The 144,179-nt window shown below is 33.4% G+C and overlaps 5 protein-coding genes and 5 non-coding genes across 12 annotated transcripts; 7 read left to right on the plus strand and 3 right to left on the minus strand.

Moving 5' to 3' along the window:
* The first annotated feature begins 8,708 nt into the window (after positions 1-8,708).
* Positions 8,709-11,328, plus strand: LOC114178361 (pentatricopeptide repeat-containing protein At2g37230). The gene has a single exon (XM_028064206.1). The coding sequence runs from the start codon at positions 8,836-8,838 to the stop codon at positions 11,020-11,022; it is 2,187 nt and encodes a 728-aa protein (XP_027920007.1). The 5' UTR covers positions 8,709-8,835; the 3' UTR covers positions 11,023-11,328.
* A 24,082-nt stretch (positions 11,329-35,410) lies between these two features.
* Positions 35,411-36,351, minus strand: LOC114179837 (pectinesterase inhibitor 9-like). The gene has a single exon (XM_028066307.1). It carries the CDS (start codon positions 36,280-36,282, stop codon positions 35,632-35,634), a length of 651 nt encoding a protein of 216 aa, XP_027922108.1. The 5' UTR covers positions 36,283-36,351; the 3' UTR covers positions 35,411-35,631.
* A 5,121-nt stretch (positions 36,352-41,472) lies between these two features.
* On the plus strand, positions 41,473-41,667 carry LOC114180018. Its single transcript, XR_003603595.1, has one exon. It is a non-coding gene; the product is annotated as a U2 spliceosomal RNA (small nuclear RNA).
* A 1,695-nt stretch (positions 41,668-43,362) lies between these two features.
* On the plus strand, positions 43,363-43,558 carry LOC114180020. The gene has a single exon (XR_003603597.1). It is a non-coding gene; the product is annotated as a U2 spliceosomal RNA (small nuclear RNA).
* Positions 43,559-54,213: 10,655 nt separating this feature from the next.
* Positions 54,214-57,165, minus strand: LOC114175782. The gene is made up of 3 exons (XM_028060581.1): positions 57,006-57,165; positions 55,202-55,265; positions 54,214-55,063 (listed from the first exon to the last, which is right to left on the minus strand). The coding sequence occupies exons 1-3, from the start codon at positions 57,024-57,026 to the stop codon at positions 54,396-54,398; spliced, it is 753 nt and encodes a 250-aa protein (XP_027916382.1). The 5' UTR covers positions 57,027-57,165; the 3' UTR covers positions 54,214-54,395.
* Positions 57,166-68,998: 11,833 nt separating this feature from the next.
* LOC114179985 lies at positions 68,999-69,194 on the plus strand. The gene has a single exon (XR_003603565.1). It is a non-coding gene; the product is annotated as a U2 spliceosomal RNA (small nuclear RNA).
* An 8,875-nt stretch (positions 69,195-78,069) lies between these two features.
* Positions 78,070-78,265, plus strand: LOC114179996. The gene has a single exon (XR_003603576.1). It is a non-coding gene; the product is annotated as a U2 spliceosomal RNA (small nuclear RNA).
* A 2,467-nt stretch (positions 78,266-80,732) lies between these two features.
* LOC114180009 lies at positions 80,733-80,928 on the plus strand. The gene has a single exon (XR_003603587.1). It is a non-coding gene; the product is annotated as a U2 spliceosomal RNA (small nuclear RNA).
* A 5,338-nt stretch (positions 80,929-86,266) lies between these two features.
* Positions 86,267-108,203, minus strand: LOC114177415 (V-type proton ATPase subunit a3-like). Of its 2 annotated transcripts, XM_028062743.1 has the most exons (18): positions 107,934-108,203; positions 107,702-107,746; positions 106,763-106,885; positions 106,570-106,677; positions 106,163-106,273; positions 105,914-106,081; positions 105,527-105,664; positions 91,366-91,473; positions 91,105-91,212; positions 90,846-90,994; positions 89,815-89,968; positions 89,550-89,710; positions 89,234-89,440; positions 88,969-89,152; positions 88,808-88,891; positions 88,530-88,726; positions 86,790-86,849; positions 86,267-86,695 (listed from the first exon to the last, which is right to left on the minus strand). In XM_028062743.1, the coding sequence occupies exons 1-18, from the start codon at positions 108,075-108,077 to the stop codon at positions 86,488-86,490; spliced, it is 2,457 nt and encodes an 818-aa protein (XP_027918544.1). In that variant the 5' UTR covers positions 108,078-108,203; the 3' UTR covers positions 86,267-86,487. The 2 variants fall into 2 exon arrangements, with proteins under 2 accessions (XP_027918544.1, XP_027918545.1); XM_028062744.1 differs by lacking the exons at positions 86,267-86,695; positions 86,790-86,849 and adding an exon at positions 87,533-88,200.
* Positions 108,204-132,632: 24,429 nt separating this feature from the next.
* On the plus strand, positions 132,633-142,058 carry LOC114177867. 2 transcript variants are annotated; one of them, XM_028063453.1, is made up of 10 exons: positions 132,633-132,875; positions 133,109-134,696; positions 135,027-136,388; positions 136,580-136,959; positions 137,861-139,557; positions 140,042-140,468; positions 140,660-140,819; positions 140,915-141,018; positions 141,299-141,390; positions 141,466-142,058. In XM_028063453.1, the coding sequence occupies exons 1-10, from the start codon at positions 132,697-132,699 to the stop codon at positions 141,537-141,539; spliced, it is 6,063 nt and encodes a 2,020-aa protein (XP_027919254.1). In that variant the 5' UTR covers positions 132,633-132,696; the 3' UTR covers positions 141,540-142,058. The 2 variants fall into 2 exon arrangements, with proteins under 2 accessions (XP_027919254.1, XP_027919256.1); XM_028063455.1 differs by having other exon boundaries at positions 132,673-132,875; positions 133,104-134,696.
* The last annotated feature ends 2,121 nt before the right edge of the window (positions 142,059-144,179 follow it).

A 144,179-nucleotide genomic window follows, 5' to 3' on the forward strand; every position in this document is an offset into this window, starting at 1 on the left:
ATCTTTTACTCTTGAAGAGGAGCTCAAGCAAGAAAAGGAATATAGGTCTAAGAAACTTAAACAAAAAGGGAAAATCTATTATAACAACAAATGATGATGAAACTGAAGAGATGGTTAAAGAAGTTGAGGAAGATCATGAAGATGAAGATGAGTTTTGTGATGACCCAATTTTTTTTCCATTTATTTATTATTATTATTATTATTATTATTATTATTATTATTATTATTATTTGCTATAATGTACTTATAAAATTTGACACATAATTATACAATAACATATAACATACTTAAAATATTCACACACACACACACACACACATATATATATATATATATATATACATTTTACAATATTGTACGTATCTTATATTTACGCTATTTAGTACATATTATATTTTCTACACTAGAAGAGGAAGGAGTATTATTTATTTACAGTCACCCCCTCATATATTATCCTTCAAACATTTGGAAGAAAGAGGTTATGGATAGAATTCACTTGGATTATTGGGGGTAAATAGAAAGTAACTTCAATTTACCCTTCAATGATAATAAGTGCATTTGGAGAAGAGAGGAAAGTGATAGTTGAATTTTCTGTTCCTGAAATGTCACAATTATTCATTGCATTTGTTTGCCAAACATTTCCCAAGAAGACCACCACAATGTCGGTGAAGAAGGGGTCGGACATGTTAGGACCAGCCATCTTTGATGACGTTATAAAATTTTGTTTTTCACACACAATAATAAAATAGGGAAGTGAGACAAATATCACATAAAAATACAACATATCTTAATAAAATGAAATGAAATGAAAACTCTTTCAAATCTATAAAATAAGATTTTTATCATACTTTATAAAGATTTTGATTAATTTTGGAGTGACTAATAAGGATAAATGAGTCTCGTCATGGCCAACAAAGTCATACCTCAAACCTACTAATTTAAATCTCGAAAGTCATACCGCAAACTACTCCTTAAAATCCCGAAAGTCATACCTCAAACTACAATAATCAAATCTATATTTATCATAAATTTTATTTTGATATTAGACCATATAATTGTATAAATAAATAAATAGGATTAGTGCATAACTGAAAATAAATATAAATAAATAAAGAGGACCCGTACGTGACTAGAGATAAATATTTAAATATAAATAAATAAATGAAAGTAAATATAAATTGAATAAATAAGACCAATGCATAACTGGAGATGAATATAATAAATAAATAAAGACGGGAACTAAATATAAATTAGAATGAGGTTAGAGACACCTCACTTAAGGTAAATATAGAAATAAAAATAATTATGAATAGATAAAAAGATAAAAGAAAAAGAAAAAATGATAAATGTCTCCTTCCCTTACCTTAAAGATTGGAAGAGATATGAATAAACGCACGTTTCATTCTTATTTTCCTTTGCTTCTTATTGTTACGTTTTCTTACTCTTTTCTATCTTTTATGGGTATTGATCCTTCTCTTTTTATCTAATATTCTTCCCTCTTTTTTTCATTGCTTTCATTGCACCATCAACTCTTTATATAGTGGGCATCATGTGGTAAAGATTCTTTTCATTAATTGCACCTAATCCTTTTTAAGATTTGGCCAAAGACTTATAGTAAAAAAGAATTTCATTTAATGAGTTCTTATCTACTAAATTTACAGTGTTCTATCTCTTTCTACAAGAGATCAAATTTACACACACATATATATACTTATTATTATATCATTTTATAATAATATTATTATTCTGATGGTTAACACCAAATTTTAAATATACATTTTATTACTGTATATTTTTACAATACTAATATTCTTTATCTTATTATTTTTACTAAATTTATTTTATTTTATTTTTTAAAATTTATTTAATAACTATATATATATATAATATGTAGTTATAATTAAAACTTTAATACATTGTATATGAAAAGTAATGTATCATAAAAGTTTAGGTATTTCCATTCTAAAATCATTGTAGTATAAATTTGAGATGTTACAAGTTTCAACAGAATGTTATATTAGAAGAGGAAGATGATCTAAGTGACATTGATCTTAGAGATGATGAATGAAAGAATAATATTAAGATGTAGCATTTAAATATAGGAAATAATACCTTATCATGGACTTATATTTTGACTTAATTCTAATATATGATATTTTTACTGTCTTTTTTCATATTACTTATTCTTACTTAAATATATTATATTTTATGTTACAATTCATGATAAGATTTGATTCACAATTCAAAAAAATCACAAAACTATTCACGATATGAATCTCAATCCGATAAACATGCATATGAGTACATATTGGCCTTCATTGGAAAACAAAAAAACAAAGAGAAAAGAACAAAAATAACAACAAAATAATCATTCTAAGGTCTCAACTATAACTTCTTTAGTGGTAGGAGCAAGTTTAAGAGATGAAATCGAGTAAGAGGGAGTCTCTTTGTTGTTGGCATCCTCCTCGACATCTTGAGCATCATCGTCGCCAGCATCATAGACAAATATATCGCCAATGTAGACCAAGGTCTTTTGATGAACATCTTTGTTCACATTAAAGCGGTTGTCATCAACTAAGACGTTACGGAGAAGTGTTGCTTGGCGAAGAGCCTTCTTGATGCTTACATAGCACCAAGTTTTGGCATTCAAGCAACTTCTCGGTTGTTCTCTCTCGAGCTTGTTTCTCTTCAGCAATGATCTTCTTGGTTTTTTTTTTCATCTTGCCTTAGACCTCCAAGCAGCAATTTTTCCAAGAGTTCAGACTCTTGTTGATCTCTTGTTGATTATTCTCCCATTCTTCCTTCTCAGCCTTCATAGTCATCATTTGGCTTTTTAGCTCGGTCAACTCATTGGCCATCTTGATCTTTCCATGATCTTCCATTTTCTTTTTAAGAAGTGTAGTTAGTTGATGGCCAAAACCAATGATCGACTATGAACTTCTATAAAATTGTTCATCAATGAATTAGGAGAGTTCTCGCCCACTAAATGTGCCTCTCCTTTAGGTAGGGAAATGCTTATTTTCTTTCGCATATCCATATTGTCCACCACAAGACTTCTGCAGTCTCAACGGTAAGACCGAGAAGTCCAAGTATACTCCTCAAGGTTGGTCGACCTATTCCTCTTTCACCCCTTACCCACTCCCTATTGTGGTTGAGGTGGATATGTGTCCACCATTAGACCTTTTTTAGAGTCGTAAGATGGACTGCCACTATCCTTTGCTTTGTTCTTAACAACAATTTTCTTCTTTAGGTAAAAAAGGACTTTCTTCTTTCCAGTTTTGGCATCAACTTTCAACATGATTTCTACAAACATAGAAATATATTCAAATTAGATAAAACACCCACCATAACTTCACAAGTAAAAGAACATACCCAACATACTAGTTAAGGATGCGAGGAAAGGAAGACTCTCACAATTTGTCGAGTAGGAAGACAACGAGGTAAGTCATCTAGGTACCCCAGGATCTTTCTATCATCTTTTGTCATGAAATCTCTCGGCCATTTAAGATACCTATGAGGATCTCATGTCCAATAAAAAGGAAACTTATGTTTTCTGACAACATAAAAATACTCTTGGCCAAAAAGATTCCCCACTAATCTAAAGAAATCATTTTTAAAATTCTTAAAGGATGAAGAATAAGAGCCAAATAGGTAGGATCCCGTTTGCCCAACTAAAGACAAACAACTAACAACGTTCCTAGCCCTAATACTATAAAAGTGAAGGAAGACTTAAGTGGTGGGGTCTATGTTAAAGAGAATACAACTAGCCCTAAAGGCTTGGAGAGAAGCCCAAACATTGGGGGTGAAGTTGGGTAGGAGCCACATTTAGGAGACGTAACACTGCCATGATAAATCATCTAAGGGAAGGCAGACATGTAAATGTGTGAAGAAACATGCATACATATAAAAAAATTCACATTGATAACCCTCTCAGCCATGACAAACGTTATTAGTGGCACTCATTTGCTCAAATGATATAATGTCATCAGAGACAAGCTTTCTGGACATGTATATACTATTATGATACCACTTGAGGGAGGAAAACCACTTATAGTTAGAAAAATATCCTCTTAACACCTAGATTTACCCAGTTTTACTCCCTTTCAATGGGAGATCATATTCGGCCCACTCAGTTGCAAAATTGGTTTCATCCCCTTTTGGGGGACTCTTATTGGAAGATGACACCCCTGACAAAGACCTCAACCTCTTCTAATCACTAGGGTTCATCTCGACACTACTGCTCGACATGTTAGAGGCACTAGACGAAGAGGTAACTACGAAGTTCTCTAGCAATGTAAACAAATCTCTTAGAATAAAATTATATCTTGCCAATTGGAACACATAATTGTTTCCATATGTTCAAATGATGCCCCTTCTATAGGAAAGAGGGGTTCCCCTTCAACTTCTACCTTTTCATCTTCAACCGTTAGATCTTTTCATATTTAGTGGTCAAGGATTTTTTGCCATCGCCCTTCTCAAGGTCACCTACTGTACATACTGGGTAGGGAGGACATCTCCAACCACCGCATATGCCTCAAACCAAAGGGCTGAATATACTCCAACCCAAGGAACATGACATGGACAACAACCAAAGAGAAACCTTAATATGTCTGAACCAGAGAAATATGCATTACTAAGTAATACAAGGACTAGGGAGAGGAAACCTTGGCCTAACATCACTCAGCCACGCTACGGAGTAGGGAGAGGAAACCTCGGCCTAACATCGCTTAGCCATGCTAAGGAGCTGGGAGAGGAAACCTCAGCCTTACGTAAAACGGATGGAAAGTAAGGAAATAACAACCCTAGAGGAAATCAGAATCTCTCTACTAAAGTACTAGAAAAGTTGGTTGATAGTATAGATCCTCGCTAGCAAATTAAAAGATAAGAAAAATATTTAAAGTAATAAAAGTTAATTAAGGATTTTTCAACTAAGCCTTTTCATCTCTTCGCTTCTCAAGGCTAGGAGTCTAGTATACCTATGGGATGAAGTAGCCAAAGAACATGAAATTTTCTTTGCACTCCTATGCATCATATCGACAACATATCGACGATGTTAAGACTCTTATTTGAAATATATCGAGTTGAAGGGCTGTTGTACTATATGTATCCAAGACCACCTCGACCAATACATCTGAGAATATATCATGCCTATCTAACGTCATCCCAGCCTATAATGCCAAGATGATCTTGCTTCACATGTGACCGAGATAATCTCAACCTCATTTCTTCCATGATATCTCGAACGTCCAAAACACTTGCTCGATATCATCCCACTTTGTGATGACCGAGATCATGTTGGTCTCATCTTATTATAGTGATAACAAGGTTAAGAGTTAAGGCATATCATTAAGGTCATTAAACATATTAATTATGGTAATTATCTATGTGGTCCAAACCCAATAAGGTAAGGGGCCATTAACCTAAATTAAATAGCATTATTGACGAGGTAATTAATTACATATTCATTATTAAAAAATTTATTACCATGTGATTCGCATCCTTAACTTGACTTGAGCGTTGAAGTGTCTTTTGTAGACATACTTCTCTAGGTTTAGGATGAAACCTGGATATGGAAACATCTTGACTACGAGGTTGAAGAAAATAAGTAATATGTAAAAATAATATAGAAAAATGTGATTAATTTAATTTCATAAGAGGTTGAAGAAAATAAAAGAAATGCGATTAATTTAATTAATATAGAAAAATTGTCAATATATTTAATAGGGATGGCAATTAGGGCTTGGCCCGCGGGCTCGGCCCGCAGGCCCGCATAAAAAACGCGGGGCGGGCCAGGATAGTGAGCCCGCAGGCCCGCACGGGCTCGGCCCGCAAGCCCGCATAAAATTAAAAAAAAAAAACTTGCACTTGTGTATATTAATTACTTCTTTTATGGACTCTTGCATTAACATTTCAAATTCTTGTATAACTGGAAAAGACAAGTATTATGTAATTCTTAATGTGCTAAAATTTAAAGAATACATTGTGTATGTCATAGTATGAATATGATGAAAATGTTGAATTATCAATTTATCATCTAATTCCCCAAAGTCTTTACTTAATTTTGTGAACTTCTTAAAGTTTCCCAATTTTAAACATTGAAAGTTTTATTATAAAAAAAATAAAAAAAAATAAAAAAAAAGTGGGCCGGCCCGCGGGCCCGCGGGCCAACCTTTATGCGGGGCGGGCCAGAGTATGGGGCCCGCATAAAATGTGCGGGGCGGGGCGGGCCGGCCCGCGGTGTGCGGGCCTTATGCGGGGCGGGCCTAAATGGGGCGGGCCGGCCCGTATTGCCACCCCTAATATTTAATATATAATTTGAAAAATAGTGTTTTTTAATAATTTGATATAAAAAATAATTTTTGAAAATATAAATTAATTATTTGATGTAAAACAAATTTTAAAATTTAAATAAAAATTATTTTATAATTTAAATAAATAAAAAAGTTGTATTTGAAAAATAATATATTAAATATAGGTTTAATTATTCAAATGATACCCACTTTGGTAGATGTGTGTCCATTGCATCCAAACTTTTAAAAAAGTGTTTTAATTAGATCCTTTCGGACGAAGATGATTAAAAAAAATTAAAATTAAAAAAAAAAAAAAAACCACATACTAACATATACATGCCGTTAATGACGTTAATAATTTCTGATTGAAATAACCTAACTGAAGCACTTTTCAAAACTTGAGATACAATTGAGACTTGTTTAAGAGCATGTATCAGATTGGCACACCTTTGACAAAATGATACCATCTGAGTAATTAAGTCTTAAATAAATTACTTTCAAAAGTACCAATTTAAATTAATTAATTTTTTATTATTTTAATAAATTATTTATTTAATTAAATATTAATAAAATATTAACAATAATTATTTATATTAAAACATAATTTAACTGAATCATATATATATATATATATATATATATATATATATATATATATATATATAAATAAAATATTAAGTTAATACTCCTAATCGAATATATTGTAACTTTATTTTCGCAAATCATACTTGGCCATAAATATTTTTACCAAATGTATTAAAACTTGTTGATCAGACAAAAAGAAAGCATTCGTGTCTTCAAGTATTATTAGGGGAAAATTGTATATGCTATTACATTACATTATTATTTAATTACTTATGTAAGCTTTAAAATAAGAGAAGGATAAAATATAAAAGATTAAATTATACTTTTAGTCCCCATTTTCGTAGTAAAATTTGAATTTGGTACCTCAATTATTTTTTATCTCAATCTGGTCTCTATTTTGGGAAATTTAACCCAATCAAGTCTTTTCCGTTAGGGGTGAAGTAACGGTGTTAAATGGGGTGCCACGTGTCAGCTTCTGGATTTTTTGAATTTTTTATTTTTTTGAATTTTTTTTTTATTTTTATTAATTTTTTTAAAATTTTAAAAAAAATTAAAATTTTGCCACGTGTCAAGCTGACATCGTGCCATGTGGCAGTGACAGTGCCATGTGTTACTATTTGGGAGGTGTCATTTTCTCATTCTCAATTTGGTCCCTCTATTTTATTTTTTGTTTCAATTTAGTCCCAATTTTTGTAAAAATAATGCAATTTCGTCCCTTTCCAAATTGAAACAAAAATTATAAAATGTTATACAAATATTTTTATTAAATTTGATTTTTTTATTCAAATTGATATTTTTATTATATATTTTCAATAAAACCAAGTTTCTTTAAATTTGTTTCATATTAAATTTTACTTACAATTGTTTTCAACTTTTAAATTTATTTGTTTTTTATTGTTACATAAACTAGTTAATTTTTCTTAAATTATATAATTGTTATTTTTATACTAACTAAAATATTTGTATAGAAATTATTGAATTTTACACATTTTAAAAATATGTAATTATTTAAAATATAAATTCAAATAAAAAACAATATTAAAGTACAATGTAATAAAATATCAATATAATTTATGAATTTTTTTATTAACATTATTTTCTATTAACAACTTCAAAACAATTTTAAATAAAGTTTAACGTAAAATATAAATTAAAATAAACTTAATCTTGTTAAAAATATTTACTTGAAATATCAATTTTGATAGAAATATTTGTGCTAATTTATATAGAAATTAAATTTGGTTTCAATTTGAAGGGGGACGAAATTGCATCATTTTTACAAAAATTGGGACTAAATTGAGACAAAAAATAAAATAGAGAGACCAAATTGAGAATGAGAAAATGACAACTCCCAAATATGCCATGTGGCACTATGTCCACTTGACACGTGGCAAAATTTTAATTTTTTTAAAAATTTTAAAAAAATTAATAAAAAATAAAAAAAAATCAAAAAATCAAAAAATCAAAAAATCAAAAAATCAAAAAATCAAAAAAATCCAGAAGCTGACACGTGACACTCCATTTAACACTGTTACTTCACCCCTAACGGAAAGAACTTGATTGGGTCAAATTTCCCAAAATAGGAACCAGATTGAAATAAAAAATAATTGAGGGACCAAATTCAAATTTTACAACGAAAATTGAGACTAAAATATAATTTAACCAATATAAAACAAATAAAGGAGAGTTTTTTCAGAAAATAAAAGATCAAGTTAGAAATAAATGAATAAATTTTAACCTGTTTATAGTTTATAATTTATAACAGGTTAAGAAAACATAAAAAAAAGACAAACAAAACAAGTGTAACTAATAATTAAGAAAGAAAGAAAGTGTGACGTTAGTTTCATTTGAGGTTTGTTTCTTAACTGTTAAACCCTAGTGTCTTCAGTGGCGCTGCTACATCAGACCCTCCCTGAGCTCTTCCTCCACCTCCGCCTCCTCTCAAATCACAATTAATTTCATGGCTCTGCTTTCCAATTCCAAGCTTCTCCGATGGAGACCCTCTCTCCAACCAAACCCTTTCTCTACCTTCTCCACCGCCGAAGTTCTTTCCGACCCGGAACCCTCTCACGGGTCACCCCAACCGGTATCTCAACCCGTTCCCCCTCGCGAGAACAATCTCGAACTCGTCATTTGCCGAATGATGGCGAACCGCGCCTGGACCACTCGCTTGCAGAACTCGATCCGTTCTCTTGTCCCGAGCTTCGATCCTTCACTCGTCTACAACGTCCTCCACGGCGCCACCTCGCCGGAGCACGCGCTCCAATTCTACCGCTGGGTTGAACGCGCAGGCCTCTTCGTCCACACCCCTGACACCACCCTCAAGATCGTCCAAATCCTCGGCCGCTACTCCAAACTCAACCACGCCCGCTGCATCCTCCTCGACAACAAGCGCATCGGCGAGGTCGCCACCGAGGACGCATTCGTCTCCCTCATAGACAGCTATGGCCGCGCCGGGATCGTGCAGGAGTCCGTGAAGCTCTTCCAGAAGATGAAGGAGCTCGGCGTGGATCGCACCGTTAAGTCCTACGACGCGCTTTTCAAGGTCATTCTCCGTCGCGGACGCTACATGATGGCCAAGAGGTACTACAACGCGATGCTGCGGGAGGGCGTGGAGCCCACTCGCCATACGTATAATATTCTGCTCTGGGGTATGTTTTTGTCGTTGAGATTGGACACTGCTGTTAGGTTTTATGAGGAAATGAAGAGTAGGGGTGTTTTGCCTGATGTTGTGACTTATAACACTCTGATTAATGGATATTTTCGGTTTAAGAAGGTGGAGGATGCCGAGAAGTTGTTTGTGGAAATGAAGGAGAGGGACATTGCACCCAATGTGATTAGTTTTACCACCATGTTGAAAGGGTATGTTGCAGCGGGGCGGATTGATGATGCCATGAAGGTTTTCGAGGATATGAAGAACTGTGGGATTAAGCCGAATGCAGTGACGTTCTCCACGCTGTTGCCGGGGCTATGTGATGCTGAAAAGACGGTGGAGGCGAGGGATGTTTTGGGTGAGATGGTGGAGAGGTACATTGCGCCGAAGGATAATTCTGTGTTTATGAAGCTGCTGAGTGTTCAGAGTAAGTCTGGGAATTTGGATGCGGCTGCAGATGTGCTCAAGGCCATGATTAGGCTGAGCATTCCCACCGAGGCTGGCCACTATGGTGTGTTGATTGAGAGCTTTTGCAAGGCGAATGAATATGACAAGGCGGAGAAGTTGTTGGACAAGTTGATTGAGAAGGAAATTGTGTTGCGGCCGCAGAATGCCTTTGAAATGGAGGCCAGTGCTTATAATTTGATGATTGAGTATCTGTGTGATCATGGGCGAACTAGTAAGGCAGAAATGTTCTTCCGTCAGTTATTGAAAAAGGGTGTGCAGGATTCGGTTGCATTTAATAGTTTGATCCGGGGACATTCGAAGGAAGGCAACCCGGATTCTGCCTTTGAGATTATGAAGATCATGGGAAGGAGAGGGGTTCCCAGAGATGCAGATTCTTACAGGTTGCTTATTGAGAGTTACTTAAGAAAGGGAGAGCCCGCTGATGCTAAAACAGCTTTGGATAGCATGCTTGAGAGTGGGCATCATCCGGAATCGTCAGTGTACAGGTTGGTTATGGAGAGTTTGTTTGATGATGGCAGGGTTCAAACTGCAAGCAGAGTAATGAAGAGTATGGTGGAGAAGGGGGTGAAGGAGCATATGGACTTGGTTTCTAAGATATTGGAGGCCCTTCTAATGAGAGGTCATGTGGAAGAAGCTTTGGGAAGAATCGATTTGCTTATGCACAATGGTTGTGAGCCAGATTTTGACCACCTTTTATCTGTTCTTTGTGAGAAAGAAAAGACAATTGCTGCTCTCAAACTGTTGGATTTTGTTCTTGAGAGAGACTGTATCATAGATTTTTCAATATATGATAAGGTTTTGGATGCTCTCTTAGCAGCAGGGAAGACCCTCAATGCGTATTCCATTTTGTGTAAAATTCTGGAGAAAAGAGGATCAACAGATTGGAGAAGCCGTGAAGAGCTGATCAAGAGCCTTAATCTGGAGGGAAACACTAAGCAAGCAGATATTTTGTCGAGGATGTTCAAGGGAACAGGTGGAGGACTTGTGAATAGAGAAGGAAAGAGAAAAGCTACTGTAGCTACATAACTTGTCCTCTCTTCATTTTCTTGTTTTTTAGAGGTGAGAGTTATTACTCCTTTTTTTGGTTGTAATAAGTTACCATATGAGGAAGATTAGTCAAGAATCGTTCTTTATTTCAAATCGAAATTTGCAACTGCTGTGTTCTGACTGACCACATTCTTTGTTTTGGCTCTGAGATTTGTTGTAGCACTCATAACTTTTTTCTTTTTCTTTGTTACTTTTCTATTATATTTTTGTCATCAGTATACACTTGTCAAGGTCTCTAATTATGTTCATTATTTTCAACTGAATTATTTGGATCTTTGAATCTTCTGATTTGTCCCCATCCTAATATCTTCTCAAGTTTACTAGATCATTGAATTTGTTCTTTATATTTCTGTACAAATTCCTCTTCTGTGATGTTGAATCAATTCCAGTTCCAATCACTTCTGTCATCGGCCTATGCTTCTGAGTGCTGACAATGGCACCACCATGCACCTAACATTATCTCTTGTCTTGTATTGTACTGCTAACCGGCAGAGTTTGGTTTTTATAACTCAGATTTTAATACCTGCTACATCATCCCAGAATCTACTTTAGATGTTAATCCCTATTTCAATTCCTGCTTTCTACAACTACTGGACTTCCATTTTGCAGCTTCTAAGAAAACGTGATGCAGAGGTAATTGCTTTTTCCTTTTATTTTTGTGAGAAATTTTGTATGTATCTATAAAGTACATTAGACTTCCATTTGGTTTCTAAATTCTAACCCTTTTCAGCTCTTTTGATGTTTCGTACTAATCTGGTTGGCTTACACTAATTAAACTTCCATTTGGTTTTTACACTCAGTTTTTATGAGGCATATGATTACTCATTGGACTTTTAGTTTGTTTTTATGTTACTATTCAAACTTCTACCTGGAATGCCTTATTACTAAGATTGGTTGGCTTCAAGGAAGCACGCTATAAACATATAAGATACGGCGGCTATACTTTTATTTTAAAAGTAAAAGATACCATTAATTATGTTTTTATTCTCTGAATTTTAACACGAAATTGAAATTTGTTTTTATTTAAAATTTTGATACATTTTGATTCTTAAACTTTATAGATGAATTAATATAGTTTTTTCCAACCCAATTACCTTAAATTTGTTTTACATGTCAAACATGTATTCACATCGATGTTTGTTGGAAAATATGTTTTAAATGTAAAAAAAATTTAATGTATTGGAGTTGAAATGACTATATTTATTCATTTTTAAAGTTTGAAGATCAAAATGTGTTAGTTTTGAACAAAAATGAATTTTAATTTTGTATGAAAATTTATGAACTAAGAACATACTTAAATCTAAAAAATAAAATATGTCGTTTGTATTTAAGAATGTATACAAATTCTTAAATTGTAATTGGGCTGATATAAATTAAAATTGTATTTGTAGGTATTGTGAAAAAGAAATATTGATGATACAATATTGTTATTATTATTTGAACATACTTGTGTTAGTTAAAGGAGTTTAAGATCATCCAATGGTACAATCAGCTACATATCAAATGGTCTACAATATCAAACTTTGGTTAAGTTTAGTCTTACATAAACAAAGTCGTATAAACAAATGATTTTGTAACATATACTTTGAGAGTTGTTATAAGTATAAGGATTCATATCTTCAATGCTAAAATGAAAGTATAAAAAGCTTTTATCACAGTAAGTCAAAATAATCTTCTATGAATACAGATATAGTTCACGGTACATTTTCAGTTACTATCTTATGTTATAATGCTATAGTTATTTGGATTATTTTTTATCTCGAAAGCACAAAGCTTTTACAAGATCAAGGCCTTCTATATCAAGCTTCTAGTCTAGCCTACATGTAGAAGATTTTACATACATGACAGAGATGAAGCAATCATCTCAAGAAGCCTATATATAAAGGAATCAAAGAGAAGAAGAAAAAAAAAATAACAATTGAATACAATTCATACAAATATTAAGTGTTTTTTCTGGATGGCTAAAAATCTTGTAATTCTTCACCACGTGAAACTTAACGAGCTTAGATTGCTTTCTCTTTAAGAGTTTGTTTGTATATTGTTTAGTGAGGTCTTCGTTTTAGGGGATAGGTTAAGATGTGATAGTTACGAGCGATTTATGTATTTGTTGTGAGCGATTTATGTATTTGTTGTGACTAGAAGTGGTGTTTTGTGTGCTTCTGTAATAATTTATTTGATTAGTGAAATCTCTTAAGATATTGGCTTAAGGGGGTACTAGATGTAACTTGTGAATTTGGATGAACTAGTATAAAGTTGTGTTCTATTATTTGTGTTTCTTATACTCTAAATGATCTAGTCTAGTCTTATGAGAAAAGAGTCTCATGCTCTATTCAAATCTCTTTCTAGAATCAGTTGTTTCAACAATTGGTATCATAACTAACCTTTATGGTTAGTTCTTAACATAGAGACAAATCCTTTGATAAACACTAAGAAGAATAATGAATAAACCAAAAACTGTCCACCCTTATTCAATTGCGACTACTTAAAGTTTATGATGATTGCATTCCTTGAGTACAAAGTGTTGTTTAGAATGGTATGTCATTCTCTTATGATGCTAGTAGTAAGCACATGCCACATGAATTATGCATTTGGTTTCTAAATTCTAACCCTTTTCAGCTCTTTTGATGTTTCGTACTAATCTGGTTGGCTTACACTAATTAAACTTCCATTTGGTTTTTACACTCAATTTTTACGAGGCATATGATTACTCATTGGACTTTTAGTTTGTTTTTATGTTACTATTCAAACTTCTACCTGGAATGCCTTATTACTAAGATTGGTTGGCTTCAAGGAAGCACGCTATAAACATATAAAATACAGCGGCTATACTTTTATTTTAAAAGTAAAAGATACCATTAATTATGTTTTTATTCTCTGAATTTTAACACGAAATTGAAATTTGTTTTTATTTGAAATTTTGATATATTTTAATTCCTAAACTTTAAAGATGAATTAATATAGTTTTTTCCAACCCAATTACCTTAAATTTGTTTTACATGTCAAACATGTGTTCACTTCGATGTTTGTTGGAAAATATGTTTTAAATGTAAAAAATTTAATGTATTGGGATTGAAATGACTATATCCATTCATTTTTAAAGTTTGAAGATCAAAATGTGTTAGTTTCGAACAAAAATGAATTTTAGTTTTGTATGAAAATTCAGGAACTAAGAACATACTTAAATCCAAGATAAAATGTGTCATTTGTATTTAAGAATGTATACAAATTCTTAAATTGCAATTTGGCTGATATAAATTAAAATTGTATTTGCAGGTTTTGTAAAAAAGAATATTGATGATACAATATTTTTATTATTATTTGAACATGCTTCTGTTAGTTAAAGGAGTTTAAGACCATCCAATGGTACAATCAACTACAATATCAAACTTTCGTTAAGTCTAGTATTACATAAACAAGTTGTATAAACAAATGATTTTGTAACATATACTTTGAGAGTTGTTATAAATATAAGGATTCATATCTTCAATGCTAAAATGAAAGTATAAAAAGCTTTTATCACAGTAAGTCAAAATAATCTTCTATGAATACAGATATGGTTCACGGTACACTTTCAGTTATTATCTTATGTTATCAATGCTATAGTTATTTGGATTATTTTTTAGACTTAAATATACATTTGGTCCCTATTTTCGTTGTTTGTTCAATTTGGTCCTCATTTTTGTAAAAGCGCATTCAATCGAGTTCTTTTGACAAACGGTATTAAAATTGTTAACGAAATAGTGACACGGTGGAACTGTTTGGGTTACGTGTCAAATTTTTGGCAGTGACGTTGGCACAGTGAAGTTGGCATAGTGAAATTTTATGGTCATTGTAGGTTTAAAAGTCACTGAAATTGATTTGGGGAAGAAATTAGGGTTTGAGAGGTTTCGAGCAAAATTGTGCCCAGCAAGAAACTTGTGCACAATCCAGTTGGTGATTCAGAATTCGTGGTTGAGAGGTATGTCTCCTCTTGCTTGACAATCTCCAAGCGCAATCTCGAAGCTTCAATCACAAATCACTCTCCAAGCACAAATTCCCCTCTTCGCGAACCCTAATTGATGAACAAGAAACTCCACCATCTAAGAACCCTAATTTTCCCCTTTCTCACCAACCCTAATTTTTCCCTATCTCTCGACCTCTCGAATGCCCAATTTCTATTTTTCACTAAACGAACTCTCGAACTCTCAAATGCCCAATTTCCTCTCGAACTCACGCTACAGTAAACCTTCAATTCAAATTTTTTAATTTTTTTAACTTTACCATGTTTTATCTTTTTACGTAATTCAAACTTTTTTCTCCAATTTCTTTTCAACGAAAACACTGTGCCATCATATATTCAAAAATTTGACACGTAACCCAAACAGTTCCACCGTGTCACTGTTCCGTTAACAATTTTAACACTGTTTGCCAAAAGGACTCGATTGAATGCGATTTTACAAAAATGATGATCAAATTGAACAAACAACGAAAATAGGGAACAAATTGAATAATTTTAACAAAAATAGGGACTAAATATATATTTAAGCCTATTTTTTATCTCGAAAGCACAAAGCTTGTACAAGATCAAGGCCTTCTATATCAAGCTTCTAGTCTAGCCTACATGTAGAAGATTTTACATACATGACAAAGATGAAGCAAAGAGTGTATATTAGAAAAAAGGATGCAATCATCTCAAGAAGGCTATATATAAAGGAATCAAAGAGAAGAAAAAAAAAACATACAACAATTGAATACAATTCATACAAATATTAAGTGTTTTTTATTTTGGATGGCTAAAAATCTTGTAATTCTTCACCACGTGAAACCTAATGAGCTTAGATTGCTCTCTCTTTAAGAGTTTGTTCATATATTGTTTAGTGTGGTCTTTGTTTTAAGGGGCATGTTAAAGTGATTTATGTATTTGTTGTAATTAGAAGTGGTATTTTGTGTGCTTCTGTAATAATTTATTTGATTAGTGGAATCTCTTAAGATATTGGTTTAATGGGTACTAGATATAACTTGTGAAATTGGATGAACTAGTATAAAGTTATGTTCTATTATTTGTGTTTCTTATACTCTAAATGATCTAGTCTAGTCTTATGAGAAAAGAGTCTCATGCACTATTCAAATCTCTTTCTAGAGTCAGTTGTTTCAACAATTGGTATCATAACTAGCCTTTATGGTTAGTTCTTAACATAGAGACACAATCCTTTGATAAACACTAAGGAGAATAATGAATAAACCAAAAACTGTCCACCCTTATTCAATTGAGAAGTACAACTACTTAAAGCTTATGATGACTGTATTTCTTGAGTACAACACTTTGATGTTGTTTAGAATGGTATGTCATTCTCTTATGATGCTAGTAGTAAGCACATGCCACATGAATTATGCAATGTTGATTAGGAATACAAGCACCGATTGAATGCAAAAACTAGACACATTTATTTTATTCTTTATATGAAGAAGAACGATCAAAACTTCATTGCATGACATGTGTTAAAAGAGATGTGATATGGTCTAGCTTTATCCCACAAAAGAGTTCTAAAGAAATAAGAATAAGCAAATTGATGTTGCTAAAGTGTAAATATGAAATAATTTCTATAGAGGAGAACAAGACCATCCAATCCTTGATTGAAAGGTTTAAGATAATCATCAACAGACTTAGATCACAAAGTTGATAGATATGATGCCATAGAAAAGTCCTAAGTACTCTTCCAACTCAATGGAGGGCTTAAGAAACTACACTATGATCTTCAAAGGACTTGGAGGTGATATATTGAAGGAGCTTGTAGAAATTCTCATAATTCATGAATAGGTGTTGCTGCTTAGAGAATAAAAATAAGAATCTTGCTCTCAAGGTTCACAAACCTAAAAGGGTTAACCTAGCCAAGGTTTCTGAGGTTATAGATGATGAACAAGATGATTCAAAGTCAAACAATGATAAAGAGTTGCTTTTCCTAACCAACAAATTCAAGAGCATGTTAAAGAAACATGAAAGATATGGGAAAAAGAAGAAGTTTAAACCTTGAGATCATAGAGTACAAAGAAAATATAATATACTCTGATCGCAAGAAACTATTTCATATAAGAATGTCCTAAACAAGATAACAAAAATAAGGACAAGAAGAAAAAATTATGATGATAACAAGGAAAACTTCATGCCTACGTGGGAGGATTTGGACTCCTTTAGCTTAAACATAGATAAAGAAGTTTCTTCCTCTATTCTATTGCAATATGTTATTTGCAAACTGCACCCAATTTTCACTCTCAAACAACTTGGTGATCTTGACTACTTTCTTGGCATAGAGGTAAAACGATTTTTCAATAGTTCTATTCTTTTATCACAAGTAAAATATATTTGTTATCTCCTAGATAAAGTTGGCATGACTGATCCTAAGGGTGTCTCTATTCGTCTTCCAGGAGGAGTCAAATTGTCCAAGCTTGGTTCAGATTATATGGATGACCCTACTCTTTATCGCTCTATTATTGGTGCTTTACAATATGATTATTACAAGGCATGAAATCAGTTATAGTGTCAACAAAGTGTGTCAATTCATGGCTCGACCTCTATTAGATCATTGAAAAGATTTTAAACACATACTACACTACTAAAAAGGTTCTATATCTCATGGTTTACAAAGGTTGTTAGACCTTACATGCTTATTGTGATGCTGATTGGGCTTCAATTATCAATGATAGAAGGTCCACTTTAGATATTTGTATCTTTGTTTTTTACAGAATTAGATTTTGTGGTAGTCTAAAAAGCAAACATTGGTTGCCCATTCTAGTGTTAAGTCTGAATATAGATTGCCTTTAAATTCTTTGGTTACAATCCTTTCTCAAGGAAATTCACATTTGTTATACCACACTAGTCATTTTTTATGATAATCAAAGCACGATATGGAGCATGATATTTTCTTTGTTCGTGAAAAAAGTCCTCAATCAATCCTCAATTGTCACTCATCTTCCTGTTGTTAATCAAATTGTTGACCTTCTCACTAACCCCCCCTCAATCTCATTTTTGCCTTTTGTGTGACAAACTTAATGTTATTGATTACTTTCAATAACCTTTAAGTTTGAGCAGGACTATTAGGAATATATTTCTGTTTAGATTTATTTGTATATGTGTTATGTTTTTTTGTTATTATCTATATGCATTTTGTTACAATAGGGTGACTCATTCTATGCATATAAGGACAATTTTATTTTGTCCTTGATACACACACACACACAAACACACACACACATTGTATCCCCACTATTGATGTTATGGAGAAATACAAAATTCTATTCTTAATTTTTCTTTCCTTTATCTAAAGTTTCTTAAGCCTTTCAAGCTCTTTTGTAGCCTTTTGGAAATTCTTTTTAAGTATTTTTGAATAGTTACTTTAAATGTGCTTAATATGGCTTCATAATATGTTAATTTAAAAGAATGTAAATAAGTGAAATATCATCAAAAGTTCAATTGTAGATGTTATCATCCATAGAATCAATATCATAGTAAGTTAAGATCACCAAGTTATTTGAGAGCAAAAATTGGGTGTAGTTTGCAAATAACATATTGCAATAGAATAGAGGAAGAACTTATGAGAATGATATCATTAATATAGATAAGAACATAGATACACCCTTCAACGAAGGTAAAAAGCAACAATGATGGATCACATTTGCTTTATACAGGTCCAAAGCCTATAAGAGGGGAAATGAGTTGCTCATACCAGACTCTTAGAGCTTATTTCAAACCCTAGATAGATTTCTAAAGTTTGCATACCAAATTGGAATTGTGTGCTCAAATCTGTTGGGTTGAACCATGTAGATTTCTAATTATGGTACATATTTATGTTGTAGGTTTCTAATGAAGGAAGTGTGCCAACTAATAGAACAAATTCTGGACACGAGAGGATCATATGTGATAGTTGAAGAATCTAATATAATCTGGAAGTTATTTGAACCATTTTGTGCTTTGAGAACCATATATTAGGTTTTCATTTGTAATATTTCATGAAAATTTTTGTTAGTTTCTCCTAACTCATATTGTACTTGAATTTGAATTTTAGTGTGTATACTTGTTATATTTTAGTATAAATTTAAATTTAGTTATCTATATATAACTTGTCAATTTGATGAGTGTTATACCTATTTATGTACATGAAATATAAATATAATAAATATAAATAATTGTGGTTGAAAAAAATATTTATGAATGCATAAATGATAAATGTGTAACACAAACTAATATTAATATTTTAAAATCTATGGTACTTTACAGAGGTTTTGAAACCTATTGTATTTTACAAATGTTCTTAAACTCATGGTATTTTACGAAGGTTCTTAAACCCATGATATTTTACAGAGGTTTCAAAACTCATGGTAGTTGCCCAGAGTTTTAAACATACATAATTAAACAGGGGCTTTAACCCCCCCCCCCCCCCCCCCCCCCCCCCCCCCGCCGTTAAATACTAAAGGATAAAAAATCTCGATAAATGATTACAATTTTTGGGGGTTCAAAAAAACCCTAGCAAATACACTCCGAAGGAATGGTTTAATGGAGGAAACTGTATCCCTAAGTAAATGACTTAGTGGCGGTTTTAACCCTTGGTAATGTAAACACAAACCTCCATAAAACAATTTTTTCTTGTATTTGGTTTGCATCCAGAGGGATCGGGTGTGCCTCACTAGTGATAGAAGATTTGTGCTAAGAACTTATTCATTCTAATATCCTAGCTCAGTTGGCATTCAGAGGGGTGTAGCTAGAGAACCTAGGCCCTCTGGGTAAGTCGTGTGGCCTCCTCGAGGATGGGTGTCAAACGACTCTTCTTTACCAACTTCTTCTTTACATGTGCCTTGTTTCTCACTTGGCTTTGGAACTCTCTTAGCTTTTCTAGTTGCATGAAGTTGGTTGCTCGTTGCCATAGCTCGTATAGGTCCATAACCAACTTTTTGCATAAGTTTTCCAAAAAGGGTCCAAGTCTTAAGGCTATGACCATATGGTGCATGGCCAAATCTGGATTGAGGCCCCTTCTATTAAGGGTCACTTTACTGAATCTCTCCATGAACGACTTGAGAGACTAGGTCTTTTTCTACCTTATAATGACCAATACAATTAACGTTAGGTGATGTGGTCTGGTCGTAGCGAACTATGCTCTGAACATGGTGGCTAAAGTGTTAAATGAGTCTATGGAAAGGGACGACAATCGCGTGAACCAACTTATTGTAGGTCCTTTCAATGACATGGGGAAAACACGATAGAGTATCACATCCAATGAGGCGTACAAAATGACTTACAACATGTATATGTCCACATGCTCGTTTGGGTTGGCAATGCTATGATATCGATCTAGTGTTAGGGTCTTCTACTCGGTGAGGACGGAGGAGGGGGGGTGGGGGGGGCATCTCATGATGCCTTCCACAAAGGGATGCCGATGTGTGAGACTTCCGTAGGTAGTGTTTGATGTCAATGGTTGTGGGTTAGAGTGAAGGTGGTTGTCAACCTTAGTTTGCAGTGTGGTATTGACATTAGACTTGGTGGGTTCACGTTTCGCACTTGTTTGAATTAAAATGGTTTGACTCTACCCGCTAAGGGGCCATTTTCTGCCTATAGGGCCTCTAGTTTCTCAACATTCTTCCTTTTCATTGACTTAAACACCTTCCTCAGCTTTTGCATCATTTCTAAGTGCACCATGTTATTCAACTACTCGACTTTCGACTAGGATCTTTCTCTTCCTCCCACCATGTTCCTCATAGTTAATGATGGAGATGTGACAATGAACAAGAGCAAGGGTCCACTTGAAGAACTTGGAGGACCTATGATAATGGCTAGAGCAAGGAAAGAAAAAGAAGCTCTACAAAAAGTGTTGTCCATATTATTTGAATACAAGCACAAGTTTCAAGGAGAAAAGACCAAGGTTGTGAATTGCATCATGGGCCAAATGGAGAAGGACTAATATACCAAGTTATTGTAGTTTATTAGTTTGGTTAAATAAGGGCCCAATGCTTTGTAAAATTGGCTGACCAAATTATGTTTTGGGTTAACCAATTAAAGGGCTTTAGTTTTGCTTTATTTTCAAGTTGTAATAAGGGCCCATTTGCCAACTTAAGAACCAGCCTTTGGAAGACCAAGAGGACTTTTGCTGAATGCTTTTGGATGACTTTTGGTTGCGACAATTTTAGTTACAATCACTCATTAAGTAGTGGATCATTACTAGCTTGAGTGGATTATTATTAGCTTAAGTGGGATGTAATTGCAATTAATGGGTCTTTTGTAATTCTGATCCTATATAAGCTGAACCATTTTTATCAATAAAACAAATTGAGTTTTGTTCAGAAATTATCTTTTCTATCTATTAGTGAGAGTGATTCTCCTAAGTTCTTGGGTGATTCAAGAACCCTTGGCTGTATCAAAGGACTTCCTCATCATTTGTGTGTAGCCTCTCTTGGAAATAGTGATTCTTTCCTTCCACCTTTTCATTTTCACCTTTTCTTCTTTCTTAACCCAAATTCAGAAAAAAAACCCATTCTGCCCCAGATTTATCTTATAGTCATAACTCTCGTTCCACTTATCCAAAATTATTGTTTTTTAAGCCAAAATTATATTTCAGAACGTGAACTTTCACCCCGTTCCAAAATCATGTCAATTGGAGTTCTACAACCCCATACAATATTGGCATATTGGAACTTCAATCTTTTTTTTCTAATCCATCTTTTCACTAATTTTCCAAGTTTCCTACAAGATTTTATAAGAACAATTATTGGGCTTTGTACTATAGTAATGTTTTACTAGACATGTCAAAGTGAACAATCATGTCTACATTATTTTACCAATGAATACCTATGATCTCCATTATAGATCAACATTCTAGCGAACACAAAATTACAGTTCAAAGCATACAATTCATCACATTCTGTCTAAGTATCCTTTAATTATTTCATGCATTTCATCCCCTTCAACCCACCCATATAATCACTACCATTTGCTCTCTCACCTGTTCCAAGGGAATAAAACCCTTGCCAAATAACCCAAGTCCTGCAAAAATCATCCGCAAAACCCAAAGGAACGCAACTTGGAGAATCAACTCGAGATGTCCCCACACCCGTCGTGACCCTCAAACAATCTCATTTATAGTACCCACCATCATACTGATATAGTTTCAAGTGCACACATTATATAAGGTTCATACTTTATTCATATTAACATTATTTCCATAACACCAACACATCCATAAATTACAAATTCAATGCTTATTCATCATCAACCCCAACGTGAACCCTAAATCCCCAAATTCATTCACGGATTCATAAACATGTCACGCATACATCCAATCTCAGTCCCATAAACACATAAGCACATAAACAATCTTATATTTTTACGCAAGGACCCAATTCAAGCAGTACAAATTCTTAGAACGCAAGCAAGACGGGAACAACTGGCCAAGCCAGTTTGCGTCGCTTGGCAAAACACGCACCGCCGCCAGGTAGTTCATAGGAAAACACCAAAAAATGGGTTCTATGACATGCGTCGCCTGACAGTTCATTTGACATCGCCAGGAGGTTTCTGGGAATTTCCAGAAATACGAAGAAAACCCAGGCGAAAACAGTAGGCAATGTATCATGATCATCAAACATATCACACAATCATCTAATTAGTATTAAAACACAAAGTGGAACTCCCCTAACTTGGATATTACTTGCTCAATTAAGAATTGCTCAGAACTCCTTTCTTTTGATATTGACAACATGCCTCCCTTAGGTTAGCTTCCCAACACTTCAATAGTCTCCCCAATTCAGCTCACACTTTTTATAGTTAGGGTTCTGGTGTCCTTTCACCTTCATGCCCAAAATTGATTTTAGCAAAAAGAAAGTTATTTTGTCTAAGCCAAGGTTTGAACCCTTACCACACAATTGCAATTTAAGTGCACAACCAACTCAACCAAGTCATCTTTTGTGATAATATTTATAAATATAGAACTTTATACTCTCGTATCACGGCCAAACATATCATAAGAAAATAATAAAACTAAATAACGCACAAATGGCGCATACATAGGACTTGAACCTATGTCCTTTCACACAATCAAGTACTCTCAACCATTTGGGCTAGTACTTTTCCACATCATGAAAGTTACCATTAATTGCCATAAAGGCTTCTACTACCCACATTTATTAAATAATTATTTGTTTAATTATTTAAATTTCTCGAATCTTACACCAATAGGGTGGCAAAGCCTTAAGCCGACAACCTACTAGTCTCGATATGGTGTAGATATCATTGAAAAGTGTTGGATCAGTTATTTATGTCGTTATTCCTTTTCTTTTCTTAGTTTCTTATAAGTTTTCTTTTCTCCTCTATTATATAATAACCTTTCTTGTGAGTTTTCTTTGTAACTTTCACTCCAATTCAATAATATTACCGTCATGTCTTTATTTTCTATATATTGTAATATGGTATCTGATAGCCTCTTCCTCAAGCTAGGTTGGGCCAAAGCTAGAAGATGGTGACTATGAAGGTGGGAATGGCATGAAAGCTAGGTAAATGATGGGTCAAGCTCTCGATTTGGAGGTTATGGTGGTATGATGAAGGTGGTTAATGGTGCTCTTAGAGAGGTTGGACCAACACTAGAGAAGGTTGGCTAGAATAACCTGATGGAAGGCTTTAGCAATGACTAAGAGACAAATTTATGGCACAAATTAATTTTGGCAGTATAGCATTATACATCTCAAAGTGGTTTTAATAGGGGGAAAACATCTCTATTTATAGAGGGATGTGTCTCCATTGCATATGACTCCATTTCCAAGGATTCTCTTTTTGTTGTTGTCTCCATAGGTTACAAACCCTTCCTTTTTCAACTCCAACTTTGTAAACTTGGTCTTATCACCTGTCATATGCCTCGAACAACCACTATCAAGGTACCACAAATCTTTCTTATCACTTTTTATGACATGCAAAATAAATTTGGATTACTTGGTACCCTTTGATAGGTTTGGTCCATTATGGTTATACCTTTCTAGATCCTTTTGGGATCCATTTCATAACCCTTTTAGGAACATCATATTTTCTAGCATAGTAGTTCTTAATAACATGACCTTTTTGCATACAATAGTTGCAAGAAATGAATGACATTTCATTTGGCTTACTTTTTGAAAAGAAACTAGAAAACTTCTTAGTTTTTTTTGGAAAGTAGAATTGTAACTAAGTTCAGCTTTGCCAAACACACAGTTTTGAGAACTAAGAACAACCTCTAAGTTTGTTTCCCCTCTTGTGAACTTAGCATAGGTTTTCAAAAGGTATTTTAATTAATTTTTTAAAATTGTGCAGTTTTCACAGGGTTTTTCAGCTGATTGATTTCCAAAACAATCGGTTGAATTACTGTAAATCATTTCCAAATATTCAAAATATGTTTTCAAACCAGTTGTTTAAACCTTTCAATCGATTGTTTTATGTAGAAATCTTGTTTGCTTCATTATGTAACTCTTCAAAATCATGCAACAATTGATTGTAGTCATTTTTGTCTAAAGAAATTACTTGACATGAAGAGGATGACTCAAAACCAGTCATGAGGCACAAATTGGCTTCTTCACTCTTATCTTGTGAAGAACTACTTGTAGAGTCATCATTGTCTTTTCATGCTATGTATGAACGTCTCTGCTTTGGTTTCTTCTCCTTTTTTCTATCAAAACTCTTCTCCTTTTCTTTGTTAGCATTTGGACTTTCAATCTTGATATGTCCTTGATTTCCACAATTATAACAAGTGAAATTAGAAGTTGACTCATTTCGTTTGGAAGTATACCTCTTGAGATTACCTTTGCTACCTTTCTTTTTTAGATACTTACCAAACCTTTTGAAAAGGAGATTCAAGTTTTCACTATCACTTTATTCAGTCACCCCATCCCCGAGTTCACCATTCTTCTTAGTGTTAGTCTTCAAAGCTATGTTCCTTACCTTTTTCTCACTTGACTCTAGCTCATTTAGCATTTACATCTCAATCTCATGCTCCCTTAGCTTGCCAAACAATGCAGTTGTAGTCAATGTGGATAGGTCTCTTGTTATTGAAATAGTTGTGACCTTTGGTAGCCAAGATCTATCAAGACACTTCAACACATTGATGTTTAACTCCTCTTTGTCAAATTCCTTACCCAAACTTATGAGATGGTTGACTATGTGAGTGAATCTCTTTTGTACATCCACTATAGACTTTGTAACACCCCTAAGGAATATTACTTAAATAAATAAATATCTCAAGAAAAGAATTTAAAAAGTCAAGATATTATTATTCCCAAAACGCGGTTAAAATATTTAAACATCGCGCCATAATTATTAAAATCGTAGTATTTAAAACTTTACAATTTCCAAAATCCAAAAACATAAATGACAACATAAATAAAATCCTAGCTTAATCCCAACTAGCCCTCACTCCATCGCCTGAGCGTCCTCAGCATCACCTGTATCAACATCTGCTCCCATGTAACGAATCACACGATCATCGCCATACACAAATAGAAAGGGTGAGCTGAGAAAATAAAAATAACATATATAATATGCAAGATAAGTCATACACCCATCTTATTCAATCTACTTAGTTCTTGGCCAAGACCTTAACCCCAAGACTTCTTAGTCTCCAAATCACACAAATGGTTAGCCTTGGATTCGGGAATATGATGCTCACACGAACCTGCCCGCTCGTGGTCCTGCCTCTACAAACCTCCCCGCTCGTAGTCCTGCTCTACGAACCTACCTGCCCGTAGTCCAACATATGTGATCCACCAGCCCCGTACCTCCCCACACGTGGCATCTCTCAAGCGTGAGCACGGAACATACAAATCTACCTCGCTCGTATCCCCACGCGAGAGTAATTGGATATGAACCTCCCCGCTCATATCATCACATGTTAACCACCATCCATGAACCTACCCGCTCATGGCACAACATCTCTTGATCCAAGTATAGCATCATTGTTTAAAACGCAACACACACAAGTCATTAACAGCAACATCATCGCCTAGCGTAGCCCAAGCGCCGCCAGGCGAAACCAGTCTAGACCGCTTGGTGGTTCAGTCCTTGCCGCCAAGCGCCAGTCCCCTTCCAGACCTCTTGTTGCAGGTCTCCCGCCTGGCAGGTTATACCTTGTCGCTAGTCGCCAATGGTTACAGGGACGTGTCAAGTTGCTCGAATCGCCTGGCACACACAATCGTGTCGGTAGGTGTAAGATCCGTGAAAATTAAATAATTAAATAAATAATTAATTAATAAATGCGGGTAGTGGGAGCCTTTAAGGTATTAATTATTGATTTATATGATGTGGAAAAGTACTAGCTCAAGTGGTTAAGAGTACTTAGTTATTTGAGAGAACTTAGGTTTGAGTCTTATGTATGCCAATTGTGTGTTATTTAATTTATTATTATTTTTAATAATATGTTTGATCATGTTGAGTGATAATATAATCATAGAATTATATTAAATATTATGAAACATGAATTGGTTGAATGGTTGTGTAGGAAATTAACATTGGTGTGGGTATGGGTTTGAACCTTGATAGATACAAATTTAATTTCTTTTTGCTAAAATTATTTTGGCATGAAGGTGAAAGGGTAGAGAAACCCTAGTTGACAATGGGCAAGGGAGGTTGGAAAACAGCCACTAAATAGACCTTGAATGGTAATTAAACTCTAGTTAATGGCAATTTTCGTTTTAGTTCATTAATATACAATTAAGGTATCATTAAAAGACAAATTTTGGGTGAGAAGAAGGGTTTTTGTGCTTGTCTTTGTGTCATAGTCAGAGGAATACGAAATTGGAGAGTGTCGATTAATTTAATTCTGATTGGTATGCTTAATTGGTATGAACATGATTAATGAATTGGTATGAACATGATTAATTTTAATTTGATTGGCATGCTAAATAGGGTAATTTCATGCATCGATTAATTTAATTTTGATTGGTATGTTGAATTTAGTATGTTCATGATTGATATTTTATTCCTTTTAATTTATTGTTCTGGGAATTTCCAGAAATTGTCGGTGATGAACTGCCGCTAGACGATTCTTTCCTTTTTTAGGCAATTTAGGGTTCTATAGAGGAACCACATGTCAGATATAATGTAAAATAGCTTGTTGGACCACACTGCTGACTCGTGGACTGTCCAACGAAAGGCTGCCACGTGTCAGAGCAGTCTCTCTCCCAAATCAGAATCCCTTTCTGCAATTAGCGTTTGGCTGCCGTGAGGGTTGCAGCAAGGGACTTTTCGTAGGTTCCGATTATGGCCACCGGTTTGACTGCGTAATCGATCTATTGCTATTTTCCAGTATTGGTGAACGCGGTAGGTAGAGGGGCTGGCTGCGAGAATGGTTCGAATGAGTGCAGGCAGTGTGCGTCACGAGTAGAGGTGGGTTTCGAAGGTCGCAGGATATTAATGGCAAATCTGCAATGGTAATTTTGGCTCGTTCATGGACGCGATAGTGCTGCACTATTCTCGACTTATGCGGGTTTCACGAACTCGAGTATAGAAGAGTGATGGAGGCGATGGAGGCCATGGAGTCGCAGAAGATGGAGGCGCTTCTGAGGCGCGGGATTTTCCGGAGAGGGAGGCGCGAGGAAGAAGATGGTGCGGCGGCTTCGTGCTAAAAAATGCAGTCTGTTGTTCAGGGGAGTGCAGTCACGGCGTGGTGGTGGCTGCAGGATGCGCGAAGAGGATGACGCAATCCGCTGTTCCGGCGAGTGCAGTCCTGGCGTGGTGGTGGCTGCGAGACATGCGGAGAAGATGCAACTGTCGCAGACCACTGGTGCGGCAACGGTGGCGAGGTTTCTGACGAGGGCGCGACAGATGGCGGCTTTCTAGCGTGGGCAGTGGTGGCCGGATGTGGTCGTGGCGGCTGCGGAGTGGGTTGGTTCGGAAGAGAGAGAAGAAGGAGATTAGAGTTAGGGTTTTGGTTGTGTGAAGGAGAGAGAGTGATGAGGTGACATGTTTTGATTGGTGATTTGAGTTAGTGGAGGATTGACGATGTGGCAAATTATTTTATTAAGTGAAGGATTGGCACGTGGCAAAATCTGGTGGACTGGATCTTAAGTGACAATAGGGGTGCACCTTAGTAAAAAGGAGGGCTGCAGAATAGAAATTGAAGTCTAATTACAGAAGGGGGTGTAAACTTGAAAACAGGGGTGTAGTTAGTTCCAGAAATATGTTTTTTCAGAAATAGATAATCCAATTGAAAAGGGGGGTGTAACATGAGAATTGGGGGTGTATTTAGTACCTGAACTATTCCTCTCCAAAATTATGATTTTGGGACTTAAATTATGAATTAAAAGTTTCATTATTTACACTTTTAAGGAACTAAATTAAATTACAGTTGCATTATTAAACTCAAGAACATCCAATAATATAATATGCAACTAAATACAATTTTAAGCGCAAATATAATATTAAATTCCCAAAATTTAATTATTGAATGTGAGCCAAGGTTCGACTCATCATACCTTCTAAGCGGTTTGGAAGCGGGTAGCGCCTGGCAATACGTGTCCCCTGCTAGATGATTTTACTACACCAATATTTGTGTTGTTGACTCTGTAGGCGTGATCTACGAGGCTTTTTGGTGATGCTTCAAAGGTGGGATTGCTGGTGTTCCTTGAGTTGTGGCTCGGAACGTATCCCTTGAGTTGTGGCTCGGGATAGGGGTTAAGCACGTGGTATTCCTTGAGTTGTGGCTCGGAATCGCATCTCTTGAGTTGTGGCTCGGGATGGCAGATGAACACGAGGAACCCTTGAGTTGTGGCTCGGGTTGGCGAGTGTTGCCGGTGTGAATGTGCTGGTTGTGGCCAGTACGGATGGGTCCAGATAGATTGCCCTCCTCAGTAGTTTGTTGACGAGTTTGGTAGTCTTGGGACGTTGCGAACTATGTTCGCATTTGGGAACTCCACCTGGCGTTACAGTGTATGATCCGTAACAATGGTTCCCGCACGTGCTCTATCGGTTGTGACCGATAGGTATGGCAACAAGTCATCTTGAAGTATTCACTAGAGGATGTAGAACACGAATAACCTGGTTGTAGCCAGGTAGTATGAATTTAAAAGATGGAATTCATTGGGGGATGAACGTGTTGCCGATATATATGTGTTATATATGTGTATGCCATTTTTATATGCTTTATCTGTTAAGCTCACCCTATCTGTTTGTGATTGGCGATGATCGTGTACGCGGTACACGTGAGTAGATGATGTTGATGCAGGTGGTTTTGGTGAAGCTTAGTTGCGGAGAGGGGATAGCTTGGGAGTTTTACCTTTATATATATTTTCTGTTATTGGAAATAAGTTGTCAACTCTTTTGATACATTTTTGGATTATTCCACTTTTGTAATTATGGATTTTGGTTTTATCATTTGCATTTATAAAAGTTTAAATTTCCCGCGTTTTGGAAAATGAGGTATTTTTAAATGCGACGTTATTATTTATTTTCTTTATTTTATTAAAAATTAGTAATATCCGGACGGGATGGTACACTAGGCGATATACCAGAAGCTTTCCCTAACTGTTATGCACTCCAAAACTCGTTCTGATTTACCCCAATCATCATTCCAATCCAAGACATCATGATTCTTTCATTCCTGCCTAACCTCATGGTTCTATGTACACTTCATATGATTCCCTCTCGTATAGATATAAGTATCAACCTTGTGATTCCCCCTTGACATACGTACACTTGCATTTTTAGACCATTCTAACTCATTGCTGTACAACATGCCCAACAACCCTGTTCATCTCAACTTAGTACCTACTGGTTTCCATATAATCTTGTATTGCCTTGAAATGAGTCCTTCAAATCCTTATATCATTACTTCCCCGAGAGTCTAGGATTCACCATCAATTAAATGATTTCTCAATACACATTTTAACCCCTATCCCTCTAATCATATTCCTCCTGTTATGATTCAGCTAAAATCTCAGAAAGCCATAAATGATACTCTACCAATTTCACACCTTATCTCTCATCAATGCAAAATCAATACTTCAAATTAGTTTACCTCTAATGAACCCATCCTCTTAGTTCTCTTAGTCTCTCAACTACACCAGATTTCAATACTCTATTTCTTTCTAGTTCACTAGTCCTTTTTTTTGTTTCCAATCCACTCGCCATTGCTTCTCTCACGGCCAGCTCATCCCTGCCACAGAGTTTGCTTCTGTGTTCGTCATCGCCTGGCGGCAAGCTAAGCGCCGCCGGGCGGTCTATCAGAACCCAAATAACCTCCAGGTTGCTGCCCTGCAATACAACTAGACTGTTCAAAACTTGACCCAAATCATCAATTGAATAAAACACGATAATCCACACATGATTCACCATCCCAACGTTCCATGATATTAGCCTGTCTAACCCACCTATACACTGACCACGATAATTCAAATATGAGTTCATCCCTTCCAAAACCCCACCACTATCCATGATAATTCTCTAAAGAGTTCTCACAGCACCATCAAACCCCCAATTCTAAAAGTTTTATATTATGAACACATAGCATCATTCACAAAACGCATTCAGAAAGCATAACGACCCCTGTGCAAACTGCAAGCCAACAAAAAAATGCAATAGTGTTACACCGCCTGGCGGACATTCATCCCTGCCAAGCGGTTCATGTCAAAAATCAAGAACATAGTTAAAAGTATATGTGTCGCCTGGCGGCACGGGTTTTACCGCCAGGCGGTTTCTGGGCAGAAACCTAGAAACCTCGAAAATCAGCGCGAATTCACAGAGTTTTTATACAATTATCTCAGGCAAGGTCCAAACAGCATATGCACATTTTAAAACATAGACAAACAACTCCCTTTACCTGAAATCCTTGCTCCCAATTCGAATTAGTGTGTGTCTCTAATCCAAAACTTCCTTGCATTTGCTCCCTCTCCAACGATGGTTTACACTCCAACTCTTCGCTCCACACAATGCGAATTGCTTCTGGAAAAGCTCTGCCAAACCCTCACACACACATTCCAGCCCTTTTTTCTTTAATTCCTTTCTCTCTCAAAATTAACTCTCTCTTAATTACCCTTTAAGTCATTAAAACGAATTTTAATTTAAAATGGAGATTAAGGCTGATCAATGGTAAATAACCAAGTGTTTTCCAACCCTTAGGTTACCTCGGCTGCTAGGGTTTCTAACCCTTTCATATTCATGCGAAAGGAAAATTTGGCAAAAAGAGAGTTAATTAGTTCTCAGCAAGGTTTGAACCCACAACCCATCAATTACCAAGTCAAATGCACAACCAAATCAACCAATTCATATTTGTGGTAATTCCTACAATTTTAGGATTTTATTATCACGTATAGCATTCAAGTATATCATCAAAATAATGCATAATCTAAAATAATACACAATTGGCATACATAAGACTTGAACCCAAGTCCTTTCACATAATTAAGTACTCTCAACCACTTAAGCTAGTACTTTTCCACGTTATAGCCCTCTGCATTAAATGCCTTAAAGGCTTCTATTATCCACATTTATTAAATAATTATTTAATTAACTATTTAATTTTCTCGGGTCTTACAGACTTTCCTTGTTGCATTTTGAATAGCTCATACTCTTGAATCAAGACATGCTTCCTTGCTCTCTTCACGTCATTGATTCCTTCATGAGTCACTTCAAGAACCTCCCACATCTCTTTTGCATTCTTGCATTGTGAGACAGGAAAAAACTCATTCATGTTTAGAGATAACGTGAGGATATTTTAGCATTGCAATCATATTGAGCTTTTCTCCTTTCTTCCTCAGTCCATCAAGTCCAAGGCTTATCAACCTACACATTTCCAACAGTATGCTTAGGAGTATATGGTCCATTTATGATTGCATCCCATATCTCTTGATCTATTGATTCAATAAAGATTTTCATCCTAATTTTTCAAAATTGGTAATTAATGCCACTAAACATAGAGGGTCTATGTAGGATCTTACTTGAGCTAATTTTAAGTACCTAGCTCTAGATACCAATTGTAAGTTTTGAAATGGTTGAAATGCCAAGAAGGGGGGGTTGAATTGGCTAGTTAAAAAATAGGATGTCTTTGAAGGTTTAAAACTTTTTTAAATTGAATCAATTCGATCACCAAGTTTGGATGCAAACACCTCTGGACAGTACACTTTCAACCGATCAAAAATAGAGTTAGTTGATTGATTTTACTAAACAAATTATGTACTGGTATAATCAATCGATTGAATCATAAAAACAGTCGCCTAAAATAAGTATTGGGAAAAATATATAAATGCATATTTGTGATTTAAAGCACGAACAATGTAAAAGATCAATCAAGACAAGTTCCAATGAGTTATACAAACATGCTCAATGCTGTAGATGCCAACAAAACACTTAAGAATATAAAAAAAGATGGTTTAAATCCAAGTGTTGTTTAAACTTTAAATGATAATCCAAGAGAGAAGGTTAGGAAAAACATTGGTGCACAAGATTTTTATACTGTGGTTCACTCAAACTCGAGCTACATCTAGTTTTTCAAGGCAACTTGAGCCTAACTTTGCACTATTTCAAAATATTTACAAAGTTTACACCCTTACACTTTCAAAATATGCAAAAACACACACAAAAGACTCTCGAATCACACAAGAATCACACCAGCATAGCAAGACACCTCTTGCAGACTTGAAAAACCACCAAGCACACACACACAGCTTGAGAAAGATTAAACCTTAGTGGTAGCAAAGCCTTGCCTACCACAAACACCTTCTCCAAGCTTCAAAACTAAGCAAAATGCTCCAAGAATTGATCCAAGATCAACTTTAACCAGCTGCAATCTGTATGATCACGAAAGAGAGAGAATTCCCAAGTTTCCAGAATAGTTTCACACTTAAAAATAGTCTTCTTACCTCTCTTTCGAAAAATACAACTCTTATAGTCAAATTGTTACGAAATTCAACAGGTTATTTTCAAATCCATTGGTTGATTTCACTTACCTTAAGTGAAATCAGTCGATTAAAAAATAAATCAACTGATTGAATAACTCACAATTTAAGATTACTACAGCTAACATTTTAACCTATTAAAACTCCATTCAACAGATTAAAAGACACATTTTAACCTATTGAAAAATATTTCAATAGATTAAAAGACATAATAAAGGCCTTATACATATAATAAATGCTAAATGGTTTATAAAGAGAATTACAAACTTCATGCTTGTTTTCCTAATGATTTATCCATATGGAGGGCACGCGTTCAAGGCTTGTTCAACATGAGCACCATCAAATCCTCATAACTTCATCAATGTAGGCATGATTCCAAAGCAATGACTTCAAGTTACTTTAACAAAGCTTCATCAAATCTTCAAGAAACAAATCATCCAGGCTTCGCATGTCAATACCTTAAAAAGGTTCTCGTCCCGCACATGTGATTACTTGCTCTTGTGTCAAGGTACCAAACCGAGTTATTAGAACAACTCGGACTTGAGTCAACACTTGAACTCCTCAACATCATCAATACTTCTTCTTCCTCAACATCTTCAAAAAGGAAGTTTTTTTCCTTCTTGCTCGTAGACCAGTAGTCCTTCGCGAAATGCCCGACCTTCCCATAACTATAGCAATCTTTGGCAAAAAATGATTGTACTTCCCATATTTAAAGCACTCAACTCCTTGTTGCTTGACTAACCTCCTCGGCCTCTACCTCCACGACCCCTACCTTGTCCTCGGCCACACTAGTTTTGTTTACCGAATTGCTTTTTACCGTTTTCATATCCTCCTTTACCTCTACAACCATGACCTTGAGTGTTCTAAGTATAAGGAGTCTTCTTCTCTTTAATGGTTGCCTTTGCTTCAAGTGCTTGATTGAGAGATTACTCTTCCTTCTTTGCTGCTCATGTGCCTCAAGTGACCTTGCAAACTCTTCAACCAAGATAGTTGACAAGTCCTTGGACTCCTTAATTATGCATATAATATTCTCAAAGTCGTCAATTGACGACCTTAAGATTTTCTCCACCACTCGACAAATTGGCAGCGCTTCTCCATTCCTTCCAAGTAGGTTCACCACGGTCTCAACACGAGAGACTACTTGACAACTCATACGACGTCTTTGATCCTCATGCTTTCAAGCTTGCTTTTAAGAGTTTGAAGCCTAACCTGCTTTACACGATTATCTCCATTATAAGCCTTCTCCAATATATCTCACATTTCTTTTGAAGATTTAGCATTTGCTATCTCTCAAAGTCAGACTCAATGACAACTCGATATGTTTTATCCTTTACTTGCGTTGTTCTCAATGGAACAAGTTGGACAATCGTTTGTTCTTCAATATCCACTAGTTCTTGGTGCCCATTTTTAAGTACTTCCCATATATTTCTTGAGAACCAAGGAGGGCTTTCATTTGTAAACTCCAATTGTCATAGATGATGCCTTTTATTAACTTAGACAAGGGCATACTGTTTGCAAGGTTGGTCATCTCGCTCAAACTCTCAAACACTCTTTCTTAAGCACTTAGACAATCAAGCTCTTTAGCTTTGATGCCAATTTGTTGGCAAACATATGTATGGATAAACACTCAGTATATCATAACTTTTTGTATTTACATTGACCACTAGTACAAGGACTATTTGACCCTTTGACAAGGACTTTCAACTACATTCATTAAATACAACACCACTGCCAAAACTATAACTAATGAATTATACCAACATTATTAAATACAACTACCCACAATTAAGTTTACTTAACAAAGATAATGATGTTTTTTTGCTTTTATGTTCTAGTTATATAGCCAAGAGATAATAAATAATTTTTCATTAAATTACCGTGGTAAATTTTAAGATCAAATTAATCAATGTTTTGATGCAACAGTTGACTATTTGCGATGACATCTCAACTCTAATTAACTCTAATTAATCCAGTGATCTTAATGGATAACATGAGGAACTCTCTTTTTTTGTTTTTCAAAACAGTAAATAATTGATCAATAATATTTGCGATAGCTTTCGAATAAGATAGTTAACCGAATGGAAGTATAATTACTAAGTTTTCTGTCTTAACATAGATTATTTTCTTTCTCTAAACAAAACTTATGTCTTTAAGAGATTAAAATTTGAGATTTAATTTAAGTTGATTACTAACCTTTTATTGACTTATTTAAAGCATTACAACTAATCTCTCAAGCTATTCTATGCATATGCTTGCACAGACACAATCATTCAACAAAGCAAGCCAAATATTTAAATATCATTAAGGATTCCGAACTTTTTACAATTATTTACATCATCAAAACTATTATTCAATATTAGGATCATTATCAACAATAAAAATAGTAAATCAAAATATTTGTGAAGATTAATTATATATCAACAAAACTTTTTGAAATATTTTATATCACTATGATAAATAAAAGAAAAACTAAAAACTTTTATTTCTGACTTGTAACAGTCGCAATTACATTGAATAATCAATTAAATTGTATAACAAACAAAACTTGTTTTAACCTCATTGCAATGAATACATTGACTTACACGTCCATATGCATATTATTCTTGGCTAAGGACAATTCATGTCAACCAACCTAAAGAAAACAAACCATGTGACATTCGCATGACTAAACAAGAGATTAAGTAGCATATGTTATGTGACTGATAAAAAAATAGTAGCATATGTTAATTAGGGTTTGATGGTGGTTCCAGCTGCTACATGGTAACTAGAAGCATATCTGTGAAATAAATTCAGAGCATTACTAGTGACCTCTGCAACATTTTGTGCCTTAAACTTTATAGTAGCAGTCCTCTTACTCATCCTTTTTCCAGGGAAAGATTGAACACAATAGCTAGCATCTGTTAAGGCAGTGCTTACCCATGTCTCAACGTTGCTTATGTGCCACAAGAAGTTGTCATCTATGATGCTGCTTTTGTTCATCCTGCGAAGTTCTTTGATGGCTTGGCAAAGTTGGTCAACACTATCACTGAGTTGGGTCACACAATCTTGCACAGTAAGGTACACTCTATCCTTCTTGAACTCTTCAAGTTCCTTTGCCACTTTTGCCAAGTATGCCCTAGTTTTTAGTGCCCTTAAGAGGCTCACCGAAAGGGCAAGATGGGCCAAGTGCTGAGGGCCATCAATGGTGGAATTTGAAAATCTGGCTAGGCAACGTATACACAGATCAGGGAACCTTGTTCCTTGGCAAGAGGACTCTATGTAAGCCATTGTTTGGTTTTGGTTTGAGGGTTTATGCAGAGCCAAAGATGGATCAACTGCAGCAAGAGATAAAAGGATACAAAGGAAAGTAACTGTGAATGGCTGGTTCAGGTGTGCCATAACAGGGTGGTCTTGATTTGTTTTTGGTTTTGACTGTGATATTGAAGAGTATGAGTTCTTCAATCTCAAACGCAGAGTTTTGGTTGAATGAAATGGCAAAGGAAATGTTGTTTATATAGAGAAGTGCTTCTGACATCATGGGATGCACATGATCTTTTTCTTCTCTTCACGTGCATTTGTTGCACCAGCAATGAAGAACAGCAACAGACTATAATATAATTTTATAACGTGATTTGTATCACAGATCAGATTAGCTTTAACTTTAATTAAGCCGAACTATTATATTAGATACAGATAACTATGGATTTGTTTTATCACTTTTTTTTTTTCTTTCTATGAACATAAAGAAAATACCAGGTGATGGATACAATGGCTCATAACACATTGTAGAGATGTTACAGTAAACAATTTTCAACATTTCTTTATCAAATGTTTGTGATTGTATAAAAAAAAAATTCAGCATATTTAATAAACAATATTTAAATCTCTCATCGATTATATGAATTAGACTTATATATTATGATGTTGTGTTCCTATACGATGAATTTCCTGGTAAGATTCATCAGTTAGAATCGAAAGTTTGTCTTGAAGACCAATAGGCTGAAATTCAAACAAACATGTCCCGTTAAAATGAATGAAGTTCTCGTTGATACTGTGTTTTTCCAATAAATCTGTTCTTGATCCATCAGCAGTTATTTATACATAAAGACGTTCTAGCTAATTATATGCGCAGTGCAGTGGCACGTGCAATAATCAATGCTGGTCAACTTTTTCTTGCCATAGGTTTACAGTTATAAGTATTGACTTGGATTATATAATCTCCGACCATAGGGTTGTGCTACCTGGGAAGGGAAACGTATATAATTAGGATAAATGGGAATGGTTTTATGCTTAAAATAAGAGATTAATCATGATACTGTATGCTTAATCATGGTGCAACGTGGAGTTTTACTAGGCGATGACAACGGGTCTTTGTCTACTACAAAGAGGAAAGGTAGTATAAAACACATGCATGTAGTTGAACAATAGATTAACAAAACAAGATAACCCAAAATCAAGTTTGAAAATTTCTGAGAGACAATTTCGCTAGATTATTACTCAAGTAGAGTAAATTACACTTGTACGAGGTATTATCAAACAACTTGCACAAACTTAAATTTTTTTGTCATCATTACAATCATTTTCTTTAAAGGGATGTGTAATGTAACAAAACAAAAATGATGTGTGATGTTAGAAGGAGATACTAAATATTTTAAAAATATGGGAGTTTGTAAATGATTCTGGAAATGTAAAACTTTCCACCCCGTGGCATCACATCGCTAACGTGAGAGGAGTTGTATGCAATTATAGGGCAATGGCGAGGTTGAAGATGAACAACGAAGTCTCTTTAAAGATCGACTTTTAAAATAGGGGAGTGAGTGGTTGATCATCTTCTTCCACCTACATATAGTGACAGAGAATACTTTTCCAGAATAAGGGTGTTTCCTAAGTGAGTTATTTAATATCATGTTCAAGATTACAGTTAAAATTTAACTATGAGTTTAAATCTTATATTATTATTTTTATTGCCAAATGGTAGTTGTTGTTTGTTTTGTAGGAGAATTTAAATTTTAGATTGATTGAACATAAGAACATTAAACAATATATAAAGAATAAAATTCGTAAATTTATTATCTTAACTTTGGATTGAAGATAGTGTCAAACTTCTATACGCATTGGACTTATATCTTATTATTGTTGTTTTTCTCTAATAAATCATTTTTAAAGAGACCCATAAATAATTATTTATGTATTTTCTTTTAGTCAGCAATACATAAATAGAAGAGGAAAAAGATGAAGAAACAAACGATACCCACCTCATGGACTCTCCCCCAAGACCAAACAAAAGCAAATACCACCCGCAAAAATTTAAATCCACAAAGATTTCCTGATAACCACAATACCAACCAAAAACTTATAACCCAACAATATTTGACAATAACATTTTTCACATCAAATTGTCAAAAAATTATTTAAACACGTGTTAAAATTGACAAAAATGTATCTTTGTACTTATGATACTCAAAAGATATCCCTCTCCAAAAATCGCAAAATCAAACAATTTCCAAATATGTGTAGTTGTCCTACATGTAAGGAGGTGTATGAGATAGTAAATGAGGAGATTAAAGCTCATAACTCAGATAACTGTTTAAGGCATGGCCAGATTAAGGCACCCCTAGAAGTTAATGCTTGAGGGGTTGTATGGTTATAGGTCCAATGCCCGATTTGCCATTGGCCCAATGGCCAGTCCTGCCAAGCGGCATTACAAATAGGACTCGTGGGGACATAAGCGAATGACATGGCCATTATTAGAATTAATGTTCATCAAAGGAGGCATGACGTTATGGAATTGAAAAATCGTAAGATAAAGACACAAAGACATTGAAACATCCAAAATGGGAAGACAAAAGGGCCCCATGGTGTTTCTAGGTGATCGATCTCAGTACCTTTTGGCTAGAACAATCATAATCAGTCTTAAACTCATTTACATCACAATTTTGTAAGATGGAGAAATAAATAACTAAGATCCAAATAAATTTACATATCAGCTTATTACCTCAAATATACTTTTAAATGATCATGTTAATTAACATCGTGTTATGAAAATAAAGGCATGTGGAAAGGTGTAGTTGAGAAAATAAGGTAGAGATAAGCCAAATGGAAAGGTAAACACTTATCTTTTTCAGATAGAACTTGCTTGCTTTAATTTGTCATCACTTTTAAATTACCAAAATCTGTCGAAAAAGAAATTGAGAGGATTCAAAGAGATTTTTTTATGGGGATGAGAATGTGAAGGTAGGAAGATTGAATGTGTTAAGTGGGATAGTATTTGCAAACTGTGGTGTTAGTGTCGATCTGTTCTTTAATTGCTCAAAGGCCGATATGGTTTTTAATTGCCCAAATACTGATTTGGTCTTTAATTTCCCAACGTCTGATCTGGTTTAACTTCCAAAAGGGTATCAAAAGGCCGATCTAGTTGTTAGGGTCAAGGTCGATCTAGTTGTTAGACCAATACTAGTGGGATTGCTAAGACAGGAGTATGAGATAGTAAATGAGAAGTTTAATGCTGATTACTCAGGTAATTGTCTAAGACATGACAAAAGACATGAATTAAATAGGGAAATTTTATGAGCATTGAAGAGGAGGAGAATCCAAGGGGTCGGAAAGATGGGCATTAAGGAGAACCTTGAGGGAGAAGAGGGAGAAGAGGGACAAGACACTTTGAGTGCTCTAGCTGATTGGACTCTAAACCTTTTGGCTAGAATATTTTGGCGCCTACCGTAGGGCTTCAGTAAAACACTTCCTGACACCTAAAATTTTTATTTTTCAAGGCATCACCCTCTTGTCATGTGTTGCTAATCGACTCTCTCTCTCTCTCTTACTCGTCATTTTCAAACTCGTCGCCTTGACATCTTCCATGCTTTTGCTTCCCATGGCACACCATGTCGAGATTAGGTAAGATTTTCTAGAAGAAGAGTGTGGCTTCCAACAACCAAGCAACCACCACAAACTCCTCTTTGCGTCCGATTTATGAAATGATTTCTCCCTAATAGAGATCAATATGGGAGTCGACACTACCAACCCTAATTACTTCATTTTCAACTGTTATTCCACCTTGCAAGGCTATGCCTTAAATTTACTACTTGTCTTAGAAGAGTTTTGTGTTGATTAGTACATCTTCTTGGTCATTTTGTTTTCGCTTTGATTCGTACTCTTGCTTCCATTTCTCACCATGATCTATTCGCCAAAATCATCATGCGCTCCATTTTCTTAGTTCTACTTTAGGGAGATCAATCGTAGTCAATTCTCAACCTTAAGGAGGTTGGCCACAAAGCTCAACTGAAATGAGCTTAGCCTCAAGGAGATTGACCTCAGGGTTGTACACAAAGGTCGAGCATAGGAAGGTTATAGTACTCGGTCTTAAGGAGATCGTCCTTAGAAAAATTGGCTATAGAGGTCGACCACGGGAAGATCAACCTTAGTACTTAGCCTTATAAAGATCAACTGTAGGAAAATCAAGGAGATCGACCATGAATTAATTATTTAAAAGGATGATTTGCAGAACCACAATTTTAACTGCCCAAAGTCTAATATGGTATTTAGCTATCCAAAGTCTGATGTCTTTAACTGCTACAAGGCCGATCTAGTTGCTAGGCCCAAGTCCGATTAGACCAATACTAGTGGGATTGCTAAGATAGAAGTGTGAGGTAGTAAATGAGGAGTTAAATGTTGATAACTCGAGTAATTGTCCAAAACATGACAAAATACATGAATTAAATAGAAAAAATTGATAAGCATTGAAGAAGAAAAGAATCCAAGGAGTGGTACAAGAGTGCTCTAGTTGATCAAACTCTGAACCTTTTGGTTAGAACACAAACCAAAAGAATTTGAGGGATTAGGAGTTAAAAACCTAAGGCTGTATTTAATATTTACACTATTTAGTAATCAAAATGATAATATTAAAAAAAAAACTTCCCATATTTACTATTTCTTTATTAAAATTTTATAACTTCTTCGAATATTTATTTCTTTCAAAACCTTTTTGAATGAAAAAAAACACTCTTAAAAAAATTAGTCCTACGGATTCTTAACTATAATGAGATAAACATGGAGTTTAATGTCAAAACATCTAACAATACATATACCCTTCCACTAAGAGAAAAAACATCTCACAATAATATATATATATATATATATATATATATATATATATATATATATATATATATATCACAAGTATACATATAATTAGATTTATTTAAAATAATACAAGTTTTTATCTAAAATATTCAATAGCATAGCTAAACCTTGTTCTCAAACTTTTTCATTTTCGAAAGTTATTTTATTGATAAGGTGTTAGTATGAATATGAATTGTGTTTTCCAAAGCAGTCCTTGGTTAGGACCAATTGTAAAGAGTTATAGAAGAAAATCTAATGATGATATATTAAAAGTAAACTTCGTGTGAAAAAAAAAAAAAAAAACCTTGACTAAACTGAGAAGAAAATCTAATGTAAGCTACATGGGAACAATATAATGGTTGAACAACGTCTGGAACATATCAATTAAGTGACAAATCCCACATCGGTGAGGACTCTGACAACAACCTGAAAGTCAGAATATAAAAGTTCAACATTTGGTGAGTTTAAAGCATACCTTTCTCGGCCTTTTGGCTAAGATCAAGTGTAGTATCTGTTCTTATCAGTTTAATATCTGATATGTGGATCATTGGTTCACACGATATTAAATTTATTTTTTAAGGGATAGGGCCAATTAAGTAGCTTGCTACTGTAGCTCTTGAGCATCACCTTTGTTTTGCACTACTGCAAAGGCCAGGTGCATCTCTCCTATATTAGTTCAGATTTTTATTATTTTAACTTTTTTATTTCTTGTGTTGTTTTTGTTTTATTTGTAAAGATTCTTTCTTATATTCATGTGATTATGAGTTCAATGTGTAGTAGAATTCTTTTTACTCCTGTTCTTTTGGAAATATATGTTTTTTTTTCTGATTATTTTGTTATTGTTCACTTTTTATGTTCAGGTAAACTCCTTTCACACCCTTTTCTGATTACTTTGGTATTAGTTTTCCACTGTATCTCCCTACAACAATGTCCATCCCACCAAATTTAGAGTGCTGTACTCCTTTCACACCCTTTTCTGATTACTTTGGTATTAGTTTTCCACTGTATCTCCCTACTTAACAATGTCCATCCCACCAAATTTAGGGTGCTGTATTGTAGAAAAAGTTGTCAAAATGTTCAACAAAGAAACATCATGAAAGTTCAGTTTGTAAGTTCCTTTAGAAGTATATAGTTCCAAAGAATGATCACATACAGAAGATTTTTACCGTTTCAAACATTTGACATTTGATCACTTTGAAACATATCGTGTAAAGTACAAATTAGGATCTTTTGTCTTCTCCAAATTCATCCAATTATTCTTTATGACATACAAATGAACAAAACAACATTTGACATTTGATCACTTTGAAACATATCGTGTAGAGTACAAATTAGGATCTTTTGTTTTCTCCAAATTCATCCAATTATTCTTTATGACATACAAATGAACAAAGCTGACAGAAATCTCTTAAAACTGGATGGTAACACTGAAAACTTATGACAATTATATCCCAGATCAAAAGGAAAATGAAACAGCTATGTCTTTATAAGTTCTCTGACAAGATAATAGATTATTGGTCTGAGTTACTTCAAGGCTTTATGAAAACCGGGAATTCTCTATAGCACTTTAGTTACATCAATCCTCAATTCAGTAACTATCAGGTTAAGAACAAATCCACCTTCGCTAAATCCAAGGATGAAAGAGAAGACATTCAATCTAAGTGGTAAGTAATGTTGGCACAAGAGGACAGATAAAAAAACTGTGTTTTCAGGCATCATGGACACTTTGAATGGCTTATCATACCTTCTGGCCCAAGGAATCCACCGGCTACTTTCAAAGCTTAATGAATAATATTTTTAAATATGTCTTGAGGAAGTTCGTTCTCATTTTTTTCTGACATCTTAATATATAGTTCAATATAGTACACATTTTAGAAGGGGTTCTCTAGATGCTTCATTCACGAACATGTTTTCATGCATTAATAAAAGAAGCATGTCTTCTACTTGAATATTCCAATGACATGTTTGTAGAGTTTTGCAGACACTGGTAGCTCTGATACATCTGGCGGTTGTATGTGGTCAGTTATTTATAGTGTTTTTTGCACGGATCATGGACACTTTGAATGGCTTGTCATGTTTTTGAATTCCACATTCTTGAACAATAACAATTGTATGCTTGATATTCCAAATACTCACTTTTAGTGCAGGAGATTGAGCATTTAGGACATATTCTACCATAAAGGACTGGCTTCAGCAAACAAATTTGAAACAATTAGATGGAGTGCTGGAGTTAAGTGAATATCATTGACCATTTATAAAAGATACGCCAAGCTAGAAGCACCAAAGTCCCACATTAGTCAAGACTGTGACAATGAGATGGAAGTCTGAATATAAATGTTCAACGCTTACTATGATAAAAGCATACCTTTCTCGGCCTTTTGGCTAAGATCAAGTGTAGTATCTGTTCTTATCAGTTTAATATCTGATATGTGGATCATTGGTCCACACGATATTAAATTTATTTTTTAAGGGAGAGGGCCAACTGCAGCGGCTTGCTACTGCGGCTCTAAAGCATCATCTTTGTTTTGCACTGCTGCAAAGTTTAGGTGCATCCCTCCTATTTTAGTTCAGTTTTTTATATATTTGATCGTATATTACTATATTATTTAGTATCACATAATATGATCCATCAATATAAAGTTTGCATTGCTGAGTGATGTGATGTGCCTTTTCATTTTAAGTCCTTGCAGTGTTCTCATTTCAAAAGCATGGCAAGGAGATGCCTATTCTGCTATTCAAAGTTCAGGTAATAGCCAAAAGACGCCAATCTGCTAGACAAAAAAGTTTATACTTATTACTTTCAAGGAGGACAATCAAATATATTTCACCGTTGAGACGCCAATTAGGGTTCAACTTTTCCAATACAATTAAACAGGAGATGTTTGGTTTTTATATTGATAAGGATAAACTAAATAAACGAGAGAGGAGATGCTGATTAGGACGTTGGGATTAAACTTAGCCTCTTAATTTCAAGTGTATTGTCCTTTAATTATCTATATATTAAGTTCTTTAATTATCTATATATTAAGTTCTTTATCTTACTGTTTGTTCATAGAAGTATGCTTATTTGTAGAACTTACCACATGTTTGTGTGTTAGAACCTAAGGATGTTAAACATAGGATTTCCCAATCTAGTGAAGGAACCCTTACTTTGAGAACAAGACTCTTTACACCAACTGAGTCCGCATATCTATGTTTGGTATATGCAGTGGCGGATTTTAATGGGGGCAGGGAGGTGCCCCGGCCCCCCCAATTTTTTTTTTAATTTATAATATATATATATATATATATATATATATATTTAAAATTTATTAAATTGTAGGTAGTATATTTTAAAAATTGATGAAAATTAAATTTTGTATTTTTCTATTTATTTTATAAAGTACAAAATTTAGTGTTAATAGATAATAAAACATAAAATTAAATATAATAAAGAATAGAAATATTTAGGTTTAATTTTATTTTGGTTCCTCTCTTTCTCAAAAATTGATCCTACAATAATGTTAATTACACCAACAAAGCAAACCATATATTAAGAGTTTCAATTTTAATAAAAAAAAAAGTCATTGATTTGTTTTAAAAAATTTAACGAAATTTATAGTAAAAGATCAAATTGTATCAATTTTTCAATAATTGGGACCAAATTAAAACTAAAAACTAGAGGATCAATTTAACATTTTTAAACCAAAACATGAATCAAAAGAGTAATTAAGCCAAATATTTTTTAAGATAATTTTTATTTTCTTTCTCATTATCTTTTAGTTCTTCATAAATTGTAATAATTTCTCACTCTAATATTATAATCATTTCTTACTCTCATATGTTTTCTTTCTGTTCTTGAAGAAAAAAAAGTTAGAAACAAACTCATTATTTTTGCTCTCATTTGTCATTTATCACATCCCTTTTTTGTCTCTTGTCTCGATAACGAAAAATATTATTTTTTATCTCATGAGTTTTTTTGTATATTCATTTTTTTTATGAATATAGAAGAAAAAGAAATAATGTATTATGTGTTTTTTCATGATTGATTTTTAATTATGACTTGATTATAATATTTTTTTTTTAATAATTATGTGTCTCAATTATAAAAAAATACTATGATAAATTATCTTTTAATGTCATTTACAAAAGAAAAGTATATCGATAAAAAATAAAAGAATAAATTCATTTTTTAAAAGTGATAAAAAAGAAACTATTGATGAAAAGAAGATAAACTCTATTTCTTCACATATTTTGAAGCATTAGACTAATTATCAATTCAGTTAGAGAATTCATTTCTTAAAACATTATACTAATGATCGAATTTAATAATCTCAAAATTATATTACTTAAGCCCCTCCAACATTTTTTGTCAAGATCCGCCACTGGGTATATGCCAAGGGTCAGGTTACTTGATTGGATCTAAACATTAGATCAGATGTCTTTGCATCTAGTGATGATGAGGTGCGATGATTGGCCAAATCACCACAGAGTGAAATACAAACCAAGTAACCAACATATAAAACAAGAACACAATAGATATATAGTCAAGTGCAATACAGAGACTTTAAAAGTTACATTTAATCCCAACTATGGGGGAGTTAGCTGCTCATAATGATGAATACAAGATGAACATGGAGAAGCATCCTTCCTTCCATAGCCTTACAATATATTTACTACGAACTATACTAATATAAGTGTATCTCTCTTTAGAATATATTATAGAACTAATATTTAAGTTGGCATCCAAAATCAGCATGAAAATAACAGGGGTTACGTCTTGTATTTATAGATTTTAAAGTGCTGCTCTAACTTCCAAATCTTGAAGTTTAGCCATGGAAGTTTCCTTCCAAAGCGGGTTTCTTCCCAAACTTGGGCGTTCATCTTTTGTAATTCAGCATTGGAGGTTTCCTTTTCATGATAAGCTTCAAATTTGGAGCTTCACGTTTCATTGTAGTGAAGTTTTCTTAAAATGTGGCTTAAGCGCCAAATTTCGTTGCTCAACCGCAGACTTAAAATTTAACTTTCTCAGTTCATCTTTTGGCTTGAGCTGCAACTTTTGGGGCTCAACACCAACTTTATAATTGACTTCATTTTACCTGTAAAAAACACAGAATGTATTAAATTCCATTTTTTCTATTTTCTCATCACCTCATTCTATAATTATGTAAAATTAGGGCAACTCTAATGATTTTTACATTGATTTAGTGCAAGATAAATGTCTAAATGATATGCAATTTAACTAATAATTGACACTTATCATATGCCCCAACTTTAACTCTTTGCTTGTCAAGCGAAGCTTGAAACAGTTCGACAAAATGGGTTCAAAAAGATTTGATAATGGTTGGTTTAGGAATTTATAGTTCACACTTTATCGAAAAGATAAGAGAAATGCAATCAAGTACTTGAATTGGAACCAATGAAATCAGTTTGACACAAATGCAATTCAGTTTTCAAAGCTAAAGATCAAACACAGGTTCTCCCAAATGATTTTCTGTTTAAGTGTAGAATTGTATCCTCCCAAGTGGTCTCTTAGCATCCTTTGCAATTGTCCACTTGGCTTTGTATTTTCATTCCTAACAACTATGTACACATGATTGGAAAAGATCACTAAGGTCTTTTGGGCTTGTAATGTGGCTGGGTTATAAAAGAACTTTGTTTTTCAAGAGAAGGAAGACTCACTGCTAAAAAGTATAATCAACAATGTGTAAGTGCCATGCGTCTCAACTTTTTTGGCTCACTCATCTCACAAGATTAGATACACTTTGTAAGACCTAGGATAATTAATTAATTAATTAAATATTTATTTAATATAAATGCAATTGAAGGGATCTCTATAGTAATTAATGCGGAGAGTTATAACAAGGAGCAATGGTAGCTCAAGTGGTTGAGTGTGTTAGGTGGTGTTGAGAGGACTTGTGTTTGAGTCCTATATGTGCCATTAGTGTGATATTTGAATTATTTGATTTATTTTGTGTGCATGCATGAACATGTGGCATGGTGTTACAATTATATGTGTGCATGAAATGTCATAAACATGTAATGGCTTGATGGTTGCGCATATGCTTGGTATTGCTTGGTAATTGGGTGGATATGAGTTTGAACCTTGACTAGCACAAAATAGTCTCTCTTTTTTTGCGTTTGGATTATTTTGGCCATGATGGGAGATGCTAAAAAAACCCTAGCCGTCATACAAAAGAAGCTAGAAGGGTTGAGAAATCACCATGTTAAATGCATTTGATGGCCATTAACCTTGTGGTTTTAATTTTCGTTTTTTTTATTCAATCAATTTTATTAGGTTGAAAAGTGAGATGAGGGAGTGAATTAGGAAAGGGAAAACAAAAGGTGTGTGATATAGCTAGTAGGGTTGGTGAGAATTTTTAAAGCACGTAATCTAACCTAAGTAGAGCATTGAGGGCTTGTGGGAGTTCTTCTAGTAGAGGCAAAGGGAAATCACGTGATAAGTAAGAAGGAACACTCTAGGAGCACGTTGGGAGCAGGAATTCTAGGTTAGGGGAGCTTCAATTCGTGTTTTAATATTAATATATGTAATTGTGTGATGTGTTTATACGTAGTTGCCTCTTGTCTGCTTTTATTTTCACTGTTTTTGTGTTTTTGGGGTTCTGCTAAAAAACCGTCTAGTAGTGTTCTTGGCCCGCCATGAGACTCATGCGAGCGGACTTGGTCTGTTCTCTCTATTTGGTTGGATTCTGTGGAATTTTGTGCTTAATCTGCGTCCTTATAATCTCAAGGAATGTTTTTGGACATGTTTATGGTATGAAGTGTCTTTGTGGGTGTAACACCCCAATTTTGGGATGTCACAAATAGTTAAAAAATGAACACTTTTGGTGGTAAATGATTATCGTTGAAAACGTACTAATAAAAAACTTATAATTTAATGTAAATTGCATAGTTCAAAACCTCAAATTGTCTAAAAAATTTCAAATAAGGAACACAAGTAAAGGTATTTACATCGTCTTGAACCTATGTGGAAAAATAACTTAATAAAAGAATATAAAATCCTAAGTTCATCCCCAGCCTCTCATCATTCTACACCATGCCAAAAGCATATGCAATATCATCTGCTCCTATATAACACACACGTTATCCGATCATTGCATATACAACAAACACACAAACAAACAAATAGGGGTAAGCTAACCATAACCAATGATATATAATAGAATTTTATCAAAACAAAACATGGCAAATAATATTCAACATCATATCCAAGTAAAACATTTAAACATGGTAATCACAATAAAGCTTTGATTTTCAGCCATCTTTTACCCCACCACACATCTAGTTTCCTAGAATCAGACGGTTCTAGTCGTTTGGCCATTGCAGCAACAAACAAATTTCTCTTATTCCTCAAGGACTTATGAGTAAACTATACTCCACCACACCTAACACTATACTCCCTTACCCCACCACACCTAACACTATACTCCCTTACCCCACCACACCTAACACTATACTCAACAACGAGCAGGAAGTAAGGCGAAGCATCTTTCCTCTCCCCACTACACATAGGCGAGAGAGTTCAGTACTCAAACCAATCCTTTTCCACTGCTTCACATAGGCGAAGGGAACCCCTTTTCACTGCTTCACACAAGCGAAAGAGTCATCTTTGAGTCTCTAGGAACGGAAAACCTCACACAGCACTTAAGAAGCCAAACACTCCCAACATGAAACACATCAAAGTTATAGATTGCCAACATAATGCATACCACCCCATCATGCATAGTAATAAAGTTCCATACGAAAACCAAATTCATATTTCACACATAATTCACATAAGCAACTAATTGAACCAATGGTAGTTAGATCAAACGAAGTTACACTATCACGCCAAACCTAAGAACAATCAAAAGCTAGTCCCAAATACACCAAAAGAAAAGAGAAAAGAACCAAGAGTCCACATATATAGTAGTACAATGTCCCATCAAAATCATCAATGTACCAATCAACACATGAGATATATCAACAAAAATAGAGCTATCAAAATGGGTTGGAACCCGCGAGCCAACCTGGCTCACCACGGGTTTGGACTTGGTTGGGTTGAAATTTTTTTACAAATTTCAATACAGGTTGATTTTTGACCCGGCTCACCTAGAACCCAGCTCACCTAGGTTCAACCCGTGGTGAGCCAAGTTGACTCACCAACCCGTAAATAAAGGATCACACAAGTGTTTTTTGTTAAGTTAGGCTTTGCATTTGGGTCATGTTAGTTTGTTTATTTTAGCCAACACAGATAATTTGTATTTTTGTGATTTTGGTTTGTATTTGGATTGTATTAAAGTTTATTTAGATTTTAATTAGAATTATAATTTAGTTTTGACTAAAAATAAATAAAAAATTGTATTTTTTTAATTAAGTGAACCCATGAGCCAACTCGTTTAACCCACCAACCCGTGGTGGACCAGGTCGGGTTCAAATTTGTTTGGCTCGCTAATAAGTGAGTTGGGTTAGGTTGGCCCACTAAATGATCAACCCGTAATGGGTCAAACTGGGTTGGGCCAGATTATCCATTTTGACAACTCTAAACAAAACCATTCACTTAAATACACTTCAAACATGCCAATGTATCAACCCATTCTTTGCTTTCACCAAATCCTGAACCACTCATGGTTATTCTCCCTCATATACCCTAGGCAATCAAACCCTATCCCATCAAATCCTTTAATGCATTAATCTAAAGGTCTAAAAGGTAACACCCTCTTTTTAACGTGACATCAAGAAAGACTATACTATGTAGACCACAAACAATTTTGAAAGAAAAGCCACCAAAAACTTAGGAAAGAAAGTTAAACTTACATGTGGTAATTAAAAGACAAAGCTAAGAAAAAGAGAAGTAAATTCACTATGTGGGACCATGTCTCCTACAACCACCTAAACATAATATAGAGAAAATATATGCTATGGAAGAATGGCCCTACAACCCAAAACGTAAAACATGAAAGTGAAATTGCACTAAAGGAAAAGGAAACAAAATCACATGCAACCATAGGTCCCTCCAAGTAAAATAAATAGCATAAAGTCTAACCTAAATTTGTTATGTCTTTACGTGTGGGGTTTACGTCCTAAGTTTTGGAAGAAAGGAAAATCATGCTTTTAGATGCGTATGCACACAAAGCGTGAGAGAAAAAAACTAGTATGTATGTGGAGCAATAAAGGAACCCACTAAGGCTACTAATAAGAAGAAACACAACCCAAGGCTGACCCACATGCTACTACCCGTCCTATCACTAAAGATTGACCCAAAACTAACGTGAACAATGAAACCATTCACGAGACCAAAGCTAACTACAACTATTTCAAAGGGAGAGAAAAACAACAATTGATTGTGATTTTGTGAAGAGAAAGAAAACAAGGTTGTGTACATCATAAATCAAAGATACCACAAACATCCTAAAACCCTCATAGAAGTTACAGAAGTTTACGCATGGCTACAACCCCACATGGTTCAACGTTCCTTCAAAGTTCCATGGTTTTACAATGCACCACCCACAAATAAGCACTACAAAAAATAATGGAATTACTGGCAGAATTTTACCGACAAATATGTTTTAGTCGGTAAAGTTGAATTGTCAACGAATTTTTTCATTCGTAAAAAAAATTTCATTTATCAATGAAAAAATTCGTTGGTAAATCTGTTGGTAATTTAAATTTGTTTTACCGATGAATTTATCGACGGATAAATCCGTCGGTAAAAGAAACGGGAAATTTCCCACCCAAATTTGTATTTGTTGACGAATTATTTCGTCGATAAAATCTGTCGTACTTACATAACTTAAAATCTATTGGTAAAATTTGTCCATAATTTAAGTTTTTTTATCGACAATTTATCGATGAATAAATCCATCCGTAAAAGGAGCAGAAAATTTCCCGCCTAAATTTGTATTGTCGACGAATTATTTCGTCGGTACTTACATAACTTAAAATTTGTCGATAATTTAAATTTTTTTATTGACGAATTTACCGATAGATGAGAGACAAAACCCTAATCCTTTTATAAACCAACGTCCATCAAGTTGGGTCGAACTTTGTTTTTCTCTTTATTTTATTTTATTATAACTTCTCACGATAACCAATAGGTCTATATATTTTATTAAATCTAAATTGGCCAATCATAATATTTCAAATGAGTCACAATAAAATTAATTGTTCAATTAATTCTAACAGTTTTTGGTTTTCGTTGAGAGCAATTTCCCTTTTTCTTCTGGCATATAACTCTAGTAAATTTTTTATCTTATTCGTGGGTGGTGCATTGTAAAACCTTGGAACTTTGAAGGAACATTGAACCATGAGGGCTTGTAGCCATGCGTAAACTTCTCTAACTTCTATTAGGGTTTTAGGATGTTTGTGGTTTCTTGGCTTGATATTTTGTAGTTTTCATGCAATAATAATTTATTATAGAAAACTATTATAGAATCTTAAGATTCATGATTCTCACACATTCACGCACATAAAACATAATAGGATACTAACATTGATCCATAAGAGATCCAATGAGAATGTGTTTTTCATAAAAAAAAATTATAGAAAATACTTGAAAATTTTTATAATTTTGTAGGGAATAATTAGTCACGAATGTGCCAATTAAAATTATTAGAAAAAAAAAGCAAAAAAAAAGAGAGTTGAATAATAGGTTATAACAACAATAGAGAAAAAGTAGTTAGTATGGGAAAAATTTTGATTTTGAAACTCGTGATATATAGTGAGGAAGAGTTAAATGATAACTATACTCTTAAAAATATATATGATGCAAGCCAATAAAAGAATATTGATACAAAGTTGAGACATTTATTAGGAAAAAAAGGTTATATTAACATCACTATATACATTTCCCAAGAGATAAATATGCTAGGTATTTTTCTTCATATTACATAATTTAGTCTAGAGATTTGGATAAAGTCTTTTGTTTTTGCTTCAAAATTATTCAATGTTGTTTCTTTTACAAATAAACTAAAAGGTATAGTAAAGATTGGAGACATCTTAGTGTTCAGTTGAAGAGTCATGAAATAACAAATGAACATATTGTTAAAATAATGCATGGATTGATTTGGAAATAAGATTTGTAAAAAATAAAACAATAGACTAATATGTTCAAGATCAAATACATAGAGATTGAGAGAAAAATGTTGTTAGGAATTGTTGTAGTTGCTAAAACTCTTAGTAAAAATAATTTAGCTTTCTGTGGAAACAATGAAATTCATCAAGAAGCTAATGAAATTTTTTGAGTCTAAACGAAATGATTACAACATTTAATCCAGCTATGCAAGAACATATTCTTAGAATTAAAGATGATGAAATTCACAACCTTTGACATATAATATATAAAATGAGTTGATAAATTTGTTAGCAGGTGAAATCAAAACAAAAATTATAAAAAAAAATTAAGGATGCAAAACTATCATTCAATCGTACATGACTCTACTCCAAATATAAGTTAAAAAATTAGCAAATGTATGTATTTTGTATTACAGTATATAGATATTTCATATTCCTTAAAGCCCGAGCACTATAAATGCTTGTTGTGATTTATATTCTTTATTACAAAATAAAAAAAACGATATTCTCAAAATAATATATTATATAAAATTATACAAATGTATTTGAGATAAGAGTCACCTATCCTATTTTTTAAATAAAAAATTATAAATAGCAAATGTATTTGTAAAATCTATTCAAGAATCATCTAAAATTGATTACATTTTTATGTATTTTAGATAAAAAAATTACTACACTTCAAATTAGATTTGAGAAATATAAAATATATAAAGATATTTTTGATTTAGTGTTAAAAAATTAAAGTCATTACATTATATTGTTTTGAAAGAAAAATGCTTAAATATTTGAAACATGATAATTTGTTGGATCTAAATGGATTTAATTTATTTTCATAATAAAATATCTTAAACAAAGTTATAAGATTGAAAAGTGATAAATCAATTCACATTCTTCATTATATAAAAATAATATATTATTTTTTCAAATGCATATATATATTAGTAGAATAATATTAACCATATCAGAATCACTTGTTTATGTCGAAAGAAGTTATTCACACTTAAAAATAATAAAAAATTATTTAAGATTCACAATATTATCTATTAAAAAAATAAAAGAAATTAACTAGCACAATTTAATAAATAATTTTGCATTATAAAAAATTTGAAAAATAAACTTTAAATAAATTGTTTTACTAGTAAATAAAAGTGTCCCTTTTTAGAGCACTATAAATGCTTGTTATAATTTATATTCTTTATTATAGAAAATAACAATACTATTTTCATAACAATATATTATAAAATTATGTATAAAGATGCAAATGCTTTTTGTAAATAGGAAATGGTTAATATTTTTACCATTATAGAAGCAATGATACAAAATTATACAATTGTATTTGAGGTAAGTGACAGTTATTTCTTTCATATATAAAAAATTATAAATAGCAAACTTATTTGTATGTATGTGTGTGTGGTGTATAATATATTTATACAAAATATAACAAACATGACTTAATCAGGTGCATGTTAAAAATATAACATGTGATTTCTCATTTCTTGCATTGTAAACAGGTGCATGACTTAATGAGAGATAGAAGTTCGTTAGTAAAAATTTTATTGTACCAGTTTATTAGAAATGAAAATGAAAATAGAGATAAAATTAATAAATAGTGAATTATGAGAAAAAATCAAAATTATTGACAGATATTTTAAAATTTAAATTGGTTTGGTAAATTTAAAATCAAATTATAGTCACCAACTTTCCAACATCAATATCAGTTCCTATAATAAAATTCTGTTCGTCTTCATTAGTTCCCATCAGTATCATGAGTGTACCGTACTTACAAAGAGCAATGCTGATTTAAAAAAATAAATAAAAAAAAAAAAAAAAACTTCATAAAGACCAATAGTGCTTTAAACTGATTCTCTTAAACATGATTTGATCTGAGTTTATTTTAAACAGCTACATAAATATATTATATAACTATAAGGTTAGTTAAATCCTTCTACAGAAAAAATAAACTTTAACTCCAACAAATTGTTTTTCATAAATGTAAATTAACTTTTGGTCCCAACCCCACTAGTTCCAACTGATGAAAGAACAGTTGTGATCTCAATTGAACTAAACTAATTACATTTAGATGAATCCTTATAATGAACTTTCGGTTTAGAACATGTCATGCACATTTAAAAATGTGTGAAACTGAAAAGAATGAAATCATAAGCGAAAGAAGAGTAGACATATAGGTATTAACTTGAAACAGTTCTATATGGTGTCCCATGCAAACCAAAATAAACATAGTCTCCAAATACATGATAAAGAAACTGCATGAAAACAATAACGGTCTTGAATACTACATATAACATTATTTCATACCCATACTCTTTTCTCTCTCTTGGATGTTAATTAGGAGTTTGGTGTTCATTCATAATGTTTCCCCTGGGCAAATATTTGTAATCATCCCGGTTTTGGGCTCCGTTCTTTTCATTGTTGTAGGTATTACGAATTGCGAAATCGGGGTCGTTAGGATTGCCAATCTTTGCCCTCCTGTAAGTTTGTGATTTTGAGCTCTTGTTGTTAAAGCAATTTTCGGATTCAGAAATGTTGAGGTTTGCCTGGCTGAGATCTTGTAAGCCTGATGCCTCGTTGTTGTAGCAATCTTTAGCCATAGAACAACCGATAATCTCACAATTGCTGTAATCTTGGTCCCCATTGTCTTTGTTGTTAAAGCAGTTATCAAGTGCATAGCGTTTTTCAGCAGAATTGGAAGTTTCGCAGCGATTAATGGAGGAAGTTACCAATCTGTGATCCTCTTTGCTGTTGCCATCTTGGTTAGGGTTATTGGTTTCTCCACGATTCATGTGGCTCTCTATTTCCTTGCCCTTGGCGTTTAATTTCTCCGTGGTTTTCTTTAGCCAATTGGTTGTAGCATTTAGATAAACAGTTAGGAAACCAGCTGCCAATACAAGAATTGAAAAGAGCATATCGATGAACGCAGATATAACAGATAGAACTGCGCTAATGATGACGAATGGAGAAGCTTCAAAATTTTGCTTGTCCAAGGGGACTTCTGCAAAGTATTGCAAATTTGAAGAACAAAAGGTGATCAAAGATTACTCTTCTTCTACTAAAGCAAATTTGAATCAAGTTGAAGAATGGAGTCTAGTAAAGCAGAAGAGTGAGAATATTCAAATACTAATTAATATACCTGCATATTCCACGGACTTGGTTTTGCTAATGGTTGTTGAATCTACAGGTTCCAAAATTGGTGCCTACAACATGAGTTCTTAAAAGATTAATAAATAAATTTGTGGGTAGAAGAACGATATAGGGTACTATATAATGATATTATAAAATATATGCATAACAAAAGTGTTATAACTATATTTAACGAAATTCATACATATATATATGATTTCAAATTTTTGTGTGTTATATATATTAGTTGTATCACTTTGTTTAGTTGGAAATGGAATAATATGCTTCATGATTTCACATTTTGTTTGTATTATATCTAGGAGTATGACTTATTTTAATGAAGAATGGTTGTAATAAAGAAAGAGAGAAAAAAATTAACAATATATATAGCATTGATTAGGAGAGGAAAAAAAAAAGATACACATACACAAAGTAACTGATGATAATCCAGATGATAATATCAACCCAGCATCGATGGATCAACCATGTTTTTGTTTTTTTATTACCAAGAAATATATTAATATTTGCAATAGGATACAAAAGACAAAGACAAAGAAGGAAGAAAAAAAATCATCAAAAATAAAATTAAACCATAAATCTTTCTCACCTATAATTATTGCTCACCAAATTACAAAAAAAAAAGCATAACCAAAAAGAAGACTTGGAATATGAACTTGATCTACCACTCTTGTTATCAGTTTGGATCTTGCATAAAATTATAAGAAAAAAACCACACAAATATAAATTTCATAACGAAAAAAAAACATAACCAAAAAAGAAAACTTGGAACATGAATTTGATCTACCATTCTTCTTGTCAGTTTGGATCTTGCATAGAATCATAAGCAAAAAAGCACACACAAATATAGATTTCATAACCAGAAAAAAGCATAACCATAAAAGAAAAGTTGGAACATGAACTTGATCTACACTTTTGTTGTAGTTCGGATCTTGCAAAGAATCATAAGCAAAAAACCACACACAAATATAGATTTCATAACAGAAAAAAGCATAACAAGAAAAGAAGATTTGGTACATGAACTTGATCTACCACTCTTGTTATCAGTTTGAATTTAGCATAGAAAGCATAAAACCACATACAAATATAGATTTCATAACTGGAAAAAAGCATAACCAAAAAGAAGACTTGGAACATGAACTTGATCTACCGTTCTTATTGTCAGTTTGGATCTTGTATAGAATCATAAGCAAAAAAATTACACATAAATATAGATTTCATAACCAGAAAAAAGCATAGCCAAAAAAGAAAACTTGAAACATGAACTTGACCTACCACTCTTGTTAGTTTGAATCTTGCATAGAATCATAAGAAAAAAACCACACACAAATATAGATTTCATAACCAGAAAGAATCATAACCAAAAAGAAGACTTGGAACATAAATTTGATTTACCACTCTTGTTCTCATTTTAGATCTTACATAGAACAGGAAGAAAAAAAACCACACACAAATATAGATTTTATAACCAGAAAAAAAAAATGTCATCTCAACAAAATTATTTCTACTTTCCTAATAGGTTCTACGTGTAAAAACGAAAAAGAAAAGGCGTACATGGTTGCGTCCTTATGACTGGATGACAAGAAGGGAAAAATTGGTCTCAGTTCCAAAAAAAAAGTTAGATTCACCGTTAGAACAACCAAAGAAGTAGAGAAGTAAACATTTTGTTTATTTTTGGTTGATTAGAAAGAGAGATAAAAGTATAGAAGTAAATATAACAGATCTAATCATTAGTAACAGTGATATGACAGGAAAATGAAACATGATCAGGTTAATTGAAAAATTCATAGCTTAACTGAGTTCTGCTCCATTTCCATGAAGCTTTGCAGAAGGAGTGAGAAAGAGAGAAAGAGAGAAAGAGAGGAGTGAGAAAAAGAGAAAGAGAAAAGGAAAGAAAGGTGTGAGAAGAACTATCTGGTCGGAGTGTACAATTGTATGTATTTTTTATGCACGCACGCTCTGTTAGTGTACATGTATATAGATTAATTGAAATGCTCGAGTGCTCTGGATAATTAATAAGGAAAATTTTGGTGATAAAAACACAAGTTTTTTTTTTAAAAAAAAAAAAACTCATGTAAATTATACGTTTAACTCTTATATTTGTGTCTAGAGATAGAGACACACAATTATTCATATACTTGTAAAATAATTGTTGAGCATATATAATTAAACTATTTTCATTGTTATCCAATTACATTACTGTCTATTTTGTACATGAACATCCATAACCTACTATTAGAGACTTTTCATTTTATTATGCTGGGTTCCTCACTGTAATGCCCAAGAATATCTAATCCACTAATATCATTTTTACTTCATCTCCAATTGTTAATTGAGTGGAAGTACCTAGAGTTGGAGTCCCCAGATTGATCCATTTTGATCTATATATGACCATAGTTAAAAACAATCATCATTTTATAATTAAAGAAAATTTAAAAATACCTTCATTCACCCACCAATAATGATAGTAACAACACTATCATTTGAAAATCAATTCGTTCTTTTGCAATAACGATTCCATGTTAAATTATGAGTTTAGAAGACTTTGCCATTTGAACTCAAATTCAAAGAAACCAAATTTTGAAGACTCATTTATGAATCAAAATATAAGCCGATATTTAAATGGTGAAACAAAAAGTCGAATTTATAAATATTAATTAATATCTTTTCTGTAATTAAAAAGGCTATATGAGTAAACTTATAAGCGCTCTTTTGCTGTGTACAATAAAATTCCTGGTTTTAACCTAATATAGCCACAACTAAATGGGAAACACAATAAAACCTGGAAGGTTCTAGGGATAACAATTATATGAGTCGTTTGGAATAAATAAATAGGATTATTTTCAAACAAAGAAAAGTAAACCTAGAAAAACTCTTTTGCATGGCACAATTAAATACATGATCATGGATGAAATATAAATTATCCAATTTAACATTTTCATTTTCAAATTGGTATCAATGTCCTATATACTATGTTTAAATTTTTTGTGACTTGGATGACCAATGGAGGCTCATTTAATCCAAAGCTGAAAATATTTTAGTCTAACAGTGTGTGTGGTTGTACACTCTATGCAGGTATTAAATCATACATAGGTCCAATACAAAAATTAAAAGAGCAATGCAAGGGATGCAAATAGTATGGTACTTTGGGTATAAGCAAGCATGGGCTAATTAAAAGAACTGAACTTGTAGAAGTTATCTTAACTTGTTGTGGATCAATATTGTTATGAACGGTTGGAACCATTTCTAATGATGTAATAAATGTGATCTAAAACAGGTTAAAAACTACATGTTAAAAACTGTAATCATTCCAAAAATTTAAATTTACGATTTTGAAAATGTGGTCATATATAAAATCGTGTAACTACATCAACTTAGTCCACGCCGGAAAACCATAACCTAAAGATTAGATCACGGTTTTCATGTTTTAGGCAATAATTTTATTGTTTTAGCCTAAAGTAATCTTTGTTGTAGTAGTAATATAGCTATATAGTACATATATGATTGAAGAGTTCCTTCCTTCTAGTACTAAACACTACACATAGGATATTTGTGTATGTTATTTCTTGGTTTCAAACTCAATAATTATGTTGGGTTTTAGATCTTGAGAAAACCTTTTCTTAAGAAGATGAAGAACTTTGTATTTAACTTTTGTAATTTTTTTGTAAAAGGTTAGAATATTCCCATCATTCTATTAATATATTTTGCTGATCGAGAAAAAGAAAAAAAATCCTTTGCTGAATAAAAAAGACCCGATAAAGTCATCGGCCTAATGGTTCTAGTGTTGTATATAATAGACTTTTAAATCTCATATTCATTAAAATCATAACGAACTAGCAGAAAGATTGTTTTGTAAATTATTGGAAAATTAAAGTTCAATTAATGAAACTTGAAAACTAAAAGTCATTATCAAATCACTAAAAAAAATCATTACTTAGCAATCATTTTTAAACAAAAATAATATATCCATTATATTGAGTAATTTAGATACTATTTTATAAATTAATCATTATTAATATTTAAAATAGTTTTTATTATAAATAAAAAAATAATTCATTTGTGAATTATAATTCAAATTGATTTCTATCATTAATTACCAAAATTTTAGTAACCATAAAATTAGTGTTTAATTTAGTTTCTAATTCAAAATTACAAACTAATTTAGAATCATAGTAAGTTAAAATAGTATATAATATAGAGACTAGTTATTTTGGTTTGTAAAATTGGTTATTATATTAAATGATTTTCTTGTGTAGAAAATAAAAAAATATAAATTAACAATTATAGTGGTGATACACATAGTGTTGGGATTTAAATAAAAAAATTAAAATTTTCATTATTGTTTTGAACTGCTTTTAATATGGGAACTTATTTTTTTATAAAACTATACGCCGCGGATAACTACAACACCATAATTAAATTGATAATTCTTATATATATATATATATATATATATATATATATATATATATATATATATATATATATATATATAAACCCTAAACCTAACTGTTTGATACGAATTCTAGTTTAGTTTTAAAGAATTTGTACTTTAAATATTTTTATTTATTTTCTCTTCCATTATTTGATTTTTGTTAGTTTTAGAAAGTTTTGAATTATCTTGTGATACGAACCGAAAAAAGAGAGCTAATTATTTTTATCTTTTTTAAAATGAGCACCTTGGTATAATTTTTATTACATACAAGCTTAGAGTAAATAATACAAATCATAAAGCTTAAGTAATTTAAACTATAAGTATTTTATTCGTTCTATTTACACTAACAAACTTATTTCTTATACTTTTATACAATTATATTTGGAGTTGATTACTTTTAGTTTTTTAATTCTCTTAATCTAGAAATAGGATTATGAATGAATCTATTTTCTTCTGAATATTTCCCACCTAACCTCACCCGTACACAAAGATTATTCTAAAATCTAGCTTTCCTGGAATCAATGCAAAACCTTTGAATATTTTTTGGACGAGGATATATTAATCAAAGTCCCACTTCGCACGCACCCAACAAACAGTTTCATTATCTTCATCGTTTGAGACCAAAACCCTAACTTGTGTTTCTTTTGACTTTTAAGGACGCGTCTAATTTTTCTTTTTTTTTATCTGGCAAAGTATAAGTATTTATATGTATAGTTGAGTATTTGGGGAATTCCAACTCATATACAAAAAATATATATAAAGTGTTCCCGATCATTCTATCTTTATATATCAAGGTTAATGACATGTACATTTGATATTAAAGATCATTACCAAACAAATAAATGAAGGTGTTTCTATCACATCTATAACTCGTAAAACGATATAGATTTATATGTGCATTGCTAGAGAAGTGTATTAAAAAAAAAGCATACAAGAGAGCATACAAATGAAGGACGCGTCTAATTAATTTATCATATGGTTGTTTTACCATCAATTCCAGCATGAGCATAATATTATAAGGGTATTAATATATTATGAGTACATATTGATAAAGGGTATTAATGCCCCAATGTAAAGCTGCTACTCAACACCCACCCACCCACTAATGACCCCAAACCCAGTTTGAATTGTAATCACATCACGTCTCCGACTAATCATTATTTTTAAAGCATCACATATGTGGCTAATTATTACATTTATAAGATAAAACATAGAGGAAGGTTCATAGCAAAGGCTTAATTTAATGTTCATCTGTTGTGATTGCAGTTATTTTTTCCAGTTAGAGATTTGAGGAAGTGTGAAGTATGAAGACATGTGAAATATGATAAAACTAATCAAATCTACGCGCATAAGTGTTTGCATATTTTAATTTTTAAGAAATTTAAGTTAAGATAAATAATAAATATATAATTAAATTTTAAAATAATTATTAAATATAAAATTAAAAAAAATAATATCTAAAAAAAGTTTTTAAAATAATAGTTTAAGATAATTTTTTTTTAAAATAACAGTTAAAAGTAAATTATTTATAAAATAGTTAAAGATAAAACTGAAATAATAAAATGTGGATACAAAAGAGGATATCTTTTATATATTGTTATAGATATATAATAAAGATAAGAATTACAAATTGCAGAAATAAAAAACTCTTTACATAATTGATCAATACAAATAGTTAGAAAATGTGAAGTATATAAATAACATAAATTTCGGTAAAAAAATAAGAAGAAATTCATATTGCGGAATATAGTTATCCATGAACTAAGAATAACAAAATTATTAATCTTCTAGAACTATAACTTTTAGATCAGCATACTAAAGATGGATATTATTTTATTCACTTAGGATTAATTCAAGTAGCAGCAAAGCTAAACTATAGACTTGAAATAAATAGTCCAATACTTATTATATTAAGAAACACAAGACTTAAAAAATTTAATGATTCAATAATTGCAATATTAGAAAGTAATTAACGTGATGATCCTGCTTTTCTTTAATTGTTATCCAATTTTTTCTATGAATCTTAGAAATGATAAAACAAGTGATGCAAAATATGTACAATTTTCAAATGAATGTAGATGAATTATCAGGTCGAATACAAATAATTTATAGAATTTATTATAAAGTTACAAAGATAGATTATAATTATAAAGCTTTAAGATCTTCAACGAAACTTGAGACAATACTTGTGGAAGCTAATCTTAGAAATCATTTGTACAAATTCCAAAAAGACTAAGCCATGAGGAGTTAGTAAGTAAAATCCTTGAAGAATGGATATTAGAAAACATAATTGAAGAACCAAAAATTTATAATACTCAAATAAGAGAAATAGTGCAAGAAGGTACATATATTAGATTAAAAATTAATAGGTCATCATCTGTAAAAATAAGAAATCTCGAAATGATAACAATAAATTTAGACATTCAATAGATGGATCCACAATAAATTTAGACTTAAGAGGATTAAATAATACCATACCAATTTTAACAAAACTTGTATAATGAAGAATCTTAAGAAATCAGAATCCCCTCATAATTCTCCAACAACCTCTCAAATATTAAATACTTTAAACATAGAAGAGCCCTTCATAATAAATAAAAATTGTATAAGAAAAGATTTTGAATCAGAATATAATAAAGAAAGAAGAGAGTGGTATTTTAAAGCATTTACGAAATAACAAACTGAACATTTTAGAGAATAATTTTATAATTATCTAAATCAAAATAAATTTATACTTCTTTGATTAGTTTTCAAATTACAATAAAGATAATAAGTTAGAATATCCTTTTAACTGTAATAAATCTATGTGCCCATTAGACAAGATAACCAATAGTTGGAAAACTGTAAATTATGAAATAATAGAATCAGAATATCCTCCACAATAAAAAATCATAATACAACTCACAAAAGATATAGAAATTGAAGCTAGCCCTTATAAAGATGTTAAAAATGAAGACAAGCATGTAAAAGTAAAAGATATTAAAAAATTACATTCTCAATATTGGGTTACGTGTCTCCCACCAGGCGGTCTGCAAGCGGCTGCGCCTGACGATATGTGTCTCCTGCCAAGCGATTTTTACTGCAGCAGTATTGGGGTTTTTGATGTTTGGATGCGTGATCTACAAGATTTTAGTGATGCTTCAAAGGTGGGTTGTTGGTGTTCCTTGAGTTGAACTCGGAACATATCTCTTGAGTTGAGTTCGGGATAGGGGTTAAGCACGTGGCATTCCTCGAGTTGAGCTCAGAAGGCATCCCTCGAGTTGAGCTCTGGATGGCGGATGAACACGAGGAACCCTTGAGTTGAGCTCGGATTGGCGAGTGTTGTCGGTGTGAGTGTGCTGCTTGTGGCCAGTACTGATGGGTACAGATAGATTGCTCTCCTCAGTAGTTAGCTGACGAGTTTGGTAGTCTTGGGACGTTACGAACTATGTTTGTATTTGGGAACTCCACCTAGCGTTACGGTGTATGATCCGTAGCAATGGTTTCCCGTACGTGCTCTATCGGTTGTGGTCGATAGGTATGGCAGCAAGTCATCTTGAGGTATTCACTAAGAGATGTAAAACACGGATAACATGGTTGTGGCCATGTGATATGGAGTCAAAGGAGGAAATTTCTTTGATGTGATTGTATGATATATATATATATATATATATATATATATATATATATATGCTCACCCTATCTGTTTGTGATTGGGGATGATCGTGTACGCAGTACACGTGAGCAGATGATGTTGTTGCAGGTGGTTCTGATGAAGCTTAGCGACGAAACAGGGATAACATGGGAGTTTTATTATTTTATGGTTTTAAAATAATTTGTGAACTCTTATGAGAATGCTTATATACTATTTACAGTTTTATAAACTATGGATTTTGGATTATTATTAGAAGTATTAAAAGTTGTAAATTTTACGTGTTTTAGGAAATAATACATTAATAAATAAGGTTGACGTGATATTTCTTTATTTATTATTTAAAATCCATAATATCTTGACGGGATCTTACATCCCTCACCTCCTTTTTCTTTCGATGCGTTTCATAAATTTATAAAATATACAAATATAACAAATACAATACCCATTTTCTTTCTCACATAAAATTTGGTTATACCACGTATCAAAACCAAAAAAAAAAAAAAAGACATGTGTGCTAATAGAATCACACCAACTTCATATGATAAAACAATCACTTATGATTAACCACCAATCTCGTAACTTTTTCGATAGTTTTATAAAAAAATTCAAATAGGTTTAAGTCCGATATTCATATAAAAAGCATCTGCTTGTACTCTTCATCCAGCCCTAAACCAAAACAATCACTAAGCCTGAAATGCTTCAATTTTCTTCCACAACAACCCCACCCAAAAATTCCCAGACTTGTATATTATAATACAATTGCCATTACACCTTTAGGATAAACAATCAGAACAAGAAACATACTAGTTTAAATCAACAATTAAATAATACAATTAACACACCAATGACATACACATGACTCAAATCCACATTCTCTCAACACCACTCCATACACTCAACCATTTGAGCTATCATTGCTCATTGTTAAATATCTCCGTATCAATTACTATAAAAATCTCTTCAATTGCATTTATATTAAATAAATATTTATTTAATTAATTAATTTTTCAGATCTTACAAGCATAATATTGGTAGTACAATGATAAAGAACATTTTGGAGATGAAAATGATGCTTATGAAGATGATGCCACTGATATGTATTTATCGATTAGTTCACTAATCCAATCGATTAAAATAAAACACATTTACAGGATTTCAAACCTGAAGTACATTAATCAATTAAGTTAGCTTCATAATTTATTAATATCATCAGTGACTAAATTTTTTTTTAAAAACCAATTTCCTACACATGTTGAAATTATGAATTTTGATATATAAGAGTTGATATTGTGAGATAGAAGCCTTCTTGAGTTCTTGGAGAAAACATTATTGAGTTTCTTTTAACTTCATCAAGAATCAATCAAGATGGGTTTGGTTTTAAAGCTTCATGACTGGCATTAGGATTGTTTTGTAATATCTCCATTTCCAAGTGTATTCATTTCATTTACTTTCGCATTTTTCAATTCTTTATACTATCATCATTATGTAGATGGTAATCTTGTTGCAATTATATGAAGCATTGCATTTAGAGTGTGGTTCTCGATAAATGTATCAAGTTTTTTATGTCTAGGGGTTTAAAATTATTAAGGTGTACATGTAAGAAAACTAGATGTAGATTTTAGAAGAATGAAACCAGTATAAATTGGTGCGTCTTTCTATCTTCAATCTTACTTTTCTTGATAGTTGAAAAGTTCAAATAATCAGCATCTCAATATAACTTGAAAATTGATAAAAAAAATTTGAAATTGATAAAAACTAATTGCCAAACAAACCATCAAATAATAAAACTCATTATTGTGTACGATAATTACCCACCTTTAGATGTGCAGTCCGGAAACATCAAATTCAACTGTGTATATATAATCAATTTCAACCAGAACTAAATTTGAATTAGAGTTACATAAGACCACCGAAAATTCAAATCATCTTCAAATCTCGAACCGGAAAAATAATTATTATAAGTCTTTATTTATTAGTTGTTTTGGGTAGTAAACTTCTCCATATAAGTCCGATATTTATAAATATACGAATGCGATTAATCTTAAAAATATTTCTAATTGGGCGGGTTCATGTTCATAAAGGTAACCTGAGGATAAAGTTCCATAAATGCAAAATACCTTAATACGCAAAACTGGTTTTCTCCACGAAGAATTAGTACTAATCGTTCTTAATTAATAAGTAGGTATAAACACCGTCACCTCATTTTATCTCACTTTAAATGCTGTTACTTAAGGCATTAAGTTCCCTACATAACTTTTTTTCAAGAAAAAAATATCTTCACCACCTCATTTTTTATTATGAAATAAATTAGGTAGACAAAGAAATACTCATCTTAAGTGTTCTAAGTTGTCATTCAATGTTAATTCATTTTTATTGTAATGAAATTTATATCAATAATTTAGATAAAAAAAATTCAAATGAATTTAACAGCTACTTTCCCAAAAACTTTGATCGGAATTCTCCTGAGACTATTTTTTTTGCATTTTCAAGCAATAAAAGCAGCATGTGAGCCTCTAGTTTGCATATATGTTGTAAAAAAGGTACAAAATGGGCCAATAAGTGTTAGAGAAGTGAAAGTGGAATGGCTATAATGTCAGAATGTGAACATTATTTCCAGACAACACAGAGTGGGATTAGACACGCTCTCACCTTACTTTACGTATTCAAGGTTTACAAATGCTTTGCACGGTCAATGACAATACAATTTTAAAAGATTTTAGAACTTTTCTAAATTATGTTTTATATTTTATATCAATGATAGAAGGAGTAATAAAATGAAGTGGAGGAATGTGAAGGGAATCTACACATTCATGCCCTATTTTTATAGATGCATTAAATAACTTGTAGGCATCTCATCAAAGTCATTTTTCCTCCACTTCTACATGGCCGAGGATTGCGGACTCGACTCTCTTTGTTAAAAGATGTTAATTTTGTATAGAGGATCTTATATATATTAAAGCTTTTCTATCTTTTGTTTGTCACCTTCCATTGCCATCTTTTTATTACATTTCTTTTTTGACCTTTATTGACTACACCAAGTTTGTGATGCGTGTACTTTTTCTTTCTTTATCACAGAAATTTTACTTGTATAATTATGATTAAGATATTGGTAGTTAGTGTTAGAAATTAATTTAAATTTTAATCTATAGATTAATATTAACGTAGAAAATGCATTTGAAATTTTTTAATAGGTTTCGATTTTAAAAGAAAAAACTTGATGAAAATATTTACATCTGGATTTAACAATATTCAAACTGGTTTCAAATAAAATAAATCTGGATTTATTAAATCCAATTTTCTGGATTTGGATTGGATCTTCAAAAATTTGATTCATGATTATCCTGTTAGTAATTTTGGGTCACGCATATATATATATATATATATATATATATATATATATATATATATATATATATATATATATATATATATATATATATATATATAATTAAATGTGTTAGGGTCATTATTTATAAAGTCAAATAATAAAGTGATCTGACTAAATTAAAGATTTGGCTAAAAGCATATGTCATGAAAATAAATATTGTGTAGAGACCAGTTAGTAATTTCTAATTTGATGAGGGGCCAAATTAGAAATACTAAAATTTAAGTAATTCAGTTTATATATGGTCGTGGTCCCTTCTGAGAGGACACACAGAGTCATAACGTACTCTTCCTCTTCCTTTCTCTCTATCCCTTGAGGAGAGAAAACCAAAGGAAAATAAAGGTGCTCTAGAGGAGGAAGATCACTTATCAATAGTGCTCTAAAGGACATTGTTATGGCTAATTCAGGTACGCTTCCGTCTAGTGTTCACAACATGATTATCAATATGGGATATTGCTTATGATTGATTGTTAGAATCTATATTAGGATCATACTATGCGTTTATGCTTACATACATCCTTAATTATCGCTAGATCGAAGCCACCGAACATCAAAAGAAGGAAACCATACACCATCTTTACTCTCACAAGAAAAAGTTAAAAGATGGTTTATATTGAAACAAACCACATGCTAAGCCAGGAAACAAGGAACAATACCACTGCACTCCCTTGACTGATAAGTCAGCATCATCCTTCATATGTTGGTTGAAACAGTAAAACTACATCAGCGTCTGCATGATTCATATATATAATACAAATATTGTTAAAAAACAGTATGTTATACTTATTAATCAGGAGGCTCATTTATACATAAACATTTGTTCTTAAAACACTAAAGCTGTGCTTCTTACCTCGGTAATACTAGTTGTTTGAACGGTTATTAATCCAGGCATTGTATGAACTCTGGTTGTTGTGTGAAACGTTATTAAAACTGGCTACACCAGTGGTGTTTTGCTGCCGTCTTCCGTAGTTGTTGTTGTTGCCTTCATTTCGGCGCTCAGAAGCCTTAAAGCAAGAGAAAAGGTTGCCCATAGCGTGCAAGTCCGAGCTCCTCTTTTACACCCCTCTACTTAGCCATTATCAACATTCATATTTATACACATTTCATCACAAATTTAATTCTTTTTCTTATAACATTAGAGGAAGACTATTCCCATCTTCCGCTCTTATAAACAAAAATATTCTTTCACGCCCAATTTTTTATCTGTACTTAATTTACAATTATTTTTCATAATAAAATATTGTAATAATAAGAATAATTTATGAAGTTGTCATTTAAATGTAAGAGAAAAATGAAGTATCACCCATCTTATAAATATCATAGACGATAAGAATATATAATACATTCTAAATACGACTGAACTGTTGTGACAAAAAATTTATTTTGCGACAGAATAATTGTGATAAAAAATATGACGGAACTATTGTGATAAAAAAAGTTGTAGCCTTCAATTTTATCCTATTTTCCTAACAAGTAGACAAAGGAAGGTAAAAGGAGACATGGTCTTGAAAAGGAAAAATAAAAATCGAGTAATACTAGGTTTCGGTGCTAATGTACATCATTATTCAGTTAAATGCTAGCCTTCTTTTTGACTGTTCAACAACTACAGAACAGTTTACACCATATAACCTTATCTTCTTTACCATTTTATTTTCCTTCTGAGGTGGGTCGGATCATCTTCTTCGATACTTATGTCCCAATATTTTAATAGGTTGAACAAAGAATAAACTATTTTAATATTTTCGTCTCTTTTTTTTTAGAGAAACAACTAATTATGACATTTGAATTTAAGGGAAAAAGAGTTTATCCCATTATCCTTCTATTTTTGGGGAGGAAGAGGAAAAGAGCATAGGTAACTATTTCAATCATTTTACCAATATAAAAATTGTTATTTCAATCATTTTACCAATATATATATATATATATCACAACTATACGAATAATTAGATTTATAAAAATAATACAAGTTTTTTGTCTAAAATATTCAATAGCATAGCTAAACCTTGTTTTCAAACTTTTTCATTTTTGAAAGTTATTTTATTGATTAGGTGTTATGTATGAATATGAATTGTGTTTTCGAAAACAGTCCTTGGTTAGGACCAATTGTAAAGAGTTATAGAAGAAAATCTATAATGATATATGAAAAGTAAACTACGTCTGAAAAGGAGTTTGACTAAACTGAGAAGAAAATCTAATGTAAACTACGTGGGAATAATATAATGGTTGAACAACGTCTGGAACATATCAATTAAGTGACAAATCCCACATCGGTGAGGACTCTGACAACAAGCTGAAGGTCAGAATATAAAACTTCAACATTTGGTCAGATTAAAGCATACCTTTCTCGGCCTTTTGGCTAAGATCAAGTGTAGTATCTGTTCTTATCAGTTTAATATCTGATATGTGGATCATTGGTCCACACGATATTAAATTTATTTTTTAAGGGAGAGGGCCAACTGCAGTGGCTTGCTACTGCGGCTCTTAAGCATCATCTTTGTTTTGCACTGCTGCAAAGTTTAGGTGCATCCCTCTTATTTTAGTTCACTTTTTTATATATTTGATCGTATATTACTATATTATTTAGTGTCATATAATATGATTCATTAATATGAAGTTTGCATTGCTGAGTGATGTGATGTGTCTTCTCATTTTAAGTCCATTCGAGTTCTCATTCTAAAAGCATAGCAAGGAGATGCTTATTCTGCTATTTCTGGTAGTTTCTGTAAATTTGGTAATATTTGGTATGCATTTTTCAATGATAGTAAAACAGACAATTCTGAATTTGAAGTTGCATCCACATTAAAATATTTTATTTTACACTTTCCAGATAGTTTAAATCTCCGTCCATAAATCCTTGACTTTACAAAATTCAACTAAAGTTCAGGGAATAGTCAAAAGACGCCGTTCTGCTAGACAAAAAAGTTTGTACTTATTACTTTCAAGGAGTACAATCAAATATCATCCTAAATGATGATCAAGAATCATCTCATCGATTAAAAGATGATTAAGCATCATTTGGTCGGCGAAAAGGTGATTAAGTGTCATCCTAAAAAAAAGATCAAGTATCATTCGAAAAGAGAAAAATGATCAAGTATCATCTGATCTAATAAAAAGATGATCATGTATCATCCTAAATGTGAAAGATTCATATAATTGGAAAAAAATTATCAAGTATCATCCATTAAGTATCATATGATCAATTTAAGATGATAATATATGATCTGATTAAGCTATAATTAAGACAAGTCTTGAGTATCTAAATATAATTTTACATGATTACCAATTGATGGAGGCGCCTATTCAAAAAAGTCAATGGTAATATTTACACAAAGTACATACTTGGTCATCAGAAGTAAGGCTTAGAAAGTAAATAATATACAACATTTTGTGAAGGGTGCTATGTAGTGATAGGCCAAATACCGACCACATCATTAGTTGGATAGATCCAATAACCGGTCACATCATTAGTTGGATAGGTCCAATGATCGATCACATCAATAGGTCCAATGGCCAATCTCATTAGTAGGATAGGTCTAGAGGCCATCTTTCTAAACGGATGGGTTAGTGGTCGATCCCATTTATTATAATCAATATTAATTATCTTGAAAGAGGTGGTGTTAAGGAACTAGAGAGACAAGAAGTAAAGACAAGAAAGAGGGAGTTCTCAACGTTTTGTGAAGGGTGTTATGTGGTGATAGGCCAAAATACTGATCACATCATTAGCCGCAATATCAATTGATAAAGGAGTAATTTCTTCACATTTTATAGCCTTTTTAGTCTCTCAAACCAAAGGTTGGGAGGCTATGTAGTGTAAGGGTCGATCTAGTCATTAACTGCCCAAAGGCCAATTTGGTCTTTAACTGCCCAAAGGTCGATTTGGTCTTTAGCTGCCATAAGGTCGATCTAGTCTTTAATTGCCAAAAAATTGATCTAGTTCCTAGGCCTAAGGCCGGTGTAGTTGTTTGACATGTTAAATATTTTTATTTAGCCCTAAGCTTTATAAAAGTTAAGACTGGTGGGCTATGTAGTGTTAGGGTTGATCTGGTGTTTAATTGCCTAAAGGTCGATCTAGTCTTTAATTTCCAAAAGGTCGATCTAGTATGCCAAAAGACCGATCTAGTTGCAATGCCCAGGGTTGATTTAATTGTTAGGCACAACCCTGATCTAGTTGATAGAACCAACATTAAGGGGAAACTAGGTCACGAGTATGAGATAGTAAATGGGGAAATTAAAGCTCATAACTCAAGTAACTGTTCAAGGCATGGTAAGGGACGTGAATTAAATGGAAAAATTTGATGGGCATTGAATACAAGGAGAATCCTAGAGGTTAGAAGATAGGCATAAAGGAGGACCTGAAAGGAAGAGGAAGACAAGACACTTTGAGTGCTCTAGGTGATCGGGCTCTAAACCTTTTGGCTAGAATAATACTTGATAGTATAGACATGAATAAATTCAAACATAATTCTTCCAACTTCAATCAAGGCGCCTAGTTACCTTTCAAGGCACTAAACCCAAAAATTAAGGTGATCTCTCAAGGCACATATTGGCTTATCAAGGCATTGAAAAATATTGGTGACCTTTTAAGGCACCCAAGAAATAATGGCAAATTTTTTATGTGTAAGTCCCAGGAAAATTAAATAATTAATTAATAAATGCGGGTAGTGGGAGCCTTTAAGACATTAATTATTGATTTATATAATGTGGAAAAGTACTAGCTCAAATGGTTGAGAATACTCTCTTATGTAGGAGGACTTGGGTTTGAGTCCTATGTATGCCAATTGTGTGTTATTTAATTTATTATTATTTTTAATAATAATATGCTTGATCATGTTGAGTGATAATATAATCATAGAATTATATTAAATATCATGAAACATGAATTGGTTGAATGGTTGTGCATTAAATTGGCATTGGCATGGTTATGGGTTCGAACCTTGGTAAATTTAAATTAAACTTCCTTTTTGCTAAAATTAGTTTTGACATGAAGGTGAAAGGGTGGAGAAAAGCCTAGATGAAGGAGCAGCCAAGGGAGGCTGGGAAAACAGTCCATAAGTGACTTTGAATGACAATTAAAATCAGTTTTATAGTCATTTTCGTTTTTCCTTCATTATTGTTAATTAAGACACCATTAAAAGACAAATTGTGAGAGAATAGAGGGGTTTGAGAGAATAGACCATTGGTGATCAAAGGGGGAGCTCTAGCATTTGCGTTTTAAGCAAGGAAACCAGGTTAGGGGAGCTTTACGCATTAATTGTATGTTTAATTTTGATTGCCATGCTAAATAGAGTAACCTTACGTGTTACCTTTATTTTAAATTCGATTGGCATGTCGGGGGACCGAATTGATTATAAAAACATGGGTTTAATTTGTCGATTTATTAGTGAACAAGGAAAAATATTATCTAGACGTGTAAATAGATTGACCTTAAAACAACAACGATTAATTACTGTTGCTATAAAACAAGCTCGTATTTTATCTTCGTTACCTTTTCTTAATAACGAAAAACAATTTGAAAAAAGCGAGTCGACTGCTAAAATTACTCCTTTAAGAAAAAAAAATAGAAATTAAAAATTTGAAATCCAATTTGAATTTAGATTCGAATTAAACATGGATTGATGTTTTGTTCAAAATTAGGATAATTCCATTTGAAATAAAGTAATTTCATGCGTTGATTATTTTAAGTCTGATTGGCATGCTAAGTATGGTATGATTATGTATGAATTGTTGTATTCCAATTAAAGTTGTGGTTCTGGGAAATTTCCAGAAATTGTCTGGTCGGCGATGAACTGCCGCCAGACGATTCTTTCCTCTTTTAGGAAATTTAGGGTTCCTATAGAAGAACCACCTGCTAGATATAGTGTAAAATAGCCTGTTGGACTATTGACCAAATCTTTGCCCAGACTTGACTGGTTGACCAGTGCTGACTCGTTGACTGTCCAACGAGAGGCTGCCACGTGTCAGAGCAGTCTCTCTCCCATTTAGGGTTTGGCTGCCGTGAGGGTTGACGCAAGGTGCGTTTCGCAGATTCGAGGTTGGCCACTGTTTTCCGATGGAGGACGTGTTCGGAGGCGCGTTTCGCCGCTGTTGCGGTACGGACGGCACGAGGCATGCATCCTAGGGGCAGTGGTGGTGCTTATGGCCGCAGATCAGAGGTCCGCGAATGGCGGAGGCTCTGCGTTGCATCACAGAATCGTGGTTTCCCTCACGGTGAAGGAGATCAACAAAGGTTTGGTGATGGTTCCATGAGTGGTCGTGGTTGTTGCAGGTCCCGCGAGTGTCGCTGCAATGGTGGTTCTAACAATATGCTGAACGAAGACGATGGTGGCGAAGGCAACACAACGGAGCTTTGAGTTGGCCACTGCAGATCTCGCGAGCAGACATGGTGCAACAGTGTTTGGTCTTGACGTGTGCAAGAATGGTGCATGTGCGGTGATGTCGGCGTGATGCGAAGATGGAGGGGGCTGCGGTTCTGGCGTGTGCGCGCTGGTGGTGGCTTCGTGATGAAGAAGACGCAGTGGTGGTTCACGGTGGTGCGGGAGTTGCAGGTTCGAGCATGGTGGTGGTGGCTGCGGGAGGCGCGGAGAAGACAATGCAATCGCGAGCCCACTGGTGCAGTGTTGGTCTCTTGGCAAGTGTACGAAAAGTTAACTGTAGTATAATGATTTAAAGTAGGAGTGTCGAACCCACGAGGAACGGATTCAGTGAAAATTAATACTTATCTCAATCATCATATGTACAAAGATTTTAATTTGATTTGACATTAACTATTGCATAAAATGAATTCAGTAAAAGCAGAAAAGTTTAGAAAAATACAGTAAAAGAAACTGGGATTGAATTTCATCTACCTCCCTTGTCTGTAATTTGGATGAATATAATATATAACATCTGAAAATACCAATATTGATGCACACTCAAAAATCATTTATACCGATCCCTTGCGTATCAAATTCATAAGATTAGTTCCTTGAATATTGATTCCTCACATATTCAGCAAACTATCCAGCATTACGGTCGAGTGTTAAAAGCAATTGATATATTGAGATCTATTCCTAGCATCACATATATCAAGTATCATTGTTCAAATCAGATTTTCAGAAATACTTTCCAGTCAGATCTAAAAATCTAAATCAAAACATCTATTGATCAGATAGAATCAAACATTAAGAACAGAACAATAATACCAATATTGAGTAAAAACAGAAATGCTATATATAAATATCACCATATTACATCCAAGTTTGAGTAGATTACATTCAATCCCAAGGAAAGAGATTAGCCACCCATGGTAGCCAACAAAATCCTATGAGCTAAGAAGAAGAAGAAGAAGAAAATGAGAAACTGTGTTATGCTTTCGTGGTTGCAGCTCTCCAGATCTTCAAGTGTGAGTTTCTTCTCCAAAATTCCAAGCTCATCTGCAGATCTGAACCTCCAAAATATATATACAGCCCGAACTCTCGCTTGGGCTACTGAATCTCGCTTGGGCGAGATAGAGTACTTCAGCATGAAGGAAGGGTCTCACTTGGGCCACTCATTCTCGCTTAGGTGAGATAGAATTCTTCAGGTTGAAGAAAGGTCTCGCTTGGGCGACCATGTTCTTGCTTAGGCGAGAATTGAAAAACTGCTCATGGCTTCTTCACGAAATCTCGCTTAAGCAAGATCAAGCTCGCTTGAGCGAGAAAGGCGGCAAGTGTCTCGCTTAGGCGAGAAGACTTTAACTTTGGGCGAGCCTGTCCTAGCTTGAGCGAAACACCTTAGCTCTGAGCGACCTGTTGCAGATTTTTCTCCTTTTCTTCTCTATTTCTTGCTTTCTCCTTCACTCTTCTTGAGTTCTCTTTAATATTTCCTGAAAACACACAAAATAGGAACAAATGATTTCTTTAAATCAAAACTTGGAAGCATTTGATTGAAACTTAGATTTAGGGAGAATCAATATGAAATGAACACAAATTAAAAGCATAAGTGCCAGATTTTGTTATGAATCTTTACTGAATTTTGGCACTTATCATGCAGCAACGGAGACGGTGTTTTTCGGTGATGGTGCGACGAGGTGGCTACGTTCCGGCGTGAGCAGCGGTGGCCGGACGTAGTCATGGCGGCCATGGGGGATGCTGGGGGCGGAAGAGTGATGGAGAGGGAGAAGGTGATTAGGGTTAGGGTTTTGTTTGTGTGAAGGAGAGAGAGAGTGATAAGGTGGCATGTTTTGATTGGTGATTTGAGTTAGTGGGGGATTGATGATGTGGCAAACTGTGAATGGTTATTTTAGTGAGTGGGGAATTGAGGACGTGGCAAGCTTTAATTAGTTAATTTAGTAAGTGGAGGATTGCCACGTGGCACAATCTGGTGGACGAGAGTTTAAGTGATATTAAGGGTGGAAATTAGTAAAAAGAAGGGGTGCAGAAAAGAAATAGAAAGTCCAATTGTAGAAGGGGTGTAAACCTGAAAACAGGGGGTGCAGTTAGCTCTAGAAATGTCCTTTTTCAGAAATAGATAATCTAATTGGGAAAAGAGGTGTAAACATGAGAATTGGGGGTGTATTTAGTATCTGAACTATTCCTCTCCAAAATTCTTATTTTTGGAACTTAATTTATGAATTAAAATATTCATTATTTACACTCTTAAGGACTTAAATTAAATTACAGTGCATTATTAAATTCAAGAATATCCAATAATATAGTATGCAACTAAATACAATTTTTAAGCGCAAAAATAATATTAAATTCCACAAAAATTAATGATTGAATGTGAGCCAAGGTTCGACTCATCATACCTTCCAAGCGGTCTGGAAGCGCGCAACGCCGGGTGGTACGTGTCCCCCGCCAGGCGATTGTACTGCAGCAGTATTGGGTTTCTTACTCTTGACGTGCGTGATCTACAAAGTTTTAGTGATACCTTAAAGGTCGGCTTACTGGTGTTCCTTGAGTTGAGCTCGGAACATATCCCTTGAGTTGAGCTCGGGATAGGGGTTAAGCACGTGGCATTCCTCGAGTTGAGCTCGGAATGGCATCCCTCGAGTTGAGCTCGGGATGGCGGATGAACACGAGGAACCCTTGAGTTGAGCTCGGGTTGGCGAGTGTTGCTGGTGTGAGTGTGCTGGTTGTGGCCAGTACAGATAGGTCCAGATAGATTGCCCTCCTCAGCGATTAACTTACGAGTTTGGTAGTCTTAGGACGTTACAACCTTTGTTCATATTTAGGAACTCCACCTAGCGTTGCGGTGTGTGATCCATAGCATGGTTTCCCACACGTGCTCTGTCGGTTGTGGCCGATAGGTATGGCAGCGAGACATCTTGAGGTAAACGCTATAAGACGTAGAGCACAATTATCATGGTAGTTGCCATGTGGTGTGGGATCAAAGGAAGAGATTCCTTTGGTGTGATTGTGTGATATATATAACTGTGCAATATTTATATATATATATATATATATATATATATATATATGTGTGTGTGTGTGTGTGTGTGTATGTGTGTATGTAATTTGTTAGCTCACCCTATCTGCTTGTGTTTAGTGATGATCTACGCGGTACACGGGAGCAGATGATATGCATGTGGATCTGGTGAGGCCTAGAGACGGAGCAGGGCTAGTATTGGGAGAAGATTTTATCAGAACTTTTATCAGAGTTTTTATTTTGTTTTGGAACAATTGTAATATTTTATATTATTAAACTTGGTTTTTATTATGGATTTTATGTTGGAGTTATAGTAGAGGTTTTGACATTATTTATTACTACTATAAGATTTTATTTTCCCCGCGTTTTGGGAATATAAGTTATAATAAATGAAGTTTTATTATTTACTTCTTTATTTTATTATTTAAATCTGTAATATCCGGTCGGGATGTTACATTATGCGCTTGAAAAAAAATGAAAGGCAACTTAAAGATACCCGAGAAAGACCTTTCAAGGTATCATCCTAATATGATCAAGTATCATCGGATCCATAAAAAGATCACCATGTATCACCCTAAGATGATCAAGTATCATCATATTCATAAAAAGAAAATCATGTATCATCTTAAAGGAGAAAGATTCATCTAATCGAAAAAAATATTATCATGTATTGTAGTGTTAAGCTCAATGTTGATTGGGTCATTAGGCCAAAAGTCGACTTGACATCAAGTCCAATACTGATGAGTGTGAAAGGCTAGGTCAGAAGTGGGGAAGATACGAAGAATACTTCATAATAGAAGGAAGAGATCGAAATTGGGAGACAACTATTAATTGCTTATGGCTAATCAATCTTAGTACTTTTTTGCTATAACAAGTATAAATATTGTATAAGTGTGATGTTAAATATTGTTTTTTAGCCTTAAGCTTTATAAAAGTTAAGGTTAAGGTTGGGGAGCTATGTAATGTTAGGGTCGATCTAGTCTTTAACTATCCAAAGTCTGATACTGTCTTTAACTATCCAAAGTCTGATTTAGTCTTTAACTGCCAAAATACTAGTGGGATTGCTAAGACAGAAGTATGAGGTAGTAAATGAGGACTTTAATGTTGATAACTCAAGTAATTGTCCAAAACATGACAAAAGACGTGAATTAAATAGAAAAATTTAATAAGCATTGAAGAGGAAGAGAATCCAAGGGGTCAGAAAGATGAACATAAAAGAGAACCTTAAGGGAGGAGATGGACAAAACACTTTAAGCGCTTTAATTGATCTCATTCTCAACCTTTTGGCTAAAACACAAACCAAAAGAATTCAGGTATTAGGAGTTAAAAACCTAAGGCTATATTTAAGATTTACACCGTTTAATCGAAATATATTTAAAAAAATTCTCATATTTACTATTTCTTTATTAGAATTTTATAACTTCTTCGAATATTTCTTTCTTTCAAAACCTTTTTGAATGAAAAAAAAAATACTCTCTTAAAAAAATTATTCCTAGGGATTCTTAACTATAAAGAGATAAACATGAAGTTTAATGTCAAAACATCTAACAATACATATACCCTTCCATTAAGAGAAAAAAAATATAGCAATATATATATATATATATATATATATATATATATATATATATATATATATATATATATATAAAAGTATACGTATAATTAGATTTATAAAAATAATACAAGTTTTTATCTAAAATATTCAATAGCATAGCTAAACCTTGTTTTCAAACTTTTTCATTTTTGAAAGTTATTTTATTGATCAGGTGTTATGTATGAATATGAATTGTAAAGAGTTATAGAAGAAAATCTAATGATATATTAAAAGTAAACTACGTGTGAAAAAGGAGTTTGACTAACGGAGAAGAAAATCTAATGTAAACTACGTGGGAACAATATAATGGTTGAACAACGTCTGGAACATATCAATTAAGTGACAGATCCCACATTGGTGAGGACTCTGACAACAAGCTGAAGGTCAGAATATAAAAGTTCAACATTTGGTGAGTTTAAAGCATACCTTTCTCGGCCTTTTGGCTAAGATCAAGTGTAGTATCTGTTCTTATCAGTTTAATATCTGATATGTGGATCATTGGTCCACACGATATTAAATTTATTTTTTAAGGGAGAGGGCCAACTGCAGTGGCTTGCTACTGCGGCTCTTAAGCATCATCTTTGTTTTGCACTGCTGCAAAGTTTAGGTGCATCCCTCTTATTTTAGTTCACTTTTTTATATATTTGATCGTATATTACTATATTATTTAGTGTCATATAATATGATTCATCAATATGAAGTTTGCATTGCTGAGTGAAGTGATGTGTCTTCTCATTTTAAGTCCATTCGTGTTCTCATTCTAAAAGCATAGCAAGGAGATGCTTATTCTGCTAAGTATTTCTGAATTTGGTAATATTTGGTATGCATTTAGACAGTAAGATAGACAATTCTGAATTTGAAGTTGCATCCACATTAAAATATTCTATTTTACACTTTCCAGATAGTTTAAATCTCTGTGCATAAATCCTTGACTTTACAAAATTCAACTATAGTATTAGCCAAAAGACGCCAATCTGCTAGACAAAAAAGTTTATACTTACTACTTTCAAAGAGTACAATCAAATATATTTTAATGGTGAAATGTCAATTAGGTTTCAACTTTTTCAATAAGTATATTGGGTCTATTATAGTGCAATAAGGTCGTATCCATAATAATTTGACTCAGTTTGACAATCGAACAGTAGATGTGTTTTGATTTATATTAATAAGGATAAACTAAATAAATATGAGAGAGGTGATGTCAATTAGGATGTTGGGATTAAATTTAGCCTCTTAACTTCAACTATATTGCCCTTTAATTATCTATATATTAAGTTCTTTATCTTATTGTTCGTGGAAGTATGCTTACTTGTAGAACTAACCACATGTCTGTGCGTTAGAACCTAAGGGTGTTAAACTTAGGATTTCCCAATCTAGGTGGAGGAACCTTTGCTTTGAGAACAAGACTCTTTACATAAATTGAGCCCACATATCCATGTCTGATATATGCCAAGGGTCAGGATACTTGATTGGATCTAAACACTAGACTAGATGTCTCTACATCTAGTGCTGATGAGGTGCGATGATTAGCCAAATCACCACAGAGTAAAATACAAACCAAGTAACCAACATGTAAAACAAGAACACAATAGATATATAATCAAGTGCAATACAGAGAAAGTTTAAAAGTTACATTTAATCTCAACTATGGGGGAATTTGCTCCTGATGATGAATACAAGATGAACATGGAGAAGCATCCTTCCTTCCATAGCCTTACAAGATATTTACTACAAACTGTACTAATATAAGTGTATATCTCTCTAGAATATATTATAGAACTAATATATAAGTTAGCATCCAAAATCAGCATGAAAATAACAGAGGTCATGCCCTGTATTTATAGATTTTAAAGTGTTGAAAGTTTAGTCATGGAGGTTTCCTTCCAAGGCGGGTTTCTTCTCAAACTTCGGCATTCATCTTTTGAAGTTCAGCATTGGAGGTTTCCTTTTCGTGCTAAGCTTCAAATCTAGAGCTTCACGTTTCATTGCAGTGAAGTTTTCTTAAAATGTGGCTTAAGCACCAAATTTCGTTGCTCGGCTGCAAGCTTAAAATTTAACTTTCTCAGATCATCTTTTGGCTTGAGCTTCAACTTTTGGAGCTCAACACCAATTTTATAATTTACTTCATTTTACCTTCAAAATAGCACAAAATGTATTAAATTCTATTTTTTCTATTTTCTCATCACCTCATTCTGTAATTATTAAAATTAGAGCAATTCTAATGATTTTTACATTGATTTAGTTCAAGATAAGTGTCTAAATGATATGTAATTTAACTAATAATTGACACTTATCACATGTCCCAACTTTAAGTCTTTGCTTGTCAAGCAAAGCTTGAAACAGTTCGACAGAATGGATTCAAAAAGATTTGATAATGGTTGGTTTAGAAATTTATAGTTCACACTTCATCGGAAAGATAGGAGAAATGCAATCAAGTACTTGAATTGGAACCAATGAAATCAGTTTGACACAAATGCAATTCAGTTTTTAAAGCTAAAAATCAAACAATGGTTCTCTCAAATGATTTTCTATTTAAGTGCAGAATTGCATCCTCCCAAGTGGTCAAAGTGTTTGTTCTCTTAGCATCCTCTGCAATTGTCCACTTGGCTTTGTATTTTCATGCATTAATAAAAGAAACATGTCTTTTACTTGAATATTCCAATGACATGTTTGTTGAGTTTTGTAGACGCTGGTAGCTCTGATACATACATCTGGCGGTTGTATGTGGTCTGTTATTTATAGTGTTTTTTGAACGGATCATGGACACTTTGAATGACTTGCATGTTTTTGAATTCCAGATTCTTGAACAATAACAATTGTATGCTCGATTTTCCAAATGCTCATTTTTAGTGCAGGAGATTGAACATTTAGGACATATTCTACTATAAAGGCCTGGCTTCAGCAAACAAATGTGAAAGAATTAGATGGAGTTCTGGAGTTAAGTGGATATTATTGACGATTTAGATTTATAAAAGCATACGACAAGCTAGAAGCACATCTAGTAACAAAGTCCCACATTAGTCAAGACTGTGACAATCAGATGGAAATCTTAATATAAATGTTCCACGCTTACAATGTTAAAATTATACCTTTCTCGGCCTTTTGGCTAAGATCAAGTGTAGTATCTGTTCTTATCAGTTTAATATCTGATATGTGGACCATTGGTTCACACGATATTAAATTTATTTTTTAAGGGAGAGGGCCACCTGCAGTGGCTTGCTACTGCGGCTCTTAGGCATCACCTTTGTTTTGCACTACTGCAAAGGTTAGGTGCATCCCTCCTATTTAGTTCAGTTTTTTATATATTTGATCATATATGACTATGTGGCTATATGATTGCTGAGTATTGTGATGTGTCTTTTCATTTTAAGTCCTTATGTGTTCTCATTCTAAAAGCATAGCAAGGAGATACCTATTCCTTATGTGGCTATATATATATATTTAATGTACTCTTTTATGATGAAATTGGAATCTCAAAACTCTGCTACTACTTTCCATTTGTATATGTTTACACAGAATGTTTGTTTATGCCATAGAGACTTATGTCAAGCAAAACTGTCTGATACAGCTAGTCCAATAGACTCATTTTGCTGTGTTAGCTTCAACAAAAGAATACAAACATCTAAGGACTATAAAGTATAAGATCCATTCTCTTTTTTCTAGATTAATTCAATTATTCTCTGTTTCATCCATAAAGATAGCACAAGCTCTCCCAACAACATTCACAATTTGGGTGCAGTTGCGTTTTTGTTTCCAACTTCTCATGAAAAAGTGATTGTTTTTAAAGGAAGGCAATAGAGTGAGATTGAAACAAGGAGTTTGGAGAACCAAAAAAGAAAGAGGCAACACTCACAAAAAGAAAACAGTACAAAGAGAGAACTTAGAGAAATAAGTAAATGTCTTAAATTTGTCATGATTTTCATTGTCGTTTCCCAAATATGAAGTATAAGCATTCATTGGATTGTGGTCCGTTCAGTTGTCTTTTGTTTTCTTCTTCTGTCCTTCCCTTGCATGAAGTGTGTCATGGTCGTGTGTTCATGTTTTCATGCGTGAATAAAAGGCACGTGTCTTCTACTTGTATATTCCAATGATGTGCTTGTAGAGTTTTGCAGACATTGTATGTGGTGAGTCTGTTATTTATAGTGCAGCCTTTTATACTTCATAATATTCTTTTAGCTTTTTCAAAAAGCAAAAATTGACAACTCGATCATGTTTTAGATTGAACTAGATGCCTAAACAGCACATTATATATTTATAATGCCATATCTAATCTATATTCCTATTGATAATATGAATATACTAATAATAAACTGGTTTTTTCACGCATCATGACATTTTGAATGGCTTGTCATGCTTTTTGGCATGACAAATGGTTTCAAAGCTTAATGAATGATATTTTTAAAGATATGTTGAGGAAATTTGTTCTCAATTTTTTCAATGACATCTTAATTTATAGTTCATTATAGAATGAGCATATACATGGTTTAGAAGTGGTTCTCCATATTCTTGAACAATAGCAATTGTGTCCTCGATTTCCAATATCCTCATTTTTCCTGCATGAAATCGAGTATTTAGGACATATTCTGTCGGGTCTAGGTGTTGCTATGGATACTTTAAAACTGAAAGCTATAAAGGACTGGCTTCAGCAAACAAATTTGAAACAATAAGAAGTTATAGAAATCTGAATATAAATGTTCTAACACTTACCGTTAGGAATTCAAGTGAGTCTAAGTCCCACATTAATTAGAAATGAGAAAGTAGAGTATTATATAAAGATAGAAACCCATAAACACATCATTTTAAGGTTTTAGGTTAAGAGTGATGTCAATACGTTATATAATTGATATTACTTTTCATGATATTTGTGCTTATGGCTTAGTTTAATATATTATGATTTAGTCACATGCACCGGTCAAGTGAAATAAAATTGTCTAACAAACTTGTTCAACATGCTCTTTTTGTCAGATTAAATTGGATATATATTTCTATCAGTTGTTGAATAGACTAAACTTTAAAATTTTCTGACTTTGGTATCTCTAGTATTTAGTTTGGCTTACAAACTTTATTAGCTTTTGTTTTAGAATATTTATGAACTTCGGTGTTGAGAGGGACAACTGTGCAGTGCTTTGCTACTGTGACTCTCAAGTATTATCTTTGCTTTCCGTTGCACCAAGGACCTGGTTCATCCCACCTAGATCAGTTCATTTTTTTATGATGCATTCCCACCTACAGTAGTTCAATTTTTTTTATGATGTTAGGTTTTATTTCTACATTCTTATTCTAATATGGTCAAATTTTGGTCAGAACTAACTCGACCGAATATAACCAAATTTTGGCGAGAACTAACTTGACCGAATATGGCCAAATTTGGGTCAGGACTTACTTTGCCAAATTTCAATCGCGGTCGAGTCAAGCGAATACAGTCAAATTTTGTTTAAGATCGACTCGGTCAAATTTTGATAGGGTGACTCGACTGAATTCGACTCAATTTCGATTAGGACCAACTTAACTGAATATTACCAAATTTCGGTTGCGACCAGCTCGGTGGAAACGGACAAATTTCGTCCAGAGTACTTCAATTACAATCGTACAAGTGATAATGTGTCCTTTTTATAGAGGTTGTTGTGTTTGCCCTACTCATGGTGATGGGCATAAGGTTTATGGGTAACACTCTATTGCAACTAATGTCTCCATCTAGAAATTCACGGAGGTTCTTGTTGAACTCAATCAGGAGCGACAATAGGGTAGTACCGTGAAAAATACAAAGTCAAAAGTTTAGGTTTTTATTCCAATCAGAAGTTAGGAGCTCTACACCGGAGACAAGTATAGAAATTGAATAATCTAATGTTTCAAGCCAAAAAATCCAAGTGCCTTATTCTTGGGTGGGTCTTTCTAATTATAAATAAATTGGTTACAAATCATTTATCTTCTAAATAAAAAGATTATATTTCAGTTACAATACAAAGATAATAACAATATATAAACTTCTTTATCTTTTACTAAAATATCTCCTATACTATAAGATTGGTTAATTAAATTAAAACTGGTTATATACTGGTTATATACTGAGCCTATAAACTTTAGAGCTGGTATGTCGATTTTAAGCCATGTGATAATTTGTTGTAAGTATTGAAATGGATAGTTTAGCTAAGAAGGAAGGTTTGAATTGACCTTTTAAGATTTTGTTTACCTTTTAGAAACTTAAAACCTCTTTTTTTTTAATCAAAAGGACCCTGAAATCATAATACAAGTATTGCAGAACTGTACATTTTTAATCAATTAAAACAAAAAATAGTTGATTGATTTTTTCATGTAATGTAATTTCAACAGATTAAAATACAGAAACAGTCATGTGAAATACTGAGAATTCTGCATAATTACGAATTTAAAGATGAACTCAAAACCAGTGTTCTAATCATATCAAGATTGATTTCAATCAACACAATTAATACAGAAACAAACCCAAATAATGTCAGATCACTCAAGAACCATTAAAAGACTATTAAACCCCAAATTCTTGAAACTTTATGTTAAGGACCAAGGATAGAAAACAAGAAACAAGCATAAGTACACAAATGTTTATATTGGTTCACTCAAAACTAAGCTACATCTAATTTATCAAGACAACATGAGCCTAATAATGTACTATATCAAAAGTTTTACAAAATCTCTCAAAGATAATACTTTTGAATAAAGCAAAAAACCAAGATTCTTGAATCCCACAAGAATTTTATCCCTAACATTGTAAAATTCCCACTTACAAACTTGGAATCACACCAAGAACAACGCAAAAGAACAAAAACAACCAAACCTGATGAAAGCTCTCCCTAGCCAACCAAACATGTGTTCTTCTAGCTTCAACCAAACAAAACTTTGCTCCAAGACCAACAAAGATCTTCAAATACCAGCTACAAATTGTGTAATCCAAAGAGTGAGAGAGTTTTCCAAATTTATATCACTGTTTTCGCGCTCACAAATCTCAAATGTTACTCATCTCTCTGAAAAATCAGCTTATATAGCTTGGTCATAAATGAATTCAACATGTAGATTTGTCCGTACAATTTGTTGATTTCACTTGACTTAAGTGAAATAAGTAGATTGAATAATAATTCAACTCTTTGAATACATTCATACCAAAACTATATGTAACAAGCCTTTTAACCTATTTTTAACATATTGAAAAGGACACACCCAAGACAAAATGATGTTTAACCTATGTCATATGGTCTATGAATACAATACAAAATATAAGTTCCATGATCTTTAAAATGGGCCTTATAATATAACTCTTTATCGTTTACTAAAATATCTCCTATCATATAAGATCGATTAATTAAATTAAAACTAGTTATATACCGGGCCGATAAACTTTAGATAGGTGTTTGGCATCCCATCCATCTGAGTATCAGGTCGCACCCTGACAACGGGACGATACAACTTCATTCATCCGATTAAAGGTGTTAGCGCGCGAGGCCAAAAAGAAACGTAAATGAAGAAAGGAGAAGACGTTGAAGCAACTAGAAGAAATTAAGAAGCAATTAGAAGAAACGGTGAAGGAACGCGACGTGCTGGGATTAGAGATTGGGAATTTGAGCCACATGGTCATTGAGAAGATCTCGGCAAAGGTGACCAACTTCGCCCACAATGCAATGTCGCTTCCACAGTCACAAAAGTACACTAGCGTGGCAACGGTGGCATACAACATCATCAAGCGCGTGAACAAGATTGTGGAGGAGCTTTTCAAAAAAACGAGGAGGCTGTTAAGGCTAGGAACGAGGCCAATGAGCAAATGGAGTAGAAGAATTAAGAGATTGCCATTTGGATGAATAACAGACAAATTTTGGACGAATGAACTATGAACTTTAGATAAACTATATATGAATGATAAACAAACTTTGAACGTACAAAAAACAAAATTTGAATGAACGACGGAAGTTTAAATGAATGATGGACAAGCTTTAGACAAATGACAGACGAACTTCAATCGAATGATGGACAGACTTGAGATGAATAACGGACGAATGAACTACCAACTTTAGGTAAATGAACATTAAATGAATTTCAAACGAATAATGAATTCACACTTCAATTTCCAACATGAATGAACTTAAGATGAACAAGGGATGAATTTTAGGTGAATGCCACAAGCTTAAGATGAACTTCAAAATAGTGGATGAATGATGGACAAACTTTGAACTTTAGAACCAACAATGGACCAACTTTAGAAGAATGACTAATGAACTTTAGAACAAACAATGGACAAACTTTGGCAGAACGAAAGACAAACTACAAATGAAAACGTCGGTAAAACGAAAGACAAACTACGAAGAAATAATGGACAAACTTCGATCAAACGATGGACAAACTTCAGATGAACAACAGACAAACTTCTTATGCTTATCCATGATGGCGGCACACGTATAGTGTGTACGTAAATAATTTGGATGATATAAGTTTATGGAAGAGGAAACTGTATGATCATGTTTACGATTTTCTTTTTCTGTAATTCGGTGTGCTAGCTACAAAACATTACCCACCGTTACCAATAGTTATTGCACGTAACCTGAATGAAATGAATTTGTGTCCTCACCATTAACGCTGTCACATCCCAATGTCTTGCAGTAAACTGCGAAAGATATCTGTTAAAAGAGCATAGGTAAGCTGAACATCTCATAACATCAGTTATAAATTGTGTATTACATTAATTTGACATGTTAATGTGGTCTGGAAACAATTAGAATTAACGAGTCAAAACAATTGAATATCAAAATCACTTTACACTATACACCACTTGATTGTGCAGGGCAGATCTATTAGAAAATCATCTGGTATTTGGCACCTTACAGATCATCCTCATCCGTTAGTAATGTAAATGAAAACGGAAAGAACTTGTAGCCATCTCCCTCGTAAAACTTGTTCTGGAACTCTACCCAGTGAAGTCTCAAAGCATGCAAGAAAGCACTTAGAGTTTCCATTAACAGTAACACACCAACAGTTGCAAAGATAAAAACAAAAATGCCAACAACGAGAATAACAGTGTTATTGTACCTGCATTTGTCACGGAAACATTCAGGGTTAATGCATCAAATAACCAACCTTCTTAATGGCTCGCCACTTTCCAAAGCACAACTAAAGAACTTACCCCCAGGCCAAAAGCAGAACTCTGTCGTAGAAAACACTGGACAGCTCCGAATGAGCTAAGCTGAACAAAACAAGAAACCAAAGAAAGAATTATAATCAAAGAATGTGATTTATTTAAAGTAGAACGGTTTACAACAAAGGGTTGAGGTAAAAGTATCTTAAATGTTGAGGAACATCAAATATGTACTAAATGCTTCTGATTAATTAAACCGTCGAAGTGTTTACTTTTCCCACAAATAGCTTCGTTTAGAAACAATTGAAGCATTGTCGAATACTACATATAGACATTTCCAAATGAGTATTCGAACTTTAGTTCACCATTTTATAATAAACAAATCTGATGTGAATGTGACTTGGTCAGATCTCTTTTGTTAGATACAAGTTCATCTAATGGAAATGATATTGCCATTTATTATATTTCAAATATATTAAATATTTTCGTATCTAATAAAACTTTTTCCATTTTTACAGGACACTAGTTACTATTGAAATAAAATGGTACGAAAATCTTGTAGAACACAAGTAGCTGCAACTCATGCGTGGATGATAATAAAACCGTATCAGTTTTTTTTTTCTTTTTTCATTTAACAACCCTGACTAGAATTGCTAAGCAACCAACCCTCGAAATTACATAAAACGGATTGGATCCTGAAACTTGCTGGTGCAGTACAAAGGACAAGAAATTAATATCGACGTTTCTTTATCAAAGTATTGATAATATTTTTTATCAAATCAATAGCACATATATATGAACCAAACCATGAAAATGTGGGTTTACTGACTAGGGAGTTAATAGATATAAGGTTTTACTGTTTTTCATGGTTTTACTAGATATAGGTTCATTTCCAGAAACTGGTCAACCACAAATGGTTCGATCCAATCTAACCTTAGGGCAATGCATTCAATTCACGAGGGCACTGATCTGTATAATCATGAGAGGATGGTTTCCTATATACTTGTTTGAATACAAAGTCATTTCAAAGTTTTTTGCATTAGCCAGGAAATTTCTTCCTGCACTCCCATGTTTTCTTCGTGTAAATTTACAGACAATTTAGTATTTAAAATACATTTCAGATTATAAATTCCAAATTGTACAATCCTTATACAAATTTGGAAGACAACTTGTTGCGCAAATTTTTTTAATAAAGGGTAACTAAGTTATTTCACTAAGATTATGGGGCTGCAAGAAGAAATCCCATTCACGAGTTGGAAGTTCATCAAAAAGCCCAAATTGCATGTCCAAGTTTAATTTTGATTCACCGGAAGAAAATTTCACACACTAGAATCATAGGGTTTTACCTCCACCCCATCATTACTAAATCCATCCTAGTAAATATTAAAAGACTAAAATACCCCCCTCACTGTATCACATCATTGCCGCCACCGTCGTTGCACATTTGCTGCCATCACCTCTGTAGAGGAAGAAAAAGAGAGGGAGAACATTCGAGAGGAAGAAGAAAGAAAAAAACACATTGCAGAGAAAAAGCCCGTTATGGAAAGCTATTTTCGAAGCCCATGTCTTTAAGTTTATTCAAGAAAACTCATTCCACAAAATATCATATCTGAAAAGCTTATTCTTTGTTTAAGAATGTATTCCGAAAATTCTATTCCGAAAGTCCCTGTTCTGAAAAAATTTCGCATGTAATTGGGAAGTCACTTCTACAGAGGGTGAAATGCTCATTTGAAAAAAAAAAGGGGGTGCAAGAAGAAAAAGCCGAGTCACATGCTTTCAGCTACATACCTGAGGGCCCACAAACGTAGATACGAAGCTGTATTAGACACAGCTCCAAGCACAAATTCGATTGTATGTATAAGTTGGTGCACAAAAACCTCGCTGAAATCAAACTCATCGTCAGTGTCACAGGGAACACTTTGTGACTCTGATTCGTCAGGATCATCCTTGTTGAACAACAAAGAGTAAGATTGACCTTGATGCCTCTGAGGAAGCATGGTAATGGAAATTAGAATGTGATTTACTAAAAATGATAAAGAAAGAAACAAAATAGTGGTTGAGTGTACTTCTCTATGTTGCTTCTGCAGGAGAAAGGGCTTTGGTACTAGCATCCATGGTACGGCAACAAGTGCCAACAGTAGTAACACAAGCTAACATCAATGAAGCAGTAGGAAGTTCAGACGAGGTATCTGGCTAAAACAAATTTATCCAAACTGAAATTGCTTACTTGAAGGAGCTGTTGACCAAAAAAAAGCTGGTTTTCACCTAAATCATCAGTTGGGCTAAGGAACATATATATAAGTATATGATACAGGTCGGCCTGTGATCCAGTGCTCCATTTTACAATTATGAGGAGTGAAAGGTAGCCAAACATGCTATTTAAGAATATCATCTGGGGAACGAACTGGTACCTGAGTCATTATCAGAAAATCAAACAATGAACACCATACACTACAGACTAAAAAAAAACTAAAATTGTCTTTTGCTGTTACCAGATATTTATATCGTTTTCGAAGTATTTTGCATTATAGTAACTCATTATGATTCCAAGATTCATCTGGGATACCCCCAGCAGAATTGACATCTTCATCTTCAAAGAATTAAGAAATGGGAGTTCACTCCGAGTACCGTGCCATTTGGGATCCACACCAAACGGATATGTGTCACGCACTTTTATTAAACCTATGGTAGAAGCATCCCTAAAAATGGAGTAATAAATATTGCACACACAAATAATGTAACCAATTAGTAATAACATAAGAGAAAAGTAAAATCTAATAATATTAAATAAACTGTACTGATAACCACCCGCATGAAGAATCACGACATCCATAGGCAGATGGAGCAAATAATTCAAATGGAACGGAGAAGAACTCATTATATATCAACCCGGTATAGATTGAAAAGAGTGCCATCATCATAATAATATAGCGTCCACCGAAAGCCATTTCCATTATGTCTCCAAGTTTCTGCCGTTATTAACAACATTGAACAAAACTAATACTGGCATAAAATATAATAGGAGGAAACATTCAGATTGAATACAAAAAATCCACGACCATTAGTAAAGTACCTGACTTGAAAATTTTTTCTCTCTGATTACGAGATACAAAGCCGCCAGTAATAGGCATATGCCATGCCCCCAGTCACCAAACATTACAGCAAAAAGGAATGGAAAAGTGATAATTGTGTACACACCGGGATTCGCTTCCCGGTACTTGGCGATTCTGTCAAGTAATAACGATTATTATAGTTGCAGGTCGATTATCAATAAAGCTAGAAGCAACTAAGAATCGGTTATTGAACTTTGATAACGTGATAACTGAGGTAAAAAAACTTCAGCAATATTAGATATTACTAGAACGGCTAACCAAACACACTCTAAAAGAAAACATAAATCCTAATTTAATCATATCAAATCCATTTGTCACCACTCTCATCAGGTCTGTAAAAATTGTGTTGGCTACAAGAGTTGATAAACTTACACCAGTCCCCAGATTTTCTGAAAGTATGTTCTACTATAAATTTAACTTCAACTTCGGGTGGCAGCGTATTTTTGTGTTGGCTACAAGAGTTGATAAACTTACACAAGTCCCCAGACTCATAATGCAGTTCCAATGTCTTGAAAAGTTACAAAAATTATTATGTATAAAATAAACTATATATAATAATTAGATGAAATACAAGTTTGTGGAGGCTTAAGTTGTGATATGTGATATATATATTGGAGAGGTCCATTTTTAATTGAAAAAAATTATTTTTAAGAATCATTGATAGATTAAACTTTCTGTTTGTAGAATATGTCTGAAAAATTCAAATGAATACCCAGTTATTTTATGCATCTGTACCGGTCACATTTAAAGAATAAATAGTGACAAAATGTTGCTGTCAGCAAGCTACCAAGTATGACACAAGTTAATTTTGTAGTGATTTCACTTTCCACATATTTTCTCAGCTTTAATAAACAAATAAACAGATGAGTAGAAGTTGTACCGACCCAGAGGATAAAAGTGCAAATCAGATCATCATTACCTGCTAGGGATTATTTTTAATAAGAGGGGAAATGAAATTTGAAATGCTCATGCTCAGGGCCACATAACTTACCCATAGGCATCTACAATTTCTTGAAAAGCAGAAGTGAATTTGTTTGTGCAGAAGTAGGTAGGCGGTGATTCCTTTGTCTCTAAGACCTGAAATATGGCCTCAACTTGAGAACTGCATTCCACAGTTGCCTGCTGCAATACTTTGTGAATCTGTCAAGTATTGAATCAAATTAGTTAGCTATGCCAACCGGTAAATACGGCATTGCATATATGCTTCTGCACAACGCATCAGAAATTAAATTCATAGTTCAAGGGCAGACCTGGCTTGTCGCAAAAACAGGACACCAACCTTCTGCAAGGAGACATTTCTTTGTCACATTAATGCTAAGCATATTTAGAGTGTGATAAATTGACTTTTCCTTCTTCAACTATCAGTTAAAATTGAAGAAAGGAAAAGTTAGCATTGGAACGAAAATTAATTGCAGAAGCTTAGCAACAAAGCTGGAAAAAAAAAACTTGAATAAAATAGTATATTGGCTATGCTCTGCTCATACAGATACTAGATGTAAAATGAACCAAACCTGAAGGCTCCACTGCTCATAGTGATCTGCAATTGTCTGCAACAGAGTGCTCCGGTGAAGCAATCCTGCATCTATTGTAGTCTTCAATTCTGAAAGTCTTCCTGAAACCTATCAACATAGTACACAGTTATTATTTTCTGCACATTTTGTGTAATCAGTCTATGAAGAGCTGCTACTGTGGATACAGTAGACCAACCACTTGGGCTTGGGGCAGTGGGAAGAAGCTCGCATCATAAAATCCGAAATCTCTAATATGGTGAATAGTTATACACGAAATAATGTTTTTTCTCACTAATGTTTTTTCTTTGTTTTATTTTCTTTTATGAAACTGATTAATTTACAAAGTAAATGGATGATATTTATGAGAATGCACATTTTTCCCCTAATACTTTGCTAATTATTTCCCTTTTGTTGTTCTCCTTATTTCTCTCAACATTAAAACAATGTTGATCACTTTCAACAATTTTTCTCTCACGCTTATTTTAATTTGTCTTCATACTTTGATCAATAAACGATCATCTTTTGTTCGTTATTCTTGCATACCAACACTTCAGTAGGCCAATAGTTACTATCTTGAATCTTTTCCTATGTTAGCACCTCATTTTTCAGAAAATATTTGATGAAGTGATAACAAAAACAAATGTACTTTGTTATTGAATGAAATGTCGAATTTTTTACACATGTATTACATTTTGACTATCATTGTGCAAGGTATATTTCTTCTGAGTGAATCCTAGTTCTGTTAACAACAATCTTATTTATAAGCAATATTCAAGTAATAATTATAGTATCAATCGTAAAAATTTAACTAGTGGTACTTCTGTGATGATTGACTTCACCTCCAAAGTTTTCATTTGCATAGTCTTGTATTCTTAGTTCTCCTTTACAAAAATAAAAACACTTCTTTAGTGTTTTATGGATATCTCAAAATCCATTTCACTACTTCTCAATGAACTTTATTTGTATTTGACATCAACTTGTTTACAACTCCCATTAGATGGCTAATACTTTTGGTCTTATACAAGCTAGCGCGTACATCAAACCTCCTAAGATGGAAGCATATTGAACCTTAGTCATGAACTCTCTTTTTCTCTCAAGATAACTTATCCTGGAATAGGAAAAAATGACTAGACAAAAATGTGCTAATTAGCTTGATATCTTCCATGTCAAAACTTTGCAAAATACGATTGATGTATCCCGAGATAACTGCAAAACTCATCTTTATTTATCCCTCGTCATTTGCTTTCTAAGAATCTTCTTCACTGTACTTAAGTCCTTCATATCAAATTCTTTTGACAGTTACACTTTCAAGCATTTTAATTTTACATATGTTCAAACTTACCACCAGCATATGATCTATATAAAGTAACAAAAATGATATAACTGAATTTATATATCTTTGAAGAAACAACATTAATCAACATTGCACTTTTGGAATCCTTCCTTCTGCCAGAAGCCATCAAACTTCCTAACTATTTCCTGGTGTTTGATTCAAGTTATACAAACTCTTCTTTGATATACAGAGTATATTCTTCTACCCATTCTCTTAGCAATCTCTAAGTTGGTATATATATATATATATATATATATATATATATATATATCCTCATCTAAATCACCATTAAAATAATGCAATTTTCACTAGCCACAATGCTCAAGACAAACTTGGTAGTGTTTAGCTTCACAATTGGATTAAATACTTCAATATTCTTCCTTTTGCTGAAATAATATTACTAGTCTGTTTTCTATATTGGAGCCATCATCATTATCTTCCCTCACCCGATAAACCCATTTGTTGTGAAGTTTCTTTTTTCCCACAGATAACATATTTAATTCTCAAGTTTCATTATAGATCAGCGACTTATCTTTCATAACAAGCTCCCAGTTGTTATATGTTTCGTCACTGTTTCAAGCTTTCCCTTCATCGGAAAATAACATATAGTTTATGTATCTCCTATTAGGGATATGAGGTCGAGAACACGTACATAATATAAGAACTGGAATAGAATACCCTGACATGCTGAGGACTCTCAATTACAAGAGTTTCTGAAAAATTACTTACCTTTACAGACAGTTGTTTATTGGGTTTTGAATTGCTAATAACTATATTATATTTATCCATAAATGTTATTCTTCCATTAAAAACCATATCTCTACTGTGAATAAATTTTTTTGTTTTTGTTAACCTAAAGTTTAAATACATCTTTATCCTAACCAATAAAAATGGTTCTAATCTGAGAGTAAATTTATTTCTACCTTTATCTCTATCTGTAATATGAATACAAGCTAAATATTCAATAACTTTAAAATGCATAAATTTGATCTTTTTCACTACATAAAACATAATAGAATAGTGATAAATATACCACTCATTCTTACTAAATACTCTATCAATTAATGGGTGGTCTGTTTAAGCCTAACTCAATCTCACAAAACCAGCCATTTTTAAGTATGGCTCTGATACCCTGTTAGAAGTGGAGTTTATGCCTAATTCAACCCCACAAAATCGGCTTGTAAGATGAGGTTTGCAACCCCCTAATTATATGCTATGAAATTGTTTTATTTAATCGATGTGGGACTTCTAACAGTATCTAATGCCATAATTGTTAAACCAAAATTCTCTGATGAAGAATACCAAGAATATTTGAGATTGAAATCTAATAGCTTGGCATAATCATTTATAAATCCCAGCTTCTCAATTGCTTGAATCTCACAGTCCATGGAAGGACAAAGTCCATGGACAATTGACTCAAGTGCTTCTTACCATATTACCTTCATGTTGTCATCCGTTTCTTTTCCAAAAAATCCTCATTTCATAACCTTAGCCTATGACTCTAACATATCCTCACAAGGAGTAAGTTAGGTTTCACTTTCTCCTTCCTTAAACAAAAAATTGGTTCTTTTTGTTCCTTCTTGTCCTTTCAATGTTATTTCTTTGAGTCCATTAACGAATCCTTTAAATTATTTAATAACCTTTGGTGTTAATTCCTTTGTTAAATAGAATACGATACAAGACAACTGATTGTAGAAGGATATGAATCTAGAGGTTTGTACTATTTTGGAACTAGTTCATGTGTGTCTAGTTTTGCTTCCCCATTTGCTAAACTTTTACATGATCGTATAGGACATCTGCACTTGTCAAAATTAAAAAAATGGACCTTGAACTTAATAGTCTTCAAACATTAGAATGTGAGTCATGCTAGTTAGGTAAACATGTTAGATCTTCTTTTCTAGAAAGATTTGAATCAATGTGTAATTCTGGTTTTTCTATTATTCATTATGATATTTGGGAACCAGATCATGTGTCATCTTTTGGCTTTAGCTATCTTGTTACTTCTCTAATTTTTCTAGAATTTTAAGTTTACATGGCACTTTACATCAGTCTACTTGTCCTCACACTCCTCAACAAAATGGTATTGCAGAGAGAAAGAACAGGCAATTGGTTGAGATTGACCATACCTTATTGCTTGGCGTCAATGTACCGGTCCATCGATGCTATCTTAACTACTTGTTTTCTAATTAATAGAATGTCATCCTCTTCTCTCAACAATAAAGTTCCTTATTCCATTATTTATCCAAACGATATTCTCTTTCATGTTACTCTTCATGTGCTTGATTGTATATGTTTTGTTCATGATGTATGTCCAAGATTGGATAAACTCTATGTTCGTGTTATTAAATGTGTCTTCTTAGGATATTCTTGACTACAAAAGGGGTATCGTTATTAATCTCTTGAAACCAAGAAGTATTACATGTTTGTTAATGATTAGAAAAATGCAAGCTTTTGATCAAAATAACACATGGGAGTTAGTTACCCTTCCACTTGGGAAGAAGATTGGATGTTGAAGGGTTTATGGCATTAAAGTTGGACCCTTTTTTTCAAACAATATGTTTTCCTCTTGTATGTGACTTTTCTACGCTCTAGGCATATCTTTATGATCATAAAATCATGCTCTAATTGTTGATCAAACTGTCTTTGTGTAGATAGAACTATTTTAGCTTTTGAAGTTGTATAAGAGAAGAACAATATTAGGAATCTACTTTAAGATAAGGGAAGCTAATTATTTAGAAGGTGTTAATTTTCTTAAAATATTGAGTCTTGGTTTTGAGATTTAATTTGGGGTATTCATAATTTTATCTTTTCCTAAATAGGTTAGAGGTGACAAATTTATATTAGAAAAATTATGATAAAGAGTAGAAGAATTGATTCTTTTTACAAGAGGAATGTTTGTGATGAAGATGAAAAAAATGCATTTATGTCATCTAAACTTGAAAAACTTCACGATAATCCAAAAATTGAAGAAAATGAAAAACAACTCTCTAAAGTTCTTAGAGTTACATATAATGAATGTGAAAATGCTTTAGAACGTGATCCGGGTAAACGTCCTCAAATTTGGCAATACCCACCAAATCAAATTGATGAGGTACGGAGGACTTATCTAAAATGGGGTCCATATCAAATGCATCGAGAAAATTATTCGTTGTCTAGTAAAGATGGTTATCCAAGAAGATTTCAATACACATGATTTAGCTTATTTTCTTCATGGTTAGAGTATTCGGTATTCGTCATTAAAAGATGTTACATATTGTTTACCGTGCTATCTTTTTAGTAAAAAACCAAACAGGTGAACTAACTCAAATGTTTTCATTGTTACATGTAATTGAGTTGATTTTCATTGAATTCTAATTGGCATTGTGTTGATTGTCATCAACATATTTTATCTTTTTTTGAGTGTTTTTTTATAGGTTTTAAAAGTTTTTATAGCAAGCAATAAGAAAATTTATATTGCAAGGGATATTACAACAAACTTCATTTTTGTTTAATTATTTAAGTTTTTAAAAGTTACCTATAATAACTTTTGTTTTTTTTAGTATATGATTGTTGATAATAAACTTTATGTTACACTTTCATGTATATTATTATTATATTTTTTTTGGATTCTATTATCACATGTACTTATTTTGAATAGAGAAAATAATGTGAGGTTTTTTTAATATAAAAAAAATAATTTATATGTAAAAAATATATTTTGGCCCCGTTAAAATTTTGGTCCAAGTTTCGCCACTGGTCACCGCCAAGTCTGTTTTCTTTTTCAATTTTGTTTTTCTACTCCTCTACTTTCACTATAATTATTTTGCAAAAAATATTCCTATTTTCCAACAACAATAATGGCCCATGATAAGGATACTTCAAGAACATCTCATGGTAGTGACCCGAGTTGGAAACATTGTCATCTGATGGATGAATCAAATTTTAATACAATTGTTGGCAATTATTGTGGAAAAGTTATGAAAGAAGGAGTTACTAGAGCAAAAGAACATCTAATAGCAAAGAAGGGAAATGTTATTGCTTGTACCAAGACTCCAAAAAATAAGAGAGAAGAACTTCGGAAATTATTTATAGAAAAAGCAGACAGTTCCTTCGTCAATCCTGGATATAGTGTAGCAAATGATAACCATGAGCGAAGAGGAGGTTGAAATATCCATGGCTAGTAATGATAAAGGGAGAAATAGCGGTGGAAGAAAAGGACCAATGGATATGTTTTGTAGAAATCCAGCTGCTGCAATAGAGAAGAGAAAAAAGGAAAAAACTAAGGCAAGCTAACATCAAAGAGGCATGTGACAAAAATTTAAAGACCTTGGTTGATGAGTCCATCATAGACCCAACTCTAGGCCCACATGCATCTCAAAGCCCAAGCCCACTCAAAGGCCCAATAACAAGAGGGATGCTTAGAAAGATTCAAATGGGCTTTGCTCATGAGGATCAAAATCATCATAGGCTTCATATGTTGTTTTCATGGGCTAAAGAAGATATCAAAATATGATAGGATGCATGTAGAAGCATTAGAGTAGAATTATTTTGGGCCAAATGTTACGCCATGTTTTTGTAGAATAAAATGCTAAAGTACTTTGTTATTTAGCCTTCAAATTGGGCTAATTCAAGCCCAATTAAATAACTTGGCCGAGACTAGCATGGGAGGACAAATTTGGAGCGCACACTTCATGGTTGTGCCAAGTTTTGGAGCGCATTTTTCAGCTTGGTGCATTGCTTAGTGCGCATGCTTTTCATGGAGCAAGGCAAGGAGAGTGTGAGCGGACACATGGCTCTTGATCCCTCACTCCTTTGCATCTCACGACCACAAATTGAGCTTCTTCTCCAAGCTACATTTCCAATTCATTTCATGATACATTTACATTACATTAGGTCGGCCATGAATCCTATAAATGGGGCCTTCTTACTCTTGTATTTGGTTACTTTTGAATGGTAATAGAATTGTTGTTAAGAGTATTCCACCTATTGCCTTCAAGGGTCACTTGCTAGACTAGTTTCTACCCAAAACTCCTCTAGCCCCCTTCCCTAGAAAAGACTTCTTTTCTAGGCTTCATCTCCACTTCATCGTCATTGCTTCAAGAGCCTCCAAGCTTGAGCCCACTCCTCCATTCCAGCTCCAATTCCGCTGCAACCATGGACAATTTCCTCTTCATTTTGGCGCATAAAGGTCCATCAAGTGGTTTTCAGAGCCATCCAAGCCTTGGTACATCCATCCTCTTGGTTTGGGTAAGGTTTTGGATCCATTCTTGTCTTTTGCTTCCATTTCCGTGTTGTTCTCTTCTTCTCCATTGTCTTCAAGTTTTTCTTGCTTTCTACCGATTGACATTGAGGCTACATGAATCTTGTTGATTCCAATTGTAGTACTCCTTGACTCAATGGTGTATATGTGTTTTTAGGTTCCATTTTCTTGTTTCCAGCACTAGTTCTTTGATTCCTAGCTGTTTTTCTTCATTTTAATTAGTACATCTTTTAATTTTCAGTTCATTGTGTTGTGTTTTGTCTTAAGTCATGTTTAAGCACTTTGTTTAATCTTCATTTTTGTTCATATGGCTGAATTCTGCATTTGCTTGATGAGAACCAAGTCCTACATCACACAAAATGAGCTATAAACTTTCTTCTTCCATTCTAGTGTTATTCTAGGTTCCTTTTGATTGTGCTAGCCTTTGTTTCTTTCCTTAATTTCTTGCTTGTCATTTCTTGGCTCTCTTTCTAGTCATGTTTCATTTTAATTCCACTTAGTTTAGCTTCCTTAATTAGTTTTTCTTGCTTTATTTTTTTGCTTCATTCAAGTTTGTTGGCTTTATGTTTACTATGATATTGTGGGGATTAAGCTCTATGAATGATTTATATTCTAGTGGTAGCATTTTAGGAGGTGGAGTTTAAGGTAGACTTTAGTTTGCTTGATTCTTGAAGTACTTCCTCCTTTTTTCTTCTAAATCGTGTGAGCTTTGAGCCATATTTCATTGTGAGTGTGAGTGCTAACGTCTTGGATTGGTATAGTTTTTTTTCTTTGCTGTTTTTGGTACAGGTTTGTGTGACTGTTTTGTCTTCAGCCGTGAATGTTTTTTTGCTGTTTTTGCATCTCAATTTGGTGGCCTAAGGTGCTTTACAAGTGCCTTACTTGGTGGTGATTTTTGCTCATTCAAAAGGAGGCTACAAGCCAAGATATTGGCTCTCGGATTTGTGCAATTTGGCAGCACATTTTGGAGTTGCATTGCTTGTTATTTTGGCTTTATTTCTTTCTTCTTTTGACATCTTTGTGGGACATCTTATTTGGTACCATTTTGAAGCTTCCTTTACTTGAGAAATTGCTTCTTTTGAGCATCAAAATTTGGCATATTAAGTGGTTTTGGGTTGCTTCATTTTGAGTACCAAATTAGTGCACCAAAATTGCTTTAAAGTTCTCCATTGTAACTTGTGGCCTACTTAGGTGTCTTGGGGAGCCAAAGGTGTTCAATCTCATCTCCTAAGTAGAACCTTTTTATACCAATAATGCAACATTTTAGTAAGTGAGTGTGTTGAAAGTTCTAAGTTTTTTTTCACCTTGCTTTTAGGCCGCATAGTTAGATGCTTAGTGGCTTAAAATTGTGAGACCAAAGTCCCTAAAAGTTTTCCATTTAGGGGGTATGTTTTAGTGTTAGTCTTTTTCTTTTCTTTGAGTCTTGTTTGTGTTTGTTTGTGCTTAGTGCCTCAAGTGATTCTATTTACTTAGCACTTAAACAATTGTGTGCTCTTTGAAACCTTTTGCAAGTGCATCTTGGCAAGGATTGGCCTTGGTACTTAAGAAGTCTTTAAGACTCACCTCACCTAACCTGGAGGTCTACTTGTACTTGGTTTCTTCTTTCACACTTTGTTAAAGTTTCTAAGTTCTTTCAATCACCATGAGCACTAGAAGGGCTACTCGTACTAGTACCCAACATCAACAACATGTTGATGAAACCAACCTCCACACAAGTGGTGATGAGGAGGTTGAGGTTGATCCTAGAGTTCTAAATAACCTCTCTCAAGAGGTTAAAGACCTCAAAGATCAAATGGCTTCCATGCAAGCCAATCTTCAATTAATTGCCAATTAACTTACCCCTCCCACCCATAATACCCGTGCCTCTCCTAGGCCTTCTCATGCTACTTCAAGGCATGAGTATGATTTTGAAGAGGAGGAAGATGAGCGCATTAACATCAGACAATCGCCTCATGTGAGAAGGCAAAGGAGCATACCTCCTCACCATAAGAAGTCAAAATTGACTTGCCTCATTTCCATGGAAGGGATAATGTTGAGGCTTTCCTTGATTGGGTTGCAAAAGTAGAACAACTTTTTGAAAGTCATGTTGTGGAGGAAGAGAGGCATGTGTCTCTAGCTACTCTTAGCTTTCAAGGGCATGCTCTTAATTGGTGGACCTTTTTAGTCCTCCAAAGAAGGAGAAAAGGACTACATGAAATTGAGTATTGGAATGATCTTAAAGAAGCCCTTCATGCCCGCCATGTTCCCTCCTATTACAAATATCAAAGAGGCATGTGACAAAAATTTAAAGGCCTTGGTTCATCAATATATTGCTCGATTTTGGTACCCAAGCAGGCTTGTCATTCAACCTTGTGAAGTTAAAAAATTTTCAAGATATGATTGATGCCATAGGTGCTTATGGACCTAATTTACCCGATCCTAGTTATCATGAAATCAAAATTCCACTTCTCAACAAGGAAGTTGGGTACACTGAAAAGTTGTTAGTACACTGAAAAGTTGTTGCAAGATCATAAATTGCAATGGAGCAAACATGATTGTTCTATTATGTCAGATGCATGGACTGATCGAAAGCAATGATGCTTGATTAACTTTTTTGTGAGCTCCCTTGCAGGGACAATGTTTGTCAAGTCCATTAATGGTTCAAACTTTGTGAAAACAGTGAAAAACTATTTGAGATGCTTGATTCCCTTGTGGAGGAGATTGGAGAAGAAAATGTTGTTCAAGTTATAACAAATAATGGGAGCGAGCAATTATATGTTGACTGGTAAGTTGTTAGAAGAGAAAAGACCCCATCTCTATTGAACTCCTTATGCTGCCCATTGTATAGATTTAATGCTTGAAGACATTAGAAAGCTTCCTTTGATAAAGAAGACAATTCAAAGAAGAGTTAGTCTTGTTGGCTTTATCTATAGCCATTCTAGTACCTTGAGTTTGTTGAGACAATTTACAAATAAGAGGGAATTAGTAAGACATATCATTACAGGGTTTGCTACCTCTTATTTATCATTACAAAGGTTGCATCAAGAGAAGGGAAATTTGAGAAAAATGTTCACCTTTGATGAATGGAGCAATAACAAGCTATCTAAGGAAGCCGAGGGGAGGGAGGATACAAAAATTGTTCTCATGCCTTCATTCTGGAATCAAGTAGTATTTACTCTCAAAGTCATGGCTCCTTTTGTTCATGTGCTTCGTCTAGTGGATAGGGAAAGAAAAGCAGTTATGGGTTATATATATGAAGCAATGGAGAAAGACAAGAAAACAATAATGAAGTCATTCAACAACGATGAAAGTAAATACAATGGCGTATTTACAATCATTGATAACAGATAGACATGTCAACTTCATCGCCCCTTGCATGTTGCTGGTCACTTTTTGAATCCAGAGTTCTTTTATTCCAACCTAAACATGGAATATGATTTGGAAGTTACAAATGGATTATATGATTGCATCAAGAGGTTGGTGTCACGTAAAGATGTGTAGCAAAAAACTTTAACTGAGTTTCCTCTTTATAAGAGTGCAAATGGACTCTTTGGTGATGATTTTGCCAAAGAATCAAGGAAAACCACAGTCCCAGGTGAGACACTTAAACACTTTTTAAATCGTGCTAAGATATAATGGTTACATTCTAAGCTACTTTCTTTGCTTGTGTAGCTCAATGGTGGAAGAATTATGGGCATGCACCTCCCAACTTACAAAAGCTAGCAATCAAGATTTTAAGCTTGACATGTAGTTCATCGGGATGTAAGCACAATTGGAGTGTTTTTGAGCAAGTAATAAGACATGACTCATTTCATTATTATCTTAGTTGTAAGTCGTAAAAAGAAATTAATTCACATATTACTTATTCACATTGTAGATTCATTCAAAGAAATGGAATAGACTGGACCACAAAAGGTTGCATGATTTGGTTTACATAAAGTATAATCAACAACTTGCTCAAAGATACAATATTAGGGATGAAATAGACCCTATTCTATTGAATTATATTGATGAATGTAATGAGTGGTTAGTGGGAGAAGTTGATGATGATAACGATAATGAAGAGGGGGGTAATGATTTGGTTTTTCATGATGATCCCACTCTTAATTGGGCAACTGTTTATGAAGCTTCAGGTATTGGAAAACCAGTAGTTTATATAAGGAGACAAGCAACTAATAAAAGAAAGCAACCATTAAGTAATGGTATTGTTATTGGATCTTCTCATGCTTCTAAGAAAGGTCCAGGTGCAACTCCAACTCCAACTTTAACACAACCTTAGAAGGGTAAAGAGAGGACTCAAATTCAAGTTCAAAAGGAATTGCATGATAGCTCTGATTCCAAGTTTGAAAAATTACATAACTTTGACAAGAGTCTCTCAGAAGGGAAGAGGAGGAGGGATATGCCCCATTGGATGATGACATTGAAGACAATTATGTTGGAGTTGAAGAAGAATTTGATGATTAGAAAGAAACTTAATACATACATTTTATGATTTGTTGTTATTTTATGTTTTAAACTTTAAATTTGTAGTGTTTTGATATCATGTTATTATTTTAATTGAATTTTTATACATAATATCATTACTTTTTCATTAAAATTATATGTGGTGATATTATATTTTTTTACCGCAATACTTCCGCTATAACCTGTTATGGTTTTTATTATAACTTTATAAAGGTTTTTGGGGTCGCCGATATTTTCCGTTATGTGATATCAATAACATTGCTAGCAATAGACCTTATCTACCTTTTGCAATTGTAGTTAGTCAGTTTATGTAGGTTCCTTGGTTCCTTGCATTGGCCATTGGAATATTGTCGTGTGTATCATAAGATATCTCAAAAAGACTCCAGGATAATGTTTGTTATATAAAGATAAAGGAAAAACCCAAATCTCAAGTTATTGTGATGCTGACCAGGCAAGATCCCCTACGGACAGACATTCTACTATGGTGTGTTTTCCTTGGAGGAAATGTTTTTTCTTGAAAAAGTAAGAAACAAAATCTACTTGCTCGATATACAGCTAAAGCTAAGTATAGGAAAATGGCATCTCTTACCTGTGAACTTATATGGGTGAAACACTTCCTTCAAGAACTTAACTTTTAGTGAGATTCAGCAAATGAAGATGTATTGTGACAACCAGGCTACCCTACACATTACTTCCAATCCAGTGATCCATGAGATAACTAAATACATTGAGATTGACTATCAATTTATGTGGAAAAAGTTGTTGTCCAAGGAAATTTGTAGTGAATTTGTTGGATCCAATGAGCAACTTGCAGATATGTTAACAAAATCATTAAAGGGGTCTCAAATTAATTTTATTTATAAAAGCTTGGTAAATACAATTTGTTTGCTTCAGCTTAAGGAGGAGTGTTAGAATAAGCATTAAATATAGTTAGTAAGTAGCTGTATTGGAAAAATGATAGTACCTATTAGCCGTACCTATCTTTGTACCTAAGTATCTATGATTGACCTCTTATCCTCCCTACCACATTGTATCAGAATCCTATCAATATAAATATGAGAACATATGAAGAGAGTTTTTAAACTCTAGCAATCACTCTTAAATATAGTCTCTTTTATTTATCTTAATTGTAAGTTGTATTGTACTTTTATTTAGTCTCAACTTGTTTAAATAACTCCCGCTAAAAATTACTCAAAAAGAGTTAATCTTGATCAGATACTTAAAGGAGAAGGAAATCCATGGAAATTTACCACTTTCCTAACAAATAATTGAGTCACATCTCTTGCAATATAAGGATGCACAAGTGCCAAAAAGTGTGCATATTTGGAAAATTTGTCCACGACTATAGAAATAATATCTTTTCCTTGCACCTTCGGTAACCCACCAATAAAGTTCATTGATATATCTGATAAAACTTGTGTGGGAATTGGTAACGACTGCAGCAATCCGACAGGAGATAAAGTCTCATTCTAGTTTTGTTGGTAAATGTCACACTGGATCACAAACTCTTTGATATCTTTCTTCATGCCCTCCCAATACACAACTCCTGTTGTCCTTTTAAAAGTTCTGAAATAACCACTATGTCCCCCAAAGGAAACTCATTGAATTCTCTAATGACAGGAGAGATTCATGAAAATTTCTTGGCAGCACAAGTTTTCCCTGATAATATAATCTCTCCCTCCCCAACTAATATTTAGCATGAGTTTTAGACTCGGGTAATTAGTCCTGTATTAAAGAAGTTAATTTGCCATTCTTTTGAATTTTTGTGTTCCCAGCCCTTCCATTCATCAGGTTGCAAGATAGACATCGCTGAAAATATTTCCTTCGGATCTAACGCATCTGCAGCCTTGTTTTCCTTTTTAGGTTTGTATTGTATCTGAAAATCAAACCCAATAAGTTTTGAAGCCCATTTGAATTGTACCTCAATTAGTAAATGTTGTTCAGTAAGGAAACTCAAGCTTTTCTGATCAGTAACAATAATAAAATGACCACACATCAAATAATGTTTCCATTTTTGCACTGCCTGGACTACTACCATTATTCTCTTCCATAAACAGACTTATTTTGACCCCTTTCAGATAAGACCTGACTTCAAAAAGCTAGAAGTTTGCCCTCTTGTAACAATACAACTCCTAATCCTTTGCTTGATGCATCAGTCTCAATGGTAAACGTTTTATAAAAGTGAGGAACAGCTAGAATTGGTAATTGAGAAACTGCCCCTTTGAGAGTGTCAAAAGCTTGTTGTGCTGTTATAGTCCATTTAAACCCTTCTTCTGTTAACAACTGTGTGAGGGGTTTTTCGATTTTGCCATACCCCTGCACTATTCTATAATATCCAATTAACCCCAAGAATCCCCTCAAAGCTTTAACATCTTTAGGAACAAGCCATTTCCACATTGACTCCACCTTTTTGGGATCAGCAGATACTCCTTGACTTGAGATAATATGTCCCAAGTACCCCAAACTACGCTGACCAAAGCTGCACTTCTTTTTATTGATCTTCAGTTGGTTTTCTTGAAGCACTGTTAGAACTTTCATCAAGTGTCGAACATGAGTTTCGAGGGATGGACTATAAACCAAAACATCAAAAAATACCAACACAAACTTCTTTAAAGAAGGCCTGAGTACCTTATTCAATAGTGACTGAAATGTGGCCAGAGAATTAGTCGACCCAAATGGCATGATTAGAAATTTGTAATGACCATCATGAGCCCTAAAAGCAGCTTTCTCAATATCCTCTTCCCTCATAAGGATTTGATGGTATTCAGATTTCAAATCCAACTTGAAAACTATTGTTGCTCCAGTCAATTCATCTAACAATTCCTCTTTGACTAGAATAGGAAACTTGTTAGGAATTGTAATTTTGTTAAGATCCCTATAATCAACACAAAACCTCTACCCATTAATCCTGAAAAACCTGTCCCCTCTCTCAATCCTATGACTATTTATAGCAGTCCGTTACAGATGTTTAATTACAGTTGTACTAACTACCTTATCTTTTCTCTCTTTTGTACACTATACTAAACCTATCGTGCAGCAATCTGAAGCTGAAAACTGAACAAAAGGCAACTGAAAACTAAGCAGAAATCTAAACTTAACGACAACTGAAAACTAAGCGGAAATCTAAAACTAAAGATTAAGTTTACCTCTGTTATTGTCTGAAGTTGTTTACTCAAGTCATCTGAGAAAGGATAACGATTTGCTCCAAAAGCATCACATATTTTCAGAATTTTACTTTTAACACTCTCTCCAGAATAAAAGACGACAAATACATTTTTATGAACCTGTAAAAAAAGGGAGGCTATGACTTTATGGACCAAAAAACTAAGAAGATAGAAGTGACTAGAAGTAGTAGCAATAGAAGAGTACATTTCCATAATCAGAAAAAAGTAATTATATATACAATCATGTCAAAGCAGGTTCGTCTCTGTTAGTTCATATGTTTTTAAATAAAAGGAGGAACTTAGATATCTAGTACATATATTACATATCTAATTGCAAGACTCTTGAGACTTAAATTTCGGAATTTAAACCTTCTCTTCTGACGAAAGATCAAGAACAGAATGATCAACCACAGCTTGTTTGAGAAACACGTTTCCCCTAGTAGCACGAAATAGAATTCTTTCGAAAGGAACTGATTTTTCCCTTGAAACAAGTCCACTGATGAAGCCCAGCTTAATTTGCTTTGCTGACGTCTCCTCCTGAGCATAAATTTACCAAGCGTCAGAAAGAGAACAAATCTGTAAAGTAACAAATACAAAAAACAAAGCTGCAGCGTATACCTGTTCCAATAGTAATGGGCTGTCAATAGACCTTTCAACAGTTATCTGTACTTCAAGCTTTCTCTGTTGAGCTACGGCATTATTTTTTGCTGAAGAGAAAAATTCACCAACCTGAAATGATAAATCAAAAAAGGCATTACCACTTTGACTGCAGTTTTCTTATCCAGTCAAGGAAAAAGAAAGAAAAGACCAAGCTATTTGATAAAATACACGCTACAAACCCAAGAAGAAGGACTAACAGTATGCATAAAAAGGTAGACAGAAATAAACCATAATAATATACCAAAAACTAACGCTTATACATTTCTATTTAGAGTTTAAACACAAGAAAGATGAACAGAAAACCAACCCAAAGTATCAGAAGTGATTATGGCATTTGTGGCAGTGAAGAACGTAGCAAACCATACCTTCTCTTGAACAAGCTTATACTCTGATAGCTCATTGTAAGTGTGCTTCAACTTCTCATTATTTGCATTTATCTCAAGGAGGTCGGCTTCAAGTTCTTCAAGTTTAACCTAAACATGAACAAAAATATTATTACCTGATACTGTATTCATGAGCTGAAGAACGCGTGACAAAAGTTCCATAGAATGTAATGACCTCCAAACTTTCCAGATCAACATTATCCTCTCTTGCTGTGCTCATTGAGGGTGACACGCCTGCTTTCAACATTTGGTCCTTAAACAACCGTAGCCTACGCGCCATTTCCCCACATCGTTTAATCTAGATGATAAAATGATAAGTTTTCCATTTCAGTAAATCAAAATCACTTCCATTAAATATGGTTTATCAGAATAAGGGTATGCTTTTACGAACTTTTTCAAACTGTTGAAAGTACAAGGAGTACCAAAGATGGGATATTTTAGCAACATTAATCACTAATTAGCATTACCATACAAAACCAAATTAATGGAGGAGCTTAAAGTTTCCTGAAAGACATAATACACTGTCACTAAGCCTCACCAATACCTCTGGAACAAATAGAAAGGGCAGAGAGAAGGGTCTCATTGTGACTTCCTTCCAGATGGATCAACTTCAATTTGAGTACATCCCCAATCAGTTCAACAATTCAAAATTGATTTTATCCGAATCAATTTCACTCTATTTTAATTTAATATAAATAAGTCCTAAGATTACCAATCTATATTTTGAAGGAATTCTCTAAGGTGCTTAAGATAGCAACAATAGAAATCAATTTGTCATTACAGGCTTACCATAGCATAAATTGAACATCCAAAACCTATTGAAATAAAACAAAATAAAAAATATGACATATCTTCATTTAGAAAACAATATATATACAATTCCGTTCGTGTTTTCAACAAAAATGTGAATCGTGAAAATTACTGTCAACTGAAGACAAAACAAGCTCAATTAGGCCATCACATAATGCAAGGACATCAAACTATTATGCAGTTTATCGAAATCTCGCGGCATTAGAGTTACGACCTCTTCGATAACACACAACAAATGCGCAAAGGATTTTTATTTTTTAAAACGTAACCAAAAGGCAAGCACAGGTAGAGATTTGATATGCACCTGAGAAGCATAAGTTCGCTGGAATGGACTTTTATCTACATTGAGCTGGAGAATAAATCCAAACAAACAGTTGTCAATGTAAGAAACAAATAACATGCGGACAAATGAAGGCATCAAAACAAAATTGAAAAAAAAAATTGAGTGAGAGCATCAAAAGAGTCACGGCAACGTAGGTTGAGAATTCATAGTAAAGGAATCTACAACAAGAATGAGGAATGAAAATAAGTCTCACATCTATGAATTGGAAGAGGCCGAGATTGCCAAGGTAAGAGATGGCTCGATGAGCTGATTCGGTTGGAATGATCAATTGAGCCATTTGCATAGGCTCCGACCGTAGCAGATCCATCGTGGGGAAACAACTACCTTCATTTACCATCAGGATTTCTAAAATGCACAAACACAAAATGAATGAACGAATAACTGTGAGGCAAATGCTCTTGTTCTATAGAAAAAGAGTTCGTTCTTAAATCAAATCTTGCCGCTATATGCATCCCGCGGTTTATAATGCTTCCTCTTCCTTCTAACGCTCGCGCGCATATAAATACATAAATAATAATATTTAAGTATTGACATTTTCTTTCTATTTTACCTTTTAATTGTAAACAGTATTACAAAGTTAACTTTTTAATTACAATAATTATTATAAGAAAATATACACAATAGTTTCCAATAATAGTAATAATAATATTGGTAGATGATAATAGTTAAAATAAAATATTCACAAACTTCCTTTTGAAATATATATTATTATATATGATTATTGTAGTCTTAGAATCGATTTAGTCTTTAACTGTCTAAAGTTTGATCTTATCTTTAAATGTTCAGATGCCGATTTGGTCTTTAACTGTCAAAAGTTCGATCTAGTCTTTAACTATCAAAAGGTCGATCTAGTTGTTAGACCAATACTAGTGGAATTTCTAAGACAAGAGTATGAGGTAGTAAATGAGGAGTTTAATATTAATAACTTAGGTAACTGTCCAAAACATGGCAAGAGACGTAAATTAAATAGATAAATTTGATGAGTATTTAATAGGAGGAAAATCCAAGGTGTCAAAAAAATAGGCATAAAGGAGAACTTCGAGGGAGGAGAAGAAAGACACTTTGAATGCTCTAGCTGGTCGGACTTTGAACCTTTTGGCTATAACATTTTGGCGTCCACCGTAAGGCTTTGGTAAAACAATTCCCAATGCCCAAGATTTTTATTTTTCAAGGCATAGTATCGCAAACAATGGGGTAAAACACCTATCATCGCCCTCTTGTCATGTGTTGCTAATCCATCCTCTCTTACTCATCATTTTCAAATCCTATCGCCCCTACGCCTTTTGTGTTTTTGCTTCCCATGGACACGCCACATTGAGATTAGGCAAGATTTTCTAGAAAAGGAGTGTGGCTTCCAACAACCAAGCAATCACCACAAAGTCCTCTTTACGTCCGATCTATTCCACCGTTTCTCCCTAGTGGAGATCAATATGGATTTGACACCACCAACTTTGATTACTTCGATTTCAACCATTATTCCACCTTGCAAGGCTATGCCATTCGATTTACTACCTATCTTAGAAGAGTTTTGTGTTGATTCATACATCTTCTTGGTTATTATGTTTCCGCTATGATTAGTCTTGTTGCTTCCATTTCTCGCCCTGATTTATTCCCCAATATCATCATGTGCTCTACTTTCCTTAGTTCTACTTTAGAGAGATTAAACGTAGTCAGTTCTCAACCTTAAGGAGGTTGGTCATACAGCTCAACCAAAAGGAGCTCAACATAAAAAGACCAGCCTCTAAGAGATTGATCTCAGGATTACGCACAAAGGTCGAGCATAGGAAGGTCCCTCATAAGGAGGTCGACCATAGTACTCGATCTTAAGGAGATCTTCCTTAGAAAAATTGGCTACAAAGGTTAATTATAGGAAGATTGACCTTAGTACTTAGCCTTAAGAAGATCAGCCTTAGAAAAATCAACTTCAAGGAGATCGACCATGAATTAATTATTTAAAAGAATGATTTGTAAAAGCAATTTTGTTGCATTAAAACTTAAACCCGAATTATCCTTTTTCCCAATCTCTCATTTTTCTTCTATTTGATTTCTCAGGATTTGATCACCAAATATGATCCTCAATGTTATATGTTTCTTTGTAGTGATATTTGAAAGATGTTTTGTCATTTATATCATCAAGCATGTTAAAGAATGATGTTTCCTTGTGATGATGGCTTATTGGTGTTAGGTCCAATGTTGGTTGGGTCAAAAAGCCTAATGTTGACCCCTTACTTGTAAAATGCATATGATAAGAAAATTAAAGGCTCTATCTGTAAATACAGATATGGAAAATGTTGATCCCTTACTTATAAAATGCATGTGAGAAGAATATTGAATATCCTATTTGTAAACGCAAATAGGGAAAATGTCGATCACTCATATGTAAAATGCAAGAAAATTATAAATGATACAATTATTTTACTTTTTTGTATATATTTTTAGGTATATATGGGTTTCTTGTAGTCATATCTAAGGTCAATTTAAATCAATAACCTATATCAACTAGAGGCTGAAGAAACTAATTTAAATCAAGGCATCTAAAAAAGAAGTAAAGGCAATTTATCAAGGCGTTTAAAAAATTAAGGTAACCTTTCAAGACACTAGACCAAAAAATTAAGGTGACCTTTTAATGTATTGAACTTAATTTTTCAAGGTGCTTAGTGACCTTTCAAGACACTAAATCCAAAAATTAAGGTGACCTCTCAAGGCACCTAACCTATTAAGGATTGAAAAATATTGGTGACCTTTAAAGGCACCTAAGAAATAATGGCCACTTTTCAAAGTGCTTGAAGAAGATGAAATGCAACATGAAGATACCCGAAAGTGACCATTCAAGGTATCATCCTAAAATGATCAAGTATCATCAAATCCATAAAATGATTATCTAGTATCATTCTAAGATGATCAAGTTTAGTAAGATGCATAAAAAGATTATCAAGTATCATCCTAAGATTATCAAGTATAATCAAATGCATAAAAAGATGATCAAGTATAATCCAAAAGGAGAAAGATTCATCTAATCGGAAAAAAAATTATCAGGTATTGTAGTGTTAGGCCTAATGTCGATTGTGTTATTAGGCCAAAAGTCAAGTTGACATCGAGTCAAGTACCAATGAGTAAGAAAGGTCATATCAAAAGTGAGCAAGATGCGAAGAAGACTTCATAATATAAAGAAGAGATCAAAAATTGGGAGATCAATATTGATTGCTTCTAGTTAATCAATCTTAGTACTTTTTGGCTAGAACAAGTATAAATAGTATATAAGTGTGATGGTGAATATTTTTATTTAGCCTTAAGCTTTATAAAAGCTAAGGTTGGGGCTATGTAGTGTTAGGGTCGATATGATCTTTAAATGCCCAAAGGTCGATCTAATCTTTAAATGCCCAGAGTCCAATCTGGTCTTTGACTACCAAAAGGTTGATGTGGTCTTTAATTGTCAAAAGCCCGATCCAATTGCTAGGCTAAGGTTGATGAGGAGTTTAATGTTGATAACTCAGGTAATTGTCTAAGACATGGCAAAAGACGTTAATTAAATAGAGAAATTTGATGAGCATTGAATAGGTGGAGAATCCAATTGGTCAAAAAGATAGACATAAAGGAGAATATCGAGGAAGAAGAAGAAAGACACTTTGAATGCTCTGGCAAATTGGACTCTAAACTATTTGGCTAAATTAATCATCAGTAGAGATAATATATAAAATGATAATCTAAAATATAATTTAATACTTGGTATTACAATCATATTTTATTTAAATACGTACAATATTTTAAAATATATCTAAAATACCTTTTATTTTAAATGCATTTATAAAATAACTTTTAATAAAAATATGATACACTATTTATCAGATAAAAGTTACACTCCAAGTTATTTTGATTAGGGTTATGAAACAAAGTATTAAAAGTGAGACTAGTATTTATCTTAGCATCAAATTATGAAAAGTTACAAATAGTTTATCTAATAGATGAAATGTTTCGCCTCACGCCAACAAATGCAAAACACCTTTATAATATTACATTGTTTTAGACAAATCATAGAGATACATACGCTTAAGTATTTCGTATTCAACTCAAATATTACAAATTTTTATTTTAAGTTGTGAGGAATACGTCTTTTGGGTGTCTTCCAATAATCATGAAGATTTATCAATATTAAAGATTTCTAAAAAAATGTGTTAAAACTATTTTGCACCACAAAATTATTAATTTGTGAGGAAAATTAATAAAAAAAAATAGTTTTTACTAATTTATATATTTTAGTGAAGGATTACCACAAAAAGATTCTGTAATTAATTTGAAAGGAAAATTATTGAGAAACTCACTAATTCCTTGTTATTTCATCGACAAAAAATTTTCGTAACGATAAATGTACCTGATCGGTACTATTTAGGTACGGGACCAGACCGTCTCAAGTATCCTCAGTGTCGAACCTCCTCCTGCTCCTTCCTGAACTCCTCCTAAGCCTCCCAGCCGTCTGCACTCCGAGGGTGGGGGTACCTGCAGGCACTCCGACGCTCAAGTTAGAGAGTGTTTGATATGAGTGATAGTAGGTTAATTAGAAAAGTATCTTTTTACCTGTTCACTAGGCCTTAATTTATACTATTTTCTTAATGGACCTGTTGTTAATATTTGTGGGCCGTTTGTATTTGAGGATCGATTCCTTCCTTTTTGATTGAGGTTGCATGTATCAGCTCTTTCCATTCCAGAGTTTGTTCATCTGTACATATCAATTCCTTCCTTTCTTGGCCGTCTGTACTTTTCCAGTATCATCTCCTTCCTTTCTTGACCGTCTGTACTTTTCCAGTATCATCTCCTTCCTTTTTTGATGGCATGATGCCCCTCTGTAACACGCATTCAGCCTGCTGCCCCTTAGGCCGGGATGTACTCGGCCACCAGGACGGGAAGTACACGGCCGCGTCCTTAGTGGGCTGCCAGCGCTGCGTTGGAACCAAGCCTGATGCCCCTATCTGGACCGGGATGATCCCGGCCAGATTTCCTTCTCACTGGGCCGAGTACTACTCGGCCATGTACGTACAATAAAAAATATTTTTTCCTAATTTTTTATTAGTTAGCAAAGGATAAAAAAAACTTACATAGCTTCTCACAAACGAGGAAATAGCACTAAAAAAAAGTATAAATCAGCTATAATTTGATAAATGTATGTTTTTACGTCACTATTTCCTCGCAAATAACAACTTTTTTAGCTGCGAAATAATTTTTTCTGTAATCCATAACTAACAAATGAAACTTATATTAATTGAAAAATACCTATTACTTGCAATTTTTCTGGAAAAAGAATTATCTATAAAAACTATTGGCAAATTTTATTATAAAATATCTTTTATAAAAAATATTTATGGAATTGTTTAGAATTATTGTTAATTTTTTTTTCAAATTTTTTTGTGAAAAAATATTTGCAAATAATTAATATTAGTGCTTCCAGACTTTGTTATAAAATTTAATATATATATATATATATATATATATATATATATATTTACAAAAAATACTTGTAATTTTTATTGTAAAATATTTTTCACAGAGTATATCAATAATTTTTTTTTGGAATTATTTTTTGCAAAAAGAAGATTACAAATTATTTTTTAAAAGTTAATAACAAAAAATCATAATACACACATATTTTATAATATAACTAATATTATTATATTTTTATTTTTATAAATAAATTTTTGTACTTAAAGTCCTAATAAATATTATTATTGTTAATGGATTAATATTTTTCACTTAGTTTCAAAATATTTTTGAAATTTATTGGCACTCTTATTCTCGATCACAAATTACTTGCAATCTTTCTTGAAGGACAACCTCAAACGCAGAACCCTAACCACTCCAACCATCTTGTCCTTGTGATCCTCCTCTGCACAATCAAACTCGTACGCTGGCCGCCACCACGCATTTCCATCGACCACCTTCCCGTTGAGCATCTCTGCCACTCTCTAGTCAAACTCCCTACTGTTTCGCAACGAGTTCAACGTCATCAGCCTTCTGATCAGTTTCTCGTTGAATAAAATATGCAGCATAGAAATAGTTTCTAGTATCTCGGTAAAACTTGGGAAAATTAATTAAATAAATAAATATTTATTTAATAAATATGAGGTAAAAATTTGTATGTCAATTAATATGAAAAGAGAAGATAAAGAATAATATTAGTTCAAGTGATTGAGGGTACTTGACTATTATGAAAGGATAATGATATTTCAACAAAAATATTTGACAAGTTTTTGACAAAGGTGACGTGGCAGCGATTTTTTTAAATTTTTATTACGAAAAGGTTAGTTCACACGTGCAGCGGAAAGAAAAAGGAAACTGAAATTAAATGTAAGTTAGAGAGAGAAAGTGAAGAAGAGAGAAAGGGGGAAAGTGAGGCCGGGGGGTTGCGAAGTGAGAAATCGAGAGAGAGGGAGGAAGTAAGGTCGTCGGAGTTTCTAGTTTAGTGAAAGCGAGATTCCGACAAGCATTTCGCCGTCGTTAGTGGAGGATAGTTATCAGTGAAAGCGAGAAACATAGAGAGAAAGAGGGATAAAGCGAGAACGAGAATGAGAGAGTGAGAGGAGTTAAGCATTGCAGATTAGTGGTGGATAATTGCAGTCATTGTCGCCGTTTGGGTGGGTTACCGAAGACAGGTCGTAGAAGAAGTCGTCGACAACAAGGAATTCGTCTTCCCGAGCGTACAATCGAACCTTTGTCAGAGCCCATTTAATTTATTTAACCCAAAGGTAACGTATTTCGTTCGTATTACACAGAGGATGTGTATAGAATGATATAATTTAGTTTTGCAAGTTTGAATGAATTGGGGGATGTGTTTGTAAAGTTGATCTCGTTGGCTGTGGATGTGGTTGTTGGTGATTTTTGTTCTTTTGAGAGATATGATTGGTGAATGAGCATTTTATGTCTGTGTTTGGTTGTCCGATTCTAGCACTGACCATCATGTTACTGAATAACGAAGTCCAATCCAACAATTATAACTACATTACCTGAAGTATGTGGTCTTCGTTTCTGCACAATACTGTATAAACAAGTAACGCCGATGTGGGGAGTAACGCATGTGTATGTGGGGAGTTCAAGCACAGTTTTTTCATAACAGCTGCAGAAGATACCAAAAAACTTAACTTAAATTTACAAATCAGACAAATATTCCTTTTCATGGCCCAAGCCTGATCCAATTCCAATTCAATTATTTAAGTGGAAGTGTAGCCTCACAGTATCCCAAATAAAAACCTGTTACAAAAGACGGGAGTTAGTCGCACCTATGTGGGGACTACACTTGAACTTTTGCAATATTGTTTCCACATTGAATAAAAACTATTCTTAAGTCGCTTTTTTCGAGCATTGACCATCATGTTACTCAATCACGAAGTGCAGTTGACCAATTAAAATTGAATGAAAGGAATTATGTGGTTTTTATATGTACACACAACTGTATAAACAGCTCACGCCGATGTGGGGAGTAAGGACGCTATATGTGGGGAGTTGGAGCAAAGTTTTTTTAATAAAGTTGCAGGACAAGCCAAAAAACTTAATTCAAAAGTGCTAAATACGTTATTCCTATTTCATTCGTTAATAAAAAAATTACTTTGCATGACCCAAGCGTGATCCAATTCCAATTCAATTAATTTAGTGGGAGTGTAGCCTCACAGGACTCCAAGTAACAACCTGTTACAAAAGCGGGGAGTAAGTCGCAACTATGTGGGGAGTACACTTGAACTTTTCCAACACATTTGCCACATTGTATAAAAATTTGTTTAACTCTCGTTTTTGGAGCATTGACCATCATGTAACTCAATGACGAAGTCCAATGAACCAATTAAAATTGAATTAACTGAAGTATGTGGATTTTATATGTGCACTGAATTGTATAAACAGCTGACTCCGATGTGGACAGTAAGGACGCTGTATGTGGGGAGTTGAACCAAAGTTTTTTGAACAAAGCTGCAGGACCACGTAATAAACATAATTTAAATGTGCGAAATCCGTTATTCCTATTTCATTCCTTAAGAAAAAAATTACTAAACATGACTCAAGCGTGATCCAATTCCAATTGAATTAATTAAGTGGGAGTGTAGCCTCACAGGACCCCAAGTATAAACCTGATGCAAAAGCGGGGAGTCAGTCGCAAGTATGTGGGGAGTACACTTCGACTTTTCCAATACTGCATCCACATTGTATAAAACTTTGTTTAACTCTCATTTTTGGAGCATTGACCATCATGTAACTCAATTACGAAGCCCAATGGACCAATTAAAATTGAATTAACTGAAGTATGTGGATTTTATATGTGCACTAAACTGTATAAACAGCTGACTCCGATGTGGGGAGTAAGGACGATGTATATGGGGAGTTGAACCAAAGTTTTGTGAACAAAGTTGCAGGACAAGCCAAAAAACTTAATTTAAATGTGGTAAAAACATTATTCCTATTTCATTCCTTAACAAAAATATTCCTTTGCATAAGCCAATTCCAATTCAATTAATTTAGTGGGAGTGTAGCCTCACAGGACCCCAAGTAACAACCTGTTACAAAAGCGGGGAGTAAGTCACAATTATATGGGGAGTACACTTGAACTTTTGCAATACTGCTTCCACATTGAATAAAAACTATTCTTAAGTTGCCTTTATCGAGCATTAACCATCATGTAACTCAATCACAAAGTGCAGTTGACCAATTAATATTGCATTCACAAAATTTTGTGCTTTTTCAACTACACAAACCAGTAAAAAACATTTGACGCAGATATGGGGACTTATGCATACATATGTGGGGAGTAAAGGGAAACTTTTTTAACAAAGCTGCAGAAAAAGCGAACACAATTAATATAATATGTGTAAACAGATCATTCGTCTTTGATTTAGCCCAACAAATATTCCTTTCCATTATCCAATCCCAATTCAAGTAATTTGGTGGGAGTGTAGACTTACTAGAGCCAAAATTCAAACCTTTAATGGTAAGTGGGGAGTTAAGTGCACCTACGTGGGGAGTGGAGTTCAACTTAATCAGTACTGCTTGCATATTCTATACAACTTTATTTAAATCTCCTTATTGGAGCATAAACAATGATGCAAATTATTGACGAAGTCCACACCGCCAATTAACACTGCATTCACTGAATTTTGTGCTTTTTCAACTCCACAATAATGTCTAAAACATGTCACGCAGATGTGGGGACTTATGCATATATATATATATATATATATATATATATTATATATATATGGGGAGTTTGGGCAAAATTTTCTAAGAAAGCTGGAAAAAAAAACCAATACAATGATTTTAAATTTAGTAAATACATCATTAATATTCGATTCAGTCAGACATATATTCCTTACAATTATCCAATTCCAACCCAATTAATTTGTCGGTACTGTAGCCAAAGAAGAACCAAAATAAAAACCTCAAACCAAAGCGGGGAGTTAGGACAAATTATGTGGGGAGTAGAGTTCATGATTATGATTACTGCATATGGATTGTCAAATGACCATTCATTTGGCAATGATCATCCTTTTACGATCAATAATCATTCATTCAATAACACACAACACCGAACAGGAAAAATGGGTTCTCAAAAATTCAGTAAACATTAACGATAACACCACTAAATAACTTTTCCCCAACTCCATCAAAAATGAACATGTACAAACCAACTTGTTCGCAAAATAAGTCAAAACTTGATGAAAACGAGATTAACTTCATCATCAACCAACATAGTACGCAAATGTCAAATGGGACCAAAAGAAACTTACAATGCAACGGACACGACCACCAAATGGTTGTCGCCAACCAAGGAAGGTGGACCCAGAGTTCGCAAAACACTACCAACTCCAAAAGCTTCGTCTTCTGGATGATAGGGAGAGTCTTCGCTTTCACTGATAACTATCCTCCACTAACGACGGCGAAATGCTTGCCGGAATCTCGCTTTCACTGAACCAAAAACTCCGGCGACCTTACTTCCTCACTCTCTCTCTCGATTTCTCACTTCGCAACCCCCCAGCCTCACTTTCCCCCTTTCTCTCTTCTTCACTTTCTCTCTCTAACTTACATTTAATTTGAGTTTCCTTTCTCTTTCCGCCGCACGTGTTAACTAACCTTTTCGTAATAAAAATTTAAAAAAAACACTACCATGTCACCTTTGTAAAAAACTTGTCAAATACTTTTGTTGAAATATCATTATCCATTATGAAAGGACTATTATTGACTATCATTTAATAATGTGCTTGACCATGGTACATGATAATAAAATTCTAGATGTGTAAAAATTATCATGAAACATTAATTGTTTGAATGGTGTACAATTTTTTGTTGATTGAGTTGTGATGGGTTCGAAACTTGGCTAGCACAATTTAGATTGTGACAGCTGTATTATAATTTATACTATATATATATATATATATATATATATATATATATATATAAAGATGAAGTGGTTGTGGTTTTGTTATGGTTACATTGAAAGACAATAAAAGGCTTGGTTAGAAATTATATATAGTGTATATATTTAAATTAGTTCCTAAATACAAACATAATTGAGAACATTATTGGTATTGCTTAATGTCCTATAAAACCCCAAAATCGAGTTAGCTCCCCTAACCTGGTTACCTCATGTCCTCATGTGCACCCTTGGCTGCTCCTAAGCCTGCTAGGGTTTCCATGTCCCTTCACATTCACATCATAAAGGATTTTTTTGGCAAAAAGAAAGCTTAATATGGTTCTACCAAGGTTTGAACCCTTAACCATTCCAATATCAAATCAATGCACAACCAATTCAATTTCATGATGATTAATATAATTTTATGATTATATTATCACTCCACATGATCAAGCATATTATCAAAACAATAATAATTAAATAACACACAAATGATATACATAGGACTCAAACCCATGTCCTCTCACACATTTAAGTACTCTCAACCACTTGAGCTAGTATTTTTCCACGTCACATCAATCAACATTAAATGCCATAAAAGAATGTTGACAATTGTTATTGGGATTTCTTCATATATAACAGCGAGTTGATTTTTATAATGTTTTGGGCATGAAAAGGAAATTTTGTGGTTGAAGTGTTGCAACACCAAAGAGTGGCACTTTCACTAGTTTGGTTTATTTAAAATGATATATAATGGTAAGGAGGTGATTTCTGAATTTTCAAGTTTTCCAATTATGAAATTTTTAGGTTGTGCTTAATTTTTGGAGGGGTCTTGCTACGGGATAATTCTATTAGGTGTATCATATAAGTTATACTAAAATATAATGTTTATATATATTGTACTATAAATCTAGTAAGTACGATATTTGTTTATATTAAATTAATTGTGTATATAAAAGGAAAGGTATTGTTATATAAATATTAACTATTGCTTGTGGAAAGTATAAAATACTTCTATTATTTTATACGTTACATATGATATAGATTAAATTGTATGAGTAGCATTATGAATAAGGTGAAAATTATTATTATATTTGAAAAAAAATACATATGTTATAGAGGTAATTACGTGCGATGCAATTAGAGAAATTCGTATATAATTAATTTATTATACATAACGTAGATTATAATATTTATTAAATGGTTAGGATATTATATCGCACAGAGATTTGATAATTTATACCATATGGGTGTTTGTAAGAATAATATATAGTATATATTAATACGTACTTTAGATGTATAAAAATAAATTAAAGCCATTGAATTATTTAATAAAGGTGTAATAAAAGGTCAATATGTTTACGAAGATGTATAATAATAATATACTTTTTATTAATTGGGATAGCAAAAATGGGTTATGCAATAATTTACTTAGTAAACTCGTGTTACTGGTGTAGTGCCTGGTTGTATGGATTGGACCACTAGGCGATAATTACTAACAGGGGGATTTTGAAGCATGTGGCACCCGACGATGTATGGGAACTACCAGGCGATCTACGTTGTAACTTTCCTTGGTGGCGTAGTGGTTGCGCCAGGCGATAGTGTTGTGGCAGTTTGCATTGTGGTGTGTTTTGCATGGCTCTTTGTGATGGTTTTTGGTTTGGGATATGCTTGGATAAATTACGAGCGGGGAGATTCATAATGGAGTTGGAAACACATGATGGATACGGACGGGGAGGTTTGTATTAGATGTACTCTTGTGTGGGGATACGAGCGGAGAGGTTCATATGTTCCGTGCTCACACTTGAGGCCATTATGAGCGGGGTGGTTCATAGCAGGTGTTCACGCATGTTGGACTATGAGCGGAGAGGTTCGTAGAGTTGGATCACGAGTGGGCAGGTTTGTGGAAGCATATGAAATCCCTATGACCATGGTTGAGTATGTGTTAATCTCATATAGGTGAGGTTAATGATTTTTAGTGTTCTGCATGTTTGGAGATGACGACCTTGGGCCAAGATATGCTTGACATTATCATGACTGAGTAGGTTCGTGATTAGTGATGAAACAAGTGATTAATATGAGTGGGGAGGTTCATATTAATGATACTTTCGTGTGAGGATACAAGCGAGGAAGTTTTCATATTTCATGCTCACACTTGAGAGTTGTTGTGAATGAGGAGGTTCGTAATTAGATGAATCACACATATTGGACTACGAGCGGGGAGGTTTGTAGAGGTGAGACCACGAGCGAGCATGTTCTTGGAAGGATGAAATATCTTGAGGCCATGGTCAAGTGTGAGTATGACATGAGTGAATAGTCTAGTCTCGTATGGGCTATAAGACAATGATTTCAGGATTCCTTGGGTAATAAGGGTTTAAGAACGTGTATTTTGTTAAATAAGAATGTTTTGGGTGAGGGGTTTATGCTATTATTATAATTGTTTAATTCTTTGAGCTCACCCTTTTGTTTGTATTTGGCAATGATCGTGTAATTCGTTATACGAGAGTAGATGATATTTCAGGAGGAGCTGATGTCACTTAGAGCCGGAGAGGGACTAGCTTGGGAATTTTTATGGACTATATTTTATTATTTTTTTAACATTAATGTGATCAATTTTAAACTATGTAAACATGGAGTTGAATTTATGGTTTTAAATTTTGATGCATTTAATAAAGTTTAAATTTTCCTACAGTTTTGGGAAAAAGGTTTTATTCAATGCGACTTTATTATTTATATAATTTCTATTTTATTTAAATTAGTAATATTCGACTAGGATGTTACACTCTCTCGCAACTCCCTCTTCCACTCGTTGAACACGTCCACATTTATCTCCACGAACCTCAACCCTTCTCCCTGAAGAACCTCTACACCATAATGTAGTCTCCACAATTGGACCGAGAAAATAAGCTTATGTGTCCTCTCAATGATGCCTCCTCTTCCTCTTTCGTCTTTGTCGTCACCAAAACCTTCATCTCGGAGAGATTGAACTTCGTCACTTCGCATTGGTAGAAAATTTTGGGGTTGTCCCAATTACAAGGTGAGATTAAGTGTACAATTTGTTTTTATTTTTGTGTTAATAATAAATTGGTTTTAATTTTTGGTTTATTGATTTACAGAGTGGTGGTTCCAATAATGTAGGTTGCAACTTTTTCAAATGGTGGTGTGAAGAAGATGTTGATGAAAAGGATGTCATCATCATGACACAAAGGAGGTAGATTAATGATTTGGATAAGTCATTGAAGGTTGCTGAGAAGAGGCTGTAATTAGTAATAGGGTTCACTTGTGTTGTTATTGTATTTTTCGTACTGTTGTTGTGTGTAATCTTTTAAAGTCCAATTTGTTTTGTATTATTGTTAAATGAAGAAATGAATTAGTTTGATTATGTTGATATTAGTCTCAACCTGTTCAAAATGACATCTTAATCTGAGCATTGAAGTAAGTGATATTGATCTAAGCTTGGAAAAAAATAAATTGATCTAAGTCTGGAAGAAGTTAAATTCATGACATTAATTCATCCTCATCAAAATACAGTACATCAATGTTTGAAAAAGTGAAATTGAACGAAGTTTAAGAAAAGTTAAAATACATATAATTGCCTACATGACCTCCTCCAAAAATGCAGTACATCAATAATGAATTCTACATCAGAAATTTCAAAAACTAACAAAGACGTTTGTAGCTGCTATCATTGCCTCCTCCTAATTTGTAATTTCATCCTAAACTGCTGAGATGGTTCGTCTGGTGCTGATAGTGGTGTTGCTTGACTCTCCACTTCATTCCTTGGTGGTTCAATTGTTGGAGTTTCAGCAGTTGGTGCATTCTCAGTAGTTTCAACATTCTCAGCAGTTTGGGCATCTGGTGCAATCTCAGCAAGTGTTGCAGTTCCTCATCAAGGTTAGCATGGTCAACATGTGGTTCAGTTTGGGCATCTGGTGCAGTTTCAGCAGGTGGTGCAATCTGCTCATCCACAGGCTTATCTGGGCAATTGTTCTTATTATGGCCAATCTGACGACATATGCTACATTTTTTTTCTATGACCTCCTTTGCTGATTTGTGTGTTATCCTTTCTCAACTCCCACTTTTCCAACCTTCTTTTTTTCTTGGGTCTTCTTGGTAAGATCCTCTTATGTGGTGGAGGGAGTTTTTGCTCATAAGACTTCACCATTGACTGAAAAGATGATGATGGATTGATATATTTCTTCGTAGGTGGATCTCCTAAACCAGATTGGTATGAAGTCCTCAACATAAGACTTCACCATTGACTGAAAAGATGATGGATTGATATATTTCTTCGTAGGTGGATCTCCTGAACCAGATTGGTATGAAGTCCTCAGCATTGACATTGATGAAATTCATTGCTGCAATAGCATGGCACCAAGGGATAGCAGTCATAAGTCGCTTCCTACAGCTGCAATGTTGAGCATCCACATTCACTATGTACTTATCTCCAACCATGGATATATGCCTTACTTCAAACAGCTTTTCTCCTGACCAGCTGCAAATATCATTACAAATATCAGTACACGAATAAGTTGATTGTGTTAAAAAAAGACAAAAACCTAACCTTAGGATCCAATATTTGGTTAACTCCTTTTCCTCATGTAGTTTGTCAAGGACCTTATGGTAGATGTTTCCTTCAAAAGTTGTAACCTTTTTTCTCTTGGTGGCCCACCTTTCCATTAAATTAACTCTGATTTTCTCGAGCATGGTGATTATGGGTTTGCCTCTAACCTCCACTATGACACTATTAAATGTTTCACTTATATTGTTGACAATTGTGTCGCATATGGCTCGACCACTAAATCAAGATTTGGACCAGAACCTGCATGAATAATAGCGTCAGTATTGATATGCACATGAATCAGGTATTTGTACAAAAATATTATAGAGATAGAGATACCTTGGAGGTATAGCAATAAGGTATCTGTAAGCATCAATATTGAGCTCTTTAATTGTTAACATCACTCTTTCCCAAGCTGTTGGGTGTGTGCTCCTGACAGCCTTCCACATGAGTATCTTTAATTTTTGGCCAGAGAATATTTTTCCACTTTGATTTTTATATTGCTTCATCATTATCATTTTCCACTTTAATTTTTATAGTTGATCCAGGATTACATTTTAGTAATTCATGTGCATAGTCGTAGATTCTTTTATATTGCTCTTTAAATGACCCATATACTATATATGCAGCCATTGCCCTTGCTTTACGAGCTGTTGATATTGACACATGTGTATTCCATTTTCTTAAAGCCCTTTGCCTTATGTCATTTATCTTTAGCTTTGGATTCTCTATTAGAGTTCGGTCCAATGTTTCACTAAGCCACTTTGCTTTAATGATATTAATCTTGAACTCCCAGCTACAAGAATGAACATCAAGTAGTTTCCTTAATGCCAAATCTTACAGCTAGGAACATAGGAACAATATGTAGACCATTGACATTTATTTTGTGCACCCAAACAACCAACCCTAACTCGCTTACTATCATTTTTCAAGAATTTCATATTTCTCCCTACATGAATAGCATAAGTCCTAATGACATCCTTGAAGTGGTTGTTGTCTAGAAAAACAATTCTTACTTCCCATTTGTAATCCACCATACTTTTTGGCATTACAAATGTCTGGAATGGACCACATCCTATCCTTACATCATTATTTTCTTCATCCCTAGTTGTTTCACTCTCGCTAACTAGCCCACTGAGTAATTCTTCTGAATGTCATTCATCATCAGATAACTCAGTTAAATGACGTGCTCTATTTTCAAATTTAGCTCTGCTAGAATCATCACTTTCAGACATAACTTCCACTTCAGTATCACCTTCCACTTCAACATCACTAGTTGCATTCAAATCCATGTCCACATGCCCTAGACCCTCAACACTGTCCCTATTCAGACCATTGGCATCCCCAACCTCTACTTCAGCAGTCTCTTCATGGGCCTCTACTTCAGTACCCTTATCCCCAACCTCTACTTCAACAGCCTCAACCTGCACTTCACAAACATGAACTTCCACTTCACTTTCCTCAGCCTCCATTCCTTCCACATGACCATCCATTTCTCCAACCTGGTCCTCTTCACAACCATCAACCTTCATTCCTCCCCTCACACCATCCATTTCCCCAACCTCACCATGAATCTGCTCTTCACAAATCTCAGCCTGCACTTCATAAACCTCATATGCACCATGAACTTCATCTTCTCCAACCTAAGGATCCATTTCCCAACCTTTTCAGCAAGAGTTGGTGCATCACAGAGGTATAAAATTTTATCTTCATCCATATTATTACCTACCTTTTCTTCATCAACACCATCTACTATCTCTGCTTCATCCACACCATGAACCACGAATAAATAAACCTCACCATTACGCCTAGCAACATTAACCATATTTATAGCACCATTGTCATCTAACAATAGGTGAAGCACTCTTTCGACAGCATACCACATCCCCTTAATGTTAACATACCCAATCTCCTTAATTGCATTTACAACTTCAAAGTAACTCCATCTATCTGGATCGCATGACCACGTTGATTTTTCCCCATTCATATAATGCAACCCACGATTTTGTACGAAAATACCATTATGGTGGACAACAACATCGAACCTATCATCACTCATTGCCCTAAAGTAAATTAAACAGACAAAAAAGATGTATTATTAAGCCTACTTTAACGCAATGGGGGACCACTGCTACAATCAATTACAAATAAAGTAATGGGGACCATTACACCAGCACCGACAACCGACAAACAAACCAACTAAAATAATACCCCATTGAACCCCACCTACAAACACAAACTACACAAAATCATGGAAGTTATTTAGAAACCATGCAGAACATCACAATAATCCAAGCACAAACAAACCCAAAAATATAATTACAAAAATCCTAGCCCACAAGCAAACACAACCCAGAAAACCCTAAACTCACTTACCTTGTTGATGATGATTAACTGGAAAATTGAAATGAAGAGTGCGACTGCAATCCAACGATGAAATGGTAAGTATTAGTTGTTTCCTCTACAAATCCGAACTCAAGAAAGACGAAGATGAAGAAATCGCCTCCAACGATGAAGAGCGCGACTACAATTCAACTCAAGCTCTAATTGTAAAATTTCCTCCAAATTGAAAAGTTAACCTTAATTAGCCACATGTACAATACACGTAACACACCCTAATACAACGTAATACAAACAGTGTCACTAGTACAATGCTCCGTTACTGATTTAAACAGTATCACAGAAAAGGACCAAATTAAACACGGATTGCGAAAATGAGGACCATCCGCAACAAACAATACAAAATGAAAACGAAAAAAGTATTTAAGCCTAAATGATATTAGGATTGCTTGTCATCATTATGGTAATTCCGGATCCACGAATGTCAAATGAAAACAAAAAAGGCATCAACCAAGATTAATAATAAAATACCCACAAGGATTTGGGTACTAAAGGAATTGATATTCTAGTTGCAGTTTTGGTTTACGGGAAGAGGTCATACATATCCTTTCTATTCACGACTTTAACTCACCACCATAATTTGTATGTATTAAGTACAGTCTTCTCTTATTAAATCATTCATGTTAGGCGTGACTTACCTAACTATTAATATTTTTCGGGTTAAGTATGTTTTTAGTCTCTGAACTTTGGTCAAAAATTGGAATTTGTCTCTGGTCGAAACTTTGATAAATTTTTGGTCCCTAAACTTTAAAAATGAATGAATATAGTCCTTTTAACCTAATTACGTTGACTTTTTTCAACATGTCGAGTGTGTTTCTTGTTAATATTGAAGTTATTTACGCCGTTTGACACATTCTCGACTCAATATATACTAAGAAATGCGTTTGAAACCTAAAAAAAAAAGTTAACAAAATTAGATTAAAAGGACTATATTCATTCATTTTTAAAGTTTAGGGACCAAAATTTATCAAAGTTTCGACCAGGAACGAATTCCAATTTTGGATCAAAGTTCAGGGACTAAAAACATACTTAACCCATATTTTTCAAATCTATCCATTTACGTAATTTGAGGGTAAATATACTCCAATGTAATAAAATAAATAAATCCAATAGTCAATAAATCAGAAACTGTCGATTTTTTCTCAAACTCCTTGCTTCAAAGATAGAGGCTTCATGAAGAACAATCCACTCAAGCAAAACCAAGAAGCTGGAAAGCTTCTTCAACAAATTCATCCATTCGAAGTTCATTCGAGAATTAATTAATTAATTATTATAAAATAAAAATATACAGTTGGAAGGCTCATATTATATATATATATAGATATTATATATATATATATATATATATATAGAGAGAGAGAGAGAATAACTGTCTTCCATTTTAAATTATAGAAACAAAATATTTATGAAACTAAAGAAATGAACCTATAGAAATTCAAGGTCCACCCTTCCCTTATCTTGCCCTAGTTCCAAAGGCCCTCTTATTTCCATTCTAAATTTGTTGTGTCTTTCTAAAACAAGGTTTCTTAACCCCTTTTCCCCGTAAATTTATAAAATATCAACTTCACCATTTCACAATCATAACTAAATCATCCTAAAGCCGTAATTGTCTTTGTTTTTTATTGTTATTTTTAGAATTTTCTTCCTCTCTATATAAACCCCAAGACACACCTATTATTCCTCACCCCAGAAAAAAAAATTAAAAAAACATCTCTCGTCTCCTCCTCAGCCTTGTCTCGCCGTCGTAACCGCCGTCGATATACCTCAATAAGGCGGCGAGGGCTGAGAAAGATGGAGGAGATTGAATGTGGCCATTATGTGGGTCATGGCTACGTGAGCAACTGGGGCATGCAGTGCGACAGCATGCGTCGCCGTCGATGCTCGAGTGACGCGCCGCCATCTACTTCGGTTCCCGGGTACATAAAATATCTGAAGGGTACGGAATCGGAGATGAAGAGGACGCGGCGCGTGGGAATGGAGAAGTCCCATGAAACGGAGACAAAGGTATCGATGAGAAAAATGCAATGGTTGATGAAGAACAAGTATGGGAAATTGACCCATAATTGCTAATACCCAACCAAAAACCATAATTAACAATTTTCGTTATCTTTTTAATATAGATCAAACCAGTCTGATTAAAAATAAAAATTCTCCAACTCAGATAGAATAATTATAAACAATAAATTACATTATTCAAACATTTAATACAATTATTATTGCTCCAAATTAAGCTAGAACAATCCTACACCAGAATCACATCGTTGAAAAAAATGTTTTACAATTTGTTGTTACATGAATAATCCTTTTATATATGTTTTTGCTTTGGTAATTCAACTCCAAAGTTTATCATGATTCTCCTTCGCTATCTGCTTTTCACTCCCTGTGTATTCATGAAATTCTTCTTATAATTTGTTAATTTTCTTAATAAAATTTGGTTTCTGTTATACGCGTACACTGGAAGTTCATCTCACGCTTTAAATACTCAGAACATCCTGTGTAAAACGAAAGGTTTATATTAGATTTACATATACAATATACTAATTTTGTTATTTAGTTTAATATTATATTTTTGTAATATTTAAATAAATACTAATAAGCATTTATAATGTTAAACACTCTTCTTATTCTTTAATATCTTTCATTATAAAATAAAATAAAATACTTTTTTATCTTACATTTTTTTCAGTTTTTTAAAATATTACAAAAATGTAAAATCACCCATATACTTATCTGATACTGTTAAGCAGTAATTCTATAAAGTTATTAGAAGAATACATAATTTGACATTAATTCTAAAATATTCGACTTTTTCTCAATTTGGGGAGCTTATTAAAAAAGGGCTGCAATATCTACTTTACTATTAAATTTATAATAAAAAGAGTTCCGTCACTTTAAATTACACCCTGAATTTTTTGAAATTTCAGAAAGTATCGCTATCCTCGTGTTCACAATTTTATTTTATTTAGCAGAATTTAATATCTCCCAATGTTGTTTAAAATATTAATTGATCATATGAAATTTATTTAATTTGAAATAATATTATTACTTTTTACGTTTAAAATAAATTCTAAAATTAACATGTAATATCAGTCTAAGAAACAGGTTCTTTTCCACTTTCTCTTGAGTAATCTTAATTATAAAGTTGTGAAACTAACTCTCAAATTGAAGGCAGTACTTTATTGCATAAACATTGCGTATAAAGTTTATTTATAGCCTGTGGTTAGTTTAATATTTATTTTAAAATTGGTAATCACTTAATTTAATATGTTTTTGAAAAATAATATTTTTCCCAACAAAAAACTTTTTCTTTGTTAAGATTGCATATACCCAATTCCAATGTGATAAACTTTTGATAAATTAATGGGGTGATTATATTAACTTGTGTGTAAATAAAAATAATTCAAATGACTTTGTAATTTTTTTCCTAGTTTGTTGTGGATTGGATATTACAAATTACAATATCCCATATTTTATCGGAACACTAGAAACTTTTAGAATTTTGCTATTTACACATATCAATTTATTAAGTACACCATTTTTTTTTGAAATTTTTTTATTACAAAAAGAATAATTACCAAAAAGTTTTTTTAAACTTTCAAAACTCTACAAAAAACAGATTTACTAATAGACAAAATTCGTTTGTAATTATCAAAATTCGTTGATAAATTAAAATTATTGATGGTCAAAAATTTATTAATAAAATTTTCGTCGATAAATTTTATCAGCAAATAGGAAAATTTGTAGCATCTCAATTTTAACAATTTGAAACTAATAAAATCGAATATTTCATCATAGTGTTCAAAATAGATAATCAAGTGTAAAAGTATTTTAATATAGTCTTACAAAAGATAGAACTATAAAAATATATCATTTATACACTTAATTTGAACTAACAAGCCTATGCAAAACTAACCACTTACTAAAATTCCTTAGGACCTTCCGCTACTCTAGCTGATAGATCCTTATCTATCAGAGGTGCCTCTACACTTACAATTTCTTCTACTCCCACAAAATAAGTGATCATCACAAAAGAGGAGACGAATAACACAACAAGACACAAAATACACAACAGGGTAAGCTAGTGTACAAAAGAAATATTCATACATATATTTAAATCATGACAAAACTTACAAACATGGTATATAACATTTCTATATTTATAATCACAAGCAGTTGACACTAAAATCAATTATTCTGATACATGTCATAGATAAAAGGTTCAATGTACGCACCTGTGATGGTTTCTAGACTTCGTAGAGTACAAAGACACATGGGGTCATCACCCAACCACACAAGGTTAATCCTAACCTATGATCGAAGAACAATTCCAAAGTTTAGGACCTCCTACTACTCTCACCACATAACTCATTCTACTCTATGTGAGTATAAATGATTATTAGAGTGCAAGATACCTCCTTCCAGATCCACCTACATAGAGGCATACACTAACAATAACTACACTAGGAATTTCCCTTGAAATCCTTCAAACTTTATCGTGTATGCTCACCACCACATATTATATTCAATCCATCATAATGAAACCACGTACATACTTCAATCAGTTTAACATAATAAAGGCCTTAAGCATGATTCACAACAATCAAAGCACACCCAAAATTAGTCAAACCAAGCAAAACAAGTAAAATAGGGCATATGACGTTCAACACTAGATCTCAGTGCCATTTGTTTCATAAAAATGAGCGCTTAATGCCAACATACAATGCTCAGCATCAGGGAACTAAAATGATCTCAAACCTATAGAGGTCTATAACGCTCAACGCCACCTGGTCAACGCTCAACACCAATTGACTAGTAAAAGCCAACGCTCAAGGTTTTTGGGAATTTAGAACCTATTTCATAGCTCAAATTGGTACTCCTCCTTTATGTATTGGTTTAAAACAACCTTTAAATCATAGGAGTTGGTACCAATTTGATCAATGACTCAAATTCTACATTTTTCCAAATTCATTCACTATTAAAAACAAATTCATACAAGATTCATTAAACATTCCATAAACCAACATCATCCATACAATTAAAGAAACAATTACCAAATTAACTTATTCACAAACATGTCAATATCAATCTCTATGAAACTTACTCATACAGAAAAGAAAAACTAGTTTCCTTTACTTGACAAAGCGGCTCAACAAACTCAAACCGTTCTAAGAACACCAAAACGCTACTAACTCTACAGGATGTTTTATCTACACATAGAAACATCACAAGAATGATCAGAACATATTGTTATGATCATTAATCAGTAGAGATTCATATTGATGACTAAAAAGGTGCATGCAAGTGAAAGAAGACTCACATGCAACGTTAAACGAAAGAAGACCAAGAAAAACTGTTGAAACTTAACTTACATAAATGGAGAAACTGATCAGTCCAAATTGAAGAACTCGTCATGAAGATTACTCCTATGGTCTCATATCTTCAATCAAGCGAACAAAGGAGGAGAACCCCTATAGAGAAGTTAGAGAACTCTAAAAAAGTGATTTCTAAAGAGATGGTGTGTTTTAAAATAAAGAAACTCATTTATAACAAATCAATTTATACTAAAACATTTTAATATTAAAATAATAATGTCTCACTATTTTAAAACCATTATCCCTTACAAATTATTATTTTCTAGAGTTTTACAAAATTCATCGATAATTATCGACAACAAAGAATCATTTGGTAATTATCGACGAATTTTGGTTATTAGTAAATATCGTGATTTGATCTTCTTCTTCCCTTTTCTCTTATTCTTCTTTTTTTCTTTTTTTTTTCTTCTTCTCCCTCTTCCTCCTTTTCTCTTCTTTTCCTCATTTATTGAGGCGTCGTTGTTGTCGTGTCCGCCACCTTTGGCTCCTCCTTTAGGAACTTTTAGGCATTGATTCTCAAACAACTGAAGCCTAAACATATATATGTTTTGGTTGTTATTAGAACCGAAACCTAATTAATTTTTAAAGTAATAAGTAAAATTGGAAAAATAAAATATGTACACAAAAGAGGTTTTTAAAATAAATGTTAAACACAAAAGAAATTTTTAGAATAATAATTAACGTAAATTATTTATAAAATAATTAATTTTTAAAATAATAATTAAGGGTAAAATTAGAAAAAGAATATGTGGACACAAAATTATTTTAAATTACAATTTTTATATTAAAAATGGGGTTAAATATGTTTTTAATCCCTTAACCTTTAATGAATTTTGGAATTAGTCTATTTCGAAACTTTGAACCAATTTAGTCCTTCATCTTCCGAAATATGTGAATTTGATCCTTTTAATCAAATTTTGTTAGGTTTATTTGATGTTTCGTACGCATCTCATGATTGTAGTTGAGTTGTTTATATTGTTTGACACATTTCTGCTTTAATGATAAGTCAAATACTATTATGAAACACGCTTGAAATGCCAAATAAACTTAACAAAATGTGATTAAAAGAATTAAATTCACGTATTTCGAAAGATGCATGATTAAATTGGTCCAAAGTTTCAAAATTGACTAATTCCAAAATTAACTGAAAGTTAAGGGACCAAAAACATATTTAACTCTTAAAAATGTTTCATTAAAATTTCTAGTTATAATATAATTAACATATTTATAAATATTTAACTATTATCATAAATTACTAGCGAAAATAAAAGCCAATGCCGTGCCTTTGTGTTCGATTTTTTAATTTTTATAAAAATTTGAGTTAAGATGAATAATATTTACTTTCAATTTTAAAAATAGTTGTTAAATAAAATAATGGTTAAAAGTAAGAGAAGTTTTTAAAATAATAGTTAAGAGTAAATTATTTATAAAATAATTAATTTTTAAAATAATAAGTAAAATTGAAAAAGTAAAATATGTACACAAAAAAGTTTTTACAATAGGTAAAACACAAAAGAAATTTTTAAAATAACGATTAAAATAAATAATTTATAAAATAAATGATTTTTAAAATAATAATTAAAGATAAAATTAGAAAGACGAAATATAAAATGAATTTAAATTACAATATTATATTAAAAGTGTTTCATTAAAATTTTTAGTTATAATATAATGAACATATTTATAAATATTTAATTATTATTATAAATTATTAAAAAAATAAAAGCACTGTCGCAATTTTGTATTGACATTTTTTTAATTTGTATAGAAATTTGAATTAATGTCAATAATATTTAATTTTGATTTTTAAAATAGTTTTTAAATAAAATAATGATTAAAAATAAGATAAATTGTTAAAATAATGGATAAATTATTTATAAAATAATTAATTTTAAAATAATAAATAAAATTAGAAAAATAAAATATGTGTATAAAATAAAATTTTTAAAATAAAAATTAAACAATTTTTTTTTTGTAGAATAATGATTAAATTTAATTATTTATAAAATAATTAATTTTTAAAATAATAATTAAATATAAAATTAGAAAAAACGAGATGTGACTGGGGAATTTCTTTATTTGTATATTGTTATAGAATATAGATAAACTTAATTTATAATGTACACCCGGAGATACCTGTTAAAATATTTTATTGATAATAAGGGCTTAAACCCTGGGCAGAATAGATTTTAGGGTTTATTACCGTCCCAGTTCGGAAGCCTTTCAATTCGAAGAGAGCTCCACCATGGCCGGTTCGAAAGCAAATGCAAAGAGGCAAAGTCAGAAGCGAAAACAGACATTCGATGCCGAACCTCAAACTTCTTCCAAACGGCACCGTTCTGATATTGCTCCGAAGCGTCACAGTCCCTGGAACAATCTTGAACTCATACTTTGCATCCAAGACAAAGACCATGATCTTTCCAGGTTACTTTCTATTTTGTAATCATATTTTCATTTTGTATCTCAAAAGATTCAATTCAATGCTTTTGACAATGCGTGTGTGCTGAGGAGGGTGTTACAAATTTTAAACTTTTTTTTATTAGCGAGTCATCTTCAACAATATATATTAACTTGTTTTTTCCGCTTTCTATTAGCTATTCGAATGGGCACTGAGATTCTTTTTTTCTTTTCTTCACAATGAGTGTGTCTTAGTGCAGTAAGGTTAATCAGGCATTTAATTTTGTGCGGTCAAGAGTGGAAAATGGTGTTGGCGCTTGTCAGGATCGTAATACTATAAAACTTCCAAGACTAATATCTTACCTTAATGATTGGATCGTGACATTGTTATTTCCTCCAAATGGGAAGAAAAACTGGGGCGATGCGAAGACACCACAAGTCGAGGGAATTGAGGCATATATGGATATTCGTTGTTGGGAGATATTCAAGTTCTTCTTGCAGGAATCTTTGAAGTTTCACGGCTCCTGGAGTATGCCCCGGAACCTCCTACAAACTGTTCAGTTTGTTGCCAGAGATTTTCTGTCACTGCTAGAAGACACCTCTATTAGTTCAGGAGAAGTTATTATATCTGAAGAAAGGTTTAAATTGTATGGTACGGCTATTGATTGTGTTTCGTTGGTATTCTTGTCTCATGGTGGGTTGTCAAATAAAAACTTGGACTTGTGGGTTGAGACAGCCAAGGTGTTGGTTGATCTTGTGCTGAAAACTTATAGCAATAGCCTTGATGACAGCAATGTGGGTGCTCTTGCACAACGCTTTCTGTGGTCAGTGCTTCAGCCCTTCTCTAAGTTGGGTGTCCATCGAGCTAAGAAAGGATTTCATAATTTTGTGGATAAACTTCTTGAGCCGCTGTTGCATTTATCTAGTGAGTTGCATCTTCGGGTTAATAGAAGTAATCCCATTTGGACGTCGAGATTAAAAGAGGCAGTGGAAGAAGTCCTTTCTCATGGCCTTTTTCATCAAGTGCATATTTCTGAGTTTTTAAGCCTACATGGTTCAGAAAATGATGTTACTGCATGTGATGAAAAATCAAATGACTCAAAAACAACCATTAAGAGTTATACTAGACATTTATTTGATGTACTGAATAGAATTATAGCTAGGAAGAATGCTATGGCCATGGGTAGCTTAGGCTTGTTATTTCATTTATATGCTACTTCAGCAAGAAAATTCAAACTAGATGAAGGGCTCAAGACAACAGAGAAAATAGGTGATTCAAGGCAACCAGTGCCAGGAAAACATTGTAACTCAAATAATATTTCTGCAGACATTCAAAAATCTCTTTTTAATTTTTTTGTACTGATTATGGAACCCCTTTTGCTGAAGATTAATGCCTACATTGAAGTTGAAGTAGATGCCAATACCCTGTTGTTGGATCTTCATGGTTTACTAAAGTCTATTGGTAATTTGCTTGCTATTTTTATGCGAGAGAAAGTTTATTTGAGAACAGAAGACACATCTGGAGGAGCTTGTCTTAATTTCTTGAAGAAAATATTTAATACACTGATAACTAGTTCTACTAGTGTACTCCATTTCTCCAATTATGATACAACTAACAAGATGGAGATATATGGTTTGCCTGCTAATGAGATTCTAGTCGCTATGGGATATCTTTTGCAGATTGAATATGAGGTTATTGGTGAAGGCTTGGTAAATTTATGGCTTCTTATCTTGTCATTCTCTGCCATTAATTGCAATTTGGGGAATGCTTTTGATCAATGCTCATTACCTTGTACTCTACCTGCCCTGGAGTGCCAAACAATTCATCTCTACAGTCAACTACGCCAGGTTCGTATTATAATTTTGATTACTGGTCATTTATATTTTATTTTTTCTCACCAGATCCCAGTAGAGCATGTTATGTTTTAGAGGTTCTGCATAGTTCCGCTTTGTTGGTGGTTTTATTACTTTTTGTCTTACTCTATTGGTGTTATTCTAGGTATGATGTTTGGAATAGGGCATGGGAATGATGTTCTGGTGAAGGGAAATCTTTAATAAACTATTGTATTTTTTCTTTAATTCAGCTTATTTTGTATATGTCTTCTTCTTATTGTTCTTATTGTCCTCCAAGACTTGGATGGAAATCAGGCTTGTCTTTACATGTTTGAAATGCTATAGGTGGAAGTTGCTATTTTAGCACTGTGCAAAGCTATAAGGCTTATTATATGTCCGGAGGGTTATACTGAAGAAATTTCTTCTAGGTTCTTGACATTTCTGTCTAATGAAGTTCATTCTGAAGCAGTTGAAAGGCTGTTATCTTCACAGAATTTCATTCATGCCATTTATAAAGCTGTTGAATCTATTCCAGAAGGGCAGGTGTGTGGGTGTATTAGACAGATAAGAGATGATATTTCAGAATCTCTCATGTGGATGAAAGATTTCTGCCCATTGGTTGATGGCAAGAAATCACAATTTTTTAATCTACAAGTGGAACTGTTTGGTAGAGGGCTATCTAGACTGTATTGTTTAGTTCTTGGTTCGGTGACGGTAACCGACGGTAACCGCAATCTTTTTGGAGTTTCCGTAAAAGAACTTATGGAATTAATTCGTCCCTACTTGAGTATTCTAGTTGGACAGCAGCCAGATACAATCTGCAAGTTCTTTTCTTCTGTCACAGGTCAAACTGTTGATCAAGTGATTAGAAAGGGAAAATTTTTAAAGAAATTTGGTATGTCCAGCCAATGGGTTCTTGTGTTCTTCTTTCAGTTATATGTGTCTTGCCAAACCTTATATAGGCAAGCAATCCCTATACCTCCTGATTTGCCAAAAAAATCTGCAGAGGTGGTGGATTACACATCATATTCTGCTTGTGAGTTGATGGACAGGATTGATGAGATAGACTTCGGCTTTTTTTCTTGGATTGTTCAACCCTCAGGTTCCCTCCTTGATGTTATGAAATTTATTTCTGACATATATCTTAAACATGGCTCAGATGATTCTTCCCCTTTGATCTATATCTTTCAATCTATGGCTCTTCGAAGGCTTGTTGACGTGAATAAACAGATTATATTGTTCAAGTATATGCAAAAGAAGCATGATTTGCAGAAGCCTTATAAATCTAAAATCAACACACTGAAGGAAGAAGCGGTTGGACTTACTAATTTTGTTATGGAAAATTTATCATGTGTGTTTCAATCCCCAATCTTTGTTTCTGATTATGTAACTTGTGAAGATGTAGTTTCTGTGGCTACTCAAAGCAATGAATGTGATCTAGGAGTTTATTTTGCTGACAGAAAGTCATTGCAAACACTCATCTGGTCTAATCTTTGCAAAAGTGTTGATGTTTGGAGCAACCATGCTTCAAAGAAGCAAATGAAAAAGTTCTTCTCACATTTACTCCATACTTACCTTCAAAGTGGAACACATAATTTTCAAGAGTCAGGTGTGCAAGAAATTGACAAATTTAAGCTGCTGAAGATGGTCACTCTGTCAGAAATATCATCAGAACTTTTAAATGATTCTCTTTTGTATAAACAAAAAGTAAGATCCTCCTTTGGTTATACACAGTTCCTTTTACCCTTCACACACAAACACTCATATTTAATCTTTCCAGTATTTGGCTTAGCTTTCTATAGACATCTTTAATTTGTTTCTTGTTTAATGCTCTGTTGTGATATTTTGAGAAAGATAAAGTTACACCTGTAGGTCTTCATTTCATATTTTTGTTTCAGTTTGTCCAAAGGAATCTGGCCTCAATATTCTGCCATGCTTTGGAGAAATATGCACTGCCATTATTTAATAATGTTCCTTGTACTGATGTGAATCTTCAGTCATTGCCTAATTGGGTTGAGTTTTTAAGCACCCTTGACAAGTCAACAGTGCTTATTGATGAGAATAAAGAGATTCCGGAAGATTGTTCTGCTGTGGAAAGTTCAACCACTCATTCACACAGCAAACTTCCTGCAGATATCAGCAGAAAAGAAAAGACTTTCCCTGTCACTGACAAAGTTTTTCGAGATTGCCACCATTTACTTGATCTCTTATGTTGGATGCAAGATATAAATGCAAGATCATTTTTAGGTCTCATGACTTGTATTTTCAACCTTGAACGGTAACTCGTCTCTCTGTCGGATACCTTATGGTCTTTTGTCCAGATAGAAAAAAGAACTTGTATGTGTTATAAAGATGAAAATTTTCAACTAATGTTGAGGTAGGGCATTCCTTGAAAAGACAAAAACTAAAGGCAAACAGTGTGCTAAAGAGCTCGAAAGTCTTAATAGCAGACACACCGAGGCCATTAGCATTATCTATTAATAATTTAATAGGAACCTGGAATATAAAATGAAGAAAATAAATGGATGATTTTATTTCTTGATTGAGAATGAACATAACCAGGAAAAAATTATCTTGGAATGGTGTTTCCTTTTAATAACTGAGTACTTGTTCAATTCCCAAATGCTAACAATTCAGAATGTGTGTTTCCCCTTACATCTTCCTATTTATTTATTTAAATAACCCTCTATAACTAGCTAATTGGCTAGCTACTATAGCTATTCCTAACAAATTTTACTTTCCTTCCTGTCCTAATTCCAGATACAATCCTATGCTTTCATGTGTAGGTCGGAGAGAGTCCTCTCTCTTTGATCAGTTGCTTTTATTGACTTATCACTGTTTGTAACTAATTTTAGTTCGGCTGCTACCTAACCTATCTAACAGCCAACTAACTAACATTGTTTTCCTATTTATATTTTCACAACTCTATATTTGTCTTATATGTTTAGAAGCAAGAAAGTAATTGGATGAAAAGACAAAACCATCTCTTTCCACAAAAAAATTAAAATTTGTTTATGGTACATTCCTTTACCCTTACTGCCGAGAAAGAAATCCTTTGCTCGTAATAAAAATGCTTTTGACACATGCTTCAGTTTTTGGTTCCAAAGATTTGTATGAAATTTATTATGTGAAATGAAACAAATGATCCCTTCTCAGTTTTGTCTACTTAAATTTTGCAGGCTTCTTGTCAGTGCTATTCTGTATTTTCAGTGTACAGTGCACCAAGATTATTATTGTGAGTACTTAAGATTATTTGTCTCGTGTCGGAGGGCATTATGGTGTATATTAATTGGATTTTATGAGAAGGCAGAGATTATTCAATCATTACCGAACACAATTGTTTCTGAAAGTTCGTTCCCTGTTATGTGGATTACAAAGTCATTATCTGTGGTTGTGGGGATTACAGAGGCATTCTCTGCAGAAAATATTATTCTGTGTAAATCTATGATTTTTTCCTTGTTGGATTACACATCACATGTCTTGTTCAGCATAGGTAAATATCAAAGTGTTTGTGCTATTTCCATTAATAAAGAAGCTGAAATGTCATGTGAAGAGATCTCTAATCATATGATATGCCATGAAGAGAATAATTTACTTTCATCTTCTCAGAGCTCCCCCAAGCTTGAGGCATTGAAATGTTTAACCTTTATGGCTGAGAATTTGAAAGAGCATAAACACAGTTTGCTTGTTTCTATTAACAATTCCCCTCATAATGTCAGCGTGGGATCTGGTCTTACCACTGAAAACATCATTAGATTCTCGTCTGCAGTTTGTTGTTTTAGTAGAGTGTTATGGGGCCTCACATCTTCCACTGGGCAAAGAGATGCTAAAGATATTGAAGAAAAACAAATATTGATGTGGAAAAGTGAGCATGCCTCTGAACTAAATAGTTGTATATCTGTTTTCATGGAGCTTTCTGATGTTTTTGTAAACAAATTTCTTTTCGAGAGTAACCAACTTTCCAAAAGTTCACACAATACACAGCATTCTGAAGATCCAGCTAAGGCTAATACCTCAGCTGGTCCAGAAAATGAATGTAAAGCTGCTGCAACTTGCTTTACTTTATCAGTTGATAATGTCTCCAAGGGTGTCAATGATCTAGGAAGGGCTTTGAATCCAAAAGGTGAAAACTCTGTTGCGAGGGTTTTGGCCGGGGTGGACTACTCTGAGGCACAGGGTCTAAATAAGCATTTTTTGCGAAGTTTGGTAAAAGGTGATCACCCTGAAATAGCTCTTTTGCTGAGACAACTGCTAATTGCTTTCTCATCTCTTTTGAGGTTAAATTTGCAGAGAAATGATCGTCTCTTACCTTCTAGTCTTGTATCCACTTTCATTGAAATTTCACAACTCCTATTACTAGAATTTGTGGAGATGGTTGTGGTCCCACAACAATCTGCTTTGCTGTTGTTAGATGGCGCTCACAGCTATTTGAGAGAATTGGTTAGTTATTTTCCTTTCACTGATCCTACATCCTCTAGAAAAGTCTACACAGAATTGATTCAGATTCACATGAGGGCAATAGGCAAGACCATTTTGTTGCAAGGAAAAGGGCGAACACTAACCTTTCATGAAAGACAGTCAAGTACAAAGCCACTTCGTTGTGGATCAGTTGAAGCTTATTCTTCTACTGAATTGCACTGCTTTGCCTTGGATGAATTTAGAACCAGGCTGCGGAAGTCATTCAGAGCATATATAGAGAGGTCATCTGAGCTGCATCTTTTGTCTACTATACAGGTCATTGAGAGATCTCTAGTTGGTATTCTAGAAGGATGTACTGTGATTTATGATGTAAAAACAAGTAAAGATGGGGAGGAAATTTTGTCAGTTGTGGCAGGTGGCATTGATTGCTTCAGGATGGTTCTTGAATTTGTTTCAGGTAAATAAGAACATGGCTATTTTGAACTAACATTTCATTCAATCATTTAATTAAATTCTGCAAATTACATCCTTTATTTCGTATCCTTTTAGTTGTACTTAAAGTCATATACATGAATACTATATTCTGATTCACTTCAGCAATTTTGTAAATTTCAGTTGATATTAACTGAAATGTTATTACAGTTTTATTCAGAAAGCATCTGCATGCTTTTCCTCATGAAAGTCATTTTTAGATAATGGTTAACATGCTCACTGATATATTATGAAGTCTTTGACATTACATTTTGGGAATCGTAACATTGCCTGTTACTTAATGCTTACCTCATTTCTTTAATCCTTAAAGCAAGCCTAAATTGACGAGTACCTGGTTAACAAACAAAGACTATCGATATATTGCATGTTGGGTGGAATCAATGCAAAATGCTGAATAAGGCAATGCATTCATATTATCATTATTCAATGACAACTTTTTCTTTTTGAAGGTCGGAAAGGCTTGAAGATGATTAAAAGACACAGCCAGAGTTTAGTATCTGCTGTTTTCAACATTATTGTGCATTTACAGAGCCTTCATATTTTTTATGATAACTTGGCATCTGGAACAGTTGCCAGTACTCCTGATCCTGGGTCAGCCATTCTCATGGGTGTTGAAGTACTGGTTACAGTATCTAGAAAACAGGCTCAATTCCCAATGGATGTGGGTCAAATATTACATATCCCTGCTGTACTCTTTCAGAATGTTTGTCAGTTTAGAGTTACTAAAGCGTCTGGTCCATCAGAATCATTGATGATTTCAAAACAGCATATTTGTGATCCAGTAAAGAGAATGGGTCACGTTGATCACCAGTTCTTAGTTAGCCTCTTCATTGTGTCTTGTCAACTATTGTGTACCATTATTATGCATCGTCCAAGGTTTGTTTTATTTTATCTTTTAAATCACTGAACAAAGTACAACTTCTCATTATTGAACGCTTGAAATGTCACATTTACTATGGGATATATATTTGATGTATTTTGATAGCATCTATCTGAAATCTGTTATTGTAATCCTGACAATTAGATGTTCCTTAACCACATCTTGTGCATTGTTTACAACATTCCAGTGAGTGCAGACAGTGTGTTGCCCATCTTGAAGCTTCTGTTGCGGTTCTTCTTAATTGCATGGAGACAGTTTCTGATGATGAATCAAAAATGAATAAGGGTTTCTTTTCTTCAGAAGAGGAACTAAAATGTGCCTGTTTTATGAGAAGAATTTATGAAGAGGTTTGTTGCCTCCATATTTGAATGAAATTATGGCCTTAATTTAACAAATTAATCTCCTTTTGCTTACCTCTTTTGGTTTGGTATTCATGATGCAGATAGAACAGAAAAAAGATATCTTTAGTCGTCAATGTTCTCTGTTTTTATCCAATTACATATGGGTTTATTCAGGATATGGTCCCAAGAGAAGTGGCATCAGAAGGTTTTTTATTTACGTCTCATTGTTCAGTCATTTCTTTCTGTCAAAGTTTACCAGTTCAGGATTGCATTTCCATCACACTGGGGCCCCTTTTCTGTTTGACTTTTTATTAAGCGTCGTCCATTTGAAAATGCATCTAACAACTAGAACAATTCACCTATATAAAGTCTGTCTTTGCTCATACATATCTTTGAACTGAATAACAACTATAAAGTATTAATAGAGAGATGTAGTAGATAACCATAACCATTAACAAATATTAATTATGCTAAGTTAATTGCAGAGAAGTAGATGAAGCTCTAAGACCGGGTGTCTATGCTTTAATAGACGCTTGCTCAGTTGATGATCTTCAATATCTTCATACTGTTTTTGGAGGTAAGTAATTCCGACTCAATCAGATTTTGTGAAAGGAATTAAAGGAACAACCTAATTTCGATTTCGTTTTTGTAGAGGGACCTTGCAGAAACACCCTGGCCAATCTTTTGCATGATCGCAAACTCAACAAATACGAAGGAAAAGTTTGATCTTGAAATTTTATTGCTGATATTTTTTTTTGTGCACTCCTCTTTTGCCTGAGAGCAAGCTATTCTTACAACTGGAAATTATGTGATTAATTTCCCGAGGCGGAGACGTTACAAGAGTTGGTTTCCCAACAAAGTGTTCTACGCAAGTTTAAAGAATTTGGCTATGTATCAACTGGGTCGATGTGCATCACTATTTGCCCTTGGAATTCTTTCAATCGAGATTGAAAACGTGTCAACTAATATCACGGAAAGCGAGTACTGTGTCGATACAAATTGAATTTATATACTTCTGGGCGTGGGACGATAATATTTACACAGGTGCGTGAAAGATCAATGTATTCTAATTACTTTATGATGAATCCATAGTTGGATAAATGAAATTTTAGTCAATAAACCAATACTGGAAGGAGCCACGAGGGTTATGATAGCATTCCTTTCATGCGTTAACTCGAATATTAAAATTGTGATGGTTTATAATTGTTCAGTTTCAAAATACGAAGGAAAAGTTTGATCTTGAAATTTGATTGCTGATAATACGAAGGAATAACTCGGAATAAACTGAGTAAAATGTGAACGATCCTCTCTACTCTTGGTAGGTAGTTATTATCTTCATTCCAAATGATATCTTTCACTGCATCAGATAGTTCCCCGTAGAACTGTAAACATTAACAATCCATTCCACACAAGTTAGTAAACAAGGAAAATCATACAAGAGGACAAAAGGATTTATCAAACCATATTTTGTTCATTAAGGTTTATACAAATGAAATTACCCGGTCAAAATCCGGAGCATCTCCTACATAATAAGAAATGATATCAGAAGTAGAACTTGATAGTAAGAAGTATTATTATTACTGCTACATTAAAATTGTAATGAGTGTGAAAAATGTTTTCTAACATTTATCTTCGTATGAAGACCCATGCGCTCTATAGTATTTCCAAATCTTGCAATTATCTTACTCCCATACTTGTTCTGAATCGTCTTTTCCTTCCAGCAAGCACATGGTTGTCAAATTTGAGAAAATTTATATTTTCATAGTGTCCCTAATAAACAAAGAGTCGAACTGAAAGGAAAATTTGAATTAGAGATTTACTGCTAAATCTGATCATTTTGTAAACCAATAAAACTAAATACAATAAGTATGTAATAGTATTTCCTTTCTCACTATTTCATTTTTATCTTAATTTTCACCCTGAATTTGTTATCTTTATTAAAATCAAATTGTATTACGGTAAAATTAAAAAATATTGTGGACTGATTAATTTCTTATTTTTTATTTATTTTTTTAAGCAATGTATTTCCCTTTACATGTGATAAATTTTGAGAAAAAAATTATATATTCATAGTTTCACTAATAAATAAAGAGTCGAACTCAAAGCAAAATTTGAATTAGAGATTTAACGCTAAATCTGATCATTTTGGTAACCAATAAAACTAAATACAATAAGTATATACTAGTATTTCCTTTCTCATTCTTTCATTTCTATCTTCATTTTTACCATGAATTTATCTATATTAAAATCAAATTGCACCACGGTACAATTAAGAAATATTTTGAATTGATTAATTTCTCATTTTTTTACTCATTTTTTTAAGCAATCTATTTTATCTTGTATGTAATAAATTTTTTTATTATGCACTATCAGACAATGATAAATTGATATTTTTTTTAATCAGGTGAGAGATGATAAATTTATATTTATTTCAACTACTTTACCTTGATTCATGTTAGGTAATCTTTCTTATCATTAAATGATAGTTTTTATGGTTATTTTGTAATATGATATTATATATATTTTTTTAATTATTCAATCATATATGTTTAGTTTGAGTAGACCAAATGAAAAGAGAAATCAAAGACTTTTTATTTATTAAGAAATATTTTTTATATAAAAAATCTAATTTGGCTCTTATGATCTTTTGTCCAAGTTCTCTCTTTTTCTTCTTTCTCTTTTTCTCCTTCTCTCTTCCACTCTTTTTCTTTTGTCTGTCTTTCTATCTCCATCTTCTCTCTTTTTCTTCTTCCATCTCTTTTTTTCTCTCCCCACTCCTTTGGTTTTCTTCTTTCTTTTGTCGATCTCCCTTTCTGTCTTTTTTCTTTTTCTGTATCTCCTCCTTCTTTTTCTTCTCTTTTGTTTCCCTTTCTCCCCTTTCTCCCCTTCCCCCTCTTTTTCTCTTTAGAATTTTTTTTAACCTTTTTTTTTGTTTTTCTATATCCTCTCTTTCTTCTTTTTTATTCATCTCGTTCCTCCTGATTTTCTTCTTTCTTTTGTTTCTCTCTGGTATGAATCACATAATGACTCAATTGGAGAAGGACTAATGTATCACTTTGTGACAGTTTTTTTGAAGTTATTAGTTTATTTAAATAATGGTCCAATTCTTTGTAAAATTGGCTGACCAAATTATATTTTAGTTTAATCAATTAATGAGCTCTAGTTTAGTTTTATTTCAAGTTGTAATAATGACCCAATTGCAATTTAGTCATCAACCTTTGGGAGACCAAGAGGATGTATTGATGAATGCTTTTGGGTGACTTTTGGGTTGCCACAATTTCAGTTACAATGAACCATTAAGCAGTGAGATCATTAATAACTTAAGTGGGATGTAATTACAATTTATGTGTCTTATAATTCTAGTGG

The sequence above is a fragment of the Vigna unguiculata genome, chromosome 3 (assembly GCF_004118075.2).
Source record: "Vigna unguiculata cultivar IT97K-499-35 chromosome 3, ASM411807v1, whole genome shotgun sequence".
NCBI lineage: Eukaryota > Viridiplantae > Streptophyta > Magnoliopsida > Fabales > Fabaceae > Vigna > Vigna unguiculata.

Bases quoted from the DNA above. Each gene is read 5' to 3' on its own strand.
- LOC114177867 (XM_028063453.1), top strand. From the start codon at position 132,697: ATGGCCGGTTCGAAAGCAAATGCAAAGAGGCAAAGTCAGAAGCGAAAA. The intron at 140,469-140,659 runs GTTTGTTTTATT...ACAACATTCCAG, and splicing joins ATTATTATGCATCGTCCAAG to TGAGTGCAGACAGTGTGTTG. The intron at 140,820-140,914 runs GTTTGTTGCCTC...TTCATGATGCAG, and splicing joins TGAGAAGAATTTATGAAGAG to ATAGAACAGAAAAAAGATAT.
- LOC114178361 (XM_028064206.1), top strand. From the start codon at position 8,836: ATGGCTCTGCTTTCCAATTCCAAGCTTCTCCGATGGAGACCCTCTCTC.
- LOC114177415 (XM_028062743.1), bottom strand. From the start codon at position 108,077: ATGGTAAATGAAGGTAGTTGTTTCCCCACGATGGATCTGCTACGGTCG. The intron at 90,995-91,104 runs GTCTGCCCTTGA...AATACTTGACAG, and splicing joins CTGTTTTTGCGACAAGCCAG to ATTCACAAAGTATTGCAGCA. The intron at 89,969-90,845 runs GTAAGTTATGTG...ATTACTTGACAG, and splicing joins GAAATTGTAGATGCCTATGG to AATCGCCAAGTACCGGGAAG.
- LOC114175782 (XM_028060581.1), bottom strand. From the start codon at position 57,026: ATGGAAATGGAGCAGAACTCA. The intron at 55,266-57,005 runs GTTAAGCTATGA...CTCATGTTGTAG, and splicing joins TGGAAATGGAGCAGAACTCA to GCACCAATTTTGGAACCTGT. The intron at 55,064-55,201 runs GTATATTAATTA...AATACTTTGCAG, and splicing joins CAAGTCCGTGGAATATGCAG to AAGTCCCCTTGGACAAGCAA.
- LOC114179837 (XM_028066307.1), bottom strand. From the start codon at position 36,282: ATGGCACACCTGAACCAGCCATTCACAGTTACTTTCCTTTGTATCCTT.